Consider the following 141,647-nt stretch of genomic DNA (forward strand, 5'->3'; position numbering starts at 1 on the left):
CGTCTTAGTTGTCAATATCTGTCATTTGTTTTCTTGGTTAACCAATCAGGTTTTGGAGTGATTAAATAATATGCTGCAGTTGTCATGTAAACTCAGGTGTTCTGCTATGATTTTTGGGGAAAAAAAAATGCACTCATATCTTTAGGGTTTGCTCCAATGGATAGCTAGACCTTTATCATTTTAGAAATAGATTGCTAGACCTCTACTATTTTATAAATAGATGTTTAGACCTCACTTTATTAGTGAATTTTGTCTATTTGGATGAGTAAAGGTATTATAATATATTAATCTTGGTGGTTATTATATTTTAATAATTTGGTGAACATTATTGTACATTAATGTTCTCGTATGAATCTAAATAGACTGGAGTTACTAAGAAAGGTCTGAATATTCATTTTTAAAATGGTGGGGGTTTAACTATCAATTTGATAAATGATTGGAGCCTAGTTGTTCATTGAGACAAATCTTGGGGGCTTTGATTTTCTTTTTTCTGACTTGTATTTTGAATCCAATGAGCATTTGGATCTTTTGGTTTCTAAGTATGTTAATCTAACTTCATAGTTTTTTCATTTAAAAACTTTGCATATGTACCAGTTATAAGGTCTTTATTTCTGTTTCTAGTGTGGTTCCTTCTTTCGCTTTCATTCTTACCAGATTTTTTGCTGCTTGTTGCCAAAATCTCACTTTGCTTGCATTATATCTTTTGAGGTTGGGGTTAGTATTCATATTTAGAAGCTTTCTTGTTTCTTTGCTTCAAGAAAGATTTGCTTCAACTCTCAGGGTCCAATTCCGGCACGTGCATTGCCATTGAGCTGACACAATTTCTTTGCTTTTGAATCTCATTCTACATTAGTATCGTGCTAAAACTAACATAAGAACAAAAACTGCAGCTGTTGTAGAGGGAAATGCAGCAAAACAGGTCTAAAAAAAATACTCAAGATTTGTTGAAAGAAAATTAAACAGCTCTCTGTTCAGCTGGAAGACAGAAAACAAGTTCACTCAATTCCTTTAAAATACTCTATACTCTTACAGATGATAGACATCTCACCCAGAACCCAGCTGCTCTATCGCGATGAACAGAATTTTGTTTATTTATCTTGGTAAAAAGAGGAAACAAAATTTTTCTAGGTACATAAATTTATTTATTTAACTTCAATTAAATTATGTTCTCACTAGTAAAAATAGCACAACAGAATATAAAAGGAAATCCCTGCAGATTCTCAGTAACCTCTTTTTTTTTTTATTCTTTCTGTTTTTTATCTCCTTGCATAATGCCACCATATTCTCTTCTGTTGCTACAACATTATAACAGAAAAAAATAAAAATTCTCCAAATAACAATTAGAAAATAATAATTCTCAAGTGTCCTACCGTAGACCAGAGTCGGTGCTGGAGATGTGGTTCTGGTACTTGCTAGAGGAAAGCAAGGGAGATATTTCAGGTGAGCGATAATTGGAAAAATAAGAAAAAAAATCCAAAAATAGACTTATGCTTTTATATTCTAAAGCCCTCTTCGAAATGATAACTCCTTTTCCCTCTAAAGACGTTAGCTTTCAATGTAAATATTTTTATTCTAATAATGTTTTTTATTATCTTTTTCACCTTTAATATTAATATATATGCTGCATGGTTGGAAAATACTTTAGTAAGTTTCTTTTGTCTTATTGACGGATAAATTTCTCATATACCATGTAGATATATTAAGGGCTTATTTACTATCTTATTTGATAGTAAATTTCAATATTTCTTTTTCACCTTCAATATTAAAACTGAAGTTTAACAATAATTTAAATATTTAAAATGGAAGATGTGAAATTTCAAGACAAAAAATGGAAGATATGAAAACAATTATTATTTTTGGTTTTCCTTTGGGATATGACAGGAGCTAAACGATACATAATGATAACAAATCTTGTATATAACAACAGCCTTGTGATTTTGTGTCGGTGATGATTTTTTAATTCAATTGCCGTGATTTTAAACCAATATAATACATAAAATAATATAGGGAAAGACTTAAATAATATGACAAACTAATTGAGAAAATTAAAAAAAAAATTATGTAACAAAATTAAATTTATGTTGTTTAATTTAATATTTATTTTTTATCTAATAGAAGTTTACACTAAAAGAGAATAGTTGGAATCACTGTATATTTCTGTATAAGACTACAAATTTCCCGCGGCACCGACATCGTGGAATTGAAGTTAGTTAAAATAAAAACACTGCAACTAACTTTTGAAACTGCATTTTGGTGGAATAAACCAGATGAATGGAAGATAAGGTTGATGGCCCACGTGAAAGCAACTGAAATGAATTTTATTTTATAATATTGAACGAGAATCAAGACTCAGCAATTAAATCCCAACGAAAAAGACTCGGCAACGAAGTCTTCATCGGCCATGTTAGAGAGATAAAATTTGACACGATGTAATTATTTAATATGAATATATTATGAATAAATAAAAATGAGTAAGTAAATTTAATGTAATTATTAAATAGACTAGGTCTGGATTGATATTATTTTTTTTATTAAGTTAGGGTTAAAAGTTTTGATTAATTTACCCAATCAATAATACAATTATAGTTTTTTAAATTAATTTTTAGGTTCTTGTTACTAAAAATCAAATATTAGATATTATTTTCTCTTTTTAAGTTTTTTTAAAGGATAGATATATACTTAGTGTTTTATTTATAAAATTTTCATATAAATTTAGAATTTTAATTGTGTAAGTGTATAAAATATTGGTCTACATATATATTTTATGATATTAATATGTAATATTATTTACATTATATATAATTAATATTTTAATAGTATAAAAATGTAATTTTTTGGAGTGTGTATATATATCTATGTGTGTGTGTGATATTTATTAAATATATAGACATTAAATAAATTATTAGGTAATTTATTTATTTTTTATACCGGATTTAAATTTTAACCTCTAAACATAATTATTAAATAAATTATATTTGAATTGACATAAATTTAACATCACACGAAATTGACACGACCGGACGACTCGCGAGCACTAGGCCAAGGTGTAAGTGCAACAAGCCACACATCCAAGCTAGAGCAGTCTCACGGTTGAAGTGTTCAACGGGCATTTGTATGTCGTGAATTCAAACGCGGCTTTATTTCTCATGGGTTGGATTCGACCGTACCAACATGAAATTCACCGCCAACGCAGCGCGTGACCCACGAGTTTTGAGGGAATTTTATCTCTCTACGGGGGTGTGTCAGTATGAAACACAGTACAAGTTAATTTTTCATTTAAAAATTTATTAGCCGTTGGATTGCGCATTGACAGATCCAACGGGGTAGATAATCTTACACTTACAAAGTGGCTGCTGCTGAAACAATTGAATAACAGAGATGGTGTGTCTCTTCATTCAACTGAGTCAGAAATGGGGTTTAAAATTTACAAGGCATGCTTTTTAGAAAGGGCGCTAATGATTGTGAAGAATGAAACTTTAAATTTATGTGGAACATATATTTTTCCTTTTAACTAAATTGTGTATTGATTAAGATGTTTAAACGATTTTAAAATTATAGAGTTGCGAATACCAGTAAAGTCCATAGCAGTGATCGGCCCAATAATAGCCCAACATACCCACTGAAGAAATTTGAGGAGCAAGAAATTAGGGGATTCAGACTTACCTCAAGTATGAGATCAATCAAAAGTTGACAATGGCAGGAGCTAGGTTGTGGCATATACAGCTCACCGCTAGATTCCTGATTCTGTTGTTTTTAGAGATATACCGCTACCTTTTGTACAAGAACACCATATGACTTTGTAATCGAGTCATTTGAACACTTCATCGAATGTGTTGATACTTTGATGTATTTGATTCATGTGACAAAAATTAAGGGTGTAATTGGGATTGAAGTTGGGTAGTTGTATCGTAAAAGTTACAGTACTAAAATGTTTAGTAAACACTAGTTGACAGCTGTTGTATCTTGAAAGATATGTTGATATGATTTTTCACTTGTATAATAGAAAATTTATTATATCTTTAATAATTTTGTCAAAATTATTATTTAAAATTTATATTTACTACATATTATTAATTTTTATTTTATAATTATAATTTTTTTTTTACAATAACTATAACTTAAAAATTACAACATATTAATTCCAAACAAAATCTTAGTGGTCTAGTACATTGGGAAATATCGACAGCTCCACACCTGAGCATGGAGCTGTCAATGTTTAAAACGTGATGGCAACGTTCTAAAACCTTTCCCAATGATGCTAAATTCGCCCCGGAATCTTATTAAAGTACAAGATGCTGATAAATTATATGCCATGCAGGGGGTACCTACCTACCTTCAGAAGTGGGCGACATATGAAAGTGTTGAATTTTGTATTTTTGCACAATGTGCGCTGGAGTCAAGTGGTCGTTATTCTATGAGGAGGTTGAGTTGCTTTTAGAGAGAATTAACAAAGAAAGAATTATTACTTACTGTTATTCTTTTATTTATTTTTTTATTTTTTTACCGTTAAACCGGTATATTATGTATTCAAAATTTTAAAGAAAAATGTTGAAAAGATGAAAAAAAAAATTAAAATATGCTGATAAAAACAACTATAAACAAGCGTCAATTAGTTTATTATATTTGTAATTAAGTGTATTAGCACTAATTTGCTATTGTTTTTGCTCTCGTATGATTTATTTCTTTTTTGTCTGAATATTACTGCTCTTTGGACCTTATATATTGGAAGGAAAATGACTAAGGAGAACAATCATGACAAAAAAAAAAATCTTTTAGTGAATTATAAATATATCTTTAGTTTAGTGAATTATAAATTTATCTTTTAGTGATTTTATGTTTTTCTTTTTAAAAAAGAACTCTCAAAATTCACTAAAAAAAAAAAAATTATCATGATTTTAGTTTATTTATCATTGCTCCATTGGGTGCTCCAAATAACGTTGAGAGCACCACTTGGAGTTTCTGTTGTGATTTTTTCTCCTTTAAATATAAATATTGAGTATGAGTAGATTTCTCTCCATTATTGTTAGTGAGAGTAGATTTTTGAGCTACTTAATCTCTATAGATTCCTGGTTGTATTATAAATTTATACATCTAGAGTCACAATATAAACCTTAGAATGTAATATATAGACTAAAATCTTTGTATGAACACAGATATATTATATTCTTCCACTTCAAAATAAGTCTGCTGGATAATGCGCACTCAAAATGATGGGATAAAAGAAGTTTGCTGAATAAGGTACTAATTGAAACTTGAAATTAGAGAATACCAAGAAGAAAAAAAATGAAATTTTAAAGTCTGTACTAATGGAGGATATACAATAGTCAGAATATTACTTGCGATCTTTTTCAATTTTTTGTTTGAAAAAGCATTTCTCACATTAATTTAGCAGTAAACGTGATAAAATTAATTAATTTGCCTCAGACATGCAAACTGCAAACATCATTACCGGTCGGGACGGGAAAACTAATTATCTATGGATGATGGATCCGTCCAATTAATAAAATACTGCAAGAAATGTATTTATATTAAAATATTAATTCTGGCCATAATAATACATTAAAAAATACATAAGTAAATGACTTAATTTCCCAAATAAATTAAACATCGTAGAGCCGTGTTGCGTTTTGTTTTCAGCCGACAGGCGCTCTAGCTTATAATAAGCCTTTAAATAAAAAAAAAAAATAAATAAATATGGCACCCACCGCCTGCTTTGGGTTTGCTTTTGATTCTTGTTGTATTTGTATGCTGTCTCTTTACGTTCTCATCATGTGCTCCGTGCTCGCCATGCTCACTTAACTAGTATTGATTGTACGTAGCCAAAGCAACCAAAATTATGACAATTATTAGCTTTTGGATAATATTTCTTAATATTACCCGAATAAGTTTAGAAATGAGAGGTGAGGATCAACTTTAAAAGCACAATCTCATGCAGTAGTGTGAGTAATGGGCAGATGCAGCCTCTTATCTCTCCGCGCAACGCACTGTGTCCCATGAAAAGCTGAAGAGATGAAACTTATCCATTTGTTTTAATTGGAGACCATGTGTTTCAGAGATTTCTTTTAGTCGTCCATATATACTTGCAACCATCCAAAAGCTATAGCTTAACATTAATTTGCCCGGAATATGGCAAGAGTCATCCTAGAAAACTTACTTTGATCACATCCATGCCAAGAAATAAATTAATGTAAAAGATTTTATGTGAGAGAGACGCACGACATCATTTATTCGCGATTTGATGGATGATGTTACTGGGATAGCTCTCTCGCATGTAAGCGAAGACCGACAAACTTCCTACATTATCATTTTTTAAACTATTTTTTATTATAATTAATGAGTAATGATAGAGCTATAATCATCTTATACAAACATGTACCAACAAGCGCGTAGATCAACTGACATGTGATTGTTCTAACTTAACCAAGGTACTCGGTTTGAGGCTTGGGAATGCAGCTGCGTTAAATACTTGTTGGGAGAGCTTTGCCGCCCTAGTGGTTCTACCCGGCTCGAATCTGGATTAGTCGGGACCCAATGTAGTCTTCGAATACTAGATGATTTAATACACCAAAAAAAAAAATCATATACAAACATGTGTATACAAATTTATGTGGCGTGACTCGTGAGGACTATAAAAGTATGAATATAAATATCTTAAATTTTACATTAGACTTTGAGACATGATCTTTTAATCTTATAGTATGATTCAGTTACTCAATTAATCTTGTATTCGAAAGTTTATAAAAAAAATTCATATTATAAATTTGTTTCCATCAAAATCAATTTCATTATCATTTATTCTTGTGTCAGATTATTCGAATTTTAGTTTGAGTAATGATATTTAACCCCCTTAATTTATTTCATTAGCCCTTAATTTTCTTATTTTAATTTTAAATGTCTAAAATACCCACCAAAATAACTTAAATTATTAAAATTTACCATTTCTTTTCTCTCTCCTTTTTTCTCATTCTCCCCACTTTCCTTCATCTTCATTTCATTAAAGATAGAAGAGTAGCACACTTTCCTTCATTTTCTCTCTTGCCAATGTAATAATCCGACAACTTAGCAAACCTTCTCCATGGTTTTCAATATTTTCAGTGTTTTATTTTTTCCGGAAATGCATGCGGCGTTCACTTCAATTGATTTGAATTTTAAACACAACTTTTTATTTTCTATTTTAATCATATAAGGAACTTGAATTGGCCAGACATGGATCGAAGTTTTTCAAGCGAAATCCATCATCATTTTACGTATTGTTTGGATTCATATCCATCTTTGTTTTCATTCAATTACAGTATACTAGTTACATGTATACTTATTGAGTTTTAATGGGATGCTGAAAAATAAAATAACGGGAAGATCAATAGCATTTTGGCAATTAATGCTTCATGACTAGAGGTTGGGAGTTGTTGAGTTAATGAAAAAGAAAAAAAAAAAAGAATAAGGGTAGTTTTAGAATAAATAGAGATAATTAAGGAGTAGGGGCAATTGAGATAAATTGAGAGGGTTAAAGTATCGTTACTCTTTCAATTTAGATTCAACAACTATATAAATAACTATTAAAGTTTTAGTAATTTTGAAAAGGAAAAAAATTATTTTCATCCCTAAGGTTTAATGCCATTGCCCATTTCATCCATACTTTTCAAATAATAACTTAAAATATCCTTCCGTTAACTCACCGTTAGTGTAACGCCGTTAACTAGTAATTCATTGAGGGAAAAATAGGATTTTAATTAAAGTGATACACACTATATTAAAATAATTTTTTACACAATTAAATAACACTACAAAGTATGCAAAATTCATTAACTTTTTCTTAAATGAAATCAACGATGATACAATTTGATATAGCCATTGAACAATTGCTATAAGGAACAAACTGTAATTAACACAATGTTTTTAAATCATTAGAAGAAAAACTCAAAAATAGCACCAATTTTTGTGGGCTTACATGGACTGAATATTTTCTTTATCTTCAACTCAATTAAAGTCATTTACAGTGTAATTAGAGAGTATACTTATATGAATAAAAAAATTGTGATATTTTTGGTACTTAGATTTAAGGTTCATGCCGCTAAAATAGAAAGAAATGAAAAAAGAATTGCTTGAAATATAAGTTTTTCATCTTTTTTAGTATTTTTTATTTAGTGGGATTAGATAAAATCATTTTTAGTTGTATGTCAAATTTGATTTATTTTTCTAATTTTCTCTTTGATAGAAAATCCATTTTAACCCTTAATGAATTACTAACAAACGACATTCAACTAACGGTGAGTTAACGGAAGGATGTTTTGGGCTATTGTTTAAAAAGTAATGATGAAATAGGTAATTGCATGAAACCCTAAGAATGAGAAGGGCTTTTTCCCTTTTGAAAATTACGGGATCGACTGGATAGGGACTAAGGAACATTTATCATTAGACTTTTCAAGTTTATATATTAGACTTCAAATTTTTTAAAATTTTATTTTTTTATGAAATTTAAATAGTCTACGTTTATGATAGCAACAATGCATATATATGGTGGTCCTCCAACAATACACTGACCTTAGCACCAACTTTGTAAACAAGAAAGATAAGAGAATCAATACAATGCACTGAAAGGGAAAATATTATTGTTTCGGCTTACTATATCAAGTGATGAATTATATCTTCTGGAAACACATATGTGGGGTTAGTCAAAATTGTTATCCTATTTATGTATTGTATTCAAACAAACTAGGTATACTTTAATATATATATTAATAAGGTCTTAAACTAATAAAAGCCTATCACTAGAAGAAACAGTTGATTCTGGACACCCATCATGCGCATTCGCAATCATCAGTGTGAAGAATAATTAGGATGAATCTGAGTGTAAAATATCGCTACTTTGATTCTCCCTCTTTGTCATGCACATGTTCATCCATGCCTACTGGGTCATTTTCCAATATATATATATATATATTTATTTATTTATTATTATTTTTTTGTGTGCTTTTTTGTCTTCGCCTCTCAAACTGATCACAACAGAAGTTCTACTCAAACACATACCATTAGTAAAGAAGGAGAAAAATAAATATAATAACTAGGAACGATTTTTCCCAAGAAAGGAATTAGAACAAGGAAAAAAAGAAACTTATACACAGATATTAACAAATATATCTCAATATATATTTGTACATGTGTGTATAAAGTATAGTCAATAGTTCTAAGGCTGGACGTCCAGATTTAAACAAAATTTAGAGTTGTATAGTTCTGTAAATATAATTTTGTGCCACTCTTCTTCTAATTCCATTTGCGGTCGACATTATATAGAGGGTCTACATGGTCAAAGTGCATTTGGGGTGTACTGTGTACATGAGTCTAAAGTTTTGGCATTCGATAAAAATTAATGAGATCTACTTACATTTATAAATTTCTAGTATTATTGTAAACATTAACAATTTAAGATGAGAATCATGAGATAGTTTCTACATATGTAGATTTCAACTAATTCCCTTCATGATGGGCGGAAGAGCCTTTCCCTTCATACCATTGTCGAGGGAAAAGTCTTTACCACCTAGACAATAACTTGAATAATGCACCAGCCAAAATATTAAGTTACCGATTGGTGAAAAATAATAATGTGGCCCTTTTGATGTTTTTAACAAACTATTCTAATTCGTGTCACCTAAACCATCGTCCCAGATTGTATAAGAAATTTTGTAGAATGAAATTTTGTGGAACAACTTGAAAATTATCACTTGATAAAATAATCAGGGTACGGACAAGAAAAAAGCACGTGGGCAAATATCATTAATTATATCGGTTGACAGAGAGACGTCTTTGCTAGTATCTGACTTTACTTTTATTCTCCATCACACAGGAATTCTAGCTTTTGAAACTGAATCGTCCTTCAATTATTTTATCCTTCTCTTTTTCTCTGCATAATAAGTGCAAACAGTGAATGCAACTAATTAAAGAGTTAAAAGGGCTGTTTGTAAACTTGTAATAACCATATAAAATATGAGAATCCAATACAAAAATAAAACCTTCAACTGCGCTCTTGTCTCTCTCATTGGTCTCTCCTAATTCTAATCTTTTTTAACCGTTTCTTTATCATCGCTTATCTTTATCCGTTAATGGAGCTTGAAATTGAAGCTTCGTGGTTCTTGAACACTCTCTACGACTGCTACTTCTGCTGCCTTATCTTAATCATCACCACCATCGTCCTCTTCTTTTTACCCCTATTATTATTCTATTTAATGAAACTAAAGCTTTGGTGCAACTGTGAGATTTGTGACGGTTATTTGACGATGAGTTGGTCCAAACAATTTGATAATCTCTGTGATTGGTATGCCCATCTCCTGAGCAAATCGCCAACAAAAACTATTCATATTCATGTGCTTGGCAACACCATCACTGCCAACCCTGATAACGTTGAGTACATGCTCAAAACAAGATTTGATAATTTCCCAAAAGGGAAACCCTTCTCTACGATCCTCGGTGACTTTCTTGGTCGTGGAATATTCAACGTTGATGGTGATTCATGGAGGTTTCAGAAGGAGATGGCGAGTCTAGAGCTCCGCCGTTTCTCGATAAGATCATATGCTCTAGAAATCGTCAATCAGGAGATCAAAACCCGGCTTATCCCCTTATTATCATCAGTTGCAGGTAAAGAAGATGGAGTTTTGGATTTACAAGACGTGTTTAAAAGATTTTCATTTGATAGCATGTGTAAATTTTCATTTGGTTTAGACCCCAGATGCCTTGAGTTGTCTTTACCTATGTCGGACTTTGCTGTAGCCTTTGACCTTGCTTCAAAATTGTCAGCGGAAAGAGCGATGACTGTTTCGCCGTTGGTTTGGAAAATCAAACGGATGTTGAATTTGGGAAACGAGAAGCAACTAAAAGAAGCTATCAAGATGATCGATTTATTAGCCCTAGAGGTGATCAAACAAAGGCGCAAAATGGGATTTTCAACACATAAAGATCTCTTGTCTCGTTTCATGAGTAGTGTCAATGATGACACATACTTGAGGGACATCGTTGTAAGTTTCTTATTAGCTGGTCGTGACACGGTTGCCTCAGCCTTAACAAGCTTTGTCTGGTTATTGGGAAAGAATCCACGCGTTTGTTCAGAAATTCGGGCTGAGGCAGACAGAATTTTAGGCCAAAACCAAGAGCTCACAAGCTTTGATCAGTTGCGAGAGCTTCATTATTTACAAGCAGCAGTTTCTGAGAGTATGAGACTCTACCCTCCAATTCAATTTGATTCAAAATTTTGTGAAGAAGACGATGTGTTACCCGATGGAACATATGTGAAGAAAGGAACTAGGGTTACATATCATCCCTACGCAATGGGAAGGATGAGAGAGATTTGGGGTCAAAATTGCTTAGAGTTCAATCCTGAAAGGTGGTTGAAAAATGGTGTGTTTTTACCGGAAAACCCTTACAAATATCCGGTGTTTCAAGCCGGATTTAGGGTCTGTTTGGGGAAAGAAATGGCTTTGGTGGAGATCAAGAGTGTAGCACTTTCACTTGTTAGGCAATTCCAAATCCAACTGATGTCCCCGTATCGGAATATTCCACGATTCTCTCCAGGCCTCACCGCCACTTTCAATGGCGGCCTTCCAGCTATGGTTCGACAAAATTAATATATATATATATATAATTATTTTCAGGTGTGAGTGCTCTCATTTTTTTCAGTGCAGGCATATTATTAACTTATACGGTTTAGTAGTTAATTAAAATGCTCTATTAAACTGTATGATTTAGTTTAATAGTGTATTCTCATTTAAAAAAATTTGAAGGTACTTATACTAGAGAATGACTATATGCATATACAAAATTTTCTAATACGAGAATCTTATACTTTATTAAAATGTTAGATGAATTTACGACATTTTAAGTTTTTCTGCATTTTAATAAAATACAAAATTCTTATATTAGAAGTTGACTATATATATATATACACACACATTATTTCCTATTATTATTAATATTTTGCTATGTGTATGATGTATATACCAAGATCCATGGCATGATCATTGTATAAAATGATAATGGCAAACATGAACATGTGGTTAAGCACTATAATTAGAATTTATGATAGGTGTCGGTTCAAAATGATTGGTGGCTGTTGTTTTAATACTGTGCAGTAGATTTGTGGATTAGTTTTGTGGAGTGTTTCTTCTTACTTTTAATCATAATCAGTCCAGTAACCACATTACAAATGTAAACTATCAATCACCTTGTTTTTGTGGGATTGTATTGATTTATTTAAAGGCTATCTTGACACATTACTTTCACGTTAAAAGCAAATTAAATCAGAAGAGGGTACGTATCCTAAACACTTGGCCGTTTGTTGGCGGAGGAAAAAAAAATTTAACAAAATAAGGAGGTTATTTTCACGTCCATTGAGCGAAATTAATTGGTGGGTTTGATTTCTCATAATATTTATGGTGCGTTAACCTCATAGAATGAGAATGAGTTGGGAATGAAAATGAGATTTCAATGTTTACTTGGCAAAAATAAATGAGAATGAGAATGTGCTGAAATGTCATTGATGTGTTTACTTAGAAAAATAAATGGGAATGAGGAATGGAAATGTGAATCAATTTACTAAATTACCTATAGTATTAAATAATATAATTTTCATTAACTAGATACATGTATAAATATTGTTATAAATGATATTAATTAAAAAATAAAATTAATAATAATAATAAATGTTAATAATGATAATATTAATAAAAATAATAATAACAATAAATAATAATAACTAAAATAATGAAGTTAATAAAATTTAATAATAATAATAATTAAAATAATAAAATTAATTGTGATTTGAACGAGGGTAATTCGAGAAATATGAAAAAAATAGAGGGATACAAAAATCAGTTCATGGAATGAGAATCCTCATTCCCAACCCCCTATGAGAATGAGATTATCATTCATTATTCTCAAATTGTGTGGAACCTACACATTTTATTCTCATTCCCAAATTATATTTTTCCAAATAAACATGTGTTTCATTCTCATTCCTTCATTCTCATTCCTTAAACCCTCAGGTAAATACACCATAAATCTTTCTACAAGATATTTTCAATAAATTTTATTTTTAATACATAGCCTCGTTTATTCACATTTAAACCATGTTATGATCTCATACAGGAAATGTTAGATACATAAATTAACCCTTGCAGAAAGGGTGAAAAAGATTTGTGGAAGAGCATTAACCTTAAGCTAGATTAAATTATCATAGTTTCTTAACATGGGAGCTCTTTCTTCATGGCAAATTTGCTTATTCTAATGACATTTTGGTGAAAATTCATTTATGATGTTATTATTGTGTATGCTTCGTTTTACTCATTTAATTTTCTCATTCAAAACGACGTGTGCAAACGAGAAAGTACGACTGTACAATCATTCTCAAATGTCAGCATTTCATGTATAATAACTAAAACTCGCATGTGACGAAATCCACCATCTCGCCAAACAAGAAGATTTGCTATGATTCGGATCGATTTGTGCATGTATTTTAGGGAAAAAGTATTACTGGATTCTTCTTTTTTTATATTTTTTATTGACGTATTCCTGGATTCTATTTATATATAAAAAAAAAAGGATACAATTCATACTTATTTTTAAAGTCAACAATGCCTACTGGTATCTTTTAATTCAAACAGTTTTGTTACCCATACAAATTTGAATACAAAACATTTTAAAATATACAATATTTGAAATATTATCTGTCATTTATCTATTGAATGATAAATATAAAATTACTTATACTCTATTTTATCATCTAATAAATAACAAAACATACAAATTTGAATACAAAAAAATTTGAGAATAATGTTTGGAATCTCAACCTTTGAGACTTAACTTGAATCCTAATGTTAAGTTTCACTTATCTATTGGATGATTAATGTAAAATTACTTATTATTCTATTTTATCATCCAATAGATAAATGACATATCAATGCGAGCCTTCGTTCTCTTTTTTTAGAGAAAAAGAGCTGAATCCTACTTTTATTTGATAAAATTAGTTGAAAACCTATGATGTTTTAAAATACATTCAAGTTACTTGAGTGTTAACTTTTTGTGTTTACTATTTTACCTTTGGTGGTTATTTGATGTTGGAAATATGATTACTTTTAATTATTTAATTAATTAAATTTTTTTAATCATAATTGATTATAAAATTCAATGTAGTGTGTGCATATATGTATATGTGTGTATATGAAAATTACGAAAAAAAATGAAAATTTCCTTACTTTTTCCCATAATTTGATTTTCAATTTATTGTGACTAAAATTTATTTATTTAATTAAATAATTAAATATATTTATGTTCCCAACATCAACCAGCCACCAAGAGTAAAATGATAAGATCAACCAAAAAAAAGGAAAAAAAAGTTGACACTAAGGGGATTTGGATATGTTTTAAAACATTAAGAGAGTTTCAATTAGTTTTATCATGTAACATGATGATTTCGCTCTTTTTCTCTCTCTTTCATCTTTTGCCTCTATAATTGGGAGATATCTGGAATGAAGTTATTATCAAATAATTTCATCATCGTCTTCCGGAGTATGCAAGGCCAACTCAAGACAATGTTAGGCCTTAGGCAAAAATTTTAAATAAATATTGCAATTAAAATTTATTTTGTTTTAGGTGTAAAACTAAAAACTACTGTTTATATCAAAGGATTAAAAAAATGTATATCTTCAATTTTACAAGTCTGAAAGTGTAGATTAGGAGTATTTTATTTTCTCGATTATTTGTGAGAGTATACTTTCAAGTAATTGCTTGACTGATCTATATATTATATTATAAGTGTATGGATTTAAAATTCCAGTGGATTATAGATTATACTATATTTTTACAATTGTAACAACTTAAAAAAAATTAAAAAGAAAATGAATGGGTGTTGAGATTGGAAAAAGTTTCAATATTAATTTGATTTTTGTGCTTTTTAAGTTACCTTTTAGATTTTGATATATTGCAATTGGTGGACACTACCTTTTGAACTTTAATGGACCAAAAATATATTTAGAAAGAATTCAAATGGGACATTAAATCAAGGTGTGTCAAGACCATTCAATCAATACAAGATCACGACAAAAATTTTACAATTACATGCCAATCGATCCAGATACTTATATTTCGAATTTTCAGAGTTGATGGTTAAGAGAAAGAAGAGATTAACCACTAGCAAAAATATCCATCTATATGTGAAAATAACTCTATCAAGCAAATAACAGCCACGAATTAATCATTTTGTACCAGGAGAGGCTGATTGATTCCCACCGACACCAGTCACATATTCTGATTAGATATGATGCTAGTAAAGCACATCTTGGCCATTAAATCAGTATCATTTTCGATATTGATCATGCCCTAGAGTTTGATTGATGTATGGTCGTGAATCAGCTAGCTAGATATTAGTATATATGCAACAATCACCAAACAAATATAAAAATTTATTATTAAAGAAATATGCCAGTGAGAAAAGAAAAATAAAATCAAGATGATACACATAAATAGATGCTATCTTTGTTGCAACAGAACTGGAAGGCCACCACTGAAAGTAGCAGTAAGGCCGGGTGAGAATCGTGGAGTTGCCCGATATGGTGACACCAGATGGATTTGGAATTGCCTTACAAGTGAAAGTGCTACAATTTTGATCTCCACCAAAGCCATTTCTTTCCCCAAACAGACTCTAAATCCAGCTTGAAACACCGGGTATTTATAAGGGTTTTCTGGTAAAAATAAACCATTTTTCAACCACCTTTCAGGCTTGAACTCTAAGCAATTTTGACCCCAAATCTCTCGCATCCGTCCCATTGCGTAGGGATGATATGTAACCCTAGTTCCTTTCTTCACATATGTTCCATCGGGTAACACATCGTCTTCTTCACAAAATTTTGAATCAAATTGAATCGGAGGGTAAAGTCTCGTACTCTCATAAACTGCTGCTTGTAAATAATGAAGCTCTCGCAATTGATCAAAGCTTGTGAGCTCTTGGTTTTGGCCTAAAATTCTGTCTGCCTCAGCCCGAATTTCTGAACAAACACGTGGATTCTTTCCCAATAACCAGACAAAGCTTGTTAAGGCTGAGGCAACCGTGTCACGACCAGCTAATAAGAAACTTATAACGATGTCCCTCAAGTATGTGTCATCATTGACACTACTCATGAAACGAGACAAGAGATCTTTATGTGTTGAAAATCCCATTTTGCGCCTTTGTTTGATCACCTCTAGGGCTAATAAATCGATCATCTTGATAGCTTCTTTTAGTTGCTTCTCGCTTCCCAAATTCAACATCCGTTTGATTTTCCAAACCAACGGCGAAACAGTCATCGCTCTTTCCGCTGACAATTTTGAAGCAAGGTCAAAGGCTACAGCAAAGTCCGACATAGGTAAAGACAACTCAAGGCATCTGGGGTCTAAACCAAATGAAAATTTACACATGCTATCAAATGAAAATCTTTTAAACACGTCTTGTAAATCCAAAACTCCATCTTCTTTACCTGCAACCGATGATAATAAGGGGATAAGTCGGGTTTTGATCTCCTGATTGACGATTTCTAGAGCATATGATCTTATCGAGAAACGGCGGAGCTCTAGACTCGCCATCTCCTTCTGAAACCTCCATGAATCACCATCAACGTTGAATATTCCACGACCAAGAAAGTCACCGAGGATCGTAGAGAAGGGTTTCCCTTTTGGGAAATTATCAAATCTTGTTTTGAGCATGTACTCAACGTTATCAGGGTTAGCAGTGATGGTGTTGCCAAGCACATGAATATGAATAGTTTTTGTTGGCGATTTGCTCAGGAGATGGGCATACCAATCACAGAGATTATCAAATTGTTTGGACCAACTCATCGTCAAATAACCGTCACAAATCTCACAGTTGCACCAAAGCTTTAGTTTCATTAAATAGAATAATAATAGGGGTAAAACAAAGAAGACGATGGTGGTGATGATTAAGATAAGGCAGCAGAAGTAGTAGTCGTAGAGAGTGTTCAAGAACCACGAAGCTTCAACTTCAAGCTCCATTAATTGATAAAGATAAGCGATGATAAAGAAACGGTTAAAAAAAAAAAGATTAGAATTAGAAGAGACCAATGAGAGAGACAAGAGCGCAATGGAATGTTTAAGTATTGGATTCTCCCGTTTAATATTGTTAACTTAATATTAGTGGCGATCTCTATTTGCACTTATTGTGCAAAGAAAAGAAAAAAAGATAAATAATAAAAGGGTGACAAAATTAAATTGTTATGATCACAGAGAATAGAGCCAACCCGTGTCCGTGTGCTAAAAGAATTAAATAAATGAGTCACCAGAGACATCTTTCTGCTCACCTAAGGTAATTCATGATATTCAGTCACATGCTTTTATTCTTAACCACGACAACAATATGTTTATTTTATTAGAGAAAAATCAAGAGAAAATATTTGGGCGCCCAAGGCTTTCAAAAAGCTAGACAAAGCTCAGTTATTGCCCCAAAAAACTGCACTTAAATTAGAGATATTATATATATATATATGTAGACACACACACATAACAATCAATGAATGAAAAAAAGAAAGTTGTTCTACCAACAAGCGCGTAGATCAGGTGTCATGGGTCTGTTCTAACTTAACTAAAGTTTTTGGTTCGAGGTTTGAGAATGCAGTTGTGTTAAATACTTGTTGGAGAGTTTTACCGCCCTAATAGTCTTACCCGACTCGAATATGATTAGTCGGGACTCAATGTGGTATTCAGATAGTAGATGGTTTAATACACCAAAAAAAATTATTCTCTGGAAACACCTAAAACTTTTTCTTTAAACAAATGGTAAAAGAAAAAAGAAGTGATATATAGACTTTCCTGTAGGGGATGAGCTTCTTATCCATTAAAATATCCAAAAAGCTAAGATGATGAACTAAAAACAACTTTTTTAAAAAAACTAGCCAAGGATAACTAATGAAAACGATGGCTAGGGGAGCCATTATCATCATGAAAATTTGATAACAATGTGTTATTACATGTTTCAAATGTTTCATACTACATATCGTGCGAATAAATTCTTTTCCTAAGAGCAATGACTCCTATAGAGATACTGCTAACAGAGATATTTGTACGAATACATAAGTTGCATATAGGAAAAATAAGTATAACCCCGATGTTTTTTTTTTTAAAAGTGAAACTAAGGAAAACTCCTTGATAATTTAGAATAGGTCGAGACTCCGCAGTTATAATGGTGTTAATTTTATTGATTATTTTATCATTACACCCCTTATCTTGATGTTAGCCTCAGAGTTTAAATATTTACCCTTAATGAGTGAATTAATATGAGAGTACAACGTATTCATTAAAGTAGACATAGTTACAAATAGTAAAAATATCATTAATATCCCTAAGAATTGTATAAAGTATTCATTAAAATTTTAATACGTTACATTTGGCCATGTATGACTATTAGAGTGCCCGCGTAATATTATAACATTACATAAGGGGAGGTAAATACATGCTAATATTGAAACTGCAATTTATTATATTTTTCTAAGCAAATGCAAACAAAGCAATAAAAAAATATTTTATTGTATTCATGAGAATTATATGTTATGCAGACATATTTTATTGCTTTGAAATTTTTTTCAAATAATTTACATTTTGCTATTAAATTAATTCAATCATTAAGGATTTACAAGTCATTTTACTTTATTTATGTTCTCAAGAAATTTAAACTTTAGAGTGGAGCTATTTGAACCCGTTGAATTCCTCACTACACCCTTTTTTCAATTAAAATTTTAATTATGAAAATAAAATTTGATCAATTACTTATTTGAACTTCTTCTCTCCCCCTTCATCTCCTTCCCCTACAAAAAATTTATTCTAATACATGAAGTAAATATTGCATTAAATAAATAAAATTATTCAAAAATTAACAAATTGGTGTTATCGTAATCTAAAACAAAATGAAAAGAACAATACCCATCATGTAAAAATAATATTTTGATGGTACGTTTAATAAATTGAAATCGGAATGGGTATAAATGGGAATGAACTAGTACGGAAATAGGGATTGAGAATCAGAATAATTTATTTACTTGAACTCTAGGAATCAGAATCAGAATGAGCTGGATTGCCATTAATATGTTTACTTTATCTTATAATTGCAATCAGAATTAATTAAATTGCTACAAATTACTAGAAACTCCTTAATAATAATGACAGTAATATTAATTAAAACAACAACAACAACAACAATAATAAATTTTAATAATGATAATATTAACAATAATTATTATTATTATAATGAATAAATTAATAGAAATTAATAAATTTTAACAAAATTAATATTAATAAAATAATAAAATAAATATATTTGAATAAAATAATAATAATGACATTATTATTATTATTATTATTATTATTATTATTATTATTATTATTATTATTATTATTATTGGTGGTGGTGGTGGTGGTGGTGGTGCAATAATACTAATATATATTATTATTAAAGAGAGGTATTTTGGGAATATTGAAATGTAAATGGGGCTAGAATTGAAATTTTAGAGAATGAGAGACTCATTTCCAACCCTTCTATGGGAATCAATCCCCATTTCCTCATTCCGAAATTGTGGTGGACATTCTGATTTCGGATTTCAATTTACTAATTCAGAAAGTAAATACACCATGAATCAATTAGAAATTTTTGGTCAAATTTTATAAGTACAAACCTTGAATGACTTTTTTTGATAAAAATTGATAAAGTTATAGTGAAAAGTAAAGAGATATAAAGTTGGTTTAGTTAGAAAGAATTAAAAAAATTTGAAAGAGAGAGAAACTACTTTAGGCTTTAACTATTATTATAATAGAGAGAAAGTAATTATAATGAAGGGTATTTTGTAACTTTTGAGAGAACTTGTAAATTAAATAATAAGTTATAATTTGATAATTATTTTAGTTAAAAAAATGAGTCTTGAAATTAAATTAGTTAGTTCAAATAGTTTCACCCTAAACTTTATGAATAATATAAAGATGAGGAATCAAATATAAAACATGGAAGGTGTATCTCCATGATTTGGGAAAATAATCACGGAGACCCCTAAATTTTCAAAAAAGTGATATTCAGATTTTTTTTTATTATATTTTATAATTAATTTGGATGAGAAAATGACATTTTAGTAATTTTATTTGTGTTAACTTAGAAGTTCAAAAATGCTGACTTAAGTCCATGAATGGCATGTGTCCTAATTTGATTGGTCAAAAAATTTTATTGTGCCTACAAATTAAAACGCACCTTTCGCATTCTACTATCTTTCATCTTCCCTCCTCCATACTTTGAAAAAAAAAACATTTTATTAAATATTTTTCTCTTGTTATCCAATAAATTAAATCAATTCGAAATGTAAATTAATAATCCGTGATTTTGGAGGAGGATTCACAGCTAATCCAGAATAGTTTGCTAAGTGAAGCAAGGTAAGAATCAACTCTCTCTCTCTCTCTCTCTCTGTTCTTTTTTTTTCCCACTTATTTGGTTTATTTTAAATCAAGTAAATGATGATACATGTACTTATTTGTAAGCACTTGGCTTAAGAATTATGGTCGTTTGCTCTGGGTTAATGATCGCTTTGGTAAAGGTTTGTAGGTTTCGTCTTTTTATTTTTAATTTTTTTTAATGTTCGTGATCAATTTTAACCACTGATTTTGCATGTTTTGATTGATTGAATATATAGAAAATTGGGTTAGCGTTTGATGTTAGATTTGGTGGCAGACTGTTAATGTGTTGTGTCATATATTTAGATACTTACTTATCAATTTAAAATTTCACGTGGGAAAGAGAGTAAGTGCACCATAAGCACACAACAATAAATTTTATGTTTTTCATCCAAATTAAGGGTAAAAGTTATGAAAGTAAGTATTGATGTTCCTTACTGAAAACTTAAGAGGTTTTTGTGACTTTTTTTTTGTTTTTTTAGATATAACTTTTCATTTTCTAGCAAAATAATATAACTATTAATAAAGTTGACACTATTATAATAGCATGAGTTCGACCTATTTTAAAATATTTAGAAAAATTTTACTTAGTTTCACCAAACAACATGGGGTTATAATCACTTTCCCGTTACATGCAAGATAAAAATAAATAAATTATTTACCAAAAAGAAAAATATGTTGGATTACTTAAAGATGCTGCAACATAACTTTTCTTAATTAGATAGCAATAGGTGATGGAAAGATGTACTCTTTATCTATTAAAAGTACAATCTCTAATGCAAACATTCATATTTTAATTACCATGTCGAAATAAGTTCTTTTGAATTTAATGATACATAAAATTCACAAATTTATGAATAAAAAAACAATATTAAAAAAATTCTCCTTAAAATAATTTAACAACAGTTTCAATGCCATCCCAAAAAGGACAGCTGCTAGCTGCCAAGCTTTTTCCTCAAATATATTCCGTTGTACCTACAAATACAATATGTAACTGTACTTAATTATGCTTGATGCACGTGCATATTGGCCCAAATGTTGGACAATTAAGAAGAATGAATTATTATGTGAGGACCATTAAATAGCTTCTGCAAGTTATTCCCATGCACTGATCAATTGTGCTTAATTTGGATGTGACTCTTGCACGCCTTTTGGAGTCGAATGTGTGCGAGAGGCTCTAAATCATGATTCCCCCGATATTTCCAAACATCCTTGCGACATATCTTTTACAGGACTACTGAAACCACGTTGAAAATGAGTTCGAACAAAAGTGAAATGGTAACATCAATCTCTATCCATCAGGATGTACAACATGTCTAAGGTGGACCTGTTTAATTCGGTCACAGAATTTCTGTGGACGTATTTAATCACGTACTTCTGTAGACCTTTCCAGGCGTTTGTACTTGGTTGAATTGATCGTTTTAAACAACTATTTATGCCGAAAGAAAAAAAAATTCCATATATTAGATTATTAAGTTTTTATTTAGGTGGTGTTTATTTTTTTGAGTGGGAGTGAGGAGTGTATATTCTTCTCACTCCGTGTTTACTTCAACAAAATAAGAAGGGATTGGGAATCTTATTCTGTGGACCCTACTCATTTTTTCGAGTGGGGAGTGGGAGTGGGAATCCACTCCCACCTCTCCCTTTTCTACCTTTTATTTTTAATTTAATTTAATAAAATAAAATAATTTATAATTATATTTATTTAAATAATATTAGTATATTTAACTAAATAATAATTTACATTGATTATAAGTTAAAATTACTTAAAAATAATATTATTATATTAATAGAGAATTAATAAATATATGCTATCTTTATTTAATAATATAATATTATTATATTTATTTTAAAAATAATAGTACTATATTTATTTAATATTAATAATTAATAATAATAAATAGTTTATTCTAAGAAAATATTAATTTTATACTAAATAATATTATATTAATAAATTTAATATAATTATATAAAATAAAATAATGTTTCATTTTATATTCACCCTTCTTTTTATTAAATTTACTATAACTATATTTAATAAATATTTAAATAATATTATTATATTTAACTAAATAATAATTGGGTTTGATTCTAAGTTTAATTTACTTAAAAATAATATTATTATATTAATAGAGAATTAATAATATTACTATATACAATCTTTATTTGAAAATATAATATTATTATATTTATTTAAATATAATATTATTATATTTATTTAAAAATAATAGTATTATATTTATTTAAAAATAATAGTATTATATTTATTTAAAAATAATAGTATTATATTTATTTAATATTAATAATTAATACTAATAAATAGTTTATTCTAAGAAAATATTAATTTCATACTATGTTAATAGTAAAAATATTTCATTTATATTGCCCTTATCAACAATTTTTAATTTATATAATTAAAATTAAAAAAACTGTGATGTTCATAATTAAGAATATTAATCATTATTATAAATTTACAAATATAATAAAATAAATGTTTATTCATTAAATATATTTTTTATTAACTTTGTAATTAAAAACTATAATTCTTTACATAAGGATAAAATTATAATTTGAAACTATTTACTCCCAATCCAAGACAAAGTAAACACATAAATTGGATTCTGATCTCCATTCCAGTGCAAGTAAACAACTTACTCCCACTCCAACTCCACACTCTCAATCCTAGGATTCCCACTCCTCAGGATTCCCACTCCAATCCAAAAAGTAAACAATACCTAAAGTATTGAGGTTGAACGATTGTAGTTATAAAATTACAATATTAAATTATTTAACAAACACTAACTGCTGTAATTTAAAAGCGAAAATGAGTTGATCTAATACTTGTATGACAAAAGACTTATAATATCTTTACTATTTATGTTAAAAACATTATTTAATAGTCGTATTTTCGGTACACTATCAACTTTTATTAAAAATTCCTTCCTAATATAACCTGAACTTCTATTTAACAAAACTTATATTATTGGAGATTAGTAGATAAAATATAAAAATAGTAGAAGGATAATATTAAGATACAATACTTGTCGCACTCAATTGTATATGATGTGACTATTTTTATTTAAATAATTTTATTAGAGGCTTTATTAATAATCCAAAATATTTTGTTGAAAACTTGAAATATTTATTTGTCTTGTCCAATATCAAAACAATTTACCTACACTACTAAATTTGTCGAAGAGATTGAATATAACAACTCTAATTTCTAACGCTCAACCTTAATGTCGGAGTTCTTTATGTGTATGATTTTTCCATGTTTAGGGCTTGATGTCTTTTGAAATTAATGTAGACAAGAGGAAGAACTGTTTGTTTTCAATTATGAAGTCTAAATTTAACTCTTTTTTTTGGATATTTACTTATTTTGCAATTCTGAAGTCTAAATTTAACTTTTTTTTTTTATATTTACTTATTTTGAACTGTTTGTTTCCTTAATTTATCACTTATTATTAGATAATTTTATCTGAAAGCTTTTATCTTAAGTATGAAATCTAAATGAAAAAAAAAATTCAAATCTTAAAAATATCCCTAACAATTCATGTATTTCCTATATTATGTATAATCCTAACATTTTGTACTATTCTCGAAGTTATGTCTAAATGGGTCATATTGTTTTAAATTTTAAAAAATGTGATTATAAAAGATGTAATTATAATAACACCCACTATAAAATTTAAAAAATAAAAGTATCACTTAAGAAGATATTTATGCCAAACTACTAGTTTTTAAATTTTTATGTTTAAATTTTTTTTAAAAAATAAACTTGTCATTTAAATATTTTCATTTCAAATCTATTCAATTTTGAGAGCAAAAAAAGAAAAAAAAAACAATGCAACCGAAATGTTTCATTAATTAAAGACAAGGTGCATGGGCCAATATTTGCACTCCGTTCATACATAACACTCTTTTACTTAATAACACCCACTTATAAATTTAAAAAATAAACTTTTTTTATTGATTACTTTAGTGACAATTTAATTTTTTACTCATTTAAGTGGGATTTATATCCTAAATTTCTTATTTTTAAGACGAGATTTTACCATCTCAATTAGATGGCACTTTTGCATTCTTAATGTGTTTCCTATTTAATGTGTTCCTCTATGATGCTGTAAAAACTTTACAGTATCAATAATAAATAATGATATTTCTAATCAGATTCTATTTGACAAGAATTAATACCTTTAATTAAGGCAGTAGTTAAGTTGGATCAGTTTCACAGTGGGGCATTGATGATAACTGTTAGATCATAACAATAACTGCAAATTTAATATTTATCTTGATGATTGTGCGATCATCATCATCAGTGCTCCACCATGGAGTTGATCTAACTTAGCCGGACCCTTTTATTAATTAGGAACTTTATAAGTTTACATATATTTATTATCTATTATTTTTTACCATGGAAAGTGTAACGTTGTCATGAGTTGTCCATATATATTTATATGAAGTCGTGAGCTTAGCATCAAAACAAGAATTTAGTGGCAGGTTTATATAGCATTCTATCGATAATTAAAGCGGGACTCATGTTTCTAACTACTCAATGTTTGAATTTTAGAGAGTATTCACATCAACTTCATTTAAAAATTGACATTCATATATTATTTGGTGGATTTTATAGATTGCTTTGAGAATAAAAAATTCTATTCAATCTTTTTTTGGGGAAAAAAAGTGAAACACCCTATTGTTTGACTGAACTAATCAAAATTTCTTAATATTTTAAAACACATCCAAAACACCCCAAAATGTTATTATTATTATTTTTTTACTAACCTTACTATTTTATCTTTGGTGGTTGTTTGATATTGATAATATGAATACCTTCAATTATTTAATTAATTGAATAATTTTTTAACAAAACTAATTAAAAATTAAATTAAAATTATGGGAAAAAACAGGGGAATTGTTATTATTTTTTAATTAATTCTTCATTTTTTTGGATTTATTAAAATATTAAATGTAAAATTAATATTAAAAAGTTGCACTTAGTGTTAAGTGAGTCTAGCTATTTTGTAGATGTAAAGCTTTTATGTTTCAAATCTTAAAGATTTTTGGCAATAAAAGGTTATCCTATGCGAAAAATATAATTAATATACCAATCAAAACACCAACATTATCAGTGGAGTTGATCATCCATACACACACACATCTCTAATAGTATCAAGAAAATCTTACATGATGTTGATATAATGGATCATCCATATATACACAATTACACACACACACATTTCCAATAGCATTGAGAAAGTTATACATGATGTTGATATATAAATATAGATATAAATATAAATATAAATTTATGAATGGGGTGGATGTAAAATAATTATTAAAAAATAATTTATTTAAATGTTTAATTAAATTTTTATTAAAAAATAAAAATTAAATTAATTTACCTTTGATTATTTATATAATTTCAATTAGAGAATTGTTTTACAATAAAGGTGTTGAGCCTTTTAAGACATGAAACATGTTGGGTTTTGTGTCCATCTCACGTGAGCGGCTTAAGCTTACACTTTGAGTCAATCTTCGGCCGGAGTAAAATCTATCCCCGGGCCGCATGTCAAACAAGAGAAGAGAAATTTTTCGGGCCCGTCATGGGTTTTAAATGCGCTGTCCGACCCGGCGTTTTGCCGTCTCCTGTATAACGCTTTGACTGCTTGCTACAAAAGTATAAATCTCTCACTTGTGTATTCTCTTTTTTCCTTCTCTTCAATTCTTCTGATCAATCGTAGTACGCAGTAGTGAGCTACACCTGGCGGTACGTAATTCTCACTCTCTGTAAAGTTTCAGCTTCTGTTCTCTGTTTGCTCCTAGGGATTTGAGTTTTTTTTGTCCTCGTGCACTGGACAGTTATGCTCGAAGCGTTTTCAAAATTTTAAGTCATTATCATTCAATTTTTTACTGTATTAGGAAACCAGTTTGTGTGCATTGTTGTTAACAACAGAATTGATGTTTCTTTTTTTGGACGCTAAAGAAAGAAAATGGAGGAAGAATCCTCAGGAGGCAATGATACAGGAGTTCGAGTATCAATATTTGATTATTCGGTTGATAAGCATTTTAATGCACTCGACACTATTTCTAAACTCTGTGAAGAGCCAGAAAGTGAAGGCCTTGATGAAAGCGATGTTCAACGATTATCCTCCACGGTTACTTTTTTAAGGTAGTAAATTTTTTTATTTGGTATTTAATTATGTGTTTAATTTTGATGTGTTTTTAATATAAGTAGGAATTGTTAATTTTGATGTGTTTTTAATACAATTAAGAATTGTGTGTCTATTCAGAGAATGGAGATATTTCAATTACAGACCAAGAACCGTTAGGTTTGCAAACGAGATGGGAAGTTGTGGGGAAAAGAATGTTTTAAGTGAGATTAACTTGCCTCAATTTTCATCTGCAGCAGTTCCTGAGGTACATCAGTTGAGATTTTTTATGTTCTTTTAGTCAGCGCATTTAACGATAGTTTATATTAGACTGTGATGTTATTTTGTTTGCATATTGTTGCAGGAGGAGGGATTGTGTACCGATGCAACTTCTCTGGTGTCTAGGTATGATTTAATATTTTGATTCTAATTCAACCTGCGTAGATTTTTTATAGCCATTTTAGATGTGGTTTTCTCAGTAGAAATGAAGAGTTTCCTTATGTATGGATACTTCATATATGTCAGATGACATGACTGAATTATAAGAATGGTTTCTATATCCCCATCTGATTAAAATTTTTATGTGTTTCCAAAATTTTCTTATTATATCTTTTCTGCAGCAAAGACTTTGTGATATATGCTGGGGGGTCTGTCTGGGCATTGGATTGGTGTCCCAGAGTTCATGAAAAGCCTGACTGCCAGGTCAAATGTGAGGTAATTGTTGTTTATATATAGAAGACTCGATTAGGCTTTGTTTGATTATGGCACAATGTTTGTGAGATTTGATTTTTAATTTAACTCATCACCAAAATCTTGTCAAGTTTTTATTTGGATGTCAATTCTGCAAGAAATTATTGTACACATGATTCAATCCTAAATTGACCTATTGGAGTTTAGTTCATTTGCTTGGTTTTCTAGCTTGTTATTGATGGCCTCAACTAACTTCCCTATACACCATTTCTGCTCTGGCCAACTCAGAGAATTTTTTTTTTTTTTTAACGGTTTTTCATTTCCTTATCCATTTTCCCACTTTTCATAAAGTTTTAAGTGGGCAGTGGAAGCATTTAGGCATTTATTTATTGTAATGTCAGAAAAGTGCATGGATTTCAAGACATTATTCTGTAATTTGCCTATATCTTATTATCCTTGCCCTTTTACCATGGGAAAGCATTTTTTCCTGCAAGAAAGGAAAGCTAGAACTTATTCTTTATGGCATTAATTGTTGTCACTTATTTGAATATAAGTGAGAGTAGAATATTGTTGCAATGTATCTTCATGTTAACCAGACTCTTCCTTTCTGTTCTATTTTTCATTTCTCATTTTAGTTTTGGCCTTTTTCCCCCCCAGTTTATTGCTGTTGCTGCTCATCCTCCTGAATCATGTTATCACAAATTAGGTGCTCCACTTACTGGCAGAGGCATGATTCAGATTTGGTGTATGCTAAATGTTGGTGTAAATGAGGAAGAGGCACGGTCACCCAAGAGAAACCTAAAACGAAAATCTCAAAATTTTGAAGACTCAGATGACAAAACAAAGAGACCAAGAGGGAGACCAAGAAAAAAGCCAACAGATGAAGCTCTTGATGATTATGCTACAAAGGACAAGTTAACGCAATCAAAGAGGCCAAGAGGAAGACCTAGAAAAAAACCAAAAGATGAATCTAGTGGCAACTTGGATGGTGTTGAACAGTTCGTTCAACCACTTGCTGTTCAATATCCAGAAGATTCATCCAACATGCTAACTATACAAGAAGTTTCTGGGAATACCCTTAGAAAACTTCAGACTTCAACTGAAAGAGCATCTTCATCAAATTCATCTCTTAAAACTCCTCTGCAGAGCAGAAGATTGAAACAACTTTCTGTTCAACATACAGAAGATTCATCTAGGTTGCTAACTGTAGAAGAAGCTTCTGGAGATACCCTTAGAAAACTTCAAATGTCAACTGAAAAAGCATCTTCATCAAATTCATCCCTTAAAACTCCTGTTAGGAGTCGAAAATTGAAAAGTAAGGCAAGAGTAGAGAAACATAGCCATGATATATGTCAACCATTATCAAAGGTAAACGAAGATGAGGAACCTCCTACTGCGAATCATCAAATATATCATGGCTCTGAACGAGATTCTGCAGTATGTGATGTTTTAGGTGATTTTCTTTCCAAACCAAGCTTGGTTTCTTGTCCTATACCAAAGGACATTGCTCTTCCTAGGGTTGTATTGTGCCTGGCCCACAATGGAAAAGTTGCATGGGATGTGAAATGGAAGCCATATAATGCAGTAGATTGCAAGTGCAAGCAACGGCTGGGGTATCTTGCTGTCTTGCTGGGAAATGGATCCCTTGAAGTGTAAGACATCTGCTTGAGTTGTCTAAACTTTTTATATCTAATTTTATTTGTTTTCATGCGTTTTGAGTGCTGTTATTTTTCTTGGTGTTTTAGCATCAAAATTTGCATGTTGAGGTCCTGTTTATGCGAATGATCTGTGAAGTGTCTTGCTATTTTTGAGGGGATAAACTAATTAGCTCGTAATATTGAGGTTAATTTCATATCCAATGCATCGGAATTTGTGCTTGCTTAGACAAAACTACTGTACTAGTAGTAAATATTTAATTACTATTATAAAATCCTTTCCTCAGTTCTTTCTTTTATATTGTTAAGCATTTATGAGCCTTGACCTTATATGTTATCAATTGTTTGCATCAGACTATGATATATAGAAAATTAGAAATTGCTTGGTTGTATGTTATATGATGCATTACAAGCAATTACAGTGTGTGGGGTGTTATCTAACGATTTCTCTTATCAAATGTAGTTGGGAGGTTCCTCTTCTCCGGACAATGAAAGCTATTTATTTGTCTTCCATGAAAGAGGGGACTGATCCTCGCTTCGTAAAATTGGAACCAGTATTCAGATGCTCCATGTTAAAATGTGGTGGCACTCAGAGGTAATCTGCATGTCTAATTTTTGTATCTTATTTTGATAACTAAATTGTAGTTCAATTAGCATCAAAACAAAGAATTTGTTAGTCACAGATAGTCTTAGAGGTCAGATCTTGCAAATTTGCACCTACGCTTTTAATGAAGTTTTGATATCTTTACATATGAGAGTCCCCTGTATCACTGAATATTTGTTAAGGATATCTGAATCAAATGGACGTTGTTTAGAAGTAAATAGGTATAATCTATGGGATTGGATATTAAGTAGATGATTACAGAATTTATAAACTTAGGGGATTAATTCTCTGTTGCATGCTCAGAATGCATGTCAATGTCATATTGGGATGGTAGTTGTCAGGCCTAAAATTCTCATTTTCTTTATGATTTTTTATATTTAAATTGGATCCTTGATTTTAAGAAGGCTTTATCTGGAAGTAGATTTTACTGGATGTCATATTTCTCTCAGATCATCACGGGGGCCTCAGATTCAAAGGTTGATCATAATTGAACAGAAAAATTTACTGAGGAATATTTGCTTTACCAGCCAAATTCATCTACCGGCTAAATGTCATGACTGTCTAAATTTTTATTGTTTGACATACCCAGGGATATATCTATGATTTACCAGTAATTTACTTCTATTATACAGCATCCCTTTGACAATGGAGTGGTCAACCTCACCTCCACATGATTACTTACTGGCAGGGTGCCATGATGGGACGGTAATATATCTTTTATCCTTTTTTGTGTTTCAGTCTGCTCCTAACTTATTTGAGATGTAGATTTCATGCTTTAGATTTGGGAATAAGGGTTTCTGCGTCTCTTTAAAATAGATCTGTCACAGTTACTTGGAGTAGACTCTCCAAGTAGTATCTGTTGATTAAATTTATGTCGGCATGCACTATCCCAGTTGCTGGTGGGATTGTTGGAGAGATTACGGTTTTTTCGCTTTTAGTTTTCTGTGTCAGAACTAAAGAATTATACCTTGCACACAGGTCGCTTTGTGGAAATTTGTTGCAAGTGATTCATCTATAGGTAAAAACAGTGCATGTCACTTTTTATTTGATATCGTCTTTTCTCTTGCACACAAATTCTTGACTTATGAAGCACTTTGAATAATTTGCCTACTTTTATCTTTCACTTGCTGATGTGCAGATTCAAGACCTTTGCTCTGTTTTAGTGCCGATACACTTCCTATTAGAGCAGTTTCATGGGCCCCGGCTGAGAGGTTAGTGATGCTACATGAACTCTAGTTGAGATCTTACTGCTGAAAAACTAAAAACATCGATCTTTAATCTATCTTTTTACATACTACTAAAATGTTTTTATTTACAATTTTCAGTGATTCGGATAGTGCAAATGTTATACTCACTGCTGGACATGGAGGCCTAAAGTTTTGGGACATACGGTAAGTATGATGGCTTTTATTATTTTTTCAATTTTTAATGTACAATGCCTTTTCGTTCATTTTTTAAAATTTTCTGGTTTTTTCTTTCTGTGCAATTCATCTTGTCATTTTAGATTACTCATTGATTACTGTAATTTTTCTTATAGAAACTTTTTTTAATGTATGTCTTAGTGAAAAATCTTGAGAGAGTAAGTTACACTCTTGTCAGTGAGTGCATGTTCCGCTAAGGGCATATTTTAATCTTTAGCAAGTTCAATGTGAGATTGAACTTCCATATGCGACTTCCTTCCATATATTACAGTAGTGACGGTTGCGGGTAACTGTCCACAAACTTATATGATGTAATTAAGCTTATGGACTAATAAGCTTTAGCTGAAGTCATAATTTTCAGGCTTCAAAATCAGTCATTAAAATCTATTTTCATGTCAGTAATTTTGCTACTGTATTTTCTGTGTAGTTGCCTGTGAAGAGTTGTTATGGCCATTATCTTCAGCTACCTACATTCCATTATCCAATGAGTGATGATCCTGGGTGCCTGTTTGATGTTGGAGTATAATGCATGGATTATCAGTTTTATTTTTTGGATCTACACTATTAGCTTTACTGCCGATTAGTGTCAGTTAGTTGGAAGGGATAAATATCTTCTAAACTTGAATTATGCTAGCTGTAGCTAGAAATCACAGAGAAAACCTGCCAAACTTGAGTGAAACACAAACTATTGTCACAATTTATATAGTTGATAACTTTTTAGCGTCAGCATACAGAATGTATAGATATATTTTACTGATTCAATTTGCACATGATAACCTTTTATCTTTCAAATGAATAAAATATTATACTAACTTCTGTTTACTAAGGCTGTTAGCTTGTGCTATTTAATATTCATCCCCTGGGTCATAATACTTTCTAAGTTGATTTTTCGAATCCTGAATTCTTAATATGTTGTGTTTTTATTTTTATTTTTTTTGTCCCCTTCTTCCAAAATTTAGCTTTTTGTTCTCATTGGAATGTTTATCTGTTTTACAAGATTAAAGCATGTACTTGAAACAAGAATAGTATATAGACATAGGCTATTTCTGTTAAACTTTATACTTGTTTAACCTGTGGAAAAATTAGTATCATTACATAGTCACTGAAGAAATTTGTGATTTTTGCAGTGACCCATTCCGTCCCTTGTGGGACATCCATCCAGCGCCAAAGTTCATATATGGTCTGGATTGGTTGCCAGATCCAGGGTTAGCTATGACTTGCTAAAAAAACACAAATTACATTCCTAATAGTGATTTTGTTTTACCCTTACCTTTAAACATTGCTTTTTCACTTTGAACAGATGTGTTATTTTATCCTTTGATGATGGAGCAATGAGGATAGTCAGCTTGTTGAAGGCTGCATATGATGTCCCCGCTACAGGAAAACCTTTTGCTGGGACAAAGCAGCAAGGGTTGCACCTTGTTAATTGTTCATCCTTTGCTATCTGGAGTGTGCAAGTGTCACGGCTAACAGGTATCTCTCTTATGCTTTGGTTTTAAGTTTTCACAGTCAGTCATGTTTGTTACCTCGGCTCTGAGTGATTAATTATGTGTTCGACTGAATGCTTATGAATTTAATGCATTATGCAAGTTTCTTGCATAGAATTGTTCATGTGAAAACAATTTGAATTGGTCCCCACTTTTGTTTAATTTTTAAGAACCATGTGCAAGATCACTTAGTTATTTGGTGATTCATTAGAACAAAGGTATTAGTTTTAATCTTCATAGGAATTGCTGCCAAACAATCTTGTATAGGATCATTATTCTTGTCTTTTAAAATGAAAGTGATTTTTTATTATTTAATCTTTTATTTATGATGTTTAACCAATCTGGTTGAACTGCTAAATTCCAATGCCCTTATTATGACCAAGTTGATGTGTATCAATTTTAAATTCTAGGCATGGTCGCATACTGCAGTGCAGATGGTACCGTTCATCGTTTCCAGGTGAGTTAACTTTCTTCTTTCCTTTATTTTTGTTGTCTTTCTGCCTTAAAAATCATTTTGTATCATGCTTTTCTCGAACCCATTCCTAACGGAAAATATCAAATGTCATTACTTTATTCTGTAATTTTCGTTTCCATTAACATCTTTTTACAAGAAGGATATTGAGGCATAGCGATTTCAGCCGTGACATCTCCTTCCAAGCATCTCTATTTTGAAATTTCTTTCTGAACCATCGATCAAATTAAATTGTTCTCTATGATATTTGTCTGTTAAAATGTTTCTGAGAGGAGCTCATACTTTTCAGTTCCTCAGCAACGAGATGTGAAAATAATCCACAATCTCACTTTTGCTGCTCACTTTAAATAAAAATGGAGAAAAGAATCCATAGATAAATGCCCTTCTAAGTGCCACTAAGCTTTTAGCTTTTACCTAACCAGATGATCTTGTCTTGACAATAGCTCACAGCGAAAGCAGTTGAAAAAGATCATTCACGAAACCGCCCCATGCATTTTCTGTGTGGATCCGTGACTGAGGATGAATCAGCTATTACAGTGAACACTCCATTAGACAATACTCCAGTACCACTGAAGAAGACAGTTCATGATGCTGGGGAAAGATCCATGCGAAGTTTCTTGATTGAGTCAAATTCATCCAAAAGTCCAAATGATAAGAAGGGGAAAAATGTTTTAAGCTCAGATAATCAACCTTTAGGTACTTCTTTTGCAATTTGGTTAATGTTTACCTATTAACCAGTTCTTCATTAACAATTCTCAAATTGTTCTTTTTTTTTTTTTTTTCTTTTCTGCAGCCCTTTGTTATGGCAATGAACCAGGTGAAGAATCTGAAGGTGATATGACATTGGCAGCTCTTAAGAACAAACAAAAACCAAAATCCAGAAGTAGCAGTAAAAAAAAGGAGGAAGATGATCAAGCGATGGTGTGTATAGATGAAGAGGCAATGGATATACAGGGGAAGGAAAATGAAAAAGGAGAAGCTGGGAACGGAATAGAAGTTTTACCTCCTAAAGTTGTAGCCATGCATCGAGTGAGATGGAACATGAACAAAGGCAGTGAGAGATGGCTATGCTACGGAGGAGCTGGTGGAATTATTCGATGTCAGGAAATTAGAGTACCTGATATTGATAAGAAGATGGGGAAGAAGATACAGAAATGATCATGAACATTAACGTCCGGGTATTTTATTATCATGCCCACAAGTGGTCTTCTTATCACGTTTATCCTGATTTTTATTTTCAATTGAATCTCTTAACAAAAATTCTTTAAAGTTTATGATGATGTAGCTGTTGGTTTATGTAAGTAATATATATATTTTAGTAAATGAATAATCCTACATTTACAAAGTATGAGGCAATTTGTATTCTAAAGGTAAATCATAGGATAATTAAGTATTTCATATATTGCGTTCTATCGGCGTCGGCCATATCTATTGGACTACAAATTTGTACTCGAATTTGTAAGCATTATTGAGTTCTTTTATCATCATCATCATCATTCCAAGAAAGGGTGGGTTATTTTTTTTATTCATATGTAGGATTTTTTTGATTTGCTGGTGCAAAGAAACATTCGTCAAGTTAATTAAAATAAGGATGTCAATAGCAATTACACATATATACGCACGTGATCGTGAACAAGTCTGCTGTTTTGATTCCAAAGTCACAGACTGGGATCCAAAATACTAGCCACTTAAACGGAGTTTGAAGTGCCTTTGCTCTTTAATTTGCTTCGCAGTCAACTCTCTCTCAGCTTTTATCGCGCACAATCAGTGGAAAATTAACTGTTTACCATCCTTGCTTGTATATATGCCCCAACTCCGAGCTTTCACTTTGGGTTTTAGCACACGTAAACAGAGAAAGAGCAAATAACCAAAAATGAAAGTCATTCCAAATCTACTAGTATTTTTCTTCGATCTTTTTCTTGCTATTATATTGGTTAACGGGTCTACCAGTGACCGGGAAAGAAAGGTGATTTTAGACGACTTAATAAGTTTTACGGTTTGGTTTTCTTAAACTTCACATTGTGGGTGCAAAATTGTTGGGAATTTATTGTGTTATCAGTACTCATTCAGTTTCCTTCGATACGAAAATATTGGGTGCTCTTTGGTGTGCATACACTCTATTCTGTTGAGTTTTTATCATCAGTATTTATCAACTAATCATGAAAGATTACAGACAAACGAGTAATAATTTCTTAATCAATCATGAAAGTTTATGATACACCGAATGTATACTTTCTTTTGTTGAATTCTTACCACGTTTACCTCTCAATCAATTATGAAAGAGAGAATACACACACGTCTAGAATTCTTCAATGAATCGTGAAAAAATAAAATATATACATAATAAAAATCTAATGAATGAAGGATTATGCATACACCGAAAACAACCTAAGGTTCTTCACAGCGAAGCTCGTAGACTAGTAGCCCCTTCCACTTTTTATTTTATATATATAATGCACGAACACCGTCAATGGTTTTAACATGGTCTTATCTGAACTAATATATATATAATTTTTTTTTGAAGAACAGCCATACATTGTATACATGGGAAACGTGCCGGAGGAGGCCGGAATATCTGCCGTCAAGGAACATCATAGTTTGCTTACAACAGCAATTGGCGAGTAATAAACCGTTAAGCTAATTTGCCCATGAATTATACTGGTTTTAAGCATTAGTCTTGCCTGTCATGAATCAACTACCTAAGAGCAATAATATACTTCAGTGATACATTTCCTAATTAATTTTTTTTAACATCTTACCAAAATTTTCCAGTGAAAAATTAGCTAGAGAATCCAAAATACACAGCTATGGTAAGAGCTTCAATGGATTTGTCGCGAGACTATTGCCTCATGAAGCAAAGAGATTGTCAGGTACATACTCAAACGTTAATTAGATGAGTAACTCCATTTTTTTTTAACCATTTTTCAAATTCTAATCTTGTTTCTGCAGAGGAAGAGAGTGTTGTGTCTGTGTTTGAAAACACTCGTCGCAAACTTCATACAACAAGAACATGGGATTTTCTGGGAATGTCCGAGAAATTACAAAAAAGGAACTCCAAGGCACAGAGCAATATCATAGTTGGTTTGTTAGATACAGGTTGGCGTATACGCATTCTGGTGTCATTTCATTTAACTATTTTATATATATATATATATATATATATATATATATATATAAATATATATATTCTATGTTATTATATTAATAGTTTAAATACTATTGTAGGTATTTGGGTCGAGTCTCCAAGTTTTAATGATAAAGGGTTTGGTCCTCCTCCTGCTAAATGGAAGGGCAAATGTGTTACTGGCGCTAACTTCACCCGCTGCAACAAGTATGCACTGCTCTGATCTATTTCACAAAATATAAATATTAATGATAACAATTACAGGTCTGTCCGAACCTGCATTAATTGTTCGTCAGTTTTGGATTCCGGGGTTGATTTGAGCTTTGTACGATACATGTTACGCCTTAGATTATTAGCCTATACATGCATTGTTTATCACCTCATAGCTTGCATTTGATCAAAGTCATGAATATTGAACAACCTAACTAAACTTGTAAAAATGAGAGCAGAAAGGTCATTGGTGCAAGATACTACAACCTAGACAACGCCCTTGATACCAATACCGATCAAAAGAGTCCAGTCGATACCGATGGCCACGGCACTCACACATCCTCCACGGCCGCCGGGGAAACCGTGAAGGGCTCGAGCTTGTACGGAATAGCTCAAGGTACTGCACGCGGGGGGGTGCCATCAGCCCGCATCGCCATGTACAAGGTGTGCTGGAGTGGTGGCTGCGCTGACATGGACATATTGGCCGCTTTCGACGACGCCATTGGCGACGGCGTCGACCTAATATCCATCTCCATTGGCGGGCCGTCGAGGAGTTACTTCGACGACTCGATTTCAATCGGATCCTTTCATGCAATGAAGAAGGGAATCTTGACGGCGTGCTCCGCTGGGAATGATGGGCCCTACCAAGGGACTGTGGAGAATGTAGCGCCGTGGATTATGACAGTGGCCGCCAGTAGCATTGACAGGAAGTTTGTTACCGCTGTTAAGCTTGGCAACGGCATGAGAACTTCCGTAAGTTTATTCGTCGCTCGTTTTACTTTACACGAAAATATTTTTGTTTCTACAAAACGCAAAAATGTTGATTTTTTTTTTTTTAATCCTTTTCAAACAAATTTGGATGAAGGGGATATCAATTAATACATTTTCCCCAAGAAAAGCAATGTACCCTCTCACAAATGGAGCCCGTGCAGCCAATGTTACTGCTGAAATCTACGGAAATGTCAGGTACGTAAATGAAATAATGAACTTTGAATTGATTCAATTTTTTATATATTTAATTCTAGTTGCTTATAATTAAAATATATGGGGTGATGGGTGCAGTGCCTGTGATTATGGAACTCTTAGCATGAAAAAAGTGAAGGGAAAGATCGTTTACTGCCTTGGAAGCGGTAGCCAGGACTACACTATCGACCATTTACAGGGAGCTGGAACAATCATGGCCGTTGATGCCCCAACGGACATTGCCATCGCCACTCTGATAGCTGGAACTTTTGTGGTTCCTGAAGTTGGCATCAAGATTGATCAATATATCAACTCTACCAAGTACTAATTAACCCCTACAATCTATCAAAAAATTTGCATGTCATCGACTACAGTTAAGTTCTAGTAATTTTTTAATTGATGAACTGAGTACAGGAATCCTCAAGCTGTCATATACAAGACAAGAGTTGTTAACACGAGCACTGCCCCCTTCATAGCTTCATTCTCATCGAGGGGTCCTCAAAAGATTACCCTCAACATCTTGAAACCTGATATCGCTGCACCGGGACTAGACATATTAGCTGCATATTCAGAACTGGCGTCAGTTACGGGACTGCCCGGCGACAGAAGAATTGTGCCATTCAACATCCTTTCAGGCACATCCATGGCTTGCCCTCACGCTGCGGCTGCGGCAGCATACGTCAAGTCATTTCACCCTGACTGGTCGCCTGCTGCAATCAAGTCTGCTCTCATGACCACCGGTAAGAGTAGCACTTCCTTTACCCTCTCAACATATATTTCATTTTCAATTAATCTTCTTCTTTGACATGATTATCTACTAACCTGTAACCAAAATGTAATTTGTCTGCTCTAGCAACACCTATGAAGACGAAATCTGACGATGCTGAGCTGGCGTCAGGATCAGGCCAAATCAATCCAACAAAAGCAGTTCACCCAGGCCTCATCTATGATCTTAACTTGAGCTCCTATACAAGATTCCTATGCAAGGAAGGCTATAACAGCACAGCAATTGGTCGACTTATTGGCCGCAAGAAGAAACTCAACTGCTCTACCATTAGACCTGCACAGGGATTGGATGGCCTTAACTATCCTTCCATGCATTTTCACCTCACGAATGAGTCCAGCATCTCCGCCATCTTCCGCAGGACTGTCACTAATGTGGGGTTTGCAAAATCTTTATACAAAGCGACTGTGCATTCCCCGAAAGGCCTCTCAGTTACAGTCTCCCCCAGAGTTTTGACGTTTAGCAGATCGCATCAAACGCGATCTTTCACGGTCCTGGTGAAGGGGTCAATGCAAAGTGGAGCGAGTATACTATCGGCTTTACTCGAGTGGAGTGACACCAAGCATAGTGTTAAGAGCCCTATTCTCGTGTATAAGCAATTCCCTCCCTTGTTTTAAACAATTTTTTTATTATTATTTTTTTTTAATCTCAGATTTCATAGGTCAGGAAACAAAACAGATTGCATATTAGTGCTCACCAGTATTGATTCTTTCTCGGAAACAAAAGTCGATTGCTTGTATGGTTTTACAACTATTTCCCCAGTCCCGTTAATTTTTCAGAAATCCACAGGTAAGGGTTTTTTCTTGTTTTCGTTGAAAAACTTGAAAGATTGAAATAATGACGTATCGTTAATTGCTAGTGTGCAACAGTTTACATACTTAGGAACCTAGGATGAGAGGTCTAAGTCGCCATACTTAAAAATAAAAAATAAAAAATAAAAAAAAAATTGATGCACGGTGTAAGAAGAAAAGAACATTATTCCCACAGTTTTCATCTTCAGCATTGACAGTAATACTGTATTGCGAACTCGTGTAAATTAGTAAATATAGGATAGGCAGATGATTATGCATGTTCAGCAGAAATGAACTCACCAAATTGGGAAACTAGATTGCCAAAAGCTGAACTTACCGAACAATTTTTGCTGTATAGTGGTATGTTTCTTAAAGTTACAAAAGATCCGCTATAAACAAGTCATTTCTCAACTCGTGTCCAGCTGCCTCTTTCTCAAGTCAAAACCCACCAAAATGGCGGCGTCAGTTTCTTAGTGTAAGTGTCTTCTCGCCAAAACTTCAGGACAGCAGTAACTCAGAATTTGGTACACTTTACTTTTGAACATCACTGATCTGACACAAAGCCTTGATTGTGTCCAGATATAAGGACATAACAATCGGGCCAACCCAAAAATTTTGGCCCATTTTAGACGACATAGGAAGATCTCCAACCTGCAACAGTGTCTTATGGATGAGCACCCAATCACAGTCTTATTTCCTTTAAATAGCCCTTCCATGTTCCTAGACAGTGTTCTGCTCTGGCTTACACTTTGAGAACTTTTAGTCCTGGTCCAAACCAAATCTTGAAAGAAGCTCAACACTGCATCCCACATTGACGGCCATGGAGATTTTTCAGCTTTGTAAGTTCCTTCCTCCTCTTTCTTGCCTCAGCTGCAGTAGCTGCATCCACCAGTTTCCTACTGGGATAGTTAACTGGTTCTTGTTTCTTCTCTGGATGACTCACAAGATGGTTGGCTATCTTAGAAACAGCCTTGGTATGGCCAGTGTAATCAGACTGCAGTACATTATCATGTTTAACGATAAATGAACCCCCAACAGAGGACAGTGGTGGAGGTGTAAGAGTTGCTTCTCTTGTGTAATGCCCAATTTGCTGGCAACCTCCATCTTGAGGGGATTCGGTGACAGGAATATCATTGAGATCATTATAACTTTGAGCTTCTGGTAAACCATATGCTTCATTTTTAATTTTTACAGGCAACAAGAAATGATGATTCTCCTTGTCTGCAGTCATTTTTGAAGACGAGCCACTGCCATACCCATTTCGGGCAGAAGTTTCATCTTGTAGGACCTTTAGGCCGTTGGAGATTGGAGCATGAAATCCACTACCACTATCATGAAGAGGGAAGAACCAAGGGCATGGCACTACATATAGAGGTGTTCTTGCCACATTACTATCTGTGGGGTTTTCTTGCTCCTGAGAGGAAGCAAGCTTACCAGTTATTGATGTAGAAATGTTCGATGGAAAGGTGACTGCATTTTGCATCTCATGTCGTGATGGGACAGGCTGTGAAGATTGAATGATGGAAGGCCAGCCCAGTGGCGTGAGAGCATGGTGATTGTACAAGAGCAATGGGCAGTTTGTAGGAGAGGAAGACATCTCCGCATGGGCCAACTTAACCTCTCCTTGAGTTTCGCCAACCTCAGATTTCATTACTTTCGCCACCTGCAAAATAGGAGAGCATGTCAGGTCATGGTACATTTATGCTAAAATATATAACAAATCAAAATATACAATCCTCTTACCTGTGCCTTCAAATGCTTATTTATTGTCTCCAAAGACTGATATTCTTTAACAGCCAACTCCTTTTCCTTCTCAACAGAAATACCACCAAATGTGGAAAAAGTCAGTTTTGCAATCCAATGTGAATTCAAGAACAACTATATGAAGATACAATAGCTTTGTAAGCAAGATAATTATAATTTAGAAACTACTGTCAGCCAGATGCCTAATTGCAAGACAGTGATGCTTCAGGGCAGGGAGATCTGCCTACCCTCTTTAAACTTTCGTTCTCCTGTGATAGATCAGCAGCTTTTCTGGTTAACTCCTCACACAAAGCCTGAATCAAGTTTAGAGAGGATGCACAATTGGAGCAAGACATCAGTCGCACACTTCAGTGATTAGAAAGCATCTCTTTGCTTGACATAATAATGTACATTAGCTTAAATGCTTCCAATGCAAACTGATTAAATTATTATATGCATTGAATAATTGTGATGCAAAGGATAAGCTCGATAGCTAACACAGGATAATTGGGACAAATAAGGTTGATCATTAGACATGATTATACTCTAATCATACTAAAGAAAATCCATATGTGAACAGAGAACAAACAATTGTGAAATTATAAAGAAAACGAGGTCATTTCGGGCACGACAATCAGAATCTGAAAGTTGTTCATCAATAATATACACAAACTGAGAACAAACAGCTTACTTGTCGGCGACGAATGGTCTGCCTAGCTGATTCTCTGTTTGCTAATATTCTACGTACTCTTCGCTCTTCCTTTTCAGCCTGAGTGGCAAATCTTCAGTCACAAATAAAGAACATTTAACAGGGCAAAATTTCTGAGGACTCTAGAAGCTTTTAATACCTCAGTTAAATTTTGCCTGGACCTGCCACCAGCCATTGATATGTACCTTGTGGCACACAGAGAACTTCGTTTAAGTGATTCGGCATCTTGGTCAGCTTTTGCTGGTTTAATTAATATATTGCCACATGCAGTTTGATCCCGCTGCTGATCCGATATTACTTGGTCCTGCTATAAACAAAAATATTGCTCAAGTCCTGCACAGAATAGTGCGACTTGGTGACAGACCGCTACAAGTTTTCAAATTTAACATAACAGTTGACTAATCAAATTCTCATTTGCTTAAAATTACTACTCTTGCATTCAATAGAAAAGGCATGGGCACAGGAATTGATTAACTGGATGTAGGAAGCAAAGGTGGAAATTAAAATTTGCCTTGAATGGAGAACTCAAGACACTCTTTTGCATTAAATTAATAAGCTTTTCGTTCATTAACCCAAAAAGCATTCCTTTAGTAAAATGATTTATCTTAACCTGTATTGTGATGAAAAAATTACAGTGCTAACACAATTTGTTTTCACATAAGCTTCCAATTAAAAACATGCTAAGGAAGTCTTATATCAACATAAAGAACAGGATATTGGGGGGAAAAGAATATTCAAGAAAACATGGAACTTCTAACCCATCTTAACAAGTCAGTCGTAGAATCAACAAATCTCATATCAGTCACATTATGATGTACCAACAAAGTGATACACATGGAAAGCACATATCTGTTGAACATACAGATAAACAGGAAGGAAACCATACCCATCGACATCTCTTCCTTTGGATCTCCTAATTCAGAGTAATATAAAAACAATCTCATGAACAAAGGCTCTCTCTTGTTTTCTTTTTCTTTTTTTTGGCTGGGTCCACGAGTACGTCCTCAACTGTCGAGGCGAGGCATATCATAAGGTTGTTAAACTCATTCTCAATGCAACAACTAAAAACATAGTTCCTCAAATTAAAATTCGAAATGTATCCTACAATTTCTATACCTATTGATCAGCTCCCGATAAAGCTAGGAGTTGAAGGATCATCACACATAATGCAAAAGGTAAAATAAAATAAAAAGAGCAAGCCAAAGCAAACATTCATTCGATCCATCACTTGCTTCTGCTGATCAAAATGACATTCAATTTTATCATTCAGTACATAAACCAAATATTGTTCCCATAATCATTTCCCAAACCGTTGAATTAATAAAGAATTAACAATTACCCTATTTCCTAAAAATAGAAAAAGAAAAAAGTTTACAATCTTTTAACGAAATAAATTATTTTATTTCACTTGCTACTTTAGAGCAAATAAAAACCAACTACTAAATTCACAAAAAAAGCAATAAATGAAAAAATAACAGTTGAAATTCGAAAACTAACATCAATGGGATCCGAGCAGGGTGGCTCCGGGTCTACCGGGTTCATGGCCGACCCGGCCTGACCAGGCGGCGACTCGGTCTTGACTCGCTTCCTGACTCGTTTCACTTTGCATCCCCAAATCGTCGCCGTTTCAGCAGCACCGCTGCCACCGCCGTTCTCTATCATTGCTAAATGCGCCAAATCCGCCAGCGCCTCCGCCGCCTCAAGCTCCATATCCACCATCCGATCTTCCGCACTCTCCGGCGGAGAGCTCTGTAACGACGCCGTCGAAGAACTCGAAACCGAACAGCTCTCTAAATCCATAACACTTCGCTCGCACAGAGGGATTCAAAAGGCAAAAAATATAGTAAAAAGAAAAAAAAAAACAATGTATTTTTATAATTTATCTTTTATTTTATTGTTGCTACTTCAAAGAAAGGCTTTAGTACTACTACTTGCGCTTGGTGTTGATGAGCAAATGCAAGCTAGCAGCACACAGATGGTGGTTGAATGCCACCTGTCTTGCCAACTTGGTACCAGACAGCTATTGCTAACTCACGCCGATGTATCCCTGATCGCCACGTATAAGGGTAAGGCCACGTAGACTAATTGGCACGTGATATATCGCACGTATGGGAAGTGGGTTGCTTGCTTAGGCTGCAGATTGGGGAACATTTATGTATACGTGGTAGCGCAGATGTGGAACACGTGTGGTATTTCTATTCTGGGCTTTTGTTTTTATTATTATTGTTTTAGTTTGGCAAAGGCTTTTGCTTGGGTTTAAGGAGTGCTTGGAGACACGTAGAAATCAGATGATCGGAAGACAACGTTTGTCTTCATATTTGGGTTTTTCTTCCATACGAAAAGTCTTTGGCTATTTTATTGATCCATGTAGAAATGGTATGGCAAGCGAGGGATGAAAATAAAAGGAGGAGAGAGAAAATAAGTAAAAAAGAGGATGAATTTAATTTTTATTGTTTGGTTGAACTTGGATATGAAATTTTTTTTTTTTCTTTTTTTTTCCTCATTTCATCCCCACTCTTCTCTTTGTATTTTTTCAAACCAAAGATAACATGAAATTTATCTTTGTGTACTATTCTTTTATTATTCATTTTCTATCATAGGAATATTTTAACTAATTTTGGATAATTTACATATTCGTGTGGCAAATATTTAATGGATAATGAACAATGCTCTAAAGGTACCAAAAATCATCTATTCCTTGTAATAACCAGTGTGTTGGATTTATTATCATTTGATAGTTATAATAATAAAAAAAATGAAGATACTTTTAAAAAATTTAATATCATTCACATATAAATACATAAGTTCGAGATATTTTTCACTTCTAATACACTGTAGTCACAACCTCACTGACTGACATTATCCAAATACATGTAATAGCATAAGAAAATGGTTCGTGAGTTTGTTAGTAAATTATGCCTAGCAATCAGTTAAGCATAAGTGGATTTGCTTTGCATCGTCATCGTATCGTATTAAATTTTGAGAACCAAAATCTTCCACAGTAACTTATATAATATTAGGTCCAAAATTGTATATTCTAGTTCTTTTTTTTTTTTAATTTTACGAACAGGAAAAGGTAAGGAGATAAAATCCAAACTTTGACACTGACCACTTTTACCAATAGATGACAAAAATTTAGAAGTGTAAGGCACGGGCGTGGCTCAGAGGCGCACTGTTGGTTACAGCTGTGTCAACTTGCTTCCCGTCTGGCTTAATATTTGTGCAATTGTGTTCGGCTCATCATAACTCATCACCGATATATGAGCATGCTACAGTCGCAGCAAACTTTGCCAATTGGACTCAGCTTGCTAAAAATGCACTCGATGTATGGGCTAACTAAGTGTAAAGTTCAAGAAATTACTAAGTTCAACTAAAACTCGAAACCAGACTATCAAAACTATACTATATAAACAAGACTGGTGATTTATATGGTTGGCAGGGAACAGGTTACAATTCGATTTATCTGATGACATGATTTGTAAGAACTACGAGAGTCAGAGCCTCCGAAAGTGCTCCACATAGAAATTTTGCTCATCAGATTGGTGAAGAAATTCGTACTCAGTGTAATCACCCGAGTTGAGCACTAACCTAAGTCTTCGTGTCACCGCACTAAAAGATAAGAAAGAAAAATAAAATGATTGCAAATGTTGAAAATAAGATTAAAGGTTTGGCTCAATGCTCATGCAATAGCTGGTGCCCGGTGAACGAGAACGTGCACTAGACACTTGCTGCATGCATGCACGCACGCACATGAAGCAAAAGTTTTTGCTACGTGTCCCGGCTTCATTTAAGCGAATGCAAAATGTTTCTCTAAGTGGGCCCCCTTCGTTTATGATTGTCCAATGTGACGCGGACAAAGATTAACCATCTGTCTCTCTCATTTCTTCCATTGGTAGGCCCTGCTTCGTATGACTATCCTCATGTGTTTTGCTATTCTGTCTTATCGATTGCAAAATGCGAATTTCAAACTTATCGTCACAAGTTTCAATTATTTTCACTCTGTTTCACTAGGAATTAAAATAATAATAATAATATATAAAAAAGTGCGCCTATCTAAATCCAATAAAATACTCAATAAATTTAATTTCTCGTGAATCCATCCATAATATATTTCTAAATTTATAATTTTCCTTTAAGCACCCATTTTGATTCTCAAAATATCCTTTTGTATTTATTTTCTCTGCATCAGTGAACATTAAAGAGTTTTATTATATCTTCTCTGAAATAATTTCATACCTATAATCTTAACGAATCCTTACAAGATTATTCTTTCATAATTAATATACATTTATTCATAAAAGTTTTGCTGTGGAGGAAGATCCTTAATTTTGATTTGGTATTAAACAAGTAAACTTTTGCAGTTCCGTGCAAAATTAATTAACAATACTACTGTCTGCAATTAATCAAACTACAAAATTAACAATACTACCGTCTGCAATTATGATTTGATCATGGTTCAATTTTTTTTTTCCTCCTCCTGTACAAATCTAAGGATTTTAAATTTAGTTTGTGAAATGAAACTTGAAAAACATCTGATGCTAGTTTCAATAAATATTGGTATTTATTTTCAATATGTTGCATTGCAAAAAAAAGTTAAAAGCATAATCATTCTTTAAGTAATTTACAATTAATTAGAATCATAATTCTCAACAAATAATAGGACATTGTTTTGTTTTATCAGGTTGTCTTATGTCAAGTGGAAAAAAATAATTTATTTAAAATTTAACATGCCAAATTATAAATTATATTATAAAAAAGAGAAAAGGGACTTATAAGTAAATATACTAATAATATAAATTTTTATTAAAAAAAAAGTGTTAAAGAGTATTTAATTGAGTTCAAATATTCTCACCACTTAAAGAAAAGAAAAAGGAGGGGTGGCGCAAAACTATGTGGCCCCCATCAGCCCATGTGGCAAGTGATCCTTTCTTGGGTCAATTACACCACCATCCCTGCTGTTTGCTGTAAAATTAGAAAAAAAAATTAAAATTTTTAAATTTGAACCCAACTTATGAATCAAATTATTTTTAAAAAAATAATTATTAAACAAATGTAATTAAGTCACATGTTGTAGTCAAAAATTGAAAAAAAAAAAAAAACATTATTACTATAGCTGCACGAGGGACTAAACAGAAATCACCTATCTTATTAATAGTTTATATTTTAAAAAAGTAAACGTGGTCGCTTGATTCACTTGCCACACCGCACGCTCACTGCTTGCTTTCTTTAATCACAAAATTAATAATTGATGTAATGCAGAATCAGTGTCGGTAGCCACTACTACACACTGCACTGCGGTTTATTTTTAGTGAACGGAATTTCTGGCACTTTTTTTATAAGAAGTTTTTATCAGAAGGGTAAAATTTGACTGGAAAATACAATTAGACAGTCAATTTGCACAAATCCAATGTCCGCAAGATGAAAACAATCCTGAATTTGTTAGTGAAGTTATCAGCTTGTTCTGCAAAGATGTTGAACGGATCATGACAGAGTTGAATAGATCTTTGCAATCTCTTACTGTGTCTGTATGCTGCTATTACAGTTCATATAAACTTAAATAGCATCTTTCTTTCTTTTTTTCTTTTTCTTTTTTTTTTTATGTTAATAGCAGCCATTTTTTCTCGCAGGAGTCATCAGGAACTTGATTATAGTAGGACGGATTTTTCCATTAATCAGCTCAGTGGAAGTGGAAGCACCTATAGGTAATATTTTCTTGGATTTGCTTACGTTTTTAATTTTTCCTTATTCTTTTTGTAATTGATTATTGAACATGCTGTCTTCATAAAAGAATATAATTAACACGCATTGATTTTCTTTTCTTTTCTTTTTTTCTTAAAATTTTAAAAAAAAAAATGCCCCCTTTGTAATATAGGATGTTAACAGTTGTTTTTCTCCCAGCATTGGTGCACGCAAGTTGAAGCTTGCTTGTGCCGATATTCATCAGGCTTTGGATGACAAAATCAAGGGAAGGTGAGAAAGCGCAATTTTCATTTTATAATGCATTCTTTGATGTTATAAATTGCAAAGTTTATAGAAATCTTTGAAGTAAAAGGTTTGATGAGAGGTCTCATGAAAATTCCTACTTGTTGTTTTGTTGTTCTCTAATTTTTCATCTGATCAGAATGTTAAAAATCTCAGCTAATTTGGTTACCTACTGAACAATCTCAGAATGTATTCTTTAATTTTGAAAGTATTCCAATGGATTCAACTTTCATTAATTTGTTCTCAGTTCTTCGGACGTAGTTACACCCCTAAACATTTGTTTGTTTATTATTTGTTTTCTACTTTAATGGGCTCAATATACTGTTGACAGGTGCCTGCTGCAAGGGTTAAACGTAATCAACCGTAACGCGAGTATTGTGTTTTACGAAACAGATTTCAGATCCCAGTTCAGGTAATTCCATAACATATACGATTCGTTCTAAGTTAACATTTTCACAGAACCTAATCTTGGTGGGTGCGGTTGAGACTTGAGAAGGGCATGTATGCCAATGGATTTCAATCACCAACCGGACCGGATAGCACAGTTGATACTAAAGATTTCCAAGTAATGGTTAGCAGTTTGATAATTAGTATATTTTCAGTCGCTGCGGATTTTCATTTTTGATAAATAAGTGTACTGTACTGAAGGCTGTTAAAATAGCTCTTTTAACCCTCAAATAACTGTTTTAACTTTTGAATCAGATTGCATTCTCATTTTTCCTTTCTTCGTTTACTCTGAATATCGGACTTGCGGTATCTTAATGGATAAATTGTGTTTGATTAAGGCTTAAGTTGATTTCGTCCGTCACATAATTGCTTAACTTATGCGTCTTTTCTTTTTATGTGCATGGACTACTAACCTTAGAAATTGAGCTAGCAATACAACATGCTGCCTAATTCCACAATTCCGGCTTCCCAATGTGTCTTAAGGCCACAAGTTTTGCTCATCTAATATTCGCGAGTCAGTCTGGAAACGCAAGATTATCAAATCACAACTCCTAAAAGTCGTGGTGGCAGCCAGATTTAGGATGAATTGGAAAATGTATCATAGGACTAGATATATCTAAACGGAAAATTAATAGTAGTGAACATAACTAGATGCAAATTTTTCATTACAGATACTAGCATTATTAAAGGCTACAAGTGACATCCCGAGGAGATTAGATAGACACTCGTTCGTGTCCACTGAGCAGGAAAATTAAAACTGATAGATAATGATTCACGGGTCTGAGGTGGCATGACTATTAGTCACATCTGGTATGGGATGAGCTGCAGGTGACGTCGGACTGGTGATCTGCTTGTAATAAACTGGTGTTGGAGGCGTGTGCGGAGTTCTTGGAGATAGGTTAACAAACTCCAATGCCTGTACTCTCAATTCAACGGGATAGTCAGCAACACAGCCGATTCTTGGCCCAGCTCCAGTCGTCCACTTAAGCGAGAGCTGATGTCCTAATTGATATGAATTAACCGCCTTCTTGGAATTGATCCTTTGCAATATGGATTTTTTAGGCACATCAGCCCTCGGGCTCTGAAGACCGCCAGATAGAGTCCTTTCATAATTACATTTTCTCTCTTGTTTTGCTTCAGATGGTTTTGTGGGAAGATTTTCCTCCTCATCCTTAGGCATTTCAGGATCAGTAGATTCCGAGTTTGCTGACGCTTCCACTCCACTTTCAACTCCAATAGTTTTGCCATCACAGTAACTATCAGAATACTCTTCACCAGCTTTTTCTACCTGAAAAGGAGATGCCACATTCAATCATTAATAAACATACTGCAAGCAATGTAAGCAAGAAATGATGAATTTCTTTAATTGTCAAATTTAACTTGATTTTATAGGAAATATGACCATCATGTTAATGAAAAAGTTCTCAGTAGCAATACAAATGTATAGAACAACTAATACGAGATGGAAGAGTTACCTCAACTTCATCCATGTTCACTCCATTTTCCTTGAGAAAGGATAAAAAGCTATGAAGCCTGTCCTCTGTTGGCCGATAATGGCCGCTATATGCGGAGATTGTCTGAGAGATATGATAATTAAGGGTCAGATGCCACGCATAATTATATTATACTATACCTTCAGTTGGGCATAGCCAATAAATTGCAGTTCTGTGTGCGTTAAGGATAACACCTACTACCTTTTATGATACATTACTGTTGTCATTTCAGTAATTATCCAAGAACTTTGACTATAAATAACAAAGGCAAGTAAAGATCATCAACTATGCATCATAGAAATGATTTGTACATAGCTACATATCCTAAAAAAAAGATGAGGCTATCTACAAAATCTTGCAAAATTGCAGCCAGCAGGAATTCCCTGAATAAGTGATATTACCAACTTAAATAATAGTACTTCCGTAAATTTGGCATCTCCTTGAGCTGCAAAAGACGTTCCTAATCTTATGGAACTATACCTTAAGAACTCCATGCTCTGCCACAAGCCTTCCAGCTGCTATAGTAGCTCCTCCAGCCAAGAAACTCGAATGGTGGAATATTCCTTTCTTTTTCTGAAGGTATAAAAATGTTTATTACATATGTTATTAACGTAGAGGACCACTAACGGGGAAACAAAAGTAACAAAAGTTTGTTTTTAAGTTTGTTTAAACTCTTACCACACCAGCATAGAGTTTCTTTGAGGTGCTCATAACGAATATATACTTGCCTCCATGCTGTGTATCCAGAAAATCTCCAGTCTTTTTGTGAATAATCCTCCCATCGACAACAATGTATTCATAATGTTCCCTCTCTTGCTAATTCAGCAAGCAGGACAAACAACCATGTGAGGATTGCTATAACAGGACCATTTCATACATTATTTAACATAATGCATTACGATCATATGTAATGTCAATGTAAATACGATCTGAATATGAACTGTGTAAGAACATACAGGCCCTAAATATTTGATGCAATGTTGTCGAAGCTTTGATCTTGGACATTCTTTGAGATCAACATCTTTGCCATCTCCTATATCCAACCTGTGCAATGTAAAAGCAACAAGGTTTTTGCAATGATCACATCGTCATGATTTATTCAAAATTTACTCCCTAATTTTATAGAGTAACAACTTATAAGATGGTGACAGACTAACAACATGGGTTGATGAATGATAAACCCACCGATGATGTTAATTTTGACAGAGTTTGGCAATAGTAGTAGATAAAATAAAATAAAAACTGCACTTGCTTCTTATACAACAACTTCCAGTTTAGAGGCATATTTTAATCTTGCCAGCTCACTGTGGTCAGTCAAAACAATCCAGTCAACAGCCTTAAACTATTTTTTACTCATAAATAGTTGGGAGCAAATATTAAATCTTGACTCATACTAGCAAATCTAGACCATAAAGCTTCTAAATCCTCTGCCTACATGAAACTGTGTGATCATTAAACCCGAAAAAAAAAAAAAATGTCCACCAACATCAGTAAGTTTCACGGGCAATGCCGCCATCAGAGTAGACACACTCCTAAGGACCATTGGAAAATTAAAGACCACACTGTGATATCAGATTTCTGAACTAGACTGCCGCAACAGTAACTTTGACCGTTGACCAAAATTGACAATTAACATAAATTAAGCTGGATCATAGTCACACGGTCAGTGCAATAAAGCTAGGCCATAAAGGCTTTTTACTCGGTCAGCTAGGTAATTCAGAAATTTCCATGGGAATAAGAAATTATTGTTATTTCTTTTAGTATAATCACAGGCTCACCAGTAGAAAAATGGTTGACCAGCATCAGTTTTACGCCATTCTTCATAATAGAAATGCAAATTGTGCCCATACCGATGCCGCGGATCAATCTGTCCCTCAGGGAAAAAAAAAAAAAAACCATCAGTAGACTAAAATATAAAAATATTAATTCACACAAAACACTAAAAATCATAATCTAAAAGTATTCGATAAAATGAAACTAAAAAAAGATAGACGAAAAAGAGTTAGGTAAAAATTACAGCTTCAATCCAATGCTGAAAAGCCAGTTTTTGTGCTTTTGAGTCTTTTGACAGCCCCTTACCCACCTGAAAAAAAAAGTGATGATTAAAAAAAAAAAATCAGATCCCATTGACTGACCGTAAAAATATACTAGCTCCAGTAACAGTCAAATTAATTTCAAGGAAGAAACCTTGGAAGCATTTAAGGTAACCCGATTCCATCGTGAAGCAACACTCTCTGGCTTCGAGAAATTAAAGAACGACACCGTACTGTGGCTCAACCGAGCAAAATCTATCGCTCGCCACCTGTAGAATTTCACCATTTTGTTTCTTTACTTAAAATTAAAAATAAAAAACAATAAAATTATAAAGAAGATATAAATAGCGGAAAGATTGATCGAGTACTGTGAGCACGAACCAGAGCTCTTCAGCAACAACAGCGGAATCAGCTAACCTACGCCGGGTGCGATAACCCCTGTAGACCTTCTGTAGCTTAACCGCCGCACGTGACTCACTACAAACGTCTCCAGGCGCGTCTATGACCGAATGTTGGGGGTGGTTGTCCGAAGACGGAATGGCCATGTAAGAAGAGCACGGAGACCTCGACTGGAGATCGAAGTTCGACAAGGCTTGCGTCTCCACAACCTCCATTGTCTCAAAAGGAAAAACAACACTCTAGGAGTTTGTGAAGTCAAAGGAAATGAATTTATAGAGGTGGAGTGAGAGAGAGGGCTCGCGTTTCAGAATGCGCGGAGCTGGAAAATACGGGAAGTGGGTGTTTTGTTTCTGCCGGGGAAAAACTGTCAATTAATTAATTAACACCTACTTGTCATTTTCGCGGATTTATTTTAGTGGGTTGTTGGTTGACGCACGCCCCTATGCAGCGCGTGAGGATTCTGCGCTCTGGTCAATTGAGAAACTTTTAGAAATTGGAATGAATTGTGTGTGCATCTCCAGTTGCGCTTTTCACTGAGTTCGGAAAGAATTAATAAATAAATAAATGGGATAATAACGTTTAAGAGACCGATTTTTAATGATTTTTTCAAATGAGGGCATGGTTTCTCTATTTGCATTATATAGGACCCTAACCGGCGACCACTAGTGCTCCTAAAAATGAGGTAGATCATATTCGATTTAGTTCTCCGCAAAAAAAAAAAAAATGCAAAAAGAAAAAATTGGTGTGATTTTATTTCTAATTGATTTTTTTTGTTCAATTTCAACAAAAATTCAAATTGATTTGATTGGATTTTAAAATTTAGAACATTATAAAATTGAAAAAAAAATCAAATAGACCCAAACAATTTAATTTGGTGTAGTTAGTCCAATTCATTAATAAGAAATTTTGTTATTTTTATTATGTTAAAAAGAAAAATTTAGAAAAAAAAACAAAAGAACCTTTAAGGAATTAATTGTGTATGCATCACGAATTACGCTTTTTCAGAAATTCGAAAAGAACAAATAAATGGGATAATAATATCCAAGTAACTGATTTTTAATGTTTTCTCAATTGAGGGCATGGTTTCTCTATTTACATCACATAGGACCCTACCACATGACCCTTGAGTGAGGAAGATTGGATTCGATATTGTTTTCCAAAAAAAAAAAACTATAGTGTAAAAAGAAAATTTTGTTTTATTTTTTTATTTTTTTGAAGTTTTGATACAATTTCAATGAAATTTGTGGAGTGGATTCAATAATAAACACCTATTGACATTTTAATCTTCATTCTCATTTCATGACTTATCCGAAAGAGAATTTACGAATATCTCTTCTTAGTCATGAATATCTGAATAGGGCGAACAATCCGGTAGATATTTTTTCTTTGAAACAAAAGAATTCAAATTAGGATTGGTCAACTGGAATGTGTATTGTCCATATAGGGGATCTTCTAATTGAGAAGATCCATAGACATAAGAAGAAGCTAAGAGTCTATTTATTTTCTTTAGTTATTCATTAGAGTAATTATATCTATAAGTCAACTAAGAGCAAGTGTTTGGATCCATTATGAAAAAGTTAGGAGGTGCTCAACAGACCTTTTGAATCTTATAAAACCATTATTTCAAACTGATTTGATTGAGTTTAAAATTTTAAAAAGTAATAAAATTGAATGAAATAATTCAATTTGGTGTACTCAACTCAATTTAGTACTAAGAATTTTTTATTTGACATTTGATTCTTATTAAATTGACCAAATTACTTTTACAATATTGAATTTTAACCATCACGGTCTAATTTCTTTAACCTTGACACCTGGGAATATTTATGTTATTTCAATAGGATGGGAACTTATGGGACATATTTGAAATAAATGGAGAAACTATACTCTTACTTGAGAAAGTATTAAGCATTTAAAAACCATAGGTTACTATCCAATAAATAAATAAGTGAATAAAGATAAAGATTGAAGACTTTCCACGGCGATATTCATGTAAAGTGGCTACAAATGAATTTAAAATGGATTTGATTACAATAGAACATCATGTTACTTTAAAATATTATAATTTCTTTTTGTATTTTTGTATTTTTATATTTTATATTGAATTATATAAATATCAAATTTTTATCTCATTGATTAATTTTCAAAATTTTTTCTTAAACTAATCATTTGTGTTGGAATCTTATAAAAGATACAAGGCAAAAGAAATTCAATTTAGATTTTACTAACCTACGTCCTTATATATATAAAAACAATTAGGTATTATAGTGATTTAAAATTTGATGCTCTATGACAATAATTATGCCAATAAACATTGTTATCCTCCAACAAAACCTTAATTTTAAAATGTAATGACATTATGCTTCAGTATTTAATTGACATACTAAATTATATTAGTTGGGGTTGCGATAAAGACCACTAACAAATTCTAATCAATCAATTCATAAACATATTAATCAATTATTAAGAAAAAAAAGGAACCTGATGATAAAAATACGATGACAAAGTTAACAACAAAATACTGTTATAAATAAAATTAATAAATAAAAACATTAAACTAAAAATAAGACACTACTAAAAACATCTTGTATCGAGTTTATCAAATCTCTTTTTTATTTATTGATTCATCAAATGCCTATATTTATAAAGTGCCAAAAGGGTTGGGGGTTGTTAATTGACTGAGGTGGGACAAACACTGAATCCACCTCATGTACAATAAATACAAATTTATTAATGTTTTATTTTTTTTCTATCATTAAAATGAGTAACAAGCTCCTAATACAATCGTTCAACCAAAAGTTGAAAAAAAAAATAATGTAGTTTTTGTTATTTCATGAAAGAAATGGAGGGTTAGTGATTTTTTCATTTTTCTTCTTTATTCTCAGGAAAAACCAATAAAATAAAGCAACAGCAACAAGGCAGCAAAGACGGGGCCAAATTTTGTACACAGAAATCTGCATGGTGGACACTGGACAGCTAGCGAGTCAGCATCTGACTGAGCTTACGCGCCAACGTGCGCGTTAAGTCACATCATAACTTATGTATGCATCTCGAGTGCGTCCCTCGCACGCTCAAATCTGCGGAATACAACAGAGAAAGAACAAAAAATTTGTTTATGACATTTAATTATAATTATTTTAGATATTAATTAATCAATCCAGAACTTAAGAATAAAACAAAATCAGATGACGATGAACCCCCGGCCAGAGGCTTTAACTACTCTTTGTGATCCCGTTAGAATCACCACAACTCGTGCAGGGACTTCTCTTATCAAATACCCTTAATATTAGCAGCTAATTACTGGAATACCATTGAGCGTGGACTAATTTAAGGTGACCGGGCTACGTATATGTCATCGTCTTGGCCACTTAACGAGGAAAACACATAAGCCCACTGTGCACATACGAACAAAATAAGTTGCTTTTAATAATCGTTGTCACTGCCATATATAAGATCTAAAATTATAGTAATATACTAAATTTTCTTTTTGTTTTTGTTCCTTATCTTTAAACTTGATGATTCAGTTTAGGGTACAAGAGTACCACGGGTGAAGAGACAAAACCTGTTTCTTAATCTTCTAATCTTCATTATTATAAAAATGCTAATTATTATTTATTTGCATGAATACTTATTGCAATTCATTTTGATGATTTATCATGACAAGATATTAGGCGGTGGTATCATAAATTTTTTATTTAAGAACTAAATTATTCTGATAAATAGTAAAAAGGCACTTTGAATGTTAATTTCCTTTTTTCATCAAAAATACTTTGAATGGGTCAAACATACGGAGACTGTGTTAAGATTAATGCTCGCAATTCTCAAATGATGGCGGTGGTCGGTGGGAATATTGGCATTGCCCTTAACTTATCGAAAATGTTAGTCTTAGGAGATACCAAATGTCTATTTTGTTTTTAACATTGACTTGCAGCGTACAACCAAAGTGAATTGCATTGGACTAATTTCAATTTCCGGAATTGTTTGGTCTAATTTGAGAGCATCTTTTCATAGAAAACCAAATACTAAATTTGGAGGACGTAACGTTTGATCAACTTTGAAGCTCGGACAAACTAAACGAGAAGATTCATCAATTGAACACCAACTTTAAAATTAGGGATGCTCCGATTTCGTTGATGTTAAGATGGGTTCCCTAAAAAAATTAAGCTCTAATGGGTGTGTTTATTCATGATTCATGCAGCAAGAAGTGACCAAAAACACAAACAGAGTTCCTTTTTAAAGGAAAAGTAATTTTATAACTGTTAAAATTACAATAGTGTTACAAATTTGTCGTTTATATTTTATAAGTTATATGTTTTACTTTATTTTTTGTGGCACATCTTTAAAAAAAAAATTAACAAAATTTATTATAAATCTTAATTACAACACATATAAGGTAGCAAGCCCCTTTTATTGCAAGGGCATGTGTTTGGTAGTTGTGCATCAAATCATCGTACTTTTGTCGGTAGATTAATTGTTTTTACAAAAACTGCAACCAATGGACACTATTAATTGCCCAAGAACCATTTTGAGGTGGTGGCATGCATGTGAACCCCATTTTTAGTTTCTCAAATTGGGAAAAATTCAATTTTCTCAACCACTCTTCTACATAGTACATTATGGCAAACACTACCTTACAATCAATGTATGGTACATTCTTCACTCATGAACAATGTATGAGTGGAACTCACTCATTGTTGTTCATGTGAGGGATGTACCATGGTAGTGGGATCCTAGTACAATATATGTAGCATAGCATAAAGGTGGATATACCACAATAAATAAATAAATAAATACACACACACACACACACACATATATATATATATGTGTGTGTGTGTGTGTGTGTGTGTGTGTGTGTGTGTGGGCGCGCGCGCGTGTATATATGTGTTCAAGTGCAGATGACTCAAATTTTTTTAATACCCCCCAACATGTTTTTCAATCTCATAAATTAAAAGTGTGTCGGCATAAAGAAAAAATGAGGACACCCGTAATAAATAAATAAATAAATATATATATATATATATATAGTTATTTAATAATAATAATAATAATTCTCTAATAAAAATATTATCATTTTAACCAAATGAAAATACTCTCACTAGAGAGAGAATAAGAAAATGGCACACACTCTCTCTCTCTCTCTCTCTCTCTCTATATATATATATATATATATACTCATATTTATTTCATGTAAAAATATTTACATTGTGATCAAAAGAATAATTCAACATCTACACTTTTCAAATTCAAATATTTTTGTGTTCATATTAATTTTGCATTATATATATATATATAATATATACTCATATTTATTTCATGTAAAAATATTTACACTGTGATCAAAAGAATAATTCAACATCTACACTTTTCAAATTCAAATATTTTTGTGTTCATATTAATTTTATATCTATATATATGTGTGTATGTGATCACATCTATTTCGGGTGTGTTTGGTAGTGAGGTGTTGTAACTTTTAAGCGGCGGCTGCTATGGAGTAAAAGTTATAGCTGTGGAGTAGAAGTTGAGTAAAAAAATTTAATAAGCTGTCAAAACTCATCTACAAGTGTTATTAAACACCTTATTAGCTGGGCTTTGACACCCTAACTACCTCACCACACCCTCAAACGGCCTCTTCTTGTAAAACTATTTACATTGAGATATAAAGAATAATTCAGCGTTTATACTTTCCATATTCAACATTTTTGTGTTCATATTAATTTTGCATTGAATTCAAACTTTACTTTAGAGAAAAAAAAAAATTTACGTATAAGAATATATTAATTAACAATTAATATTCCGAAGTTTCCCTATAACTTCTCTTTGGTGGAAAATTTGTCTGACTTAATTTATGCTTTGTCTGGTCGCTTTTGACGGCCATGCATGCATGTCGTCTTTGTCATCATTTTGATTGGAAATAATAATCGTTGGGTCGCTTCCTCTGGACTTGCTAGCGTTTTCAAAGAAACACGTGTTAAGAATATGTTTCATTTTTTAATAAGAGTTTGTAAATTTTAAATTAAGATATGTATTAAACTTTTATTATTTATTAGTTTTTTTTATAATTCCTATCTAATTAATGTGTAATTTTTTTTAAGACTTAAGTTATTCAAAGAGAAATATATTTTCTATTAAGAAATAAGTACTACTTGACTAATAAATAATAAATATATATAGAAAAGTTGCCTTCACTTATTAGCCCTTCAATTTTTGTCTAGTGTGAAAGAAATAATAGATTTTTCGAAAAATTAAATGTCATTAGGGTTTTGGATATAAAGAAAATATTAGAATAATTATAATAACTTTTCACATTGTATATTTTTCTCTCGTTGTCCTTAGCGATCATGATATTTTTTATTTTTCTCCGATGCATGAATTTTCCACGTAAACTTTTATATTGTGTGATTAGTTTCATTCTTTACTTATCTTTTTTTATTTATTATTTGTTTGATATTTTTAAGGTTTCCCTTGAAAACCTGCTATCATAAATGTTAGATGAAATTGTAAAAAATGAGTGAGCAACAAAGAGTAAATTTATATTCTTAGTTTAGCTCTTACTTGACAACAAAATACTTAAAAATTCTGCTATCATATCTTCATATTGATGATTGCACATGACTTTATTTCGTTGTAATTGCATGTCGAAAAATTTAGAAATTTCCTGTCAATTAAAAATGAATAAAACGGAGGTGTACAAAATGAAAACAAATAATAAAATTAAAAAAATCTACCACGTGAATTTATGTCTTTGACATGCTGTCTGTACAATTTGGTCACAAACAATATTGTGCTGGCAACCGTATAGTTCTATTTGTCTGTTCTTCCGAAACCACCACCACTTGGTTTTTTTAATCAAGACTCAATTTCCACGAGCCCACATATATTTAATTGGATAGAGATATCAAATAATAATTAACCATGATTTGTGATAATAAATTAAGTTTAACTGAGAAAAATTGGGTTAGAAAGACAAAATCAACTTGCAAGAAATTATGCCAAAGAACGAGCTATATATAGAGGCCCGAGTCTCACGGCTCCATGCATTTAAAAAACAAAAAATTAAAAAAAAAATAATTCTTGGGGGTTGATATATAGTGATTATTTATAGTTAAATTTAATTAATATAACTATAGAGATGAGTCTGAACTCTGAAATGTGGATTGTTTGTACTCCTCATATTTTATGAGACAAACGTGATAGAAGCAAGAAATAATTTTTAATGGCAAATAGTACTGTCCGAGCTACTACTATTTGTTTCAACGTCGTTTTGTCTTTTATTTAATATGCTAACCTAACGCTTGTAACGCATCATTTAAACTAGTACATTTAAAACATTCATGAATATAAAATCTTGCATCATTTATATTTTTAATTTCTGTTTAGTATTGTGAGTGAAAGTGAGTTTTAGCTGCTAAGGAAAATTTGATAGCTATATAATAAAGACCATTACTTGTCGAGTAACAAATATTTCTTACCATTTTCATAGCCAATTTTTCAATAGATATATATTTTAGCAAATAATAAAACGTGCTGTCCGAATCAAGCCACAAGTGTTTACAAAAGCACACACAATAATAATAATAATAATAATAATAATAAATAAATAAATAAGTAAACAGACAATTAATACTAAGTATTGAAAATTTTAAAAGACCAAAAATATATTATTACAAATACAAGACAAAAAAGTTAACATGAGAAGGGACCATCATAGTTTCTTTCTTTCTCTTAGTCTTTTCCACCCGATGGAGGGACAATCATAATTAATTTGCTAATTATTTGTGCATATACAAGCATTCAGTCTTCAGTCATTCCGTTGAATAATATGATTTTTTGAAATATACAGTTAGGTCCAGGCCCAATATGTTACATGATTGTACACAACGATTGTCCATGAATTTGTAGCCCAACTATGACCCAAAAATGGCCGGCCTTTGACGCTTTAGTAGAAGTGCGGAACTTATTTTCTATTTTTTCATTCAATATTACACATTATACTACTGTTAGGTCGTTTATGGTTGCTTTTGATTTAATTGTTAAAAAGTAAAAGTTAATTTTGGTATTTGATAATTTTTTTTATAAATCACTTTCGATAAAATTATTTCATTCTACAGCATATTTTGAAAAGCTAAAAAAAAAATAGCTTTTCAAAATCTAATTTTGAGAATTACTTTTGTATTATAAAAATTTAAAATTATTCTTACTAATTAATAAATAAAATTATTAACTTTAAAAAGATTATTATTATTGCTAATTATAATGAAACAACAAAATAAAAAATAAAATTAATAATAGAGGATAATCATTTTAGCTATCAATTATTATTTGTACATAATAAAAAATATTTTCTACACATATTTATAAATGTTTAAATAAATTTTATTTAGTATTATGTTTAATTCATATATTTTTATAATAATTTAATAATAAAATTTACTAAATACATATGTCTGTTTTTAAAACTCACAACATTTTTAAAAATAAAATTTACTAAATTGATTTTCTTTACATTTAATTATTTTTATAATATAGTTAATAATAATTATTTTAAAAGTTATAGTATTGCCAAAATGACATATAATTGAATTTTGAGTTATAATTGTGGTAGGTTTTTGCTTCATTTATATAAAATAAATCATTTGGTGAAAATGAAACAAATGTTGTGTAATTATTTTTTATTCCAGGACAATTCTTTATGTAAACACTGTTTGATAAAAAAAAACAAATGATAAAATTTGAGAACTTATCAAAATATAGATCACCAATGGTTTGCATTTTAATTTTAATTTTTTTTGTTCACATACATGAAATTATCCGTAAGAAAAATACAAACTATTTAAAGGAAAAGATGAGTTAGTGACCTATTTTTTTTGTGAATAAAAATGAATAACAATAGAAATTCAAAAATTTTATCATGATGTGGACCATGTGGTATATGTTAAATGATAGATGATTTTTTTTTAATAAATTTTATAGTGTCGCTAACTTCTAACTAATGTATGAATGTCAAATCATTGTAGGAAATTTTTTAAAAAAGTGAAATTTTTAATCTACCCCCAAATAAATTGACATTTTGCATCGCATCCTCAAAAAAGTTGACTTGTTGCACCGCGCCCCTAGTCCGTTATTTTCTCAGTTAAGTTTAACGGTGGAGGGATAAAATTGGAAGTTCATTCCTTAAATTAATTTTAATAGGAATTCTCTTTATTGTAATTGAAATAAAAATCTTAAAAAAATTAAAGGAAAAATAATAGTGGCGACAATGTATATGTAACAAGAAATTTTTTTTTTTGCAATTGAAATAAAAATCTTAAAAAAATTAAAGGAAAAATAATAGTGGTGACAATGTACATGTAACAAGAAATTTTTTTATTGCAATTGAAATAAAAACCTTAAAAAAATTAAATGAGCTAAAAAATTTGTTTTTTTTTTCATAGAGGGGTATTTTTGTCATTCAATTAAAAGTTAGACGAAACCGTTAGAAATAACTGAAAAATTAACGGAATTAGGGGCGCGGCGCGGTGCAACACGTCATTTTATTTGGGTGCGCGGTGTAAAATGTCAATTTATTTAGGGGCAGGTTAAAAATTTCCAAAAAAAAAAAAGGCCAAAACGGCGTTAAGTGAGTGCGTATTACAGTTCATGCGCTTTTGCAGACCAACTAAAACCCTAGCTCACTATACGTATATATAAACCCAGACATAATATGTACCTATATTCTCTTGCTCGCGTTTGTGTTGAGGATCCAGAGCCTCCCAGGTACTCTTCTTTCAATATTTTATGTTATTTCTGTTGTAGACTATTGCGTTTTAGGGTTTTGTTCTGTTTATTTATTTTGGTACTTGAATTATTAGAGAAAGAAGAAATGAAGGTGGTGGCAGCATATCTGTTGGCTGTTTTGGGAGGAAACACCAGCCCTTCCGCCGATGATATTAAGGGAATCCTTGGCTCTGGTATTTATTTAATCTTTTATTTTAATCATGTTGTTGTTTTTTTTAAAAAAAATAGGGTCTGTTTTCTTATTTCTTCATGCCCTTTTAACCATGTAAGCTTGGAGGAAAAACATTTAATGTCAACATTTATAATGGAATTGTGGTGTTATTGATATGCTTAGCCAGCACTAAATTGGATCTATTGAACTTGTTTTGTTTAAAAATAATAATAATAATCATGACCCTTTTGTTCCAATTTATTATTGTGGAGTTTGAATTGTGTCATTCTGGTCTTTGCTTGTATGCAGCTCTATTTATTTGAAACTTACCATCTTTATCTTTTTGGAGTTTAATGAATAGCTCTGCTATAGTATAGGATGAGCATTTGTGTTATTAGTAGAGTATTGAGAATGTGGTATTGTTGTCATTCGTGCGCATCATTTCATTCTTGCACCTGAAGGGCTGAAATATGAATCTGTTGTGCAGTTGGAGCTGATTGCGAGGACAATAGGCTTGAGCTCCTTCTATCAGAAGTTAAAGGCAAAGACATAACTGAGCTTATTGCATCTGGGCGGGAGAAATTGGCCTCAGTGCCTTCTGGTGGTGGAGTTGCAGTTGCTGCTGCTCCATCTGCCGGTGGTGCAGGCGCTGCCCCAGCTGCTGCTGAGGCCAAGAAAGAGGAGAAAGTGGAGGAGAAAGAAGAATCTGATGATGTAAGATTTACTTGATGCCATCTATTTTTTATGAACCAACTTTTTAATTTGCATACCACTTGAGGTCTATTTTCAGCTCAATGTTTATGTGGTTTGACTTACTGATTTCTCAGATAGCCTAATTGGAAATTTTTAGCTGGTTTAAACCTATTCATGGGAGTAATAAAGTGATTGGCATTTTTTTTTTGGTGCAAAGTCTCGTTCTTCATGTGACGAGATCCAGAGTATGTATGTTTGTTTGTTCACCCAATATGGAAAATTCTTACCTAATTGGCTTTTATCTTCTTGTTGCAGGATATGGGTTTCAGTCTTTTCGACTAGAGAGCTCTTCAGCATTTTTTTCACCTCTTTCTCCTCAATTGGGAGCTTCTAACTGGACTTAAAAGTTTTGTTATTTTGGAGTTCTGTAGTTTTTAGTTTATATAATCCTTAGATGAAACTTTTGACGGGTTAAGTTGTGGCTCCATATTGATATGCTGCTTTGTTATGCCTGTTCAGAGATTTATATATCTGGCAACTATCATTTTCTATTATTTCATCATACAAATGACTCCATGGATGTTTCTGTCAGAAGTTTAGATCCATTCCATGTTCTGCTTGAATGGAAACATATGCAATTGACTTTCCGTCTGTTATGTGTCAACTTTGTTTGCCCATGCTATGCTCTGTGATTGCGGCTGGACAGCCAAAACGCTCACATCTGTTGCTGGTCATAATTGACTTATTGATCAGAATTCATATTGAAGGATCATTAATTTTCTATATTCCAGGAGTTATTATCTCTTCTTTGAAAAATGAGGAAGGTCTAACACGACTATGTTCGAAATAACCCTACCCTAATCCATGACAGATTAGCTTTTGTGCAGCTGGGATGAGCAAATATCTGAAACAGCCGCGTGATATCAGCATTTGAAAAGTCATGCCTAAGCATAAGTTTATGATTATCCTCATAATGTTCCAAGTTTATATTTATTCAATCAAATTAAAGTGAAAATCGCTGGAAACCAAATTATAGCGTTTATTTAACCAAATCCCAAACGTAGACTTACAAAACCAACAAGTTTAAAAGCAAATAAGATATATTTTTCAAAACAGTCGCTCTGAAATCACAATATTATTATCCCCTCTAAATAAAGCATTCTCAGATCTTGCTAGCAAAGGAAAGACCCTCATTTTTCAGCACATCCAAGCTTTCAACTGAAGGTTGGACCCTAGCAACTTTGGCAATGGCTTTGTTTTCTTCTGGAGTTCCACTCTCAAGAAAAACCCCAACAACTTTTCCATCTTTGATCCAGTATGTTCCAAACTTATGGGTTGCTGATGCCAGATCGTTGTCCCCAAACAGCACGGTGTCACCGACATTGTCTCCATAGAACTGCCATGACAGATCAAAGGCACGAGAATAGAAGTATGGGAGATAGTCGTATCCAGTAACTGTTTTACCTCCCTCAGTTGCCATGATGGTCTGAAAAAACAAGAATTTATCACTCACATACCACCCTACTCATTCAAGGAGGACACAGTAATAAACTCTGGCCTTGAAAATGTCAACACTACATATTACTCAATAGAAATCATGAAGAATGACGTACTATACCTTCACAGCCTGCTCAGCTGATTTGCGGGCATGGTCAACATGCTCAACTCTTCTCATTTCCCGGTACAATTTCATAGGGAAAGTCGCCACATCCCCTACAGCGTACACATCATCAGCACTTGTCTTGAAAAAATCATCAGTCTGCGAATAATACATCCAGTCATAAGCATGTGATGTAAGAAGTGAGCCAGGAAAAAAAAATCAAAAATTGTAAACACTATTGATATTTGAAGTCATAGTAACCTCTATGCCTCCTTTATTCTCTGCAACCTGCCCTTTAAATAATGATATAAGAGGTCTTCCTCCTACACCAACAACAACAATGTCAGCTTCCAGAGTCCTGCCGTCCTTCAGCTTCACTTCTTTGACCTGAATGATGAAAAGAACATACAAAATTAATTCAATACAATCAAAACAGCCTTGGTTATGCAGATGTTTGACCATTTACCTCTCCATCGGCGTTTGTGGTAAATCCAACAGCAACTGTTCCCTTAATAATTTTGATTCCTTTATTGGCATAATAACCCTCATAGAAAGCAGCAATATCCGCAGTGAAAAGACGAGGCACTGCAGTTAACAAGGTTTATATCAGGAAACCAAGAACCTACTGAAGATATCAAACAATTTGCAAGTTATATGTCCAAATTTAAACAGGTATATGGAAAACAAAGTCTTTGAACTAAAGTTCTTCACTTACTGCACCATGGTTCAGGATAAACCATGCTAACATCAATATTATTTATTTTTAAAGCTGCACTAAGCTCAAGACCAATGTATCCTCCTCCAACAACCACTGCCTTCCCATTCTTCTTTGCTTTTATTGCTTCAACCAGCTTATCAGCATCATCAATTTCTCTTAAGTAGAAGATATTTTTGGCATCAGCACCTTCAACACCAAAATCAGTCAACCGTAAAACCTGAAACAATGGCAATGTTCTTAGAAAAAAGCAACACAGGCAATGCTTTGATCTGATAGATGTCAGAGATGTTATGCTTACTGTAGAACCAGTTGCAATTACTAAAATCTGGTACTTAAAGATAAGCCCAGTTGCACTAAGGAGAGTCTTGGAAGCAATATCTGCTCTGACTATTTCCGTGCTGAGGATCAATTCGATTCCTGCAAGCATAAATCCATAAGAACCATTGATACAAAAATGAGAATGGCTTCTTTCAAAATAATAAAATGAGAATGGTTATCATTTCAATTTTCTGATTGTTAATTACGTATTAATGCTTTTGACGGCCAAAAATTTAAATAAGCATGTGGTCTTCGTTGTTTAAACTGTTAAGATCTCCAATATACAAGAGTCTTGGGCTCTGGTCAACTCACCACAAGGCTGGAGGAGATTTTGGTTAAAGTTTGAGAGGGTAAAAGAAATAAAATGAAAATTATTAGAATAGCAAAAGTGCTCAACATAAAAACTGTAAGTCTGTTCAGTGTGCATGTAAATTACAATTTCAGAAACTCCCTCCCGTCTAATGTATAAAATGGGTTGAACAATTTATATGGAGAGAAAAGCATGCAATACCTTTCTCTTTGTACCACTCAGGAAGCAGTCTCTCTCCACCACTTCCAACACAGACATGGAAACCGGGAAGTCTAGCAGTTCCTGGTAAGAAAAAAGGGGTTTATTTCAAGATTACTAATCATAGCATGTAAACCAAGTTGAATCTCAAGAGTAAATGTTGTTTTCCAGTCATAACCGGCAGCCAGTGCAGCAATCACAAATAAAACAACAAAATTATACAAAAAGGTACCATGACCTACCCTCAGGGAAAAGATATGCCTTGCTAAGTGCTGGACGCTCATACGGAGCAACCTATGAATTCAAGAAAGCACGAATTAGGGTACAAAGCAGGAAAAACCGAAAAGTTATGCAGATGATAGTAGTAGAAAGTATACCGCTTCTTTGGAGATAATTGCCAGCTCGCCTGGCTTAACACCCTGCTTAGCAAACTCCCTAGCTGCATATCCCTATAAAGTAAAGGAGAAAATCTTCGGGTAAGGAGAAGAATATAATTATATCTAAAAACTGAAATCATAAGAAGCATCTTTCTAAATAAATAGATAGCTGCCTTGCTATTGATATTATTTTATAATAGACCTATGCAAAACAAAACAAAATACTCCAACTGCTGAAAAATTCATGCCTACATTAATAATCATTACTTATAATGTTGAAGTTCTTGACAAAAGGAATTTCACACAATAAACAGAATCAATTTTATCTTACATGAGACACAGAATCAATTTGATGCCAATGAAAAGAGTTAATATAAAAAAATTCTGCATTCATCAATTGAGATGATATATAAACAAAACACACTTTTCACGAAATCTTTTTTTCTTTTTCTTTTTCTTTTTTTTGGGGAAAAACAAAATTGAAAGACAAGGAAAAGAATCCGACATTTCTTGACAAAACTGAACCGAGCTGAGCAATTATCCATTACTTCATCTAGCTTGCTATGAAATTATTATAACGAGTAAACGTTTCAAACTTTTACGGCTTTTGCCTTTTCATCTTCTTAAGAGTTTCACCGTATCAACATTCAAAACGCGGCCAATACCAAAAGTAGTCAACCACTGTAATCATGCTAGTAATTGACGCATAATAAATTTAACAACAAAAATAACAATTACAAAAATAGATCTGCATAAAACCTGAATCAGACACTTATTTCAAGTTAACTTCGATGATAAAAATTAATTAAAAAAAGAATCAAATTCATATAGAGGAACAGAATAAAAAAATATTAAAGACAGAATTAAACGAAAAAAAAAAGACATAATCGATGAATAACTCACAGCAGAGACACCGCCACCGAGGATCACGTACTTGAAGCTCTTCTCCGCCATTGATCGATCGAAAAAAGTTAAATGCTCAACGATTTCTGTTTCTATTTATAGTGAGAAATTAGGACGATGAGGAGTGAGCTGCGTGATTGGACCGATACTTATAGGCGACTTGGCTCCTTAGTGGCTGACCTTTGGGTGTAATGGTGCCATTTGGGAGAGAGTGGATGTTTACACACGTGGCGGTCTTATAGCCGTCCATCGCTGCTGACTGTGCAGCGGCCACGACAACATTAACGGATGATTTTTCATTTTTTCTTCTTTTTTTTACTATTTACTTGCCTATTTCCACGACAGATATTGTTATTTTCCAGATCCAACTCCGAGATTTTATTAAAAACTATGAGATGAGATAGTATGATGCGCTGGCTTTATTATGATGTAACGACGGCTTGGTCAAGCCTTGTTAGTTTTTCATTGGAGCCACTGAAAGCAATCAAAGCATGCTTCTTTTAATCTTTTTCTGTATTTTTTTAATAATATGAAAATGGTAGTATGAAAAGAATAGCAAATATTTTAAACTATTTTAAAGAAAAAACTTTAATTTTGAATATTGTGTGGAAGACTAACCTTTAGAATAACAAATTTGATAGTGCAGCTTAATTTCAGTTTAATATATTTTCATATTTATATGTACAAAAAAATAGCACAACTTAATGTGGAGATCTTATCTCTTGATTTGTCAATTGTCCTTAATTTTCTCCAATAAAAAAGAAAGAAAAAAAAGTAATTAAAGGCGTTCAGAACTTAATCATTTATGTTATCCCTTTTTACCAAATATATATGATTAAAATTTAAAACGAATAATGTCTCAAAATAGGTCCGCATTCAACGTTACATTTTTTGTGTTCACGTTGTAATTATTTAACTCCACAAGAGTGTGAACGGTATCTTGTACTTTTGAGTTTGACCATCACTTCTAGTTCAGTACATTGGGTACGCGCCAAGAGTCAAAAGAGAAAAATTATTAGAAATTGAATCATAAATATTTTAGTTCTTTCAAAGGTTTTAACTTTAACTTTAAGCTTTTTTTTTTTTTTTAGTAAGTTGTGTAATTAGGGATGGCAAAAAAATCTTAAATTTCATCTATTTAGGATGATATTAGTCCGTATTTTTAGGACTGAATTTTAAAAACGGACGTGATTTGGAACTAAAAAAATATTTATCAATCTACTATATGGGACGAGATTGAGATCTAAGTCAAGATTCCGTGGGATCCCATTTGTCCCATTTAATTTTTAGAAGAAATACTATATTAATAAAATTAAAAGTAAGTAAAATTAAACTAATGGTTAATGAATAATGATTCAAATAGTATTACAAAAATATACTCTAGCCCAAGTAACAAACATAATCCCATTTGTTGTATTATTTTTAGTTTGATTAAATAAATCTAAAACAAAAATATTAATTTGGAAACCTAAAAGTATTTTGACTTAAAACTGAAAGAGAACCACTTGTTGCTCATCCCCAATTTTTGCTCGCCTTCGGCCACCTCATCTAGTATTCCGGTAAGTTTGCATTTAACTTCTCTTTCTTTATTTTTGAATATATTTGTATTAGATTTTTTATTATTTTCTCAAATATATTGTATTTGATTCATAAATTAAGTTGATTGTTTATAGCTTGGTTTACGAAAAGATGATTATTTATTGCTTGCTTTTATGGAAAGATAATTGTTTATTACTTGGTTTACGGAAAGATGATTGTTTATTGTTTGCTTAATGAGTTCTTTTATACTTATTATTTCTTTTGTTTATAAAAGTTATTATTTCATTATTTGTCTCATTTGATTGTTAACATGTTTATTATATGCGTGAGGTTTTTTCATTTATACAAGATTTCGTTAATTTGTTCCTTTTTTTTTTCTCAAGATGAAGGATTTAAAACTTCTATCAAAATTCTAACATTTGTAGAGGAAGAAGAAGTTGATGTAAGGATGAAAGAGATTCTAGAGGTAAGTAATAATGTTTTTAAGCGTTATTAAATGCATATTAAGTAATTACCAAAGTATAATATTATTTGTTTTTCTAATTTATTCTTTACATAGTCTAATTTTTATAGGTTGATCCAGAAGTATGAACTTGGAGTAGAAGAATGAAGACAAAAATCTTGGATGCTTTTGTTTTTGTTTCTCTTTTTTTTTTAGAAGTTGGATGCTTTTGTTGATTATTATATGTTGGTTTATTTTTGGATGCTTTACAATTAGTTAATTTACTTTTGGATGTTATTTTTGGTTTAATTGCACATTTTTTATTCTTATGATTGTAACGTCTATTGAGATGTTAACAATTTTATGGAATTATTGGATTAAATATTTTTTTTAATATTTAATGAAATTTATAGTATTTATTAAATGAGATATTTGGGACATTCGAGCCATTTGGTTCAGGATGAAATTTTAAACGGTTCAAAATTAGTTCAACTTTTTCTCTTATTTAACTATTCGAGACATGATTCGATCCATATTAAAATCCCGTTTTACCATTCGGGACGGAACTGGAATTGTCAAATCCCGGACTATTCCCATCTCTAACAAGGAATACTAACACGACGTGGGGTTGTGTTTCTGTCGGTCAGCACTTCGCAGCTGACACGTGATCCGAAGACTAGGGGAACGCACACACTACGCCTAGACTCGCGATCTGGTCTGGGTCAAGGGTTTTGGGCTCATTTCAAATTTGACATGTTAAAGTCCAGCCCAATTTCAAGATCAGGTTCTCCAAGATGGGAAATTGTCGTTCAAATTTTAGTTTAAGGGTCTGTTTTGTATTCTGATCATTACTATTTGGAACACTAATTACTATAGTTTGGAAGCAAAATTAATTTTATTTCATACTTAAATGATAAAAAAGCTTTAATAACTATACTATTTCTATCCAATTTATTATCTACAAAACATTATTTACCACATACTATTTATATTTATTGCATAACTATAATATTTTTTCTACAATGATGACAATTTTTAAGTTACAGCATCTCAATAATAAATAGGCCTAAATTTTTTATTAAATTTTAAGATAATTTTTTATTCTTTGAGTCCAACATTACAAATTGATAATTTAGTGAGTGCCAACCTAGAGCGATGCAAATTCGCACTCTTCAGCAACTAAGTTTTAATTTGCATATTAGCTTTCTCATTAATGGAAAGTACACAGTTCATCTAAATATAATTGGGGTGTGTGTAGGTCAGTTATGATCAGAATATAATAATAAGAAAGAGTTATCAATGATAGAAACATTATTTAAGATGAAATTTGGGGTAAAAAAGTTTAGAAAATCTGTCATTACTCAAGTGTAATAATTTTTTTAAGGATCCAAAAGGCCTCCATGGAGAATGGGCCTGAGCAACAGGGAAATTGGGCCTAACAAAATATATTGGGCCAAGCCTTTAGCTCCAATCAACGATGGCTGCTTGGTTGTTTATGTTTTTATTTTTTTAAGAAAAAAAAATTATTGCTGCATTCATTCCCTTTAATGCTCTTTCTTCATTTGCTACTTTTCAATAGGACTCACCTATGTTGCAACATAGGAGGACCCCTTTTCAATATTTATACCGTATAGAAAAAAAAATTTTAAAAAATTGTACGAATCCGTCCCTTTCAAGACTTTTTCGACTTCATTTATATGCCAAACGATCATAGTCCAATTCGTATAATTTTCGCATAGAACATTATTAATTAGTTTTTTTTTTGGATAGGTATTAATTCGTTCAATTTAGTTTGCCTATTTATGATATTTTGAGTTGTTAGTTGGATTCGTTCTCGCAATGCCGAAAATGTAACAATGAGTCAAATCAATGATATTATTAGATTTTATTGTTAATAACTGTAACGTGCCGCAACGCGAATCCCTCATTATTTAACATCAATCAGCCTTATTTCATTTAGTATTTGAAAGACTATCTCTATTGATTAGACGTGTAACCTGAGTCAATTTCTCATTAATAAAATGTCTCCTAATTATGGTGCAATAATTTGGCATCTCCACATCAACTTAAAACTCGCAACCCACTTTAATAGTAAGTTTGTTGGCCTCTCCTAGTCCTAATGAGTAATGCACTAGCGGCTGCCCATCACAGATATTAATATTTATCTCGAGTTTTTAATATCATTTTTTTTAATTTTCTTCATATTAAAAATTAAAAAAAATGTTATGATTTTCAACTGCTAAATGCAGCAAAATATTTAGGGCTGCACAAGGGAAAGTGGAAGACCTAATGAAATAATATCTGATCATGTTAAAGATGAATCTTTGAGTTTATAGTAACCATGGGAGCCACGAATGTAGAGGATCACAGAATGAATTAATCTTTGAGTTTATATATATAACTTTTGATGTATGAGTTTTTTCCTTTTTTTTTTTAAAGATAATTTAATTGTGTCAACATATTAGAAAGTATGAATTAGAATACGTAGAAGCTAGATGGAATCCTTAACCCTTCTAAATTAAAGATTTCAAGCCTTCAACTTTAATATATTTAAGAAATATGTGATTTGAGAGCCGGCGCTAATATAATTTGATAATTAGAATTTGGCGATCATCATTTGACATTGATTGTAACATGTTCCTCACCAACCTTTCCTCAAGGGCTCACACATCAGCATCACATGCAGCTGCAGATGGCCTAAAATCTAAATGGACGCGCACGGCAAAATTAACTTAAGGAGGGGGCGCGACAACTGGCCAAAAGAAGAGCGAAAGGACATTGCTTGACAATATTTTGAGCGAATTGAAAAGAGTTCAAAATCGGTGGTACTTTATTTTATGGGATTTTTTGCTTTTTCAAATTTTATGAAATATATACTGCCTTAGCTTGAGGGCCAAGACAAAACACCAGCCATCACTTTCTAGGAGGTGGACACATTTGTTGGAATTGATGGTTCACTATTTTATTGAAATTGGTTTTAAGATTACTTGATTTTTCTAATGGCCCCCCCAGCATTCTTTTTCGGTGAAAAGTTTGGGAGATTTCATTTTTCATTTTTTTAATTCTTTGTTGGTTTCCACGTAATGATAGCTGTCGGCATTGACGAGCAGTCAAACACTAACGTAATTTATTTTTTTACCCAAAAAAAAAAGCTTTTTTTGAGACATTGAATTTGCCATATTAATGAAATTGGTTGATCAAAAAATTTAAAATTTCTAAAAACAATCTAATTTAGGATCTTTAAGTTACATGTATGTAATTTAGTATTAGCCTCCAATTTAAGTGCATAGAATAAAGTGCGGCATGTCTTTCATATAGCATATAAATTCAAATGTTTCGTAAATATGAGAATATATATGCAGTGATTGAGATGATACCCATAAGATTGACCTCATATGTAATAGATTTGAAATTGATTGATCTGAGCCTCTGAGGGAGAAACATAAGATTTGAGCACAACTCAAGTAACAAATAATTATCCATTGGTATAATATATCTTGTTTGTGTTTTTTTTATTCTTACGAGAGTGAATTTGCTTCCAGTGTGTTTGTGTGAGGGAACATTGTTCTGACCTTTTAGGAAATCAATTTGATCCATTCATGAATTGCGAGTATATATAAGTAAAATATATAAAAACACAATATTAATATTTGAATCAAGGATAATACTAATGTAAAATCATGTCTAATAATTTTAATAAAATATATCTTCATTTCTTTAAGTTTTCAAAGGTGGGTGGCGTATTTTAGCATTAAACCATGTCTAATACTAATGATAAAATCATGTCTAATAACTTTAATAAAAGTATCTTCATTTCTTTAGGTTTTCAAAGGTGGGTGGCGTATTTTAGAATTAAACCATCAATGGGCATTGTTTCTGCTTAGTGGAAGGCATTATTGGTGACCAAACTCATTCTTATTAAAATCTAAGGATTTATTATGTTTGGTGGGCTTTGATTACGCGTTTCAATCGGTAGAATCATCTTATTTTATATGGAAAATTAGAGATCAAATCTTAATTACAATAAAATAAAATAAAAATTGTATTATAAGAGAATATTATCCGACTCTGTGGAACCCAACAACTTGTAACGAATAAAATACAAGGAGAGAGAGGCGTTGGCAATAGAAAAAACGTGGCAGGGGTGTCATAGGATCCGAGGCCATGCAATGGATCTTTATAAAATAAAACAAAATAAACGAAGTTTGGTGGCATCAGGGCATCATTGCAAAAATTCATTTTCAAAAATTTGTTTCATGGCTGCTTTGGATTTTTAATGAATTTAATTTATACCACAACCACAAGATCACGGGCCACAAAAAGACAATACGTAGGCATTATTTTTCCTCGATCAAATTATTACTTAAAGGCAAAAAAAAAAAAAAAAAAAGATGACGGAGCTTAAAAATTGATTGATTTAACTCTTCGATGTTTACTGTTTTGTAGCAGCTTCTGTTTCATTATCGGTTATTTATCGCGAGACGACCTTCAATTTCCAAGGCAGGCAAAATTGAATGATGTTTCGTACTAATAATGCAATGCAAGAAGGAAATTTCATTTTATTGTCTTCTCTTTAAACCTTTATAAAGTAAATTTATTTGAAAATTTTATGTAAAATTAGAAAAAAAAAGATGTTCTTATTTCGTCTTCAATTCTACGTTTACATATTTTTAAGTTGGTAAAAAAAAAACTTTTTAAAAATATGATTCGTCTAAAGTAAAACATGTTGTCAATCGTAATAATTCTTATGTTCATTATTGTATTATCCTCATCACTTGCTAAAGTTATAACAAATTACAATCAATGGATTGTAATTAAATAACTGTAACTTTTTTTTGAATTATAAGTTATAAAAGACAGTCATGTGTAAAATTATTTATAAAGATTTTTTTATGAAATAAATGTGGGGTAAAGTTGGCTTAATATATAAAATAAACTTAAATATATTTACCAAATATACAACAACTAGACAATAGTTCCAAATGTAGCGTTAATAGTTAATAATACTTAAAAAAGTAATCTCCTAATCTATTTTGGTGTTACAAAATAAACAAAAAGAAAAATTCTAAATTACACACGCAAGACAGACGAAGTAGTCTCAGTCATATGAGTTGAAAGCGACGGAACACCCCCCCGCCCCCCTTTCCCTCCCAAAGAATAAAAAGAAAAAATATCAAGGGAAAAATTACAATTAGCAGGTTAATTTGAATTTCAAAGATGATATGCAATAAAAAAAAAAAATTTGTGATGGAAAAATTCGATGGGGGCGATGAAGGAAGAAGCCAAAGAAGAGTTAAAAAGAGAACAGAAAATGTGTGGTCAAGGCAGATGATACAGCACGAAGACTGGCATCCCGAGATCCTGCTGCTTATCACAGACTGACACTGTTTTTTTATCTTCAATTATTGAATGGTGAGCTGTATTTTCGTTACGTCAACAACCATGGTTAATTAATTATACAACGGGCTTCCTTGGTACAATTAACTGAGTTGAATTTGTCAAATGTCATGGAACATCAGTACGTGTTTGTTTGCCAATACAGTCATTATTGATTTTCCAATTTACACCCCTTTTAAGGACTCGACTAGCTTACAGAATCTTTAAGGTACAGACTGCAGCATCAGCCGTTGGATGTGGTTGGATGCGGAGTGAGAAACTAAACAATAGAAAATCGGATGGTGGGATGACGGAAGATGTTTGTTACAGAATCTGTACCATAGACAGGTCCCCCTTTTTAATATGCGGTTGGTATTTTATTAGGGTCAATTTTGAATTATTTTCTTCGACAACTTTTAAAATATTATTTTAAAATATTATAAATTTCACTTTCTCCTATTTTTATTTAGATGATAAGAAAAAAAATAGGTGAGTTGATGATTTTTTTTTATCTTCTTAATAAAAATTTGAGGTAAGTTGAGGTTTACAATAATTTTTAAAATATTTTAAAAATTATCATTTCACGAAAAGAATAATTTACAATTAACTTTTTTTTATTATTAACAAGTAAGTTAATAATTGAGTCTTGAATAAATTGAGATAGTAATTTAATGTTTGCCAATAATTTTGGTTAGATATTTCCATTACTTGATTTTAAAAGTTTATTTATTTCCTTGAGTTTATATTTTTGGCTTAGATTTGCTTGAGGTAAGTATCGAAAAAATTAAGTTGGTTCGAGTCTTGGCACAAAGATTAGAATTTATGTATCAATATTTGAACTTGTGTGAGGTTTCTCTATTACTTAAGAGAAATTTTCTCAATATTAATTTGTGCCGCGCTTTTGCGGACTCTTTGTATGAGATTATTCAATTATAATGTTAAAAAAAAAAAGAAATTAATGCTGAAACATAAATATTGGATTCTTCATGAGAATTTTTTTCTTTTTCACTTGAGAAGTGTAAATGCATTTTGTCAAAATTAATTGATGAAAAAGAAAAAAAGGAACGGCCCGGCACGTTTCTTTTCGGGGTTGCAAGTTGTAACATTAAATTCCATTTTATTCATCATCGGAATTCGCTTCCCACCTTTTCTGCTGTATAATCATCACCTTTGATTAATAATATCATAAACTTCTTCATAAAGCTAATCACTTTAATTCTCGAGAACGATAAAAGCAAAAAAAAAAAGAAAGGAAATTACGGGCTTGGGGAAATATAGTATTAAAAATAATTTTCTCTCAATTTATACAACGGGGAAATTTAAATTCGTACATTTCAAACAAAATTGTACAAATTAATTTTTGTATTTGTAGTATTATGGTTATTAATTATCCTCTCACAATCTCTATCTCAAAAATCTCACTCTCTGTTTTTTAATTTTTTAGTTTCTAGATTTTAAAGCAGTCGACACGTCGGGTACTCGGGTGTCTACACTCACTGACTCTGGACCCACAAACATATACGGTGGGGCCCATAATCTTCAAAATAATCAGAGCCAAAACGTGAAAAAAAAAAGAAAACACATTACACATGTATGTATAATACACATACTTCTTCTAATCTTCTTCTTCTTCTTCGTTCTCTCTCAAGTTCCTCTAGGGTTTTTCAGTCGCGAATCTGATTAAGTCACTCTATTCGCCCGTAAGTGAACGACATCGTTTCAGGTAACCGCTTCTTTCTCCGATCTCAGTTCACTCTTTGGTTGCCTGTTTATATGTATGCATTTCCTAGCTGCTGTTTGCCTGTTTCGGATCTTTTCTTAGAGTTTAACTTGCTTTTCTCGGTATCATTTTCTGCATTTCTCATATATATATATATATATATATATATTTTTTTAAATTTGCATTTCATTGAGCTAGTGATCCTATTTTATTATTGATTCATTTTTTTAGTTTTTGTAAAAAAGCTTGCTTGATATTTTTTGTAAAAAAGGTTGCACCATTTCACCCAAAAAAAAAAAAAAACAAAAATTTGCTATTTTTTGTATATTTTTAAATCTGGCATTTTTTTATAAAATGATTTGATAGCACAGCTTAATTGGATTCTGGTTAGATTGTAAGGTTACTTTAAAGTGCTACCGATGTTTTTAAGAGTAAGATGTGTGCAAGTGTAGAATTGAGGTTAGTAATAGCAGTAATTGCAAACTTGGAATGTAATAGTTTGTTTTTATTTAGAGGGTTTAGAATGTTAGTGGATTGCTTGGAACTATCTGTGGAGGGATAAACTAATCAGTTTTTTACTTTTCTTTTGTTTGTTATTTTCTTTGGTTTGGCTAACCCTTTTGAAACTTTGCAGTTATGTTAGGTATGGATATTTCTGTTTGGGATTGTTTGAACAGACCTAATGAACAAAAGGGGATTTAGAATCTGCATAATCAGAGAGGGCCTAGACGACATGGGTTGCAAATTCAGATACCTGAAATTTCCGAGAAATGGATTAGTTTAAACTTATGAGGATATCTTCGACCTTCCTTTTTGTACTGAGTCTGAGTGAATTAAGTTGGCTGTGAGTTTCCAAAGTAATGGGTTCATTTCCTGGTTCTTGTGAAATTGTGGAAGCAGGGGAAGAGGTGAATTCAGTTCAAAATTCTCGAAGAACTTACCGGCGTAGTTTGGGATCAAGTGTGATGGACAAAGATCAGAAGCCTCATGTACTGAAATTGGCATACAATGAATCTCTAGAAGATGATATTAATCAGCTTTTTGAGGCTATCAGTCTTAAAAATTCAACCAAAGGTTGGGGTCTTTCACATGAGGTTGGCACAAGTATGAGCCCAGTGCGGAAAAGTGACTTAAAAAAGCCAATTAGTGTGCCCCATTCACCGCGATTGGGGACTTCTCAACCAGTCTCTCTGAAGCAAGCATTAAGGGAACTTAGCATCACAAAAGCTTCGGAAATGGCTGCTATGAAACGAATATCAAAGTCTACCAGTTCTTCTGTGATGTCAGAAGCTGGCAGGATTAAAAATTTGTACAATACGAAGGTAGTTGAACCTGCCAGTGGATCTGGCCTTCTTATGGATGAAGGGAAGGGGAATATGGTTGAAATATCTCTGGTGCCTGAAGAAAGCCAGCTAACTTCTTCACAGAAGATGCCTCCGTCTCTTCAAGTGCCAAAGATGAAATTAATAAACCAAAGTGATAATTCCTCTCCTCAATTTACCATTCCAACTCTCCAAAATGCTATGGGAATCAGTCAAAGTGCTAATTCTTCTCCTCTATTTGCTGTTCCAAAAAGGCAAAATTTTAGTGGGACCAGCAAAAGTGCTCACTCTTCTCCACAATATGCTATTCCCAAAATGAAAAATGCTGCAGGGACCAATCAAAGTGTTCATTATGCCCCTCAATTTTCTGTTCCAACTATTCAAAATGCTGCAGTGACGAACCAAAGTGCACATTCTTCTCCTTGGTTTGCTTCTTCAACAATTCAGAATTCTACAGGGACCAACAAAGGTGCTCAATCTTCATCTCGACTCACAGTTCCAACCACAGATAGTAGTACTGGAACCAACCAGAGAGCTCATTCTTCTCCTCGGTTGGCTGTTCCAATACAAAGTGGTCCTCAGACCGTGCGGATGCAAGATGAGATTATTTCTACATCAACCAATGTAGGAACTCATGCAGTAAAAGTGGAAATAGCACAAAAGGAGAAGCATGTACCTGCCCATCCTTCTTCTTCTGATACTGTTGACTTACCAGAGCAAGAAAAAAATGTCTCTGCCCCAAGCAAATTAGCAAACAGAACATCAACTGTAAAGTCAGGACGGAAAGGCAGGTTGCATGCCGTGCCTTCTTCAAGCTCGAGCAATGGCAGCAGGGTAACCAAGATATCAAGAAATAGCCCACGTGTAGCTAAACAGGTCCTGAGGAAGAAAGGTGCAGTTAAGAAGAAAGTAAAACAGGATTCAGCTTCTTCTCCTTGCTCTTCTAATTTTTACAGTGAAGTCAGAAGTCAATTGGAGCCTAGTTCAACTCAGCTAATTTGCCAGAGATGCCATTGTGCTTTAAAAAATGCCAGTAATCTACCCTATCAAGATTCAACTGTCTCCAATTTGACCAGTGTTAGTGCAGAAGTTATCTCTACAAGTGTTAATACTGGTATTATTGAGCCAGACTTCATTCCAAATGACAGTGACAGAAGCCAGCCTATTGTTGGAAAAACAAAAAGTAAGGGGGAATTTTCCCAAAGTTCAAAGAGTAGCCTTGGTGACTATAGCAGCAGTACAAGCAACAGTGATGACAGCAATTTAAGTGGATCTAGTTGTGGCAACAGGCCTCACATGTCAGCAGATGTGAGGTGGGAAGCTATTCGGCATGTTAGATTGCAGTATGGGTCCATAGGGTTGAGGCATTTCAATCTTCTACAGAAGCTCGGTTGTGGAGATATAGGGACTGTATATCTTGCTGAGCTAATTGGTACAAACTGCCTATTTGCTATAAAGGTCATGGACAATGAATTTTTGGCAAGAAGGAAAAAGATGCCGAGGGCCCAGACAGAGAGAGAGATTCTGAGAATGCTAGATCATCCTTTTCTTCCTACATTATATTCTCAATTCACATCAGATAATTTATCATGTTTAGTTATGGAGTATTGTCCTGGTGGAGATCTACACGTCCTCAGGCAGAAGCAGCTTGGCAGGTGTTTTTCCGAACCAGCAGCAAGGTATAATTCTTTGACTAAAGGTCCACTCGAATTATATGACATTCTATCGTTTGATTTCTCTCTAGACATTATAAACTACAAAGAACAAGGGAAAAAAAAGGAAAAAAAGACTGGATGAAAAATGTGCTTCAGTACAAAGAACATGATTTACTTTATTCATTCTGTGTTATACATAAAAGGTTTATGTAGTTCTGGAATATTGTCTCTACTCACTTATGACCATTCATGCATCTTAATCTTAAGAACAATCAGATGGTTCGGCATTTTATGGTTAACTTAAGTCGCCACTATCATGCAATGTGAGGGCTCCATTGGCTCATTGTAATTCACATGCGCAGCTAAAATTTCAGAAGAATGTCCTTTGTATGGATCCTGAGGGGCACTTGTATCTTCCTTTGTGGTGATGCTGAAATTGAAGTTGGATGTGCTGTTGTAATTTTTATTTCTGATAACTTGTCTTCTTGTTTTGCTTATTCATTCACATCATTGAGCAAGCAATAAATTGTTTGTGCAGGTTCTATGTTGCTGAAGTCCTCCTTGCTCTGGAGTACTTGCACATGCTTGGAGTTATCTACCGGGATTTGAAACCAGAAAACATTCTCGTTCGAGAAGATGGCCACATCATGCTGACAGATTTTGATCTGTCACTCAGATGTTCTGTGAGTCCAACTCTCCTGAAATCTTCATCCAATATGGATCCTGCAAGGGTGTCAGGTCCATGCACGGAATCTAACTGCATTCAGCCATTTTGCATTGAACCCACCTGTCAAGTTCCGTGCTTTAGTCCTAGGTTTTTACCTGCTACTGCAAAAACAAGGAAACCAAAAGCTGACCCTGCGGCCCAGATAAGATCGTTGCCACAGCTTGTGGCAGAACCTACAGATGCACGATCCAATTCGTTTGTTGGGACCCATGAATACTTGGCTCCTGAGATCATCAAAGGAGAGGGCCATGGAGCTGCTGTTGATTGGTGGACATTTGGTATTTTTCTTTATGAGCTTCTATACGGAAGAACACCCTTTAAAGGTTCTGGGAATGAAGAAACATTAGCCAATGTGGTAATGCAAAGCCTCAAATTCCCTGATAGCCCTCTTATTAGTTTCCAGGCAAGGGATCTAATCAGAGGGTTGTTGATAAAGGAACCTGAGAATCGACTGGGATCCCAGAAAGGTGCTGCAGAGATAAAGCAGCATCCATTCTTTGAGGGCTTAAACTGGGCACTTATTCGCTGTGCAATTCCACCGGAGCTACCTGACTTCTATGATTATGGAATTCAAGATATGGTACCTCAAAAGAGCAAGTATTTGGAGTGTAAAGCTACAGGAGAGCAGCTTGAGTTTGAGTTGTTTTAGCAGAACTTGTACTTAGGGAATCAGGGTTTTTCCCTTGCTGTTGTTGTAACCGTAGTAGCTTTCGTACTAGTGTATATCTATCTGATCAAGAAGAGTATTGCAGTAGAGCTCTCACCAGATTTTGCATTTTCTTTCTGTTGTTTTGTAGTCCTTGGCATTGTATTTTTCCTTCTCCCGTGGCTGCGTCTGATCACAGAAGATCCGGATGAAACCATCATTGCTCAAGCTAGACATTCGGACACTGTTCATCTCTCACCACTACCGTCACTTCTAAAAACAACAGAAAGAAAACTAGTTAAATCAATTTTATAGTTGTCAGAATTATTGAACTTAAAAAAAATTTCATATATAGTGTGAGTAGCTTTAAAGTAACAATTGGAATTTACGTTTTTATTCATCTACCAACTCAAAAGCAGCCAAGAACGGTAGAAATCGGCGCGCTTTCTAAAAATAAAAAGCGAAGAAAAATATCAGAAGACGCTAGCTACTAGCTAAAGTTAAGTTTCAAAAACTAGGCTCTATTTTCTCCTTTCATATCCTTCAATTTCTCATCAACCAAACACACTCCATCTCCAATTCGAAGCCTTCTCCAGTATATGTTTCTAGCTAATGGCCTCAACCTCGGACGATACCTTCGTCGTTCTCACTTGCACAAACCTTAATCCGATACCGATCGAAGCAGATATTGCTGAAGATGGAAAAATTCTCATTTCAACAAATGATATTCGAAGCTGGGATTTGGATACTATTCTCCATCTCCAAACAGTGAAAGTGCATGCTTCTCGTGATAGGCCAGTCAACATTCCGAAATTAAACTGCTATTATTGCTTTTTCCTTTGGTTTTCATTTTCGTAATAAACTTTTATTTAGATATTAATTACAGGCTCATTGAACAGTCTTCGTATTTCCAAGGCCTTCTCGGTGGAAGCTTTAGGTAAAATTTGGTTATATTTTAGTTAGGAAATTATTAAAGCTTATAAACTTTAGTACTAGGTTTCTGCTAATTGTTATATAACAGGTTTTGATTTTGATGGAACGAAAAAGAAAAAAAATAATGAAACGTAAAACTAAGTTGTGAGCTGTATAGGTTTAAGTAATGAACATCTTTGTACATAGATATCTGTTTGAATGCTTTCATGCGACTAGTCTGAAGGTTGGGCTTTACTTTTGCGGCCTGCAGTGAGTCAAGCTCGGATTATATTTCTATCCAATGGAACCTGGAAACATTTATTGATATTTTAAAGTGTATATATGGCTGTCCGCTGGATGTTACCCCTGATAATTTTCTCGCTTTATTCGAGGTATGGAATCGCATAGTCTATTTTTACATAAACTTCCATTATATATATATATGTATTATTACTATCCCTGCAAATGCAAAATTTCTTATGTCACTGCTATAGTGAAGAATGAGATCAATTAAACAAATCTCCAATTAGATAAACTTTTTGATTTACAGAATTTTAAAGTCTTTGTTGCTATTTTAGGGTGCACTTTATTTTGGGGTGGAGAGGCTCATCTTGGAGTGTAGAACTTGGTTTTCTGATGTTTGTTTTTCCAAAGATAATGAGCTCCACCAAATACATTTGGAAGATTTGATTCACATATGGAACTTTGGTTTAGAGCATGGTAAGAAGTAGCTGATTTTTAAATATTGTTATAATTGATTAAAAATAAGAAGAATAATTATGCTATTCAATACCCGTACTATAATGTTTGATGTTCATGTTTCAGTACTTGTTCTAATGGAGAAATTTGCTATATGTTGCAGCAAACGATTTTGTTCCACAATTCTGTGCAAGATATCTTGCACGAAATTTTGTGAGTACTCGGCTTTCATATAGTTTTTGAGCAGCTACCATGTAGAATCCAGCTTTTCCGGCTTTCATTTGTCATCAACGGAAGCTGATGGACAGTGGCTTTTTCTTGGCAGATGTGGGCCATGTCTCATAAAAGTTTTGTAAATATTCCCTACAGCTTGCTGTTAGAGTGCGTAAAGCATCCCTCTTTGACGGTGGACAGGTCTGTCAACTATCCCTTGAAAAACTGGATTAATTGTTTACATCATCTTTTTCTGGAATACTGATGTTCTAGTTTTCTTTTACAGTGAGATGCATCTTTCTGATGCACTTTTAATATGGATTGATGCTAACATAGCACAATTGGAATCCTCAAACAGAGTTGAGGATGATTTGACAATTTTAAAAGAGGTATGTATTGATGTTTTATTGCTCAGGTTGAGGATCTAAATTTGATATTCTATAGGGCAGGTGGTCTTTACTTTTGTGGTGTAGAGGGGGTATTGGATGGGGAAATAATTATGACGTTGTATTGGTAAAAATATGCTCTTTTGGATATAATTGAGACTGGTTGTACTTAGAAGTCTGTTGCCATATGTATTGGTGGACTGTAGAATGCGGAGAAAGATATTGACCAAGTGATATTGACCAAGTGGTTGCTATCTTTTCTCTTATTAGGACTTGAACTGCCGTTTTACTTGAACCAATCTTTATTTTGATTTTCTCAAAAGAATATTGTAAGGCATTGAACACGCTTGATCCTCTATCCATAGTGTGTTGAACTAGGTCCTTAATACAATATGGCTACTAATTTATCGAAATCTATGAAAAATTGCTTTTAAAGCAATTATAAAACTCTTATTAGTTCATAAGATTAGATATCACAGGATGGAAAATATGTGCTAGAACCAGTAAATGGGCAACAGGTATGCTCTGCAACATGCTATGCGATTAGAAATTTACACGTGTTAAGATTTTAGTTGATCTTGCTCTTACGTGATTGACGGATATGAGATTTTGTGACAGCCCTATTATTCTTCATGAAGTTAAACAGTAAAGCACGTCATCTGTCTCTTTTAATCAGAAAAATTGATTTCAAATTTTCCTATAAGTTGGGTTACCTAAACTATAACTGTAAGAAAACATATAATTGGCTCTAGCTATTGCACATTATCTTCTAGTGGAAAAGAAATTAATTTTGCTGATTAATTAAAGTTTTTAGGTTAAGAAAAAAATTAAATAAGACCATATGCGAGTCTTTCTATTTGAGAAATTTATTGAATCTTTCAGTTGATTATGATTTCTTCAATGAACTTATTCATTGTTTCTGTGTTGAACAGATTCGAATAAGCATTCTGCCGCTGTGGTTTGCTGCAGGTATGTGACATTCTGGATTTTTTCTCTTGCAGTGCCTTAAGACTGTTCTTTCATTTAGTTTTTCATCTAATCTTTTGATTATGCTACTTGAATTTTCTTCTGTTTAGGGAAAAGAAGGTCATCATATTTCTCTAAGCTTTCTGACGAGAGTGTTAATTCAATTTTAAGGCTGGTGAAAGTTCACCCCGCATGCTTAATAAAAGTCTTGGAGGATGTTGAGCTGAAACATCTCAGGATTCGGTTGACAGAATATTCAGAGGTATTCATTTTGCTACTGTTGACATGAAGCCATGCAATAATTTTTGCTTTTTTAGTGAGGTTGAGGGTCGATATGACCAGGTTAATAGCTGATTAATGCGGAGGCAGTACAAAAGTTGCATCTTGTGATGCTTCCCTGTCAATATAAAATTGGTTCTGCATGCATAAAATTATCCATTGGAACAGTTTTCCAGGAGATGGGGGTAAAGGAAGTTGGATTCTTAAATCCTGCATCTCTCGTTGAGGGTTTTTTCACATGTTCTAGGTTAATTTAACTGTATGAAATCACACTTTAATTGGATAACCTTTAGTTATCAAAGTTAACTTTCCATTACTTTTGGTGCCTTTTCAATTTTATTTTTATGCTTTTGCTTAATGTTCCATAACACAATTTTATGGTGCTCGAATTGGAATGGGGAGTCTTGTTTTCCCTTTTTCCTTGTATGTATTCATATTTGGGGGGGGGGGGGGTGTGGGTGTTGGTGGGGAGAGAGAACTTTACCAAATTCTTGAAGAAATGAAAGGCCATGTTAATTAGTTTTCTAACATCTTTAATAATGTCTGTGAATGGATACAGATAGCAGAATTGACCTGCCTTAATTTTTTGTTACACTATTCAGATTCCATCCCTTTAGCATAGTTTTATGATTATCTAAATTATTTTTTCCCTATGCAGAAGGTGAATCTTTCTGGCTGTCCTCAGATGACATCAGCAATACTGCTCCTATCTGTGCTTGATTCGTTGCATTGTTTGGACCCAACATCAAGGAAGATATTTGAATGTCTTGACAAAGATCAAAGTCGAATTCCATTAGGTTTTCTGCCAATTTTGTCCTTTGAAGCAGTACAGGAGGTTAACATTTGCAAATGTCATGCCCTGCATCTGGAATCTGCCGTTGAGTGCTTCTCCAAGTCATTTCCATCATTGAGAACAATAAAAGCAGCTTATCATTTGGACTTCAAGACACTCAATCTCCATAAATTGGTGCAGAAGTGCCCAATGCTCTGTGAAGTTGACTTGACTGTTGACCCAAGTCCAGTTATACCAACAAAAGTATCAGTTGTATCCTCAAGTTCTGCACTAATGCCGCTAGTATTGAATAAGTCTATTGCTGGTGATAGTTCTTTGTATGCTACATCAGTTTATCATTCAGGGCCATCGCCATCAAAAATCACAAAACTCACCTTAGAGGGCCGCAGTGACATGTGTGGTGAGCTGTTACTATGTGTTTTTGCTTGTATCACTTTTCATACACTAGACAAAATGATATTTTTTTTTTTCCCATCGGAGAATATTTTATCTTGTTCTTGTCATGGAGGCAGTAGCACACATATTTTTACATGTTGCAATGATAAAGTTTTAAGAATAATACTGCACAACCAAACAAATCTAACAAAATCATTCAAACAATTGACATACTGTTGTGGAATTGGACTAGTAAACTGAAAAAATTTAACGCAATAAATAAAAACTGATGGCATGGCAAAACATTGCCATTTTTCTGTTGCCCATCCAATTGTATTACAACATGTCAATTTGCGTGGAGGGGTTTGATTTATTAGCTTGTATGTGTGGTATTACTCAAAGTTTAATGGAGAATGGAAATCTCTTTATTCTGGCTGATTCCACACTAAGGCTATATTGGTGGCCTCAATGCATACTATCTAGAAAGTTCTCCCATGAAATGTTAATAACTGTGGTGCACTGAATTGTAAACTTGTAGTGCTGCGGAGGAGTTAAATATACATCTATGTGAGTTATTTTGGTCAATATTATTTTAATTAGGATATGGTGACAAGCCCCTTTATCGTTCCATCTTTGATATTCTTCTGGGAAATTTCAAATTAGTGTACATTTACTTATTGGATTCTTGTTACTAGCTGTTGCTCTGTTCTCCATGAGCATGGGTTGTCTGTCGCCTAATTGGTCAACAAACTAACTTTTTTCTAATTCTTTTTGTCAGATGCCGATCTGGAGTTTATCTCAAAATACTGTGTTTCTTTAGGTTACATAAACATTAAAGGGTGCGTTTCAGTAACTGATGTCTGCATATCAAATCTCATACGGAGATGTGTTAAACTGCAGTCTATCATAGTTTGTGATACTTCTTTTGGTGTGTATTCAATTCGAGCTCTGTGCTCGGAGGTCCCCTATTGTAATTCTTCTGCTTTATGTGGAAAGAGAAATTTCAACACATTGGCGTCCAATCTTCAGATGCTGCATATGGCTTGCTGCAATGGTAAGTATTATTTCTTGTTTCCACTTTTTCTGTTCAGACAAATCTACTGAGATGGAACTTTAAATTGTCTTCAGAGATTCTTTGCATTCCAAAAACCGTAGTCAAGGTACCTGATATATTAATGGCCAAAGGGAATGAATATGGTTTTTAAAATAACTGGAAACCTCAAAAGCAGTAACAATCCAGAGGTGGCAATTGGCAAGCCTTTAGATTTCTTCTTTTTAAAAAATAAACCTGAGTCAATTTAGGAGAGCTTTATGTTGGCTACTTGGTGTTAGGAACTTGCATCCTCTCTCTATCTTTGGTTATATTTGGCATGTCATTTTGTGTGACATACAGATCTTTTCATGTTGTTTCTCATAAATTTACTTACAATCCAGTTCCTTCTTTTTGCACCCTGCCGATGACTTTGATGTGAGATGGTTTCTAATGGATTATGTTTATTTTTGATATCTTCACGTGGCTATTAACTTCTTCTAGAGAATACTTAGGTTGTTATGTCTTGTGTGTAGCCTTCTTTGCGTTCGGCAATGTTTGGTATCATCACTGATTTTACAGTTTTGACAGACAAGAAAAGCCTCCTGTACACCATCAAAGGATAAGCCAAAACCATTAAGTCTTCTCATGTACCTTGACTGGCTTTAGGAGGAATTTAATTCCCCCAGATTTGAACACCGTGATTCCATATTCCAAATTTGCTTGTGGTTTGGCAATATACCCTCTAAAAGTATGTTCTGAACCTCACAAAAATATCGTAATGAACTTTTAATGCAATTTAGTACGGCTGCCATATATAAGATGGGTTATCATGTCCCTCATTGTAGCCTTGACTCATGTTTTCTGGGCATCTTCCTTCCCTTGTGGAGGCTGCGGCATGAAAGATGTGATTGATAATGATATAACAGGATTTAGACACTTAGCCGGTATAAAGTTGTTACCTAGTTTGTGTAATCAACCCCACTTGTTTCATGATTGAGTTGGTTTTTTTCTGCTCTCTCCTGCTATAACAGTTTTAAAAATTGTTTGAAGATTTTTGACAAGATGTACTCAGATCTTTATATGTATGATCAATAACATTTTTGCAGGTGTTGATGGGATGTATCTTCTAGAGCTCATGTGTCAAGCAAGAAAGCTGAAGAGTCTTTGCTTGAGCGGCACTCAACTAGCAGACAAAGCTCTTTATAATTTCTCAGGTTCTTCCTTGGAGATGCTTGACGTTTCAGATACAATGGTTAGTTATTATATGGACTGTTGCCTTTAATGAAGCTACCATTTACTTTTGCGTATATCAAATACGGGAAAATTGTTTGATCATTAATATTCAGGTATCAACTAGCTTGAATCTGAAAATTTAAGAAACATTTAAAAAGGTATCAAAAATATTTTTAATTGTTAAGGGTTTGGAAAATATATTTTCCTATCATCTTTCCCTTTGTTAAGTCAACACTTGACCTAAAAGTTTAAGCTATTAGGTAAGGACCAACAATAAAATTTATGTTTTTAACACTCAGGTGAACATGAAGAAAACTCGACCACCACAACCTGACAACAAACACATCATCGTCGTTTAATTAATCAACAATGTGGCTACTCAAATGCAAGACCAGTTGGTCAAAAGTTCCTTTCAAATAGAAAAAATCTACTTAAATTCTGTATTCTAACTATCATGATATTCTTTTGACAGTAAATACACTTACGTACACTTACCTTTGAGAAGAAGTATCCAATTTGAATCATATTTCTTCATAGGATTCATAGCTTAAGAGTTAGAATGTCAATTTCCTTGTAGTTCCACTGAATTATCTAAATTTTTCTTTTTTGCAATTATATTTGAACTAACTGTATTTATTTATCCAAAAAGTGTGATCTCTATATTTGTTACTCTTCTTTTTAAGTAGTTCATGAACGCATGGCATTGGTGGGAGCATTCCAAGAGACAGTTAGTTGGTGCAGAACCAAATGAAAGAAGGCATAAATTGGATAATTTTTGTTGTTGGAACAAATATAAATGCTATAAACTTGAAATGGTGAAATTTTACGTAACAAACTGATAAACTTTGATTGTAAAATTGCAGATATCTGGAGCTGCTTTAGCTTATATGGTCCACGGAAATTCTGGATTGAAGTATTTAAATGCAAGAGGATGTAAAAATTTGTTTCAACAGGAAAGTAATGGCAGAGGGATAGAATTTTCTTCCTATCCGTGTGCAGATCTATTTGCTGAGTTAGGCAGGACACACAAATTAGAAGAAATTGTACTGGGATGGGGATTCTCTTTCCTCTCGCTGGAAGTTCTGAAGCCTGCAATTAAATTACTACACTCAATAACTGTGGGTTTGGGTGGATCCTTGGGTGAAGATGCACTAAGACTGCTGCCCACAACTTGTCCTATGCTAGAGTTAGTTGTTCTTTATTTTCAGGTATTATTTGCTGAAAAAGTTGAGATACTATGTTAGTGGTTTTATGCTTTATGGCTTATGTTTGTGATTGACTATCATGAAAGTTGAAATCTATGCCATGCTTCCCTTTCAGATAACTTCTTAATGATTGAAGTATGCAATTATTATGCTCACCCTGAAGCATTTTATGACATTCAATTTTGATGCAAAAAATAAGCTGGTTCAGCTGCTAGTCATTTGGCCAGATTTTGACTGGACGTTGCTTAAGGAGATGAAATTTCTATTTCAACTTTAATTATTTTCTAAGGTTTCTGTCAGTGGCATTGTGATAATTTTGTTGGCTTACATGATCTTGGAAGTATGCCTTTTGAGGGTCTGACATAAAAGTAGTTTACGAGTTTTTGGCTTAGGCATGGTTCTGGGTCTGAAAGTTATGTTTTGACCAAGTCAAATGTTAAACTGAACTTGGTTTCCAATCATGATTGGAATATGATGTGCTACCGTGTTCTGGAGCTAATGAGCTGCTTACACTGTGAGTGTGCTAATTTTTGCGAGTGTATATATAACCTAAAACTTAAATCTACACTGCCACTCATCATGAAACAGTTTCGAGGGTTGGGTGTGAAGCAGGTTCTTGTTTCGTGCTGCCTCTGACTCACTATTTTAAGATAAGTTGATGATTCTCACTTGATTGAAAGAATGTAACAAGCAGAGATATTTCCTTCTTGAGGCTTGTTATATTATAACTCTTGCTAGTACCTTCTGATGCTAGAATAATAATAAAACTGTCTGATTCTCCTGGGAAATATTTGTTATTTAATCTCTCAAATGATTGAGATCAGTATTAGGTTTTAATGTCATTTCTTGATAATTTTGTTGTTTTAAGACAATTATTGCAATTCTTCTGACTCTTTAGAGGGGAACTTACTTATTTGATGATCACAAACAGGTGGCAAAGCAACATTCTTTGCTTATTGCTTTTCAAGATTAGTTGTGCAATGTTGTTATTGCTTATAAAAATTGCTTTTGCTCGAGGCTGGTGACTTCTGTTTCTTTACAGGTGATATCTGATTCTATCATTATAAACATTCTGGAATCCTTGAGGAGATTGCAAGTTTTGGCTATATGCCACTGTCTTGGTGATTTATCCATATCCAGCTTTAAGTTACCTTTGCCAAATCTCAGGAAACTGAAGCTTGAAAGGGTAACTCCTTGGATGACCAATAATGATCTGGTGATTCTGACACAGAACTGTTCGGAGTTAGTTGAGCTTTCATTGGTAGGATGCACTCTTCTCAGTTCAGGTAGGCAGTTATCATTTGTAAATCATAGCATGCAACTTGCCTATTCAGTGCTTGTATTTGTATATTCTCTCTTCTATTATCTGTTCTGTTAGCTGAATTCCCAATATAGTTTGGAGAGTGTGTTGCCAATGTAACCCTTTATTGATGATTTCCATCTGCTGCTGCTTCAGCGATGATTTCTTTATTATTTTAATCTGTGAGTCAATTTGAAGAACTGCTGATTGTCAAAATTAATAACTGCTATTTTTTTTCATCCTTGTGGTTTTATCTTTTCTACAGATTCTCAGCTGATTATCTCACAGGGATGGCCAGGCTTGATTTCATTACATCTAGAGGTTTGTCTGCTATCAGCTCTCTTAGACTAGGGCCAACCTTTTGTTCTTCTATTTTCTTGATAGCATTTATTCTAATCATGACTTCTTTAGGTTTTTGAAATACTACACGGTTAATATAATAGGCATTTGCTTGAAACAGCAGAGGGAGATGTAAAATTGAAAGTGAATGCGATTATTAATAATTTATTAGTCGAGTGACTTGTGATATAAATGTTGTGTGGCTTCAAAATTAATGAACTAATAATATAGAGGAACAAACTGGTCTGTATGTCTGAGCTGCGAAGAACCTTGCATTATGGCTTTGCGTGCTTTGGCCAGTTGTCCAATAATTCTCTTCATATGTGATCATTTTGTTCTTCAGGAGTGCGGAGATATTACTGCATATGGGGTTACTTCTCTTTTCAACTGCATAGCTCTTGAAGATCTTTTACTACGTCATAATGTGAGCCTTCTATAGCTACCTTTTCTTTTGAACTTTGCATGCATTTAAATTGATGTTAGATGAATGGGCCATAATTATCATAGCGCTACTGCTTAAAAGTTCGTGCACAGACAAGTTGAACATCTGACAATCAGGACTTTCCTGGTGTGTTTATTGGCCATTTTCAAGGAGTACTTCATTTGACTTTCTTGCTGTTTGCCTCTAACTAGGCCGGACAGGATATAAGTATGTGAATCCTATTGACACCATGGATTTTTTTCTATATTTTATTTAATGTTTCTGGTTTGGAAACATCACAGCTCAACTTTAATCTTTTTTGTGACTGCTTCAAGGAAAACTAGTATTAACTATAATTGCCACTAAACTTATTGTCCTGTGACAGGCATTATACCTTAATTTAGGGACTCATGAGGCTGCTTCTAGACAGTCCTTAAAGAAGATTCTGAGTCATTACTGATCATATTGTTTACAATACTTATGAAGATGATGAATTTTGTTGGAAATTGGGGATGTGCTATCTTTTGTAAGAATAAACTAGTAATTGGGGCAGATTTAAGTGCCACAGGTTTTTTATAAATTTACACCATCTTTAGACCATTACATTAAAGAAAAATCAAGATTAATTTGTAAGGCGATAATAAGCTAACTTTATTAGAATGCCTAGAGAAAAGTTTGGACTGGAGGTACTTGGGGATAGCTCGACTAAAATTTTTAAATTCCTAGGAGATAATAAGCTCCTCCTTTTTGAATCTATTTCAAAATAATTTCCAGTTTCTAATATTTAGTATTCTAAATTATGTTATAATTTTTAGTTTGTTCTAAACAAAGTATTAGCGCAAAACCCAATTTCCAAAAAATGGTTTAATTATGACTTGTTTAAAAATTTGAGGCTGTCCAGAGAGCTAGATTCTAAATTCTAATAAATTAAGTCCCTATTTCCTTGTGGTTAGTGTTGTCTTATAATCTTAATCATTGCCCGTCTGTCTTTTGAGGGAAAGACTAAAGTTGAATATTTGATGCTATTTTATTTTGGGATTTTATTATCTTTTTCAGAAGTGTTGACATCAATAGCTGACGTGAACATGCAGGGCCCGGGAATACCCAGAAACTTTATTCTGGATGCTGCTTCAAAGGTAATCTCTTATACCTACTAAAGTTTAATTGGTCACTTAGTTATTCCCACTCTCTTTCTCTTTGGGTGAAATCAAGTTTATAACAACCTATATAACTCATGTGACTTCTACTATGACCAGATGCCAATGCTGCGGCTAGTATCATTAGATTTGTGTGATGCCAGTGGTGGCGATTTCGAAATTCCAGATGTAAGTTACAGGAGGGCTATTTTTTTTTAAAAAAAAATTCCCAACTATTATCAGGGTCTGTGACAGAAGTTTCGACATTATGCAACCTTTATTGTACAGTATTAGTTTCTGCCCATCATCTTACTCTATTCGTGTAAGTTTAAACAACGCATGAAATATGAATAACTGCCCAGACTCATTGTATGACTAGGGTCCATTGTATGATAAAACTCATTGTATGATAAGGGTCCACGCATGTATACATGACCTTCTAAGAGATCATTCACCGTCTGAAATTAATATTGATCCCTTGGAGGAATTTTGAGGCAATAACGTCCACTTTGAATGCATATATATTGAAAATAGTTCTGCATTGTCTCCAGTTTTGTTATCACTGCATGTACGTCCTTCTTTTCTTGACAATGCATTTGAGATCATATTCTGACTCGAGAAATTCATTTCAGTATGCTGACAGGTACTCCTTAAGCACAGTGAAGATAACAAAATGCAAGTCAAAGAACCGCAATTTATGCCACAATTTGTCAGAGGCTCGTAGACAATCATCAGTGCACAAGGAGTCATTGGTTCTTGTTTGGAACAGCAAAAATCTCATTAGAACAGTAGTGAAAGAGAGACTGTAACGTTTTACGGGTGTAATAGAGACTTAATAAAATAATTTTGTGCACATGTAGTTTCAATCTGATAAATCTACACTCAGATCAGTACTTCACGAATTTTGTGAGATAATTTGGTGGAACAGTTCCTTTGAGTTCTAGCCATGAGAGTTTTGAATGTTGACGCCTTTTCCACAAAATTCGAATTTTTTTCAGACTCAAGAAGGTTCCATATGCCTTTGTTTAAACATGTCAAAATTAAATGTAGTCGCAAGACCGTCCCAACTGCATTAAATATAAAATAGACTGTAGAGTGACGCTATATATCCAAACATTATATCCAAACATTATCACATCTAAAAGTACAGTTTCGACCATATCAGTTTGTAGTTAAAGAAATAAATTACAATTATTTTTAGAAATAAAAGGGCGTAATATCAGGGTAATTCTCTAATATCTGGAAGCATATTTGCCAAAAGTTTATCCCTCCGCAAGTTTTGCAGCCAAAGGAAGCGGGAGTTGCGTCACAAATCTCCGCTCGGGTGCGTCACAAATCTCGGCTGGGGTAACACTCCAATAGTCCAATCCTTGATCGTTGCAGCTGTCCAGTAGACTCTTTGCTTCTCAATTTGAATCTAGACGAATTCACTTTTCGTAATAAATTATTTAGAGGTATGTTCAACTTTCAGCTATGTATAATTTTATATGTTCGTTTATTTTGACTATCAAATTTCTTGTTCTCAGAATTTTACGTACTCTCTGCGTCTCTTCAGCATATAGTGTTTTTTTTTTTTTGTTTCGATAGAATTTAATTTGAGTGAGGTTTTAAATTTACTTTGATATATTATATGTATTTCTGAATCAATTGAAGCCTTAATATGTTGTTCTCAGAAGTCTTACCTTAAAAAAAAATTATTGTTATTCAATAAATGTTTGCTTTATTTTATCCAAAATTTATTGGAAGGCAATAAGGATTTTCTTGGAGAAAAGCGTGGGATTTATATCAATAGTTTTTTTAACATTGTGGCTTTGAGAGCAGGTATAAGAATGCCGAAGGTAAAGACAAACCGTGTCCAAAATCCGGAGGGCTGGGAATTGATCGAACCTACACTTCGTGAATTGCAGGCAAAGATGAGAGAAGGTGGTTTGTCTTCACATTAAGCAAATTTTGCTGAATCTCTTTACAATGTGGCAATATGTGAGGTATTGTGGCCTATTTTTAAAATAGCACATCAGAAGAGCTGCTATGTTTTTGACCCGTACTATGGAGCTATATGAGTTCTGTTTGGATCAAGGCTATAAAAGGTATGTCCTGTAATCTCTATATGAATTTATACGCTTGTGGAATTGTGTTTTGAGCATTTCTTCAAGCATGGGACCAGCGTAATAGGTCATGTAATTTGTAAGCCATATAACAATCTTGCTTGGTGACAGACTCTAATTTGCAACTCAGTGTGTGTATAAATGTCTAATTTTCTTTCGTTAAGAAAACTATAAAAGAACCTAGCCAATCTCCATGAGATCTATGCAAATTCAATTATACTGAGGAGTGTTCTGATTTGGATTGTGAGCCAAATTTGGAGAAAAAAAAGAGAAAGTGGCTTCCTGCAAAATGAATAGAGTATTGGAGGCAGTGGCAGTGATGTTTGACATAGATCGTATGATGCTCAGGATAGTGACAGCATGATGGTATGGAGATTGATTAGGATTTTATCCTTCAAATCCAAACTAGAGCTCTCCTCAGCTTAATCATAATGACATAGATCTTGTGGAGGTTTATTACGTTCTCTCTCTCTCTCTCTCTCTCCGTAAATAAATAAGACATTTGGCTTAGCATCCCAAAAACTAAGCTTAAACAATATTATGAGATTATTTCCATTTTGACATTATTATGGTTGTCTGGAGGAATCTTCAAGAAATGTTGATGGAATTTGAAGCTTAAGTTCCTTTGTTTGTTGAAGAAGTTCCCTGAAATATTGTTTTAATTGTAAACACACTTTTTCTGATCTGAATTGCAGCCGGGTTATGAACGTTTATGTTGCTTAAGATGCATGCAGCCTCATGATCACAACTTCCAAATGACATGAGCGTGCCGAGTGCCTAAGAACCTGAGGCAGGAGAAGTTTATAAGAGTGCGTCCATTGCAGTTGTAGAGGCTGTGCAAGTGGAGATTTATCAGCTGTTCTGTAACTTTCTTAAACATGAAATGCAATCTGAAAATTATGGGTGATACAGTAACATCATAAGGAGCGAATTGGATATCTTGTGGAATAGTTATGGGGTTAGTTATAGTCATGTTGTAGTGTAATTATAAGGTTTTCACTTCTGCCTAGATACCAGTCTGTACATTAGAAGGAAACTGGGAGCCAAAAAAAAAAAGGGCCATTTTTCTTCATTTAAGGTTCTCTTCGCTTGGTTCAAAATAGTTTTTGATAAGAGTTTGAGACCCGGTAGCAACTGGGGGGAAAAAAAAGAGAGAGAGATTGCTACTATCTTTTGATCATGGAAAGTTCTTTTAGTTGAAAAGGCTTTTTACTATTTTCTAGTTCATTTGCAAATTACAGCTAAGAGAATTGAAAATAATTTGTATAAACCTTAAATTACAATTGTGAATTTTTCATTTTTAAGACTTGGAAGTCCCCTCTCATCATTTGGTATGTATATCTTAGAAGTGTTCTTCAAACTTTGAATGCTTGACAAAAGAAAATGATGGCGCATGATGGAAATCTGGCCTTGAAACAGGTTGAATCTACGTCAATTCTTCCGAAAATATCATTATTTATAGTTCGATAGAAGAAATATAGCTACCATCAATAATCTGACGGTGATATTCAACCGTAATACGAATACTCTGAATAGAACAATAATTTGTTTGAAAACTCATAATTGAATTGAGTTTCGTTGTGCATTACATTGTAAAGATATAATAATACTTCATAAAATCATTCCCCTTGCTAGTTTTAGAGGTTATTATACACCAAGACTACTTAGAAGTCGGATCATCTTAGGTCACGAATGATATGAAGCTCCCATTTAATATTAAGGTATTGAAATTTTTAAACAACAGTTTTTGTAGAAAAAATTGTAATTATAACATAAAAATTTAGTAAATATAATTTTTAGATAATAATTTTGATAAAAATAATGACAATATTATAAGTTTTTCATCGTACATTTAGTGAAATAAATTAATTTAACTTTCAAGCCACAACAATTAGTGTTTATCAAATATTTTAGTGTTGTAACTTTTAAGTTACAACTACTCAATATTAATACTAAACAGGGCCGAAGAGGTGTGTAGTTGTGGATTGAGAATAAATAAAAATTTTATTATAATTAATCAATTAGAATAAAATTAATTAGAATAAAATTTGGTGGACAGAGATTTAATATTTTATGTGCATGGTAAATGCGTCATACAGTTCGTTAAAATCCACCTAATGAGACCGTATGATAAAAAAATCTTACCGTCGAAAAAATATCTAGTACGTGGATGATTCTAACGAGACTTGTAATAAAATCACTTTAAATGCTTTAATTTTCTTGCGTTGTCATGATTTGTCAATTTTAAGACAAAAGTATGAGTATTAAAATTGAATCAGATGAGCATAAATAAGTGGCATGTTTATTTCACCTAGTATATTTTACGCACTATAAGAAAAAGACTTATGTCAATTTAGAGTATCTTCAAAAGATTCTTTAAATAAGATTTTATTACTTATTTAAAGAAGCACATCAATATTTAAGATTTTAAAAAACACTCCAATTAAGATTCTTCAAATAAGAAATGACTCTCTCTTTTCAATTTTGTAGAGTTAGTTTCTCCCTCTTTAATTTATATTTTATTATTTTTTGTTAGAGAGAGAGAAGTGTTTTAATTACCATTTATTTTTTCCTTGAAAAAAATATTTATTTAATTAAAATAATATTAACTTATTTTTATTTGAAGAGTTTTTTTAGAGAATAACATATTTTTTCACTCACCTTTTTACCACATAGGTAAGTAAATAAATATTTAGAGAGTAAAATTAATGGAGTTTTTTGGAGATACTCTTATATAATAAGTAACAAGACTTTTAAGGTAGTTTTTTTTTTTTTTTTTTTGAAATTTTCTTTTAAGGTTGCTCTAACTACTTTATTTTGTCTTCCGAACTCATCCTTTAAACTATAATTTTGATAAAAATGCTCTTATATAATAAGTAACAAGACTTTTAAGGTAGTTTTTTTTTTTTTTTTGAAATTTTCTTTTAAGGTTGCTCTAACTACTTTATTTTGTCTTCCGAACTCATCCTTTAAACAATAATTTTGATAAAAATAATAATCATATTATAAATTTTTTATTATATAAATATGAAATTAAATTAACTTATTTTTTGAATTACAGTTATATATAAGCATTTATCATAATTTAACAATGCAGGTTTCAGTGTAAGTCAACAAAGACGAGCAACGCCGTTCGGGGACCCATAAATGAAAGAAAGCCCCATGCAGACAGCCACGTAAAACAGGCTGTGAAATGACAGTACAGCTACATAAAATGTGATTATGAGTGACAAAAACCAATCAAAATAACGCCCACCAAAACGATATTTTTGAGATAACCAATGAGTAATTAATTGGGTTTATCAAATTCCTGCGCCGAATAAGTTATGTTAGAGATTAATCAGACGGCTAGAGTGCAGGGGTGTGAAAAAATATGAGGAATTTATTAATGTAGATATGTTTCTCCTACGCTGTTAACACTACCGGAGTAATAAATTATGTAATCTTGTGTATACATTATTACAATATTTTAGGGTAAAGAAATTTTAATCAATAAATTTTTTGAATATAATAATATCTTCGTGTTGCCGATACCGCCATCATACCCTACAGTCCGACCGCTATTACATAATTAAAAAATTAATAAGCTTTAATGGTAACCCATAATTTCAGTCAAAAACTTTCTGTGATAAATAAATAATAAGTTGAAAATAATAGAATAGTGGTACCACTTTGTTGTTTCCTATTTTGTATATATTTTCTGCTTTCTGTTGGTTTCTGTTCGAAAGATGTTGAATCCGCAGCTCACTTTCTTTAGCCCACGGAAAAAGATGCCATTAGCAGTAGTCAAAAGAAAAAAGGTGGCACGGGTTTTGCTTGTTTTGCACGTGTATGTAAAGACTGATGTAGCCAAGTTTTCCGTTATCTTTATTGCTTACTCTGTAGCCAAGTTTCATGTTCTCTTTATTGCTTTGTCGTAATCTAATGACAATAAAAGAAAGAAAACGACATTATTTCAACAATTGTTTTTTTTCCATCTTTTTGCTCATTTTTTTAATTCTATTAATTAAACAGAAGCATTAAACAAAACTCTAACTCAAGACCTAACTTTGGAGAAAGCTATCCATTAACCACTAATTCAAGAGTCGTTGTTGAAATTGTATATAAAATACTTTTAGTCCATGTTTGATTTGAAGAAATGATAGGAGAGGAGAGGAATGGAAAAGAAAAAGGAGTAAAAAAATAGGTCAAAAAGAAAGGAAGTATAATTTTCATTATTTAATTTGACATAAAATTCATTTTTTTTCGCCTTAATGCTTTCAAACGATGGAATGAAGTAGCAAATTCATTTAAAAAAAAAAAAAAAAAAACTGATTTTAGGATTTGTTATTATTCCTTTCTCGATTCCCATTTTTCGTGGTTGCAAGTATCTTAAAATTGAATACGCATCTGCTTCATTGGAGTCTAGTAAATTGAAATGCATTAATCTCAAGTCACATGGGAGGCCAATAACATCAATATTTGCATTCTCTACGGATTATATTCGTGGACGAGAGCTTTCGAAAAGGAAATGTAGACGCTCATCAGCTCGTGGGGTTGTTTGTTTTCTGATGTAAGAATGATGAGTTTGTACTTTGTAGCTAGCTAGGTCCCTTCTTAATATTTTTTTGGCATCCGTACTTCATTTAAGTGGAGATTATTGCAATTATTGAATTTGTTGAAATTGCCTACCGCCACAATTGACATTTACCTCTGGCTGGAGAAAGTGATTCAAAGCCCATTCACTTGCTTGTTTTCATATTTATTTATCTTTCATGGTGTCTTACACTCAAGTCGGTTAATTAAATGTGTACAGGAGTTAAGGATAACTCATACTTCAATTGCTGATTGGTTTAGCCAACGTAGGGTTGACCACTACTTAAACTGCTTAGGCTTTTTTCGGATAAATTCTTCACCATCTATCGTCCGGCCGTAAGGACTTATATGTGAGGATTTGTGGGGAACAAGTCACATTATCGCTTTCTTCGTTAGTTAATGTTATGTGCGTAGCTGTGAATTGAGGCTTTTGATCGCCTCTTTTGTGCATTAATCTATTTTCCAATTACTAAATCTTGCCATTATATAAAAGAAAATCAAAACCATTCAAGCATGTGCCCACGCATTTCTATCGTTATCTTAACGAACTAGTAAACGTTTTTCTGTTCAAAATCAGCTGTTAATATTGGTATGGGTTATTAATGACAAAAAGATCTCACTTCTTCATAAGAGATTTCCTAATGTTACTATAAAAAGTAATAAATTCATCTCAGTGATTGTAATGCCCTAATTTTATTAGTTATAAATAATTCAAGGTATTAGAAGCTTCATCACGGATTAAAGAGAAAGAAGTAATTCACCGATTAGTTAGAGAGAGAGTTTGAGATTAGGTTGGGTTGGGTCAGTCCGAAATCTGAAAACGAAACCCGACGATCATTTCCAATTCTGACTACATCACCGGCAGGAACCTCAAGAGCGGCCATCTAAATCACTGGGAAATGCCCAAAAAGTCACCGATCGAGCACGTGAAAGCCACAATCTCACCACCTTAAATTGGTGCGTTTTCGCCGATTTTCAGTCACGCCGTCGCTTGGGTTTTGTCCTCACAACACCTCTTCAAAACCCGACCGGTAACCGTTACCAAAAGCAGCCAAATCACTGTCGATTTTGCTTAACACATCTGCGTCAGAGCACAACACCGCCATTGTTGGATTCAAATCACGCTTAACACACCGCCCATTGGAGCACAACACCGCCATCGTTGGATTCATCCCGACCACCGTTGGTTGATTTCTAGTTATCATTGACCGGTGAGGATATTTTGGTGCCATTAGACTTCAAGGGTAATTATGTAATTTATGACTTTGAGGATATTTTAGTAATATATGAATTCAAGAGTACCTTGGTCGTGGATGATATCGATACGCTTTTGTTACACGTGGATGTCAAGAATTAGACTTCTAAATGAATAAAAAAAAATGTATATATTTGACATGTTTGACATGTATTTTTTTGATATGTGCATATGTGCATATATGCATTTTATATGATCTTGACTAGGGGTGGGTATCGGTTCAGTTTCAGAATAAATTTTCGGTTTCGAATCGGTTTAGATTTAAAATTTAAAAAAACCGTTCGGTTTTTTTGAAAAAAAAAATCGAATCAAAACTGATAGGTCGGTTTCGGTTCGGTTTCGATTCGATTTCGATTCTTTTAACGGTTTTATTTAAGCAATCGGTTTTTCGATTCATCTTAACGATTCGATTTTCGGTTCGATTTTTCAAATCATTTTCTATTTCAACACCCTCCTCAAAATCATCCTTCATAATCTCCTCTACAACATTGCTATTTTCTTCCATCCTGCACACAAAGCCTACTATAATCAATGTATAATCAAACAAAAAAAATAATTTACAAATTTGTATTAAAAAAAAAAACAAGAATTTTGGACTAAAACGAAGAATTTTCAAAATTATAGTTACTTTTTTAATATCAAAAGTGTTGGCCCAAAATGTAAATAAAATTAAATAAGTATGTTTGCCATAGTAGAAACTAACAAAATATTAAGGACTCAAATGATATTTTATCTAGTTGACCTTCGGTCAAGGACTATTATGCAAAGTTAGCAAACAAACTAAATCATAATAGAATTCTTATATGAAAACATTTTCTAAATATTAGGTCATACTAAAATATTATTAAAAAACAAGCGACCTAAATGATATTTTTCCTCCATCATCTTCGGGGCTCCATCAGACTTCACCCAGCAATGTCCAGAGCATAATTTCCAAACAAAAAAAATTGAAAAATACAGTAACATGCTCATAACTAGGCAAAGCTAATAAAACTAAATGCTATTAATAACTTAAACAAACATGAAATAAGTGCAAATTAAAGAGTTATTTAAAAAAAAAAAAAGAAGAAAAAGAGAGCAAGTTACTCACAAACGAAAACATACACATTACCTGGCTATCTAGCTAGCAACGGAGTAAGGAAAGAAACGAAGCAGTAGGTCGGCAGCAAGGAGAAGGCAGATGCGAGTTAGGGCTTGGGTAAGTGGCTGTGCTGCAGCTAAAGCGTGAGAGAGAGTGGAGCAAATTGCACATGTTTAATTTGTGTATATATATGTCCTAGTAAAATTACAAAAATGCCCTAATTTCGGTTAGGTTCGGATTTTTTAATTTTTTATCCGAAAACAGAACCGAACGAACCGAATTTTTTTCGGTTCCGGTTCGGTTTTGCCCACCCCTAATCTTGACCTTGTGTTTATGTGATGTGTAGTTATTTGTTAACTGTAATCATATACATGGCATAAATATGTGTGAAAGTTCGTTGGCATAAACACGAACATGCGAAGCTTTAATAAAAAGCATGTTTATTAATTGCATTTGTAATTTTATGATTTATATGTGAATTTTGTTATCATACTAATTTTTACGAGATTTTGCATTGCATTAGGGGCTGCCTCTTGAAGTTATGTGGGGGACACCTCTTGAGACAATGCGGGGTCAACTTTCAAAAGTCAATGTACCGCAAAGTGCCACACAGAGTACAAAGCGACATATGCGTGACATGTATTTTATTAAAAGAAAATGTGAAAGTTTAAAAGTGACATAAAGAGATTTTGATGAATTTATTTTACATTGTTTTCAAAAGATCACGACATATCATCTGCGAAGTGCCACACATTGTTTTAAAAACTACTTTGTTTACTAAGGTTTGTACTCATTATGGTTTATTGTGATTTAGTTTTTAGAGGTCAGGATTGATTTCTAATGAGTGAGAAGAAGGATTTAAATTGAGAATGATAAATAGTTTGACAAAATTCTTTAATATTCATCTGTTGTGTAATAGTTGTATTCGAGAATTGAATTTTGATCGATTGTAAACGGTCATTTAAGGTTTATATGTGGGTTGTGGTTAGATTTGCTCACAGGATTCGGACTCGGTGTTACAGTAATACTAAATGGGTCATTACTGGCAAAGAAAAATGTCATTGGAACACCACATTTGGTATTGTGAAAAAAACAAGAACAGTGTACACGAATAATGTGTTCTTTAACTTGTTTTGTATACTATACAGTTACCGTGCAGTAAACAGTAACACTTTTGATGTCGCTTTGGTTCATAAATATTAGTCTGGGTTATTAATGGCAAATAGATCGCACTTCTTTGGAAGAGATTCCTAAAAGTCAGTGTAAAAAGGAAGAAACTGCTGTTCAAGCACGTTTACTTAAGCAACGTTTAAGCTTTTCTGACCCCAAGTAATATAATTTAAAATTATTGCGATATTTTATGCATGGAATCTGATTTTGGTGCTCGCGTATGTTACAGTGCGCAATGGAGCCCTTTCACCAGGGAAAAACTTGTCACGCATGCCGTTGCACACTGAAAGCTCTTTTATGCATCCCCCCAACCGTCAGAAAATGCCCATATAATAATATCATATAATCGACAATAACTTCCTCGTCCTGCTTATGCCACCGATGCCGACGTGAATGTGAGATGTGGGCACGGCTGACTGTTCCACAAATAAGGTGATAAACTCAAAAGTCAAAAATATCATGTGGTTTCCACTTTAAAAGTTTCGATAACAGAATTGACAGTCTTTCTAGAAGGCAAAGAAAATATCTCCATCATCCCAAGTTTACAGCTAATTTTTAGTTAAACTTAATGACATGTTTACAATTTTTTACGCACAAATCAAATTTATATTTTTAATAACGTGTCATTAATCAATCACTGCCATGCATTATAAAAATTTTATAGCTTAACATTATAGGCATTTCGTTATGCTTTAATCATCGACCGGATACTGCCATGCTAAAACATTTTTCTACTAAAGCACCCTTGCTGAAACTAATAATCTAATTATTGATCATGACTTAGTTACTATTATTTCTTTTATTAAAGTCACACTATTAATGGAAAATTGGAATCTGATGATGGGACGATTAACTTTCATAGTCTTCATAACAAATACCGTTTATAAATAATTAAGTGAGCAATTATTTAATATATGATGTAAAAAGAATTGAGATCAAAGCTATATAAATGATCATATTTTTACAAGTTCATATATACGTCAGCGCTTACCTTCACATGATTCATGAACTCTCAGGAAATCGATTATAAACTTTCAGACTGTTGGCCGACACTTGTTTAGTCAGACCAGTAGTGCAGTCCGAAAGTTTTGGATCTGATTAAAATTTGGTTTGAAAGTTTTGCATCTGAAACAACCCCCCGGTTCTTGATTTTTATTTATAAAAGTGAGGTATTTGAAAAAAAAGATAAAATAAAAGAAAATACGATACCGAAAACATTAAATACTAGAACGTTGGCTGGCTGGGGGTTATGAGCCGCATGTAGTTAATAAGGAGATGGGCTCTGCAACGTAACTAAAATAACAATCACATCAACAGAATTTTTTTTTAAAAAAATGTATGTATAAAATAATTCATTTTTTTATTTTTCATTTTATCAACTTCCTTATATAACCACATCTGTTCTCTCAGTTTGATGATTATGTAGAGACTAGCGAACAGGCGAAGCTCTGAGCAGTATGGCACTTCCTATAACGGGTGGGGACGATATAGTAAGATCGTTGAGTATGGGGTCGTCGGCGGGGAACCGGAGTGGGAGAGCGTCGTCGAGTTTCCGGGAAATGTGGAAGAGCTCATCAAATGCGTTTAGTAGGAGCCAACGGGACGATGACGATGAAGAGGAGTTACGGTGGGCGGCAATCGAACGGCTACCGACGTACGATCGGTTAAGGAGAGGGATGCTGAGCCAACTTGGTGATGACGGCAAAGTGGTTAGACGTGAAGTTAATGTTAAAAAACTTGGCATGCAAGACAGGAAGCAGTTGAGGGAAAGTATTTTGAAACTTGTTGAAGAGGGTAATGACAAGTTTCTTAGGAAACTTAGAGAGCGAATTGATAGGTAAAACAAATAAGCAAATATGTTAGCATCTAATTTTTTTTTTTTTTTCATCACTTGATTTAATGGTTAATTTTCTTATGATTTTAATAACATTCGCAACAGAGTGGGTATTGATATTCCTAAGATTGAAATTCGATATGAGCATTTAAACATTCAAGGAGAAGTGCATATTGGAAGCAGAGCAATTCCTACTTTGCCTAATGCGGTCGTTAACATTGCAGAGGTACCTTATTATTGATATTATATTGGTGTTGTTCATTTTGTATTTTCTTTTTCTTCCAATGAACTGGCACATTTACACTTTTGATTCATGATGGACCACAGAATGTCCTGGGATCGCTTCGGATTCTTCCATCGAAGAAAAGAAAAATTCAGATTCTTAAAGATGTTAGCGGGCTTGTTAAACCTTCGAGGTATTTTTTCATGAAATTGCCAAAATTGTTTTCTCTGTTTCAATTCCAGAGGAAGCAATGATTATTTGCTGTTTAACAAAGAAGTAGCAGTCGATAACTGGAAATGGAAAATTTCAGGATGACACTTCTTCTTGGTCCTCCGGGTGCTGGGAAAACAACATTGCTGATGGCACTTGCAGGGAAGCTCGATGATGATTTGAAGGTTGGTTTCTTTGGCCCATTATTTTGCAAGTACTCTTAGTTTATTTATTTTTAATTAAAAAAAAGCCAGTTTTGTGATTAATTGGAGTACTCTTGACAGTTAACTGGGAAAATCAAATACTGTGGCCATGAATTCAAAGAGTTTATTCCTCAGAGGACATGTGCTTACATTAGTCAGAATGATCTTCACTTTGGAGAGATGACGGTGAGAGAGACGATGGATTTCTCAGGGCGATGTTTAGGAGTCGGCACAAGATATGAAATGCTGGCAGAAATTTCTAGACGTGAGAAAGAAGCAGGAATTAAACCAGATCCTGAAATTGATGCATACATGAAAGCCACGGCTTTGGCAGGCCAAAAAACTAGTTTGGCTACAGATTATGTTCTCAAGGTTTGCTCCTTCTCTGTTTCAAGTTTGTTTGTCCACTTAAGTTGCCTGTTTGTAGACCGGTTCTAGGTCTTGACATTTAGAAATCTTAACAGCTACTGGGCTTGGATATATGCGCTGATACAATGGTTGGTGATGAAATGAGAAGGGGTGTTTCTGGTGGACAGAAAAAGCGTGTTACTACTGGTATGTTTCAAGGGACAAGCATTTCTAACTGTAAACTGCAAGTATTGACATCAATTGTAACATCAGTTAGAATCAGATATTGCGATTTTTTCACATGGCTTGTAGATAGGCATTTATGATTGTACACTGCAAGCATTAACATTTAATATTTGTAAATGAGTACAGGAGAGATGTTGGTAGGGCCGGCCAAGGTTCTGTTAATGGATGAAATCTCAACTGGACTGGATAGTTCCACCACTTTTCAAATTTGCAAGTACATGAAACAAATGGTTCATGTCCTCGAAATAACCACGATCGTTTCTCTTCTACAACCAGCACCAGAGGCTTACGATCTCTTTGATGATATTATCCTTCTTTCGGAAGGTCAAATTGTCTATCAGGGTCCGCGTGAAAAGGTTCTCGAATTCTTTGAGTACATGGGTTTCAAATGCCCTGACAGAAAAGGAGTTGCTGATTTTCTGCAAGAAGTAACTTCCAAGAAAGACCAAGAACAATATTGGTTCAGGAAGGACCAACCTTACAGATATATATCAGTTTCTGATTTCGTGCAGGGCTTCAGTTCTTTCCACGTAGGCCAACAGCTTGCAAATGATCTTGCAGTTCCTTACGATAAGTCCAGAACCCATCCAGCTGCATTGGTGAAAAATAAGTACGGTATTTCGAATATGGATTTGTTCAGGGCATGCTTCGGAAGGGAGTGGCTATTGATGAAGCGTAATTCTTTTGTGTATATTTTCAAGACGAGCCAGATAACGATCATGTCACTAATTGCCCTGACTGTGTTCTTTAGAACAGAAATGCCAGTCGGCAATGTGGCTGATGGAGCAAAGTTTTATGGAGCACTGTTCTTCAGTCTGATTAATCTGATGTTTAATGGATTGGCAGAATTGGCATTTACTGTTTTCAGGCTTCCTGTCTTCTTTAAGCAAAGGGATCACTTGTTCTATCCTCCGTGGGCTTATGCTTTACCTATATTTGTTCTCAGAATCCCCTTGTCTATATTGGAATCAGCAATATGGGTCTGTCTGACATACTATACAATTGGTTTTGCTCCAGCTGCAAGCAGGTAAATTAGTAAAGACTTTCCAATTTACTGAAATAATTTTATGCTACATGTTGTTAGCTGGAAAACTGGATTTTGAATTTATAATTTTTCATTTTGTGACCTGGATCAATGCTACTACAGTTACTATAGTTTCTTTCTCTGACAAATATTTTATCTTTTCCTTTTCTTTTCTTTTCTTTTCTTTTTTTTAATTAGGTTTTTCCGACAGTACTTGGCATTCTTTGCTGTAAATTCAATGGCTCTGTCCCTCTTTCGGTTCATTGGGAGTATAGGAAGAACTGAAGTTGTTGCAAACACACTGGGTACATTCACGCTACTGCTGGTTTTTGTGCTTGGAGGATTTGTCATTGCCAAAGGTAAGTAGTTGATTGCATTCTACAATTACTTTATTCTTATTGTAACAGCAAGCTGTCCATAAATCCAATCTGATAAAAAATTCTTATCCTTTTGTGCCTGCAGATGACATTGAGCCATTTATGATATGGGGCTACTATGTTTCTCCTATGATGTATGGACAGAATGCCATAGTTATTAATGAGTTCCTTGATGAAAGATGGAGTAAGGTAAGATGCTCTAAATATGGCTTGATTATCTTATTCTTGTGATTCAGATAAATGCATATGCACACATTTAATCTACCATCTCTTATTTTCCTGGCCACGATTCATCAGTAAAACCTTATTAGTTCGGATATGTCGCAGCCGGTTTCAGACCCCAACATTCATGAACCTACAGTTGGGAAATTACTTCTAAAGTCTAGGGGATTCTTCACTGTAAATTATTGGTACTGGATTTGCATTGGAGCATTAATTGGGTTTACCATTCTCTTCAACATTCTATTTATTGCAGCAATACAATTTTTGAATCGTAAGTCTTCCTCTCATTTCAGTTCAGGATTTTTACTCACCCACACATACACATATATGGAAAAGAGTTTCAATGCTGATAAACACTCTTTTTTGTTTTTTTGGGAACAATCAACACTTATAATTTGAAAAATCAACTTCAGCTCTTGGCAAAGCAAAACCAACTGTTATAGAGGAAGATGGAGACAAGAAGAAGAAAGCTTCTGGACAACCGGGAACAGAAGGTTTATCCCTTAGGATTGTTCTCTTTTCCCTTAGTTGTGCGGGTAACCGTGTTATGTAGGTCATAGATGGGGGGCGGTGGCAGTCCTTTTGGCTGAGAGATATTACATAAACTTTTATAGCCCCATTGACATTTTATTCTTCCAGATGCCTGAACTTTCTGAGAAAATTGCAGATACTGACATGTCAGTAAGAAGTTCATCCGAAAATGTTGGTACAACTGGGCATGCACCTAAAAAAGGAATGGTTTTGCCGTTTCAACCCCTTTCACTTGCATTCCACCATGTGAACTACTCTGTGGATATGCCTGCTGTAAGTTATCGATCCTTAAGCATTTAATTAGTCGAGTTTGTGCTAGCCGTTTTGTTTTAGATTTTCTGAACATTCACTAACAAAATATTATTTTAATCAAATGGAAAACTAAGAACTTAGATCAGCGTCATACTGCTTTGATGCTTATGAGCAAATATTGAGATTTGGTTTCGGTTACCAGGAAATGAAGGCTCAAGGAATTGAAGAAGATCGTCTTCAACTACTACGTGATGTTAGTGGTGTATTCAGACCAGGGGTATTGACTGCACTGATGGGTGTAAGTGGTGCAGGGAAGACAACTCTGATGGATGTATTGGCGGGAAGGAAGACCGGAGGATACACTGAAGGAGACATTAGCATTTCTGGTTACCCCAAGAACCAAGCAACATTTGCTCGTGTAAGCGGTTATTGTGAACAGAATGACATTCATTCACCACATGTCACTGTTTATGAGTCTCTCCTATTCTCTGCCTGGCTTCGTCTTTCTTCAGACATCGATTCAAAAACACGAAAGGTAGTCACTTCTATTCTAGTTTGACTTATTTTTAACTTTAATTGAATATTTCCCTCCTTATCGGCTTATTGAACATTACCCTTCATGTGCTCACAGATGTTTGTCGATGAAGTTATGGACTTGGTTGAGCTCGAACCATTGACGAATGCTATGGTTGGCCTTCCAGGAGTAGATGGTCTTTCTACAGAACAAAGGAAAAGGTTAACAATAGCTGTAGAATTGGTTGCTAACCCCTCTATAATATTCATGGATGAGCCAACATCTGGCCTTGACGCTAGAGCTGCTGCCATTGTCATGCGTACTGTGAGAAATACAGTTGATACAGGGAGAACTGTTGTGTGTACCATACACCAGCCAAGCATAGACATTTTTGAAGCATTTGATGAGGTATCCCTTGTCTCAGTTTTTACTCAGTTTATTTAGAACTTCTCTATTTCATGTTCAGCCACTGATTTGTGCTGCACGCATCCAACATAGTAGTGTGCTTGTTGCAGCTATTTTTGATGAAAAGAGGAGGGCAAGTCATATATGCTGGCCCCCTTGGTCGCCAGTCTCAGAAGCTCGTAGAATATTTTGAGGTGAGCATCTTTATTTCTTTTTCCTGTTTCTTCTATTTAGCATCAAACCCTTAAACAATTAACTGAACCATTGTATCTCACCTTCCCACACGCATTTTTCATCTTAATTCTTCAAATTCCTTCTGAATTGTTACTCTGGAATGCATTGTGACAAACTTATGTGTAATGCATAACCTACTACAGGCTGTCCCCGGGGTTCCCAGAATTACGAATGGATACAATCCAGCTACATGGATGCTCGAGATCAGTACTCCTACGGCTGAGGCTCAATTGAATGTTGATTTTGCGGAGATTTATGTCAGATCCTCTCTTTATCAGTAAGTTTGAATAGGAAGTAACCTTTGGCTTTTTAATTCATTTTTTAACCATATTGACTAGGATTCTAAGAACAGTTTAAAATAATTTACTTCTTAAAACTTCCAGGAGGAACGAAGAACTTATCAAAGAGCTTAGTACTCCAGCACCAGGCTCCAGTGACCTCTACTTCCCAACCCAATACTCTCAACCCTTCCTTATTCAATGCAAGGCTTGCTTCTGGAAGCAGCGTCAGTCTTATTGGAGAGACCCTCAGTATAATGCTTTGCGTTTCGCTGTGACAATAGTCGTTGGTCTTCTGTTTGGTCTTATCTTCTGGGACAAAGGACAGAAGACGTGAGTATTTACATCCATATTTGCATATAGTTTTAGTTGAGTTGGTTCGTAAGGTGAATTCTGTAAGAATGTGTACTGTGCTGTGGTAATTTTCCCTTATTTAACAGAAAGAAGCAACAAGATCTTCAGAATCTTTTCGGAGCTTTGTACTGTGCTGTGTTTTTCCTTGGATCCACCAATGCAAACTCAGTAATGTCCGTAGTCTCCACGGAGAGAACAGTTTTCTACCGCGAAAGAGCTGCTGGAATGTACTCTACACTAGCTTACGCTTTTTCGCAGGCAAGTGGTCTATCCAGATCAGGGACTTGGGAATTTTCAGTTAATCATTTAGTACTAAGGGTCTGCCCCTGATTTTTTCAGGTGCTTATAGAGTTGATATATGTGGCATTTCAAACTGTCGTGTATGTTCTGATCCTATACTCCATGATGGGATTTGCGTGGAAAGCAAAAAGATTCTTCTGGTTCTTGTACATGGTAATGATGTCCTTTATGCAATTCACATTGTATGGGATGATGATTGTCGCACTGACTCCAGCTCCGCAAATTGGTGCCATACTTTCCGGATTCTTCCTCTCCCTGTGGAATTTGTTCTCTGGTTTTCTCATTCCTCGCGTGGTACGTGGCCTTAAACTTTAGAGTACTTACTTCATATATGTTCAATTCACATATTCACATCAATACATTCTTAATGCACCAACTTAAAAATGATCCTGCATCGCAGCAAATCCCAATTTGGTGGAGGTGGTACTACTGGCTCTCTCCCGTGGCTTGGACACTCTATGGCCTTGTTACAAGTCAAGTTGGTGACATAGAAGGCAACGTGGAAATTCCGGGAAGCACCGCTACGATGACAGTGAAGCAGCTTCTAAAAGATAGTTTCGGGTTCAAGTATGACTTCCTTCCGGTTGTTGCTGTAGTCAAACTTGTCTGGCTTCTCGTCTTCGTCTTTGTGTTTACCCTTGCCATCACCTTAATTAACTTCCAGAGGAGATAAATAGCTCGAAAATCTCCAACATATGGTAGGAAATGTTTGATGTAATTGTTAGTCATGAATGAGGCGAGGGGAATAAAAGGTTGTTACCACTTTGCGCATTCTTTATTCCTTGTGCATTGATCATTCTTTTGTCCAGATTTTTGTTGCAGGCCGCCAGACCAGAATGGCAGAGTCTTGAATTTGATCAAGGACCCTTTCCAATTCCGTTACTTCTGTATACTTACTGCCTCCTTTACTCGGGTATTCAACAATTTCTAGAGTATTTTCAAACATGTATATATATATATATATAAAAGTTAAAAAATATATATAATATGTAGAATTAATGTGATGTTACAAGTTATTGCATACACCTAATCTTTTCTGACGTCTTGATCATTATTACTCTATGTCTCAAAACAAAATAATTTAAAAGATTTGATCACCAGTGTATGAATCTGAAAGAAAGAGGGGGCAGGCCCACACGTAGCTTTCCCCATAGTAGATATAAATTGAACACAATCTCTTTCCCGGACCCCTAATATCAGTTAGTGTAGTAATTTTTGTACAAATTGATCCAAAACCGTCCCGTGATTTAATTACTCTTGCTTGGTCTAACCCCCCCCCCCCCCCAAAAAAAAAAAAAAAGAAGAATTCACCTATAGCCATCGCCTGCCATCGTTTCGATAGCCAATTTGGAATTAACCGTCACTTTTCACCATGCGCTGAAGTTAAATTTTATATCACGAACTGAAAGCAATGGTATGCTTCTTTTCTTCGTCTATGCTTTGGTTTATAGGCCACCAAATCTGTACTCATAATGACCGGCGGCAATATTGTTTATTCTCTTTATCATCGTCCTTCTTGTTGTTATTATTATTATTATTATTATTATTATTATTATTATTATTATTATTATGGATCTTTGCAAAATATTTTTCCTTTAATATTAATGATGGTAAAAATATGAATTATATTATAATAAACTTCACCTGAATTATATTTTGTAAATATGAAAAAAAAAAGTATTAAATAGGGGGCCCCTTTGTTACCTGGCGGCCAGGTTTCAAGTTCAACAAAAAAAGATTTTCTTTGCTACTGTGTCAATTCTAGAATCTAGACGTGTGGGGACACGTTTTTAATTGGGATGAACATTGGATACTAATTAGAATTTTTACGTTTGTTTGACATTTAGAAAAATCAATGCGTCTTTTCTTTCCGAGTGAAGTCCGAAGACAATCTGTTCGTAGAGCACAAACTGAGAATGTAATTGGGAAAATGGTCTTCCAAAAAGTCAGAGATTTGACACCTACTTTGGAGTTTAGGCTAAAGAATCGGCTGCCCGTTCATTCCAACTCTTCCCTAATTAGGTCCATGGTATCCAATTTGGACAACATCATACGCGCACGTGCCATTATAATTATAACTTACTTGCATAACAAATTTATTCACTAAATAATGTGTGGATTTTGCTTTGATCAGTTTGAGCAATGAGAGAATCGTGTTAATTGCTTTCTAATTTGTTGTTAGAAAGTAGAAACCCTTTAACTTTGCTGGCCAAACCTATCAATTAAGTCCAGTCACTTCATGATGAATATAATAAGGTAATACCTAAATTACATTTGATGTAACTTATAATCAGTTAATTTTATGTGTTATATTTCAATCCAACGTATCAAAAATAATTTATACAAAATGAGTAATAGGTGGCCTATAAGCTGAATTGTCCTGCTTTTATGTGATGTCAGTTATATAATTTAGCAAATATCCAATAATAATAATAATAATAATATTTAGGACCATATCACAAAAACAATATTAGTTGTTATCTTATCCTATTAATTTTAATTTTTTATTTAGCAGCGTATTGTTGACTTGTTATTTAAGAATTTATCTTAGAATGTCATGCCCGCAGTCCTCTTTCATAATGGTTTTCAATTATTTTTCAGTGATGATATAATAATTTACAGTCGGATATCACAAACATTAATCAAACATTTAATTCAAATATCTACGGCTCACATCATAAAACGACAAAGAAGTATTTTTCTCAGGGTTGGTTTAAGATGTTGTCATCTTATGAAGAAAATACGTAACACGTAAAATTTTTTGATTTCGTAAGTGTGGATATTTCTTTTCTGGTAAGCAAGTTCCCTTTAATAATATAAATTTATCTTTGGCATACGGCGCTAATCATCTTTGAATCCTCCTTCACTTGGGGGCGGCCCTTCATAATAAAATTCCACCCCCAAATTGTTTTTATTCTTTACTTCTTTTATGGATTTTCCAACAATTTACATTTAATTTCGTGCTTTACTTTAAATATCTTGAGCAGAAAATGTCTATTAATTAAAAAGACCATTGACAAGTAAATATAACAGGGGGCCCGGGGAACAACAATATCCATTTTTAAGTATGAGAGGCGGCGCATGAATAAAATTGGTTTTGCCCCGTTTGTGATTGTTTTAAGAGATTTAAAAGTAATTTTGAAAAATTAAAAGTTAAATTTTAGTGTTTGATAATTTTTTTAAAAAAATTATTTTTGTTTAAATTACCACATTCGAGAGCAAATTGAAAAAATAAGAAAAAGAGCAACTTTTCAAAATCTAATTTTAAAAATCACTTTCATATTTAATATAATTCATTTTATATCTTCATATATATTATAAAAATATAAAATTATCCTTATTAATTAAGAAGTAAAATTATTAACTTTAAAGAGATTATAATTATTACTAATTAGATTAATATAACAAAATAAAAAATAAAATTAATAATACAAAATAATTACTTTAGTCATCAATTATTATATGTACACAATAAACAATATTATATATATATATATGTTTATAAATGTTTAAATAAATTTTATTCAAACGTTATATTGAATTCAGTCATTTAGTTTCTTATAGCAGTTTAATAATAAGATTTACCAAATACATATGCCTGTTTTTAAAACTCACAACACTTTAAAAATAAATTTTACCAAAATATTTAACTGATTCACTTCATAACTAATTTTTTTTAAGACACAATTAATTATAATTATTTTAAAATTTACAGCATTACCAAACTAGTCCTCATTTGTAAAAAAACGGAGTTTCAACTTTCGTTTTTTTTTTTTCTTACAAATTCGTAGCCTTAAGTTGCCAAATCGATGGGCTCACATTAATTGGATAAGTAAGATATAAAGAATCAATTTGCCAATTGCTGGCAAACTAAATTTATCAAAGAATCATCAATTAATTAATTTTAGGGCCAGTTTGTGAATGTTGTAGCTTTTAAAATAATTGTTGTAGAAATAATCAGCTGTAAATAAAATTAATTAAGTATTTGATAAGTTTTATTTTCAAAAATACTATGAGTTATGAAAACAGTTATGGACATTTGGTAAATTTTACTATTAAATTGCTTAGAGAAAATAAATGACTAAAATGTATATAATGTAGCATAAGATTTACTTATACATATAAAAACATGTACATATAATATTTTTAATTGTGTATTATAGTAATTTTTACTAAAAATAAAATTTATAATATAGTGAAACATATTTAATAATAATTCAACCAACAAATTGATAATAATAAATTTATGTTGATGAATTATAATAACAATTTATTAAAATATTGATTTTGTTTTCAATTTTAATAAGGATAATTTTGGGTTTAGGTAATAATTTTAAAGAATATTTATATAATTGTATTAAATGATAAAATTGATTTTCAAAATCAGAATTTAAAAACTACTTCTTTCATACTTTTCAAAATCAGTTATAGAAGGGGATTATTTTGATAAAAAAGTGATTTTGATTTTTTTTTTTTTACCAAACACTAAAATTAACTTTTAGATTTTCAAAATCACTTTTAAGCTTCCCAAAAACAATCCCAAATAGGGCCCTTACTGAGTCAGAAAAGCCAAATTTATTGCACTTCACGAGTATGAATTACGATACATGTTGCCACTACTATTACCACTAATCATATGTTCTTGCTCTTGCTTCCAATAGACATATTTAGTACTGACCACTTATCAATGGTTTTTTAGTTAGTACCTCTACAAACTACTATCATAAAAAAATAGTTTATATAAATTACTCATATCATAAAACAAACAATTTTAACCAAATATTTTACACAAAAATTATTTTAATTCTACTACAAAGGTGTAACATATATTTTTATTATAGTATATTTTAATCATTATGTACCGATCACAATGCTTTAACAATTGTATTCACCAAAATAATCTACTCATATATTTTTATTTTTAAGAGTTACTAGAAGAAGAGACTTGAGTCTTGAGGTATCAAGCTATCAATCCTTTCAAAGCAGGATAACCCAACACTTCCCCGGAAACAAAAAATGTAAAAGTAAAACCTGATAGCAACCCACTCGAAGACGAAGAGAACTCATCAATTATGTCACCAATTGAATAATTTATAAATACAGCTCAAAGCCGCGTCCTCATTTTCTTTTCCTTCGTGAGTTTGGTTTTTACAGCTTCTAGATACAGAGAAACCACCGCTAATCCAAAATTGACTGACCTTCGTTTTAGACTACCCAAATTCAATAATTCAAAAACAATACTGAACGTTTTCCCACTATTTACAATTTTTTTTTTTTAAAAAGAAAGAAAAAAAGGCGCGCACGAGTTGTGAGTTCTCAGTAATGTTCACTGGTGAATGGTTTCTTTATAAAATACTCATTTCCCTCCATTATTTTCATCTTAATCCACCTTTACTTCCCTCAATGAACAAGGCTTTTTTTTGAAGAGGCCAATTCCTTTGGGAAGCTACGGATCCACTTTTTTTCCTTATTCAAAGATCAGTCCCTTAGCTGAGTGTTTTCCCCGACTTTATCTATGTAAACAAATAATTCGAAATGCGTCGACTCTTTTAGAACAGGTCCCAGTCAAGTTAGAAACGTTTTCATTTTCTTTAGATATCATTTAATAATTCGAAATTGAATAGGACAAGCTACCAGGGTATATAAAATAAGCTACTTCTGATTTTTCTTTGGCACTATGTATGATGCATTTTAAAACTAACTGTTGATCTGCATTACAGGAAATTCCTGTCTGGTGGTGGTGGTGGTACCACTGCCTTTCTCCAGTGGCTTGGAATCTCTCTATGGCCTTGTGACTTGTCAAGTTGGTGACATAAAAACACTTCTGGAGATTCCTGATGATAAAAATACTAAAAGGACAGTGAAGCAATTCATTAATGATAATTATGATTACAAGAATGATTTCCTTCCTGTCGTTGGTGTCGTGCATCTCGTCTGGATTGGCGTTTTCTTCTTCGTGTTTGCCTATTGCATTAAGTAACTCAACTTCCAAAGGAGATAAACCAGCTTAAATCTTGAGAAGGCATCCCAGTCTTAGAATTAGTCGGAGATGGGGAATCAAATACTTGCCTCTTGTTGTACTTCTTTTACCTTATTTATTAGTTAAGTGGATTTAGTGATAATAAATGCTGTACCTTTTCATCCTGAGCAGTAATATTGATTTCCTTTGCATATTCAACCAACCCTTGTAAGTGGCTTTTTTTCTTTTTTTTAAAATTTTTAAGTTGTAGTGATATTTAAGCAAGAATGATAAGTCAATAAATAGGAACGAATATCAAGAAGAAAATTGAAACAGAGGAATCCGTTAAAGCTATGTTAATTACTCAAGAACAAGTACAGACCACAGATAATTCTACTCATATAGCTAACCTCTATTCCGAAAGAAAGCTTACCTCAATGTGCCTCATTGATCAGCTTTATGACCAAGTCTCTGAATACATGTATTCAAACAACGCGTTTGGTCCTATCCTGTTAAATACATTCTCCTCTTATTTGCGCTGTACGAGCAATATTCTCTCCTTATGCTGCAATAAATTGAGAGAGAGCACTGCTTTTTTCTTTTTTCTTTTTTCTTTCTTTTGATCCCCTTATGATGCAATAAATTAAGAAAGAGCACTACTTTTTTTTTTCCCTTTTTCTTAAAAATTTTCTTTAAAATGTAAGGGTGAGTAAATTCCAAATTCATGTTTTAATCCCTTATTTTTCTCGAGATTCAAACTTAGGTGGCTTGTCAAATAAAACTATTTGAAAACCACTCAACTACACCCTTGGGGACAGTTAAGAGAGAGCACTACAATTGGTCATGAATTGTACTAACAATTGCATTCATATTTGGAAATGATGTATCGAGAGAGCATATTTGCAGAAAATAAACAATTTTTTACACTAAATACATTGCTTTAAGCCGTTAACATCATTTTAATTTAACTATTTTATTGTTGTAACATAAACATTATAAAATTTCAAAAAAAATCCTTTTGTGCCATAATAATTTAGGTGTTTAATTTTATAACTTATATAATTTAATGTTTTTAAATTAAACCCAATAATTTTTTATTGCCCCTATGTACAAATAACATAAATTTGATAGTATGATAAATTTGATAGTATAATTTAATGTTTTTAAAAAAAATTCTACATTTTTAAAATTAAAAAAAAAAGTTATGGGTTACAAGGGAGAATGTCTCCACCTCTTTTTAGTTCAGCCACATAACTCTTAAATTCCACATCTGTATTTGAAAATTATAATATTATTGCTTCGATTGTTGTTATACTATTTTTTGACAAAAAATATTTCATTTGAAAACGAATTCTGAAAAGAAAATTTTCTATAAGGGTTTTAATCACTTGATTCGTTGATGCTTGTATAAATGAATTAAGAGATTGTAAGTTGTAAAATTGCATCACTTGAGTCCTCCCTATTTAAATTTTGTTGCATTTAGGTTCTTGACCAAATTTTACCACTAAAGAAATTAATGGCATATGGACATTTTTTTTTTCAATAAATTTAGTTATCTTTTAAAACTCAAATGCGTGATGCATGCTAAGGGTTTGAAGTGACTAAAATCAATGTAAATATCAAGGGAAAATTTAAAATCAAAAATTTAAACTTATAGAAAAATTTATGTTGCCTTTTATTTGATAAAAAAAATTATGTGATTAAAAATAAGGGTTTATTAGACTTGAAGCAACTAACATGAAAAATGATATAAAGATCATCTATATTTCTTTAAAGTTATTCATTAATATTCTCCAACCGTCAAACTTAGGTGGCGTTTGTTTTTTAACTTAATGACTTAAAGTGACTTAACTTAATTAATTAAGTTAATTAGAGGTGTTTGTTTTTATAACTTAATGAGACTTTTTAGATAATTTTGACTTAATAAAATAAGCCAATTTTTTTGGCTTTTTACTTAATGGAAAAATCTGAATTAAATCAATTACTTACTAATGTAAAAAATATTCCTACTTTATAATTTATTTTTCATGTCTATCCCAAAACTCACCCATAGACATTTACCCCACATAAAAATATCTCTTTTTTTCTTTCTTATACTATATACGATAAAATTTAAAATTTATGGTATTTTATATATTAAAATTCTAAAATAATTATGTATTCACTTGAATATAATTTTACTTATAAATGTTAAAATATTGTGGTATTTAATATATTATTTATTTGACATTCAAATTTAATAAGGATACAAATGTAAAAGTACATATTTTCAGCTTTTTAAGTTGAAAAAAACAAACAACGTAATACTTATTTTCCGAGATTCAAATGAAAAAACAAACATATTATTCAGATTCAGACATTCAGATTTATTCAGAATTCAGGCTAATTCAGGTCTATTCAGATTTCAGACAAAAAAACAAACGCTACCTTAGTTAAGGACTTAAAAAAATATAAATGTGCTCAAGACTTGAGGAGGACTTATGTGATGCATTTTTGAAATGTTGGCTCTTTGAGTTCCTTTATATAAACGACAAGGAGTTAAGTGATAAGTATCCTTACCGGTGTTGCAGCCAAAATAGCTGAAGTCAGACCATACCATGTTAATCGTCTACTTGTCAAACATGGAAATTTCAAGGCTTCTCGAAGAGGCTGCTCAAAAAGGGTAAAAGAATAAATGAATAAATAAATAAACAGCTACGAGAAGATGAAGAAAATGTTCCCAATTATTTCACCAACATAATTATAAAATATATTATAATAAGAAGCATCCTCGACATTAATTAACAATAATCCAGCATCTAGATGCAGAGAAACTCCCGATTTTATATTGACTAGTCATCGTTGTTGACAAACAACGATTCCACAAACCAACATTGGCCTCCAAACAGAAATACCAAGAACCAACGTGTCTAAAATTATTTTGTAATCTTAAAAGTCAGAACCCGCCTGTTGACTACCGTTTTCTCGTAAATCGTTTCTGTTAAATAGCCCCCCCACTCCCTCTCTGATTCTCTCATCTTGACGTACTTTTCTGAAAACATCCCATGGTTTCGGAAACCTTTCTTTTTTCCGGACATTCATTCGTTCGTTCAAACTAATTAAGCTGTTTTGCAAAGTTTTCATTTTCATTTATTTCTTAATTCTTTATGTTATATTTCTGTAAAGAGTTATAGCAAGAAGAAAAAGGAAAAAGATCTAAGAAAAAGGTCGGTTAAGATTTGATTAAACTCAGCAACATGAGTATTAGAGTGGCAGATGATCTAGCAAGATCATTTTCCGTGAGAGGGGGGCAGAGCATATCATCAGGTAGCCACCGGAGCTGGGCGTCGGCCAGCATCCGGGAAGTATGGAATGCGCCAGACAATGTGTTCAGTAGGAGTGAAAGGCAGGACGATGAAGAGGAGCTGCGGTGGGCCGCCATTGAGCGGCTGCCGACCTACGATCGGCTAAAGAAGGGGATGCTAAACCAAATCCTTGAAGATGGAAAAGTTGTTAAACATGAAGTTGATGTCACTCATCTTGGCATGCAAGATAAGAAGCAGTTGATGGAAAGCATATTGAGAATTGTTGAAGAGGATAATGAAAGGTTTCTTACAAGAATTAGGCACAGAACTGATAGGTAACTGAGTATTTTCATTTACTTAGTTTTATTTTGTGAACTGAATCGTTTCACTTGTTTTTAATGGTTAACTTCTTGTGATTAATGATTGTAACAGAGTGGGAATTGAGATTCCTAAGATTGAAGTTCGATATGATCATTTATCCGTAGACGGTGATGTGCATGTTGGAAGCAGAGCTCTTCCCACTTTGCTTAATGTTGCCTTGAACACAATAGAGGTATTTTTATTTTTGGTTTCAATTTATTCTTGGTTTCTTTGTCTGTCAATTTCTTAAATTCATGCGAGTTATAATTGATGTTCTTTTGATTATTCGTCGTCAATAGAGTGCTCTAGGATTGCTCCATTTAGTCCCATCGAAGAAAAGAGATGTTCAGATTCTTAAAGATGTCAGTGGAATCGTTAAACCATCTAGGTGATTTCCTGAACCATTTATTCAAATCACAGGAATTAATATTTGTTGTACTGGTTACTGAAATGATATATAAATTACAGGATGACACTACTTCTTGGTCCTCCTGGTGCCGGGAAAACAACGCTGATGTTGGCTCTTGCCGGGAAGCTTCATGAAAATTTGAGGGTCCGTTTCCAATCTAGTAAAACTTCTCTTACTTCTTGTTTATTGTCTTAGATAAGTTTCTGATAATCCGGATTTGGAAAACTGAACAGGCATCTGGGAAAATCACATACTGTGGCCACGAATTGAATGAGTTTGTGCCACAGAGAACCTGTGCTTACATCAGTCAACATGATCTTCACCATGGAGAGATGACAGTGAGAGAGACACTGGATTTCTCAGGACGATGCTTAGGTGTTGGTACAAGATATGAACTGCTGGCTGAACTTTCGAGAAGAGAGAAACAACAAGGAATTAAGCCGGATCCTGAGATTGATGCATTCATGAAAGCCGTGGCAGTTGCAGGCCAAGAGACTAGCTTGGTTACAGATTATGTTCTCAAGGTTTGCTCTTCATTTCAACTTAGCTTATTTCGTTCGTAACATATTTCATGATACTTAAGATTTAGAATTTGTAACAGCTTCTTGGCTTGGACATATGCGCCGATACTATGGTTGGTGATGAGATGAGAAGAGGTATTTCTGGTGGACAGAAAAAGCGTGTTACAACAGGTATGTTGCCTTCGACAAGTCCTTGAAATTCTTGTTTCTTCAGTCACAAGTTTCTCTAGTAGTAGCTGCTTTATAATTACTATGAAATTGTTTTGTTCTTCTATTGCAAGTATTAACATTTACAATCTAATTGTGTGCAGGAGAGATGTTAGTCGGAGCAGCAAAGGTACTTTTAATGGATGAAATATCAACTGGATTGGATAGCTCTACCACTTTTCAGATTTGCAAGTTTTTGAAGCAAATGGTTCACATCATGGACGTAACAATGATCGTTGCTCTTCTGCAACCAGCACCAGAGACCTATGATCTCTTTGACGACATTATCTTAATTTCAGAAGGTCAAATTGTCTATCATGGCCCACGTGATAATGTCCTCGAGTTCTTTGAACAAATGGGTTTCAAATGCCCTGAAAGAAAAGGAGTTGCAGATTTTCTGCAGGAAGTTACTTCGAAGAAGGATCAAGAACAATATTGGTTTAGAAAAAACCAACCCTACAGATATATTCCAGTGTCTGATTTTGTGGAAGGTTTCAAATCTTTCCACATGGGCCAGCAGCTTGCGTCGGATCTTAGGGTCCCTTATGATAAATCCCAAACCCACCCCGCTGCATTGGTGAAAGAGAAGTATGGTATTTCAAAATGGGAATTATTCAGGGCATGTTTTGCAAGGGAGTGGCTGCTAATGAAGCGCAATTCGTTTGTATATATTTTCAAGACTTTCCAGTTAACATTCATGTCCTTAATTTGCATGACGGTGTTCTTTAGAACAGAAATGTCAGTGGGAGATCTGGAAGGTGGCAATAAGTATTTCGGAGCACTGTTTTTCAGTCTGCTTAATATTATGTTTAACGGGATGGCAGAACTTTCAATGACTGTTTTGAGGCTACCTGTATTTTATAAACAAAGGGATCACTTATTCTATCCTGCGTGGGCTTTTGCCTTACCTATATGGGTTCTCCGGATCCCATTATCACTCCTGGATTCAACAATATGGATCGTTCTGACCTACTACACAATAGGTTTTGCTCCAGCGGCAAGCAGGTAAAAGTAGTACTCAGATTTACAGCTTATTTTCATTGTACTTCTACACCATAGGATTTTGAGTTTATATTTCCATATTTTATTGTTTTGTCAAAGATTGCATCTGTGCTAGCTACATAGTGGTTAGAGTTTCTTTGACTGAAATTTATTTCATTTTTTCTTCGTTCAGGTTCTTCAAACAATACTTGGCATACTTTTGTATACACAATATGGCTCTGCCCCTTTACCGGTTCATTGCTGCTATTGGAAGAACTGAGGTTATTACAAACGCACTGGGTACTTTTGCCTTGTTACTCATTTTTTCACTCGGAGGATTCATCATTGCCAAAGGTAAGTTGATTTCCTTTTTCTCACTATGTTATTAATAGTGGCAAGGATTGGTATTTTGAATAAGAAATCTGAAACCTTTGATAGAAGCTATTTTCTCTTTAGTTCAAGCAGTCATTTACTTTTTGTCTGCAGATGACATTGAGCCATTCCTGGAATGGGGCTACTATGTTTCGCCTATGATGTATGGACAGACTTCCATACTTGTAGATGAATTCCTTGATGGAAGATGGGATGTGGTAAGACCTTTTATGCTTTGGCTATTTCTTCCTGGCCATAATTCATCTTCCAATGCTTATATATCTCATTCTATTGCAGCCCAGTGGAGACCGCAGCATTAATGAACGTACACTTGGGAAAGCACTTCTCAAGAGGAGAGGCTTCTACAATGACAGTTACTGGTATTGGATTGGCATCGGAGCACTGATTGGATTTTCTTTTCTCTTCAACTTTTTGTTTATTGCAGCATTGACTTACTTGAATCGTAAGTTATCGAATTTAAACATTGTTTCTTTGCATAAAAATGAAGTTTCAATGGTGACCAATAAAAAATGTGGGACATACATTTCAGCTATCGGTGATTCAAACTCAACTGTCGTTGAAGAAGATGGAGACAAGAAGCGAGCATCTGGAAATGAAGTAGAAGGTTTATGCCCTTGCCTTGCCATCTTTAACTTTTTTTTTTTTTTCTTGCTTGTTCCTCCTATAGCAACTGCCAGTGATTAACAAGCAATTTATCTATTTTGGCAACAGAAGTTGATTTACAATCAAACATTTCATAGCCTTCTATTGGTTATGATATCAAAATGTTATAAATGCCTGAACATATTTTGAACAACCGCAGGAACGCAAATGACAGTGAGAAGTTCAACTGAAATTGTTGGAGAAGAAGAAAATGCACCAAGAAGAGGGATGATTTTGCCCTTCCGACCCCTTTCACTTACATTCAACCAGATGAATTACTACGTCGATATGCCAGCAGTAAGTCATCAGCTCAGTACATGATTAAAAATGTGACATAAATGTCTGATTGCTTTGGGATCAACTCTTTCATTTATGTGACCAAATTTACTTGGCATTCTACTCCAGGAAATGAAAACTGAAGGAGTTGGAGAAGATCGTCTTCAACTGTTACACAGTGTCAGTGGTGCATTCAGACCAGGAGTACTGACAGCATTAATGGGTGTAAGTGGTGCAGGGAAGACAACTCTAATGGATGTATTGGCAGGAAGGAAGACCGGAGGATACATCGAAGGAGACATTAAGATTTCTGGTTACCCCAAAAAACAAGAAACGTTTGCTCGTGTCAGTGGTTATTGTGAACAGACTGACATTCATTCTCCTCATGTTACTCTCTATGAATCTCTTCTCTACTCAGCATGGCTTCGTCTTTCTTCAGACGTCGATACAAAAAAACGAAAGGTACTAATTTCGTCTATACTCTTTCGGCAGGCATTGAAAGATTACCTAATGATCCAATTGTGATTATTTTTTTTCTTCTTCCTTTTTGTCCGGCAGATATTCGTTGATGAAGTTATGGAGTTGGTTGAGCTTAAACCATTGAGGGATGCTTTGGTTGGCCTTCCAGGAGTAAATGGTCTTTCAACAGAGCAAAGGAAGAGATTGACAATTGCTGTAGAATTGGTTGCTAACCCTTCAATCATCTTCATGGACGAGCCAACATCTGGCCTTGATGCTAGAGCAGCTGCTATTGTCATGCGTACGGTTAGAAATACAGTGGATACAGGGAGAACGGTTGTGTGCACAATTCATCAGCCAAGCATAGACATTTTTGAAGCATTTGATGAGGTATTGCTGAATTCTTATAAATTTTCTTGGGAATGTGTTATTCTAAGTTTTCTAGTCTAATTTCATTGCACATATTGAAAGTGATGTTGTGCTTGTTGCAGCTTTTGTTAATGAAAAGAGGGGGCCGTGTCATTTATGCTGGACCTCTTGGTCGCGAATCTCACAAGCTCATAGAATATTTTGAAGTAAGCTTGCCTTTTTTTCCTTTCTGTGGTTGGTTCTCTTATCATTAAATAGACAAATGATTGACTTGATCATTACATTATCTCTAATGAATTTTTGGCTCAGAATTTGAGCAGTAGAAATAGGATTACCGCCAATAGGAATCAAAATGTGTACTAATATTTATGAAAATTCAGGCTGTTCCAGGGGTTCCTAAAATTAAGGATGCATACAATCCTGCAACATGGATGCTCGAGGTCAGTAATATTTCGGTTGAGAATCAACTGGGAGTGGATTTTGCTGAAATTTATGCCAATTCATCTCTTCATCAGTAAGTTTGAGCCCAAAGCCCAACACCTTTTTTGGTTACTCATATTGTTTTTTATATTGCCGCGAATTCTTGGTCTTTTTCTTATATTTTACTTTCTTGAATCACTTTTCAGGAGAAATCAGGAACTTATCAAAGAGCTTAGTACTCCGGAACCTGGCTCGTCGGAACTCCACTTCCCAACCAAGTACTCCCAACCATTTTTCACTCAATTTAAGGCTTCTTTCTGGAAACAGTATTGGTCTTACTGGAGAAATCCTCAATACAACGCTATTCGATTTCTCATGACTGCCACCATCGCCATTTTCTTCGGTCTTCTCTTCTGGGACAAAGGACAGAAGAGGTAAGTCGACTCCCCTTTCCTTTTCCTTTTGGTGCTTATGCTGAAACTGATTAGACTACAATTAGTAGTGCAGAATCTTTTAGGAGCTAAATTGATAAAAAATTTTCCCCCCTTTTTTTAAACAGTTCCAGACAACAGGATCTACAGAATCTTTTAGGAGCTATGTATTCGGTTTGTCTTTTCCTTGGGACCACCAATGCCGTGTCTGCGATACCTGTTATCTGTGTTGAGAGAACGGTATACTACCGTGAAAGGGCAGCCGGGATGTTTTCTGCATTGTCTTATGCACTTGGTCAAGTACGAAATACATTTCATCTCTTCAAGAACTTAATGTGCTTCGATAGCTAACTTCCGCTTGTGATAGAACAGGAACTTTATTATTCGCAAACTGACTAATGAACACTCCCTAATGCTGCAGGTTGCAGTAGAGATAATATATGTGACAGCTCAAACTGTCATGTATGTTCTTATCCTTTACTCGATGATAGGATTCAAGTGGGAGCTGGGAAAATTCTTCTTGTTCTTCTACTTCATGTGGGCGTCTTTTGTCATTTTCACATTGTACGGAATGATGATTGTCGCATTGACTCCTGGCCAGCAAGTTGCTACCATTGTCTTGTCCTTCTTCCTTGCACTATGGAACTTGTTCGCCGGTTTCATGATTCCCAGACAGGTATGTGCTGCAAACACAATACTTCTTCCATATTTGATTTTCCATTTTTATCCACGTCAATATGAATAAAATCGTCCCTAAAGCCGTTGAGGGCATAGCATAAAAAATTTGTGCAGCTGCGTAAGCTGAAAATGAACAAGACCGTGCTGAATGGAAGCAAGTTTTAATTTTAATTTCTTCACAATTCTGTAGCATCTATTTTTTAGACTAACAGTTGATGTGCATACACAACAGGAAATTCCTGTCTGGTGGAGGTGGTACTACTGGCTTTCTCCGGTGGCTTGGAATCTGTATGGCCTTGTGACTTGTCAAGTTGGTGACGTAGAGACACAGGTGCAGATCCCTGATGGCACTTCAATGACAGTGAAGCAATTTGTCAAAGATAATTACGATTACAAGACTGATTTCATTCCTGTGGTCGCTGTTGTGCATCTTGCCTGGATTGCCGTCTTCTTATTTGTGTTTGCCTATGCCATCAAGTCCATCAACTTCCAAAGGAGATAAACCTGTAGCTCAAATCTTTAGAATGCTACCTATTCTTAGAATTGTAATCTTTCAATTTTGCTTGTTACTTGACTTTTAAGTAGAAATTGTGATATGGAATCCAATGTATTCTTTTATGAAAATTAAATGAATAAAGAAGTTTAATTTTTGCAAAGAATTTTTCATAGAAATTGTGATATCTACATATTTCTTAGCCCATGGAAAAATTCAGTTTAAGAAAATACCCCCACTTGATCCTGGAGTTTTCTCTAGGATTCAAACAATCTTCTGAGTTTTCTCTTCAAAGTTGTGATATTTTACGTATCTTGAAAGTATTTACTGCATGCAGATGGAGAATTAAAAGTCCATTAACCTGGAAGTATGCCAGTTTTCTGCTTTCGCGTTTCTAAATAAAACAGTGGGATTTTCACTAGCTAGTGAATTATCATCCGACCCCTGTACAGCTTTGTCTATGTTTTTGGTTTGGTATCTCTCCCTCTTTCATTCATCAAGTTAATATTATTTACATGTTTACTGTGGGGATTTTCTCACAGAGCATTGATACCTGGACCTCCAGTATCTTATGAATGTGTCAGTTAGACACTAGGGATGGCAATGGATTGGATCTGATCCAAGATCCACGTGATCCAAATCCAATCGGATCGGATTTGGATCGGATTTGGATATTAATGTGCGGATCTAAGACGGATCTGGAGCATATCTGGATCTATCTTAATATCTAAATCCATATCCATATCCACTCATCTTTTAATTTTATTTTATTTTAAAAGTTTCTTAACAATTGTGAAATTATAATGATAATAAATTTTATTCATAACATATTAGTAGTATTTACCATGCATTTAAACTCTTAAAACTTAAAGGTTAGTTTTGTAAATTTAAAGGTCAGTCAGCCTCAAAACATGTACATGCAATATTCAAATTGTAAGTCAAGTAATATAACTTGACAATTTATTTTATTATATTGGCCAAATAATTTTTAAGGAATATAGTTATTCATATATTTAGTCAAATATGGTCATAATAAAAATAATAAAGGACTGAATATAAATCATATTTAATTTATATATCATTATCTAATGTTGTAGGAATGAGGGTAGGTGTATCGTGGATATTAGAATGGTGAAGGAGACAATAGAATATTAGATTGATCTTACTCTTGCAATTACTTCGGAATGATATTTTATTATCTTTCTTATTTGTTGTTTTGGTGTAAAAGTATAAGCTACAATATTTATTATATTTTTGAGAAAAATTATATAATTTATTTGTTATCAATACATTTTACCCTTCAATTTTCAATCTAAAAAATTATTACTTTTTTATTACTGAATTTTAGAATTCATGACGAATCTAGAGCAGATTTGGATTTTAATTTTTTTTTTCCGGATTTGGAGCAGATATAGATATTTATTTCTTTTTTGGATCTGGATATGGAGCGAAAAATGTGGATTCATAACGGATCTAAAGCAGATACGGATCTTGATTTTTATTATGAATTTAGATTTGGAGTAGAGTAGATCCAACCCATATCTGCCCCATTGTCATCCCTATTAGACACCCGAGACCATAATAAGTAGCATCCAAACCCTAAATCCGTTACCTTATTTGTCATATTTAATAGATTGTCTAAATTTGACTAGAATTATAGTACTATGTATAATTAGGTGTATGAACTCAACCGATTGTTATAATTAAGCCCAAATAGCAGTTTACATATAAGTCTAATAGAAGGCCACATATAAAGCCCAACATAGAAAATATGAAAATAAACTCTCACTACTGTATAGAGAGACTTGAACCCTCTACCTAAGACAAAAGATATTAACAAATTCCACCAAATAATTGTCAGCTATTATACCCTAAAATTAAGAATTTTTTGATAGATATTTTCTCATAAAATCAATAAACTTTGACCATATCAAGCAAAATAGTAATATCAATCCACTTACCTACTCTTGGTACTACTAGTAGGAAGTTAAGTTATAATTTTAGAGTGTTTGATAAATACTTGCAATTCTGTTGGAAGCTTAAGTCACAATTGTTTGATGATGAAATTTTGAAAATATATTTATTATTTAATTCATAATATTTTTGAAAAGAAACATTATTTCACCTTTTAATATGTATTTAATAATTGATCTAATGTATGAGAAAGGATAATTTATTTTAATTATGATATATGATAGGTGTAATGTCAAGATCAAAGCTACTTGATTCAAAGTTCAAACCAAACCCACATCAATTAACTAGAGTGGTTCGTTAAAAGAAAAAAAAGAAAAAGATAAAGAAAAAAAAAAAGAGTTGTGGTTATTGAAATCCAAAGTCATGCCGGGTCACCTTCAAACTCGTACTTTGGACATTCCTTTATTTCCCTGGTGTCTTGCTACAGATATTTATGGAAACCGAATACATAACATTTTTTTTAATTGGGTATTTAAAAGACAGGATCATTATTTATATATTTTATTTATTTATTATATTTAAATTTGTTAATTGGAAAAATCCAACGTCTAAAACCACTAGCCCTTGAATTTCAGAAACGGTTATATTATAATTATGCCTATCTGATAATAATAATGCAAGCTGAAGCTCTTTGAAAAGGGCAATAACAATAATAATAATAATAATAATAATAATGCAACTAAATGATTATAAAAATTTTTGTTATGTTATATAATCATGTAACATATATGATTATGTAGTAATTATAAAAATTTTATTTAATTATAAAAATAATATAATTTTATTATTTTATACCTACAGAACTGTTGAATGAAAATTCAATTAACTGCTGCATAATTGTATAGTTATGTAACGTAAGGATCTCCGATTATAAAATAAAAAGTAAAAGAAGTCCCCTGTTAAAGAAAAGCGATGTGATTACTGATGGAGTTCAAGAACAAAGAAAACTGAAGTGAACAAGAATCTTGTGCCCCACGTGACTATATGTGGGCCCGCTGTGCACGAGGATTAAGGATGCTTTCACTCTGTTCACGTGGGAAGATCATAAGCAAAATTTCTCGTCCAGTGGCAGTACTATTGTGATCCGAGCATATTACTTGCTGGAGGACTGATTCCAATCAGAATGCGACACAGTAGCACTCATTGAGTTGACCTCCGGACATGCTAAGAGAAAATTCATCACTTGACCAATTCAGACAATTTGTCTGCCTGAGAAATGGAGATGCGTAGGCGATATATAGATTTTGCTACCTTACATGTAATATAAGGTACAGCCTTTTACAAGGCTGTAGGCCTAAATAAGACCCATAATTCAATTTGTGAGAGACTGTAAGGTAGCAGCTCCCTCTATATATATATATATATATATATATATAGCACTCACACCCAAACAGGCTTTGCCTAACTTTCTGGAAAATATTATTAACTGTACTGCAACTGAAAGAAAGGCTTTTGTCTTTTGAGCTGATTGCATTACTGCCCAGTGCAAATTGAGCTTTCTTGAGAAAAGCAAAAAATGATCCTTTCCCTTTCTTTCTGGATTAAAAATCTTTCTCATTATCACGCGCATGCATCGTTGAGTGTGAGCTCGGCAAACTTCTAACGTTATCTCTGACTTTGATGATTCCAGCCAATTTCCTCTCTTTCATACCAGAGGCGAGGGTAGTACAATGAAGTTGCTATGTAACGGCACGTTTGGTGTTATATATATATATATATATATATATATATATATTTTTTTTTTCAACTTGTATTTTTTTTCAAAAAAAAAAATGGTAATATTGAAGGGGACGAAATCATAAATTACTTAAAATGGCTAAATTAGCCTTTGTTGTCTTGAGTTTCCAAAGGTCTAAAATGTCGGTCTGATATTCGTCAAGAGTAATGATACAACCATAAATTATTGTATAAATTTATTTTGTACAAACTGACGTGGCACTAATTCATTGGTTGAATGAAAATATAAAATAATGAAAATAAATCATGTGGGTCAAGTGATATTTAATTCAACCAATCTTATCATGCCACATAAATTTATACAAAATAAATTTGTACAAGAATTTGTAGCTATATCATTACTCATTCGTCAAAGACACTATACTGACTATATAAAGGGAACTTTTCATTTAAAAATGTATTCTCTCTTTCAATTTCTTATACACACAACTGAGGGACAATAGTGCTCCTGCAAAATCTATTATGTGTGTCTCTCTCTCTCTTTTTTTTTCCCCTTTAATTTTCTGCATCTCTCTTCAGTTATGTGTATGAGAAATTGAAAGAGAGAATCCCTTTCTAAATGAAAAGTTCCCTTTTTATGTATATGTAGTTGTTTATGGAGGAAAATAACTATCCTTCTCTTGAATGTCCGTCCAAGTGCAGCTGCTTCGTGTTCACGATAATGTGGTGAAATAGGATTTGCTGGTGTAAATCTATGCACCTACAACTCTATAAATTAAAATGGTGTTGTTGAGTTAATATTTTTTTATATAACCGAGACATTAATTTTGTATTTAAATGATGTCACATACATTTAAAGGATCATTCTTTCGTAAAATTTTATAATTTTTTGAAAACTGGAACGCACATGGAATTGGCTTTTAGTTCAGGTTTAATATATGGATCGTATCTACCTATCACATATTCTCTTGTCTCTCTTCATATGATCTTATCCCCATTTTCATGCTCTGTCCCTCTTCTTTTTTTTTTTTTTGATTGATAATGATATGAATTCTAGAAAACTGAAATGCACATGCAATCATACAGTACCCACTCCAAAAAAACCAGCCTGTAAAGTCTTAATAAACTGTAACTTAGCTTTAAAATAACTAATTATTTTGTCATCTCATATTCTCATCCAGAGGAAAACATTATTGGTCAATATTAATACGTGCCAGCATTACAATAACTTCGGGAGCAAAACTATATTATAATTTTATTTGTTCTATCTAAATCCTGGCTGGCGAGATTCTCCGCATTAATTTCGAAATTTTCAGGTAAAAGAAACAAAATATTAATTAATGTGTCATATTTATTGAATTAGAAAGAAAACGAAACACACACCGATCACACAACGGTGCTTCAGTTTTTTTTTTACAAAAAAAAATAAAAAATAAAATCAGGATTCTCTTCTGATCTGATCTTCTCATGAGTAAATATACATGTGGTGATTGATTGTTAATAAAATAAAAAAATAAAGAAGTTAAATCATATCCATACACTATCACTTAAAGACAGATAACATAAAATCTTTTAAAAGCTCATGAGAGCTAAAATGAAGAGAGGATATTTTTTCCAAAAAAAAGAACCACAATCACTAATTTCTCATAATTTCCCCACTTCATTTCCTCTGTATGTAACTCCTTAATTTGTTTAATAAATGAACCATGTATGCATGCCCACCATTCTGTACTCTATATTCAGCATATATTAAAGTTAGCACGATCTAATGTGACAGAGGAGAGAGAAGATAAAGAACAAGAAAATAGTAGAAAATTAAATTAAATTTACATTGATGGATAATTTAGTAATTATAAGTTTACATTGAATGAGGTTTTTGGTTATTTTAACACAAAAGTATCAACTCATAGTATGCATAATCGTAAATTTTTATAATGTGTCGGGATTTTTTTTTTGTTTTATAATGTCTCATCCTCACCACCCAATGAAACGTATTTATGAAAGAATAAATTGCATGGTAATAGAAAATACATTTTTTTTTTTAATTCAGAATCTAGTCATTTAGATGCACCATAAATATTTCCAATATGAGTGGTTGAGCTGCTGTCCTCACACTTGTGAGGACAGCGGTTCAAGCCCCCACAAAAATATTGTGGGGCTAAAATTTCATTCGCAATTATATAAATAATTGTCTCTCTTAAAATGAGAGTGTAGTCAATATCCCTCTGTCTGATTGTAAATATATTAATAAATATTCTCATGTGATGTGAGTTGTAATTCTAAGCATTAGTCCTTGTAATAAATAAATAAAAATTTCCAATTTTATGGCTTACAATAACGTCATCATTACGAAATTCGCTACCTTTTAATTTCTTTAATTCGTTAGTGAGCTTTTTTCAAATAGTCAATATTATTTCAAAAACAAAAATACTAGACAATTCAAAAATTAGGACTACAAAGGTGCGTCTTCTCAGCCACCATATATGAGCAGCTAGCCGCTGCTAGAACTTAACCGGCCATGCAGCAACGCCGCTCCTTAGGAGTGGGCATAAATTACACAAACGGAGCTAATCTTGTTAAAATTAGCTAAAAAGATATGATTTTAACATGGATGATTGGGTGAGGGACTGATAGGGACTCCACAGATTTAATATTGATCATACACGTCTTAATTATCTTTTTTTTTTTTTTTATCTATTTGATGATCCCAGATATATTATATATATTTCTCTAGGATCTGTGGTATATATAAACCATGGTTAAATGGATTCATTTTAGTCAACACCATTATCATCAATTCTCTCAACCCCGTGTTCAGCCTTCAAAAATAAAAAAATAATTATATAGTAAGGCGAATTTTTCTTTTTACTTTGAATGCTCAGGAAAATAATGACTCGTGTAAGCCGTGCATTTTTCACAAATTCTGTCAACAAAATTCAACAAGTCCCAATAGATAGTAATTGGGAATACTATTGGCTAATTAATTTAATTCGTAATTAGACAAGTAAATCAGAATCAATATCATGCCGTTGTTGTCAGCATTTTGTTAGGATTTTTTATATCTAAATATCGGTGATAAGATTATCAGCAAGTCTCCATCAACTTGTTGTTTTTAAAATAAATATAAATCAAGATGGACCGACAAATCTCCATCACCTTGCTTGCTTTTTCGTAATTATAGGAGACTGAAAATATATTTAAAATTATAGGGTTACCTGCTTGGAGGGGTAAGTAACTAAGTACAATAATTGCCAAATCATTAAACGGCGTCGTGGTGATTAAAATCACGACTTCAATCAATATGTTTAGATTTTTTTTTTTAATGGTCAACGATAGTTAAGGACTAATGTGTAAAGAAATTGAACAAGGTGGGTTCATTTGTCAAAATATCCAAACCTGTGGGTTTTTTATTTTTATTTCTCTAGAAGCAAAAGGTTTGAGTTGAGCCCCTCTTTTACGAATGCCAAGAATTACTATTTGCCGATGAATAGAGTCTACAAAAGAAGACGAAGAAACTCTTCGTCAATTATTTGACCAATATAAATATAAAATCAAAAGCTCCTCCCAAATTGCTGCAGCGTCTCGATGCAATTATTTCGATTTTTTTTTAAATATAAATAATCGAAGATTCCTCCTCATCTTCGCCAACTACTAGCTGTCAAGAAAGCCTCATTAAAATCGACATCATGAATTGGACAACAGACTTCTTGGTCTAGTTGATAATTAATTCATGAAAAACAAAACCCGAAACGTGATCCAAAAGTCGGGACTCGACTAGCTTACAGAATCTGTAAGGTACAGACTGCAGCATCAGCCGTTGGATGTGGTTGGATGTGGAGTGAGAAACTGAACAATAGAAAATCGGATGGTGGGATGACGGGAGATGTTTGTTACAGAATCTGTACCATAGACAGGTCCCAAAAGTCGATGTATAAATAAATAAACAGAGAGAGCCCGCCTCTTTTGACGAGCGTTACATCGTAAATTATTTCCATTACCGAAATATAATCATTAATCAATAAAATTTCATAGACTAAATAAACAAATATAACAAAAATAACAAAATAAAACGTGTTGCAAAATTAAGAATTTTAAATTAAAAAAAAAATAAATGCAGAACCCGCTTGCTTTGACGAACGTTCCACGCAAGTAGTCTTTCTTTTTATAAATTGCCAGGCTGCTGCATCCACTAGCACCCTTCACACTCCCTTTTAAAATTCATTTCTCCCACCAGCTTCAATTTCATTCTTTGATTCAAGCCATAAGCTGTTTTGTAAAGTTTTTCGTTTATATTCAATCGGTTTACATCTTATTTTCTAAAGACTTTAATAAGAAAAAGATAATAAAATAAAGAAGAAGAAGAAGAGGTTTGGATTGAACACAGCAAGATGAGTGCCACCGTGGCAGACGATCTAGCAAGATCATTTTCAGTGAGAGGGGGGCAGAGCATATCATCGGGTAGCCGCCGGAGCTGGGCGTCGGCCAGCATCCGGGAAGTATGGAATGCGCCGGACAACGTGTTCAGTAGGAGTGAAAGGCAGGACGATGAAGAGGAGCTGCGGTGGGCCGCCATTGAGCGGCTGCCGACCTACGATCGGCTAAAGAAGGGCATGCTAAACCAAGTTCTTGAAGATGGAAAAGTTGTTAAACATGAAGTTGATGTCAGTAATCTTGCCATCCAAGATAAGAAGCGGTTGCTCGAAAGTATATTGAAAATCGTTGAAGAGGATAATGAAAAGTTCCTTAAAAGAATTAGGCACAGAACTGATAGGTAAACAAGTATTTTTCATTTTATTTTGTTTGATTTTGCCGATTGAATCATTTGACTTTTTTTTTTTTTTAATGGTACACTTCTTTGTGATTAATGATTGTAACAGAGTGGGAATTGAGATTCCTAAGATTGAAGTTCGATATGATCATTTATCCGTAGAAGGTGATGTGCATGTTGGAACCAGAGCTCTCCCTACCTTGCTTAATGTTGCCTTGAACATGTTGGAGGTATTTTTTTCCCCTTTTCCATTTATTCTTGGTATCTTTGTCTGCCAATTTCTAAAATTCTTTTGAAGATTAATTGTTGTTCTTCTGATTTTTCATGGAAAATAGAGCGCTCTAGGATTGTTGCATTTAGTCCCATCTAAGAAAAGAAGCGTTCGGATCCTTAAAGATGTCAGTGGGATTGTCAAACCATCAAGGTAATTAATTTCATGAAATATGTTTTGTGATCTGATTAACCAATATTTGTTGTATCGGTTACTGACATAGAAATTTCAGGATGACACTACTTCTTGGTCCTCCTGGTGCCGGGAAAACAACATTGATGTTGGCTCTTGCTGGGAAGCTTGGTAAAGATTTGAGGGTCTGTTTCCCATCTCTTTACAATTTGATCTCTGATTACTTTATGTTTAATTATCTTAGATAAGTTTCTGACAATCTGGATTTGGAGAACTGCACAGGCATCTGGGAAAATCACATACTGTGGCCATGAATTGAATGAGTTTGTGCCACAGAGAACCTGTGCTTACATCAGTCAACATGATCTTCACCATGGAGAGATGACAGTGAGAGAGACACTGGATTTCTCAGGAAGATGCTTAGGTGTTGGTACAAGATATGAACTGCTCGCTGAACTTTCGAGAAGAGAGAAACAAGCAGGAATTAAGCCAGATCCTGAGATTGATGCATTCATGAAAGCTGTGGCAGTTGCAGGCCAAGAAACTAGTTTGGTTACAGACTATGTTCTCAAGGTTTGTTCTCCATTTCAACTTTGTTTTGTTTCACACGATCGTAACATATTTCATGATACATAAAATTTATTAACCATAACAGATTCTTGGCTTGGATATATGTGCCGATACTATGGTTGGTGATGAGATGAGAAGAGGTATTTCTGGTGGTCAGAAAAAGCGTGTTACAACTGGTATGTTGCCCACGACAAGTCCTTGGCAATCTTGATTGCTCATTCATAAGTTTCTCTAGCAGTAGCAGCTTCTTAAAAATTGTTGCTTTATCTTAAAAAAAAATTATTTTCTTTATTGCAAAGCATCAACATTTAACAATTTTAATGTGTGCAGGAGAGATGTTGGTTGGAACGGCAAATGTTCTTTATATGGATGAGATATCAACTGGGTTGGATAGCTCCACCACTTTTCAGATTTGCAAGTTTTTGAAGCAAATGGTTCACATCCTGGATGTAACAATGATTGTTGCTCTTCTGCAACCGGCACCAGAGACGTATGATCTTTTTGATGATATTATCTTACTTTCAGAAGGTCAAATTGTCTACCAAGGTCCACGTGATAATGTCCTTGAGTTCTTTGAACACATGGGTTTCAAATGCCCTGAAAGAAAAGGAGTTGCAGATTTTCTGCAAGAAGTCACTTCGAAAAAGGATCAAGAACAATATTGGTTTAGAAAAAACCAACCCTACAGATATATTCCAGTGTCTGATTTTGTGGAAGGTTTTAAATCTTTCCACATGGGCCAGCAGATTGCATCGGATCTTAGGGTCCCTTATGATAAATCCCAAGCCCATCCGGCTTCGTTGGTGAAAGAGAAGTATGGTATTTCAAAATGGGAATTGTTCAGGGCTTGTTTTGCAAGGGAGTGGCTGCTAATGAAGCGCAATTCGTTTGTATATATTTTCAAGACTTTCCAGTTAACATTCATGTCCCTAATTTGCATGACGGTGTACTTCAGAACAGAAATGTCAGTGGGAGATATGAATGGTGGCAGTAGGTATTTTGGAGCACTGTTTTTCAGTCTGCTCAATATAATGTTTAACGGGTTTGCTGAAAATGCAATGACGGTTTTGAGGCTCCCCATATTTTACAAACAAAGGGATCACTTATTCTATCCTTCCTGGGCTTTTGCCTTACCTATATGGCTTCTCAGGATCCCAATATCAATCCTGGATTCAACAATATGGGTCGCTCTGACTTACTACACCATAGGTTATGATCCAGCAGCAAGCAGGTAATGGTAGTTCTTAGAGTCACAGTTCTATATCTCACAACATTGACAGTACAACTATAATATGTGGATTTTAAGTTTTTGATTTTTCATAGCTATGAGTCAGTGCTAGATCTAACAGTTATTTGAGTTTCTTGGACTGAAATTTATCTCCTTGTTCTTTCCTTTAGGTTCTTCAAGCAATTCTTGGCATTCTTTTCTATTCATAATATGTCTCTGCCTCTTTACCGGTTAGTTGCTGCTGTTGGAAGAACTGAAGTTATTTCAAATACACTGGGTACTTTCATCTTGTTAATCATGATGTCGCTTGGAGGATTCGTCATGGCCAAAGGTAAGCTGATTACCTTTTTCTTTCTCACTATTAAGTTATTTTTGCTGGATTATGAACAAAAAAATTGTACCTTTAATAGAAATTCTATTCTCGTTAAGGAATAATGGATCAGTTCAATCATTTTTTCATTTTGTGCCTGCAGATGACATTGAGCCGTTTCTGAGATGGGGCTACTATATTTCCCCTATGATGTATGGACAGACTTCGTTACTTGTAAATGAATTCCTTGGTGGAAGATGGGATGCAGTAAGATCTATTTTGCTTTGACTTTTTCCTCTTGTGATTCTCATTCCATTTACTGATATAAATGATAAATGCATTTTACACACATAAATATTGTCATCTCTTATTTTCCTCATTTCCTGGCCATAATTCATCCGCCATAACTCATATGTTTCAATATATTGCAGCAAAATAAAGACCCCAGTATTAATCAACCTACAATTGGGAAAGTACTTCTCAAAATTAGGGGCTTCTCCACTGAAAGTAATTGGTATTGGATTGGCGTTGGAGCACTGACTGGATATTCTTTTCTCTTCAACTTTCTGTTTATTGCAGCTTTGGCTTACTTGAATCGTAAGTAATCGAATTTAAACATTGTTTCTTTGCATAAAAATAAAGTTTCTATCTTGACCAACACAAAATGTGGGATATACGTTTCAGCTATTGGTGATTCAAATTCGACTGTCATAGAAGAAGATGGAGAGAAGCAGCGAGCATCTGGACATGAAGCAGAAGGTTTATGACCTTGCCTTGCCTCGTTTAGTGTTTTTTTTTTTTTCTTCCCTTCGATTCTTGCCTTTTTCCCATTGTCTCTGCTGGTGATTTAGTCAGAGATTAACATGCAGTTGATCTGTTTTCGCATGAGAGGTTGATTAACTTGTATGCTACCATAATATAGCTGCAATTAAGCTTCCGATTTACAATCAAACTTTTTATAACCTCCTATTGGTTATGATATCAAATCGTTATAAATGCCCAAACTATTTTTGAACTACTGCAGGTATGCAAATGGCAGTGAGAAGTTCATCTGAAACTGTTGGGGCTGCTGAAAATGTAACTAAAAGGGGGATGATTTTACCCTTCCAGCCCCTTTCACTTACATTCGACAATATGAGCTACTTCGTGGATATGCCTGCAGTAAGTCATCGTCTCAATACATGATAAAACATATGACGTAAATATCTAATTGCTTTGGAAACAACTCTTTTCATTTATGCGGCCAAAATTTGACGTAATTACTTGGCATTCTACTCCAGGAAATGAAGACTGAAGGAGTTGGAGAAGATCGTCTTCAACTGCTACACAGTGTCAGCGGTGCATTCAGGCCAGGAATATTGACAGCATTAATGGGTGTAAGTGGTGCGGGGAAGACAACTCTGATGGATGTATTGGCAGGAAGGAAGACCGGAGGATATATTGAAGGGGACATTAAAATTTCTGGTTACCCCAAAAACCAAGAAACATTTGCTCGAGTGAGTGGTTATTGTGAACAGAATGACATTCATTCACCCTATGTTACTGTCTATGAATCTCTCCTCTACTCAGCATGGCTTCGTCTTTCTTCAGACGTTGATACGAAAAAAAGAAAGGTACATATTTCATCTAGAATCCTTCTTTTCAAAGTGGTTTGACAAATTACCTGATGATCCTATTGTGTGTTTATTTTTCTCTACTTCCTTTGTGTCTGGCAGATGTTTGTTGATGAAGTTATGGAGCTTGTTGAGCTCAAATCATTGAATGATTCTATGGTTGGCCTTCCCGGAGTAAGTGGTCTTTCGACAGAGCAAAGGAAGAGATTGACGATTGCTGTAGAATTGGTTGCTAACCCTTCTATCATCTTCATGGATGAGCCTACATCTGGGCTTGATGCTAGAGCTGCTGCTATTGTCATGCGTACTGTTAGAAATACAGTGGATACAGGGAGAACAGTTGTGTGTACAATCCACCAGCCAAGCATAGACATTTTTGAAGCATTTGACGAGGTACTTTCCAAATCTTATAAGTTTTCATCATAAATATATTATTGTTAGTTTTCTTCAGAAATATGTCATTTTGTTGCATGTATTGAAAATGATATTGTGGTTGTTGCAGCTATTGTTGTTGAAAAGAGGGGGCCGCGTCATTTATGCTGGACCTCTTGGTCACGAATCTCACAAGCTCATAGAGTATTTTGAGGTTAGCATTCCCTTTTTTCCTGCTCTTTCTGTGGATGGCTCTCTTTAGTTTTGAAAAGACAAATGATAGACTTAATCATTTCAGTTTTAAAAATTTCTAATGAATATTTGGCTCTGATCTTGAGTAGTAATTGAATTACCACTAGCAAGAATCAAAACATGCACTAACATCAATAAACCATCAGGCTGTTCCAGGGGTTCCTAAAATTAAGGAAGCATACAATCCTGCAACATGGATGCTGGAGGTCAGTAACATTTCAGTTGAGAATCAACTGGGAATTGATTTTGCTGAAGTTTATGCCGATTCATCGCTTCATCAGTAAGTTTGAGTCCAACACATGATTTCAAATTTTCAACATGCTATGGCTAATTTTTAAATTAATTCATTTTTCATATAGGCGCGGATTTCAAGTTATTTTATTAAATTATTACTTTCTTGACACCCTTTCAGGAGGAATAAGGAACTTATCAAAGAGCTTAGTACTCCACCACCTGGCTCGTCAGATCTCTACTTCCCAACCAAATACTCTCAACCATTTTTAACCCAATTTAGGGCTTGTTTCTGGAAACAGTATTGGTCTTATTGGAGAAACCCTCAGTACAATGCTATCCGATTTGGCATGACTCTTGTCATTGCCATTTTCTTTGGTTTAATCTACTGGGACAAAGGACAGAAGACGTAAGTTGACTTCCATTTTCTATTTGGTTCTTATGTTAAATTACCATTAGCGGTATGATACAAAAAAATTCTGCAAAATGTCGATACTCTAAATTTTAATATGATTATTCCTTCTATATAAAGTGTGCTTAAATTGTTTGTCTTGATGAAAATTTGAAACTATTGGTTTTGTATGAATTAAATTGATATATATTTTTTTCTTTTTTAAACAGTTCCAAACAACAAGATCTGCAGAATCTTTTTGGAGCTATGTATTCTATTTGTATTTTCCTTGGAACCAGCAATGCCATATCCGTGATACCCGTTATCTGCGTTGAGAGAACAGTATACTACCGTGAAAGAGCCGCAGGGATGTTTGCTGCAATGCCTTATGCACTTGCTCAAGTAAGAAATACATTTCATCTCTTCAAGAACTTAATGTGTTTCGATTCTATCTTCCCTTTGTAATGGATCAGAAACTTTATTATTTGCAAGCTGTTTAATGAACATCTCCTAATGCTGCAGGTAGCCGTAGAGATAATATATGTATCAGTTCAAAGTGTCGTGTATGTTCTTATCCTTTACGCGATGATTGGATTCAAGTGGGAGCTGGGAAAATTCTGCTTGTTCTTCTACTTCATGTGGGCGTCTTTTATCATTTTCACATTGTACGGAATGATGATTGTCGCATTGACTCCTGGCCAGCAAGTTGCTACCATTGTCTTGTCCTTCTTCCTTAGTGTATGGAACTTGTTCTCCGGTTTCCTCGTTGCCAGATCGGTATGTGCTGCAAACAAAAGACTTGTTCCATATTTGATTTTCCATTTTTATCCACGCCAATTTGAATAAAATCATCCCTAAAGCCGTTGAGGGCATAGCATAAAAAATTGTGCAGGTGGTTAAGCTGAAAATGAACAAGACAGAGCTGCATGGAAGCAAGTTTTAGTTTTAATTTCTTGATAATTCTGCATTGTGCATTTTTAAACTGACACTCGATCTGCGTTACAGGATATTCCTGTCTGGTGGAGGTGGTACTACTGGCTTTCTCCGGTGGCTTGGAATCTGTATGGCCTTGTGACTTGTCAAGTTGGTGACTTAGAGTCACTTGTGGAGATTCCTGATGGTAATAATACTAAAATGACAGTGAAGCAATTCATCGAAGATAATTATGATTTCAAGAAAGATTTCATTCCTGTCGTTAGTATCATGCACATTGTCTGGATGGCCGTGTTCTTGTTTGTGTTTGCCTATGCCATCAAGGCCATCAACTTCCAAAGGAGATAAACCAGCTCAAATCTTAAGAATGATAGACCTAAGTGAGCATGTGGGAAACAAAAGGTTACCACATTTTTTTTTTCTTTTGTACTTCCTTTTTCTCGTTTAGTAATTGACTTTGTGATATAAATGTATGTTTGTAATGTACTTTGTTCAATAAGAATGCAAGTATTTTTTTGACAGAATTTAGTTGCAGAAACTATCCTTTTTTTGTTTCTAAAGCAGAACACGACTATAATCTTAATCTCATTTGTTGTTCTGACCCCACGAACTCTGACCTCACCTCTTGTGTTATCAAACATGAGATAAAGATTTTATTCAAGCATCCAACCAACACCGTAATAGAAACTGCCCATTTGATCTGCTCCTTAAATATTGATTTTCCTTGTATATTCGCGAAAGCCTTCCAAAATTTTTCCTTTACAGCACTAGTTATCTTTGACTAAGAAATGATTGGTTAATGATAAAGTGTGGGATCAAATTTAATCTTTAAGTCACAATAGTTACTAAATAATTTAGTATTATAAATTTTAAATTGTAACTATTCAATCTCAATTATATGCAGGACCTTAAAAAAAAAACAAAAAAAAAAAACCAACCTTAACTGATTTTAAAACCTTTCAGAAATGGAAGCCACACGGTGATTGGCTGCCGCCTCAGCCATTTACCGTAGCATATTTGAGAACAGTAATCAAATATCTACAAAATAAAAGTGTGTTTTGTGATTTTTTATTTTTCAACTAAATGAATTAGTGTTGTTTTTAGGGAGATTGTCAATTTCCCCCCTACAGTAATTAACATATACCATTTTCCTCCCTATTATTTTTATAATGGCCAAAAACCCTCATGACAGCATAAGTTTACAATATTACCCTTATTTTCAACTACTCTTTATTTATATTTATTATAAATTAAATAAATCACATGAATAGAAACTAAATAAAAAATTAAGCATTTAAAACAAGAAATATATATTTTGATATGAGAAAAAAAATTAATAATAAAATTTTTTTCTTGTACTTATTTATTTTGTGAACATTTTCCTATAATAAATATATAAGAAAGTTATTATAAAATGATAAAAAAATTATTATAAGAAAATTTGAATGACAAATAAAAATTTATTATAAGATAAATAATAAAATATTTTGCCAATTATTATAAAATGATAAAAAAATTATTATAAGAAAATTTGAATGACAAATAAAAATTTATTATAAAATAAATAATAAAATATTTTGCCTATACTTTTTACATTTAATTTTAAAATATTACAAAATGTTTATTATAAGAAAATGTTCACAAAATAAATAATTACAAAAAAAAAATTTATTATTAATTTTTTTGCTAATATCAAAACATATATTTCTCCTTTTTAATACTTAATTTTTTATTTAGTTTCTATTCATGTAATTTATTTTATTTATAATAAATGTAAATAAAAGAGTAATTAAAAATAAGGGTAATATTGTAAACTTATGCTGTCAGGGGAATTTTTGGCTATTATAAAAATAACATGAGGGTAAATAGTATATATTGATTACTGTAGGGGAGAAAGTGACAATCTCCCGTTGTTTTTATGTAAAGT

The 141,647-nt window shown here is 33.2% G+C and overlaps 13 protein-coding genes and 1 long non-coding RNA gene across 21 annotated transcripts; 10 read left to right on the top strand and 4 right to left on the bottom strand.

The window, feature by feature from the left end:
* The first annotated feature begins 10,097 nt into the window (after positions 1 to 10,097).
* On the top strand, positions 10,098 to 11,612 carry LOC18039865 (cytochrome P450 94C1). Its single transcript, XM_006430191.2, has one exon. The coding sequence runs from the start codon at positions 10,098 to 10,100 to the stop codon at positions 11,610 to 11,612; it is 1,515 nt and encodes a 504-aa protein (XP_006430254.2).
* A 3,898-nt stretch (positions 11,613 to 15,510) lies between these two features.
* LOC18039866 (cytochrome P450 94C1) lies at positions 15,511 to 17,025 on the bottom strand. The gene has a single exon (XM_006430192.2). It carries the CDS (start codon positions 17,023 to 17,025, stop codon positions 15,511 to 15,513), a length of 1,515 nt encoding a protein of 504 aa, XP_006430255.2.
* An 8,922-nt stretch (positions 17,026 to 25,947) lies between these two features.
* LOC18039905 lies at positions 25,948 to 34,353 on the top strand. Of its 4 annotated transcripts, none has more exons than XM_024182024.1 (16): positions 25,948 to 26,224; positions 26,377 to 26,626; positions 26,748 to 26,874; positions 26,971 to 27,011; positions 27,227 to 27,320; positions 27,954 to 28,948; positions 29,415 to 29,546; positions 30,188 to 30,260; positions 30,534 to 30,573; positions 30,694 to 30,766; positions 30,881 to 30,946; positions 32,104 to 32,181; positions 32,277 to 32,449; positions 32,874 to 32,920; positions 33,379 to 33,631; positions 33,729 to 34,353. In XM_024182024.1, exons 2-16 carry the CDS (start codon positions 26,448 to 26,450, stop codon positions 34,091 to 34,093), a joined length of 2,736 nt encoding a protein of 911 aa, XP_024037792.1. In that variant the 5' UTR covers positions 25,948 to 26,224; positions 26,377 to 26,447; the 3' UTR covers positions 34,094 to 34,353. The 4 variants fall into 4 exon arrangements, with proteins under 4 accessions (XP_024037792.1, XP_024037791.1, XP_024037793.1 ...); XM_024182023.1 differs by having other exon boundaries at positions 26,441 to 26,626; XM_024182025.1 differs by lacking the exon at positions 32,104 to 32,181 and having other exon boundaries at positions 26,441 to 26,626.
* A 440-nt stretch (positions 34,354 to 34,793) lies between these two features.
* Positions 34,794 to 38,813, top strand: LOC18039906 (subtilisin-like protease SBT4.15). The gene is made up of 10 exons (XM_006430194.2): positions 34,794 to 34,901; positions 35,465 to 35,556; positions 35,708 to 35,805; positions 35,885 to 36,031; positions 36,161 to 36,266; positions 36,509 to 37,022; positions 37,135 to 37,235; positions 37,332 to 37,553; positions 37,647 to 37,972; positions 38,086 to 38,813. The coding sequence occupies exons 1-10, from the start codon at positions 34,809 to 34,811 to the stop codon at positions 38,631 to 38,633; spliced, it is 2,247 nt and encodes a 748-aa protein (XP_006430257.2). The 5' UTR covers positions 34,794 to 34,808; the 3' UTR covers positions 38,634 to 38,813.
* A 230-nt stretch (positions 38,814 to 39,043) lies between these two features.
* On the bottom strand, positions 39,044 to 43,241 carry LOC18040087. 3 transcript variants are annotated; one of them, XM_006430195.2, is made up of 6 exons: positions 42,757 to 43,241; positions 41,399 to 41,563; positions 41,242 to 41,319; positions 40,799 to 40,864; positions 40,551 to 40,616; positions 39,044 to 40,470 (listed from the first exon to the last, which is right to left on the bottom strand). In XM_006430195.2, exons 1-6 carry the CDS (start codon positions 43,057 to 43,059, stop codon positions 39,601 to 39,603), a joined length of 1,548 nt encoding a protein of 515 aa, XP_006430258.2. In that variant the 5' UTR covers positions 43,060 to 43,241; the 3' UTR covers positions 39,044 to 39,600. The 3 variants fall into 3 exon arrangements, with proteins under 3 accessions (XP_006430258.2, XP_024037953.1, XP_024037954.1); XM_024182185.1 differs by having other exon boundaries at positions 41,399 to 41,566; XM_024182186.1 differs by lacking the exon at positions 40,799 to 40,864 and having other exon boundaries at positions 41,399 to 41,566.
* Positions 43,242 to 48,267: 5,026 nt separating this feature from the next.
* On the bottom strand, positions 48,268 to 51,983 carry LOC18040088 (IQ domain-containing protein IQM3). The gene is made up of 9 exons (XM_006430196.2): positions 51,596 to 51,983; positions 51,369 to 51,483; positions 51,199 to 51,264; positions 50,960 to 51,048; positions 50,138 to 50,225; positions 49,860 to 49,997; positions 49,662 to 49,754; positions 49,164 to 49,265; positions 48,268 to 48,976 (listed from the first exon to the last, which is right to left on the bottom strand). The coding sequence occupies exons 1-9, from the start codon at positions 51,826 to 51,828 to the stop codon at positions 48,461 to 48,463; spliced, it is 1,440 nt and encodes a 479-aa protein (XP_006430259.1). The 5' UTR covers positions 51,829 to 51,983; the 3' UTR covers positions 48,268 to 48,460.
* Positions 51,984 to 61,274: 9,291 nt separating this feature from the next.
* LOC18038587 (60S acidic ribosomal protein P2-4) lies at positions 61,275 to 62,885 on the top strand. The gene is made up of 4 exons (XM_024181721.1): positions 61,275 to 61,369; positions 61,465 to 61,563; positions 62,029 to 62,255; positions 62,550 to 62,885. The coding sequence occupies exons 2-4, from the start codon at positions 61,476 to 61,478 to the stop codon at positions 62,574 to 62,576; spliced, it is 342 nt and encodes a 113-aa protein (XP_024037489.1). The 5' UTR covers positions 61,275 to 61,369; positions 61,465 to 61,475; the 3' UTR covers positions 62,577 to 62,885.
* A 364-nt stretch (positions 62,886 to 63,249) lies between these two features.
* Positions 63,250 to 66,801, bottom strand: LOC18039033 (monodehydroascorbate reductase, seedling isozyme). The gene is made up of 10 exons (XM_006430198.2): positions 66,659 to 66,801; positions 65,756 to 65,827; positions 65,621 to 65,672; positions 65,382 to 65,462; positions 64,851 to 64,969; positions 64,550 to 64,769; positions 64,301 to 64,419; positions 64,096 to 64,221; positions 63,853 to 63,993; positions 63,250 to 63,720 (listed from the first exon to the last, which is right to left on the bottom strand). Exons 1-10 carry the CDS (start codon positions 66,707 to 66,709, stop codon positions 63,397 to 63,399), a joined length of 1,305 nt encoding a protein of 434 aa, XP_006430261.1. The 5' UTR covers positions 66,710 to 66,801; the 3' UTR covers positions 63,250 to 63,396.
* Positions 66,802 to 75,610: 8,809 nt separating this feature from the next.
* On the top strand, positions 75,611 to 80,319 carry LOC18039034 (serine/threonine-protein kinase KIPK2). Its single transcript, XM_006430199.2, has 3 exons — positions 75,611 to 75,738; positions 76,370 to 78,736; positions 79,251 to 80,319. Exons 2-3 carry the CDS (start codon positions 76,596 to 76,598, stop codon positions 80,086 to 80,088), a joined length of 2,979 nt encoding a protein of 992 aa, XP_006430262.1. The 5' UTR covers positions 75,611 to 75,738; positions 76,370 to 76,595; the 3' UTR covers positions 80,089 to 80,319.
* A 156-nt stretch (positions 80,320 to 80,475) lies between these two features.
* Positions 80,476 to 92,368, top strand: LOC18040112 (BTB/POZ domain-containing protein FBL11). Of its 2 annotated transcripts, XM_024182249.1 has the most exons (19): positions 80,476 to 80,879; positions 80,972 to 81,022; positions 81,269 to 81,389; positions 81,576 to 81,717; positions 81,860 to 81,909; positions 82,022 to 82,110; positions 82,196 to 82,298; positions 83,228 to 83,264; positions 83,372 to 83,523; positions 84,199 to 84,733; positions 85,487 to 85,762; positions 86,848 to 86,993; positions 87,838 to 88,182; positions 89,222 to 89,465; positions 89,745 to 89,800; positions 90,162 to 90,242; positions 91,331 to 91,375; positions 91,496 to 91,564; positions 92,008 to 92,368. In XM_024182249.1, exons 1-19 carry the CDS (start codon positions 80,698 to 80,700, stop codon positions 92,182 to 92,184), a joined length of 2,901 nt encoding a protein of 966 aa, XP_024038017.1. In that variant the 5' UTR covers positions 80,476 to 80,697; the 3' UTR covers positions 92,185 to 92,368. The 2 variants fall into 2 exon arrangements, with proteins under 2 accessions (XP_024038017.1, XP_024038016.1); XM_024182248.1 differs by lacking the exons at positions 80,476 to 80,879; positions 80,972 to 81,022; positions 81,269 to 81,389 and having other exon boundaries at positions 81,625 to 81,717; positions 82,066 to 82,110.
* A 218-nt stretch (positions 92,369 to 92,586) lies between these two features.
* On the top strand, positions 92,587 to 94,693 carry LOC18039662. Its single transcript, XR_002904925.1, has 3 exons — positions 92,587 to 92,829; positions 93,197 to 93,462; positions 94,176 to 94,693. It is a non-coding gene; the product is annotated as an uncharacterized LOC18039662 (long non-coding RNA).
* An 8,232-nt stretch (positions 94,694 to 102,925) lies between these two features.
* Positions 102,926 to 109,894, top strand: LOC18039121 (ABC transporter G family member 34). Of its 2 annotated transcripts, XM_006430205.2 has the most exons (20): positions 102,926 to 103,398; positions 103,501 to 103,621; positions 103,723 to 103,811; positions 103,929 to 104,013; positions 104,113 to 104,403; positions 104,496 to 104,586; positions 104,752 to 105,652; positions 105,848 to 106,008; positions 106,112 to 106,215; positions 106,354 to 106,519; positions 106,662 to 106,742; positions 106,916 to 107,052; positions 107,234 to 107,566; positions 107,663 to 107,953; positions 108,061 to 108,144; positions 108,328 to 108,461; positions 108,568 to 108,795; positions 108,903 to 109,074; positions 109,156 to 109,410; positions 109,517 to 109,894. In XM_006430205.2, exons 1-20 carry the CDS (start codon positions 103,019 to 103,021, stop codon positions 109,787 to 109,789), a joined length of 4,377 nt encoding a protein of 1,458 aa, XP_006430268.1. In that variant the 5' UTR covers positions 102,926 to 103,018; the 3' UTR covers positions 109,790 to 109,894. The 2 variants fall into 2 exon arrangements, with proteins under 2 accessions (XP_006430268.1, XP_024037405.1); XM_024181637.1 differs by lacking the exon at positions 103,501 to 103,621 and having other exon boundaries at positions 102,927 to 103,270.
* An 8,417-nt stretch (positions 109,895 to 118,311) lies between these two features.
* LOC18039122 (ABC transporter G family member 34) lies at positions 118,312 to 125,161 on the top strand. Its single transcript, XM_006430206.2, has 20 exons — positions 118,312 to 118,694; positions 118,792 to 118,912; positions 119,019 to 119,107; positions 119,188 to 119,272; positions 119,362 to 119,652; positions 119,730 to 119,820; positions 119,961 to 120,861; positions 121,031 to 121,191; positions 121,324 to 121,427; positions 121,507 to 121,672; positions 121,760 to 121,834; positions 122,033 to 122,169; positions 122,278 to 122,610; positions 122,707 to 122,997; positions 123,099 to 123,182; positions 123,357 to 123,490; positions 123,603 to 123,830; positions 123,956 to 124,127; positions 124,249 to 124,503; positions 124,738 to 125,161. The coding sequence occupies exons 1-20, from the start codon at positions 118,312 to 118,314 to the stop codon at positions 125,005 to 125,007; spliced, it is 4,371 nt and encodes a 1,456-aa protein (XP_006430269.1). The 3' UTR covers positions 125,008 to 125,161.
* A 7,624-nt stretch (positions 125,162 to 132,785) lies between these two features.
* Positions 132,786 to 140,244, top strand: LOC18037937 (ABC transporter G family member 34). The gene is made up of 20 exons (XM_006430207.2): positions 132,786 to 133,420; positions 133,527 to 133,647; positions 133,753 to 133,841; positions 133,921 to 134,005; positions 134,103 to 134,393; positions 134,476 to 134,566; positions 134,721 to 135,621; positions 135,789 to 135,949; positions 136,092 to 136,195; positions 136,360 to 136,525; positions 136,613 to 136,687; positions 136,953 to 137,089; positions 137,209 to 137,541; positions 137,644 to 137,934; positions 138,044 to 138,127; positions 138,312 to 138,445; positions 138,578 to 138,805; positions 139,018 to 139,189; positions 139,310 to 139,564; positions 139,793 to 140,244. The coding sequence occupies exons 1-20, from the start codon at positions 133,038 to 133,040 to the stop codon at positions 140,066 to 140,068; spliced, it is 4,377 nt and encodes a 1,458-aa protein (XP_006430270.1). The 5' UTR covers positions 132,786 to 133,037; the 3' UTR covers positions 140,069 to 140,244.
* The last annotated feature ends 1,403 nt before the right edge of the window (positions 140,245 to 141,647 follow it).

The sequence above is a fragment of the Citrus clementina genome, unplaced genomic scaffold, assembly GCF_000493195.1.
Source record: "Citrus clementina cultivar Clemenules unplaced genomic scaffold, Citrus_clementina_v1.0 scaffold_6, whole genome shotgun sequence".
Taxonomy (NCBI): Eukaryota; Viridiplantae; Streptophyta; class Magnoliopsida; order Sapindales; family Rutaceae; genus Citrus; species Citrus x clementina.

What these genes read in the sequence shown, in the direction of transcription:
- LOC18039865 (XM_006430191.2), top strand. Translation starts at nt 10,098, where the DNA reads ATGGAGCTTGAAATTGAAGCTTCGTGGTTCTTGAACACTCTCTACGAC.
- LOC18039866 (XM_006430192.2), bottom strand. Translation starts at nt 17,025, where the DNA reads ATGGAGCTTGAAGTTGAAGCTTCGTGGTTCTTGAACACTCTCTACGAC.
- LOC18039905 (XM_024182024.1), top strand. Translation starts at nt 26,448, where the DNA reads ATGGAGGAAGAATCCTCAGGAGGCAATGATACAGGAGTTCGAGTATCA. An exon ending in GCAACTTCTCTGGTGTCTAG is followed by an intron (nt 27,012 to 27,226) that starts GTATGATTTAAT and finishes TCTTTTCTGCAG; the next exon opens with CAAAGACTTTGTGATATATG. An exon ending in GGAAATGGATCCCTTGAAGT is followed by an intron (nt 28,949 to 29,414) that starts GTAAGACATCTG and finishes TATCAAATGTAG; the next exon opens with TTGGGAGGTTCCTCTTCTCC.
- LOC18039906 (XM_006430194.2), top strand. Translation starts at nt 34,809, where the DNA reads ATGAAAGTCATTCCAAATCTACTAGTATTTTTCTTCGATCTTTTTCTT. An exon ending in CTTACAACAGCAATTGGCGA is followed by an intron (nt 35,557 to 35,707) that starts GTAATAAACCGT and finishes AAAATTTTCCAG; the next exon opens with TGAAAAATTAGCTAGAGAAT. An exon ending in AACTTCACCCGCTGCAACAA is followed by an intron (nt 36,267 to 36,508) that starts GTATGCACTGCT and finishes AAATGAGAGCAG; the next exon opens with AAAGGTCATTGGTGCAAGAT.
- LOC18040087 (XM_024182185.1), bottom strand. Translation starts at nt 43,059, where the DNA reads ATGGATTTAGAGAGCTGTTCGGTTTCGAGTTCTTCGACGGCGTCGTTA. An exon ending in CCTGCTCGGATCCCATTGAT is followed by an intron (nt 41,567 to 42,756) that starts GTTAGTTTTCGA and finishes TTTTGTTTATAG; the next exon opens with CAGGACCAAGTAATATCGGA. An exon ending in AGAACGAAAGTTTAAAGAGG is followed by an intron (nt 40,617 to 40,798) that starts GTAGGCAGATCT and finishes TCTGTTGAGAAG; the next exon opens with GAAAAGGAGTTGGCTGTTAA.
- LOC18040088 (XM_006430196.2), bottom strand. Translation starts at nt 51,828, where the DNA reads ATGGAGGTTGTGGAGACGCAAGCCTTGTCGAACTTCGATCTCCAGTCG. An exon ending in AGAAACTCTATGCTGGTGTG is followed by an intron (nt 49,755 to 49,859) that starts GTAAGAGTTTAA and finishes TTATACCTTCAG; the next exon opens with AAAAAGAAAGGAATATTCCA. An exon ending in CAGAGCATGGAGTTCTTAAG is followed by an intron (nt 49,266 to 49,661) that starts GTATAGTTCCAT and finishes CATATCTCTCAG; the next exon opens with ACAATCTCCGCATATAGCGG.
- LOC18038587 (XM_024181721.1), top strand. Translation starts at nt 61,476, where the DNA reads ATGAAGGTGGTGGCAGCATATCTGTTGGCTGTTTTGGGAGGAAACACC. An exon ending in TAAGGGAATCCTTGGCTCTG is followed by an intron (nt 61,564 to 62,028) that starts GTATTTATTTAA and finishes TCTGTTGTGCAG; the next exon opens with TTGGAGCTGATTGCGAGGAC. An exon ending in AGAAAGAAGAATCTGATGAT is followed by an intron (nt 62,256 to 62,549) that starts GTAAGATTTACT and finishes TTCTTGTTGCAG; the next exon opens with GATATGGGTTTCAGTCTTTT.
- LOC18039033 (XM_006430198.2), bottom strand. Translation starts at nt 66,709, where the DNA reads ATGGCGGAGAAGAGCTTCAAGTACGTGATCCTCGGTGGCGGTGTCTCT. An exon ending in TCGGTGGCGGTGTCTCTGCT is followed by an intron (nt 65,828 to 66,658) that starts GTGAGTTATTCA and finishes TTTACTTTATAG; the next exon opens with GGATATGCAGCTAGGGAGTT. An exon ending in TAATTGCAACTGGTTCTACA is followed by an intron (nt 64,770 to 64,850) that starts GTAAGCATAACA and finishes CCATTGTTTCAG; the next exon opens with GTTTTACGGTTGACTGATTT.
- LOC18039034 (XM_006430199.2), top strand. Translation starts at nt 76,596, where the DNA reads ATGGGTTCATTTCCTGGTTCTTGTGAAATTGTGGAAGCAGGGGAAGAG. An exon ending in TTTTCCGAACCAGCAGCAAG is followed by an intron (nt 78,737 to 79,250) that starts GTATAATTCTTT and finishes TTGTTTGTGCAG; the next exon opens with GTTCTATGTTGCTGAAGTCC.
- LOC18040112 (XM_024182249.1), top strand. Translation starts at nt 80,698, where the DNA reads ATGGCCTCAACCTCGGACGATACCTTCGTCGTTCTCACTTGCACAAAC. An exon ending in ATTTGACAATTTTAAAAGAG is followed by an intron (nt 82,299 to 83,227) that starts GTATGTATTGAT and finishes TGTGTTGAACAG; the next exon opens with ATTCGAATAAGCATTCTGCC. An exon ending in TGATTTCATTACATCTAGAG is followed by an intron (nt 89,801 to 90,161) that starts GTTTGTCTGCTA and finishes TTTGTTCTTCAG; the next exon opens with GAGTGCGGAGATATTACTGC.
- LOC18039121 (XM_006430205.2), top strand. Translation starts at nt 103,019, where the DNA reads ATGGCACTTCCTATAACGGGTGGGGACGATATAGTAAGATCGTTGAGT. An exon ending in CTTAGAGAGCGAATTGATAG is followed by an intron (nt 103,399 to 103,500) that starts GTAAAACAAATA and finishes CATTCGCAACAG; the next exon opens with AGTGGGTATTGATATTCCTA. An exon ending in ACTCTGTGGATATGCCTGCT is followed by an intron (nt 107,053 to 107,233) that starts GTAAGTTATCGA and finishes TTCGGTTACCAG; the next exon opens with GAAATGAAGGCTCAAGGAAT.
- LOC18039122 (XM_006430206.2), top strand. Translation starts at nt 118,312, where the DNA reads ATGAGTATTAGAGTGGCAGATGATCTAGCAAGATCATTTTCCGTGAGA. An exon ending in GAAAAAGCGTGTTACAACAG is followed by an intron (nt 119,821 to 119,960) that starts GTATGTTGCCTT and finishes AATTGTGTGCAG; the next exon opens with GAGAGATGTTAGTCGGAGCA. An exon ending in AGGATTCATCATTGCCAAAG is followed by an intron (nt 121,192 to 121,323) that starts GTAAGTTGATTT and finishes TTTTGTCTGCAG; the next exon opens with ATGACATTGAGCCATTCCTG.
- LOC18037937 (XM_006430207.2), top strand. Translation starts at nt 133,038, where the DNA reads ATGAGTGCCACCGTGGCAGACGATCTAGCAAGATCATTTTCAGTGAGA. An exon ending in TTGGTGGAAGATGGGATGCA is followed by an intron (nt 136,196 to 136,359) that starts GTAAGATCTATT and finishes AATATATTGCAG; the next exon opens with CAAAATAAAGACCCCAGTAT. An exon ending in ATCTGGACATGAAGCAGAAG is followed by an intron (nt 136,688 to 136,952) that starts GTTTATGACCTT and finishes GAACTACTGCAG; the next exon opens with GTATGCAAATGGCAGTGAGA.